This window comes from Magallana gigas, chromosome 5, assembly GCF_963853765.1.
Source record: "Magallana gigas chromosome 5, xbMagGiga1.1, whole genome shotgun sequence".
Classification (NCBI taxonomy): Eukaryota; Metazoa; Mollusca; class Bivalvia; order Ostreida; family Ostreidae; genus Magallana; species Magallana gigas.
Window position 1 is genome coordinate 19,307,144 of NC_088857.1, and position 103,943 is coordinate 19,411,086.

Genomic DNA, 103,943 nt, shown 5'->3' on the forward strand with positions numbered 1-103,943 from the left:
AATACTGCGACATGATCAACGTAAGTTAAGGTGAAGTTTCAGAATAAAACATTTTCCGAAATTGTAATGAGAAAAGTCCATCCTTAAATTCAAAGGCCATAAATTTTTACCTCTAAATCCGGAGTGTACATTTAAATGCATAGGGTAATTATTTGTTTGAAAAAATATTAAATTACTTGTAAATGCATATTTCTGATGATGTTTATACTTTATTATTATTACAGTGTTATTTGCAACGAAAGGATACGTTTTTCAGTCAAAACGTGTTTTGAAAAATTTCAAAACGACATCTTTATAGATTACAAAAAAGGGAAAATATAAACTCATGCAAATTTTATCCAATCAAGAATGCAAGACAATATCGAATCTATGTTTCTATTCATTCAGATTTAAAATCTTAAATACTGTACGATACTGAAGTAAAACATATTTGGGAGGATCCTCAGGCTAGAAAACATCTTTACAAAGACACCTCGGAAACAGGATTTAGGTATTACGAAAAAAGGGAAAAGGGTAAAATTCTTGAAAGTAATCAGCATTACTAAATGAGATAAAAAAAATCAATCTAAAAAATTCAAATACAAATGAATATATATATCTATTTCTGGCATTTTTTGGTAGATGGATTTATTTACAACACGTGTTAGTGTTGTTATTGTTATTCTGGGGTGTTTGGAATGCTCGTATGTCTATTTCTCTCGACGATGTCCAGCCTGGCAGATCAGCAATGGAATACGTAAAGAGACATGGGAAAAACAAACAATTCTTCAATGCTTTCAGTTTGACGCCAATGATACAAACTCCAGACATATATGTAAGATATCCATGTTTTTTTTTGCCATATTTCTACAAAATCGTATTTTAAAAGTACTTTTCAACGGTTTGTCCTTCTATCGATCTGTTATATGCCGAGTTTACCGTTTTAAAGGGGCATGGTCATGATTTTGGTCAAATTAAATTTTAATATTTTTATTATTTACAATGCTTAAAGAATGTATTTCTTATGATCAAGTGAAGTTTGAGAGTCAGTTGTAAAGTTATGAACAAAATACAAGGCTCACAACTCTTTGTCATGTAAACAAGGCTCGTGCCCTGTTTTTGTTTACATAGGTTCAATATACCAGTAAATTTTCTTTTTCAGGCAGATTTGTGTATCTCAAAAAGTTTAACATTCAAAATGAAAACAGAAGGTTTGTTTACAAAGCAAAGAATTGTAAGCTCTGTAACTCGCTTAAAACTCGGAAAAATAATTTTTGACCAAAATCGTGACCATGCCCCTTTAATCGCATGACATAATATTTAAATTTTGAATTTTCTTGTTCTTTGTTATAATTTCAAAGGAATATACCAGTATTTTTATAAGCATATTTTGTGAAAAATAAATTTTATCTTTATAAAAATATGAAAACATTTTTTTAGATCTCAATAATGGCCTGACTAGCTTGAATTGTGAAACTGCGGGAAAAGATCATTTTTTACAAGCTCTGACCGAATTTTCGACCAAATTGTACGATACCAATCACATTCTATCTGCTGCATACTGTGTAGAGAAGAAAGGTAATAGTAATTAATCTTTACAAGATATTTACAAGTGTGTTACACATGTACCTTAAACTTTTGATTAAATTAGTTAGCGAATTTAAATCTAAAAAACGAAGGTGCATTCCAAAACCATGCTGGATTATATTTGGTAAGCAAAATAACATACCTTTTTCAGATTATAAACTTGTAAACTGCTCAATGCCAATGAGGAAATTTTCCTACATGAAAGGATTCGACATTATGTATTACTCGCGAGTTTTAAGAAAAATAGTCAGGTATTTATGCAGTTTTTGGTAATCTTTCCGCTCAATAATCAGTAATGTTAATAGTATTTTGAAATCTTTATTCCAAGTAAAAGTTTAATTCAAGATAAAAATTTGAAGACTGTCATTACATATACTTGCACCACTTATCGCGATTTTATTACTTATTGTTAGAATCCTGATACGGATATCAAAATATGCTTTATATTGAAAAATATATTTATGCATATAATAGCTTGATGTGATTAAATTTAAATGCAAACCTCTGTAGAATACTTTTTTGAATGGTTATAATTGCAGTTGAATGTTTTCTTGTTTGTGTTGTATCATTTAAAGAATTACGCATACTTGGATTTTTATTTATTTTCAGTGCTCCCTCTGAATTTGACAACACTACCTTTCAAATAGAGCTGTGTGACCTGGAGCGATTATAGGGGAAAAAAGGAAGAAATGATGGACATCATCCTTAGAAAAAAATACCAGTTTTTTGTTTGTCCAAATATATTATGTTTTGACAAATGATACTTGTAATATGTACAATAACTTAAACTCAGGTCTCTCATCTTAGAATGTTTTATTCTGATGAATGTCCTTAATCTTATGCAAAAAGGAATGGTCTTTTCTCTTCGCACAGCTTGTTAAAAACGCAATCAATAAAGATAACGTTTGGGTCTTTGTTATGACTGTTCAGAACATGTATTGAGACTAGAGTATATATATACATGTATAAAGTGTTTTTTTTATTGATAGAGTATTATCAGTGGATAGAGTAGGGTAAACGTCTAACACGATTCTCTGTAAGTCTCGGGCACGTAGCAAAGCTTTTATCCGGTTACTGCAAAAGCAAACTACTGACTGTAAGCCGGCAAATCGCAAATGTTACCATATATATATATATAGCACAACTTCAAAAGTAAACTCAGCGCCAGAGTAAAAGTTTCCGCTATATCAAATAGTTACACAGAGAGCCCTGTTTTGTTATATGTATTTTTATTTCGTTTGTGAATAAAGTCAGCGAGAAGTGTTTTTGCTGTTTTCTTATTTATTTAAGTGTTTTCAAAAACAAGACAATGCATTTTGGTTACATACAATACACAAGATTTAACATGAACTACTTTACAAAGCATTGGTATTCGGCTACACATCAAAGAAACTGGAGATTTTATAATATATGCTTGTTTCAAAATCGAATGCACTGTTGATTTATTTCCACTAGACAAACATAATTTTCTTAATACCCGCTTACAAAATTTAGTCGCTCTCTGACGCTTTGCCGACATTTTAGAGGTCCGTGTTGCTCTGCTTTGAATTTGTAATTCGTTTTATGGATTTTTGAGATGGTTGACAGTTTGTTATTGTCAATTTGTCATTCAAAGTGTGTGTGTGTGTGTATGAGAGAGAGAGAGAGAGATTGCCAATCTTTACTACAGAATAATTAAGTGTAGACACATCAAGAGAGTCTCACTTTTATAACTTCAGTGATAGGAATGAAAATAGGGGACTTGTTAAAATTATCCGCTAATCTTCAAAATGGGGTTGGGGGGAGGGGGGGGGGGTTGAGTATGCGTAGTACATAAAGCTTCTATTTTAATGGGTCTTTTTTGTTTAATTTTTTCTATGCCCCCGGCCCCCTATTATGCTACCTACCCGAGTTCTCTTAAATCGGAAAAAATTGACTGTAAATTAAAATTATGTTAATGCTACCTGTGTTTATAGCTTACTTGATCTGAAAGCTCAACTAGCCCTTTCTAAGCAATATTTGGTCAAATTTTCACCCTTAGAAAACAGTGAACCAATTTTGACTTGGCACAGTGCACTCACGAGTTATAATGGCTTTGCTAAAATACTTTCAATTAATTCAAAAGGGCTATAATTTGGAAATAAAATGGACCTAGAAAAGTTAACTCGATTAAATTTAGTTTAAGGTATCTCCAGCCCTTTGTAATTATGGGTTCAAACTTAAATTTGTCATTATATTTCACAAGTCAAACATGTAAGTGTTTCAAAAATTACAAAAATTTGCCAGTCTTCCATACCAATTTGAAGATCACCACTAATATATACATATAACCCAAATGAAATTCATTCAAAATTCGAACCAGAGATTTATTATGAATATTTCATGGATAAAATCAAAAACATACGAATGCATGTATCACTTTTATATGACAAATCATTCACATTAACACAGAAATTAATATTGTTATCATTAAACCAACATAGATTCATTTATGAGACATTTTACATTTTATTGCTATGAAAAGCGACATAAAATTTTACACAATTTTCTCAAAATAATGCCTTAAAATTTCAAAACCATGGTTTCAATCAGAGAAAAGGATTTATAACTGAGTAATGTTGAGTCTTAGGATTTAATAAATTAAAAAAAAATGATACCTTTCCATAGAAATAAATTTAGTACAATTATTTTAACAACCCCACCCCCAACCAAAAAATCTCGAAATTTCATAATCATTATCATTCATTGAATTAGATGGTAAAAAAATGTTTCCATGGTTCAGTATTCTAAATTCTATACACAATGTAAATCATTTTATAATTCTACACCTTAAACAATAAAATGTAGAGGTCCATGAGCCACATTGCTCACCTCTGAATAAAATATTGATTGGAAAAACTTAAACAGCAAAACATGTACACTTTTGTTATATGATAGTATACTAATATACTAGTCAGTAGTCATCACTACTAGTCAGCCACATAAAACATATCATGCATTTAAATATGCAATTAGTTTGTCTATAACTGCCTTTGACTTTGAGATTCTAGGGACCTTTGACCCCTCACATTGCTCCATGAACACATTTCTAATTCCATTAAATGTGTCACGTTTGTGAATATTTCTAAGTTTAGACAAACTAAGCGAGCACTGAAGGAGTTTCTTCATTGTTTGGCTTGAAATTACTTTGTCTTTCACTAGTGGATCAAGTGATTTCTTACATGCATAGTAATTAAGTGTAAATAGGTCACTTGAAAGAAGGAAGCCTGCCATCATCTTCTGATACAGTGTTTGCAGGGACTGTACATCTGCTAAAGCATTATGGGCATCATATTTCAGGTTCAGGAAAGTTTTGACCAATGTTTCTTGCTTGTAGTTCTCAACATCTGGCTTTTTCCATGTTCTCTTTGCTACCTTTAATGTGTCAATGAATCCATATACTGTTTCCTGGAAATCTGTGTATAAATTGTACCTGGACAGTTGGTTTATCAAGACTGGTAAATCAAAACTCTGAATGTTATGCCCCACCAGAATTGGGTTAGAAAACTTTTTGATAAAAGTTATAAACTGGGAAAGTCCGTCTTGGGGATTGACACAACTCACAGCCTGGCCTTTGTGTTTTAGGACACCTCCAACATACGTCAAACCTGTGGCAGCAGAAGCCCCGATGCTAATTTCTGTTGTTGGGGTCATGTATATGTTCATTTCCTCGCCTCCAGAGACTGCTGCAATCTGAATAATATCTGATGTCCGAGCTATAACAAAAATAAAGTCAGTCAGTAAAGAAAGTACAGACAGTAAAGAAAGACAAAACTTTATGACAATGAATTCTGGATTATCATTCAAATGAAATGGTTACTTACCCAGACCAGTAGTTTCCAAGTCAAAAATAATTTCATTTCCATCCTTTGGAAAAGATACTGGAGTGGGATCAATGTCCTCAAGATCTAAATCTTCTTCAATACCAATCTTTGACTGGTATGTGTCACCTACAAACACAAAGAAACTTATATGCAAAAGAGCAATTTATACTATACATGTGTTACAATAAAAACAAATTACTAATTTATACAAGTTGATATCATTGTATATACCTTCTAACACTGATTGTGTGCAGTTTTTCATTGCCCTCTGGGACTTTAATTCCAATCGTCTCCTTTTGGAACTGAAAAGACCTTGGCGAAGGCGTTGATTTTTCAATTTCTTCTCCATCTTTTGAGCATGTTTCAGTGTAAATCCTCCAGGGGATACAGAACACTTCTTGTTTAACTGAACATAGAATATAAATAAAGTTTCACAAAATGATAAATAGAATTTTTTGGAAAACTTAATATTCATTATCATGAAAAATACAATCTTTGTTCAGTCATAAAAATTATATATCAAAGTGACAACAACAAAAAACCCTCTGGAACTGAAAGGTAAAACATGAGTACAAGTAACAAAATCATTGATAATTGCCATGTCAAAACCAACTTATCAACTTATCTTATTCTGCTTCTTTTTTTTTTTTTTTTGATATTCAACAGTATTAAAATATATTTCATGAAATCCATAAAAAGAAATTCAACGTTAAAGTTCATGAAACCTTATAAGATTAGAAAGATTCTGAGATATAAAATCATTATTCTTTCATAAAATAATAATGTAAAATGCCCATTTTAATCAATTTTATCCTGTAAGATTGCTAAAAATGTATCATTGTTATTAACAGTTCTTTCTTAAAATAAATATCTATCAAATGTTAAATTGAATAGAGGTTAATGAACATTGAAAGGAAAGATTTAACAGTGCTGAAATCAAAAAGAAATCAAAGTACTGAAAGCCGGGCTCTTTTGGTGTGTCTTTATATACCTCTCTCTCTCTCTCTCTCTCTCTCTCTCTCTCTCTCTCTCTCATGCTTTTAATGTAGGCAAACCGTCAAAGAGCGACCAAATTTTGTAAGCGGCTTTAAACAAAAATATGCCTGTCTAGTAGAAAAAAATTCAACAGTTGCTGCCTTGAATTTTGCAAGAAGCGTTATATATTCAAATGTTATATATTCAATCCCCAGTTCTTCAACGCGCAGCAAAGTAGTTCATGGAAATTCATGTGCATTGTATGTGTCCAAAATGCATAATCTTGTTTTTAAAACACATTATTGATAAGAAAACTAAAAAATAGACAATTCTCTCGAAATTAATAAACCAAAACAATATAACAACATTTTTGACAAAACGTGGCTCTTTGTGTAACTATTTGGTATAGCGGAGGCTTTAACTTTGACGCTGTTTGGTGTTTTGTTTACTTTTGAAGTTGTGCTATTTATAGTAACATAGGCGATTTGCCTGCCTAGAGCCAAGACTCTGCTTTCAGCAGAGCCCGACTAATAATGTTTTTTAAAGTCAACTTTAACTTGTCAACAAATTCAACTGAAACTTTTCAACAATGCAACTTTATATCACCTCTGTAATGTAGTTATAACCATCATTTTTCTGACAGACAGTAGCTGATAGTCTAGTCTTGAGACTGTCTGAGCCTCCATAAAACCTGTTATGTTTATCAATCTCCTGATTATGAAGATACATAATTTTGTATGGTGTGCAGATTTCTCGCTAGCAGCACCGCTTTAAACATTTAAAACTATCTCCAACATAATTTAGACTTACAATCGTTTCGGAGCTTTTGATGACACCATATGGTTAAAATTCTCATTGACCTGCGTCGAACCAAGAACTGCGAGCTCATCTGCCTTAGCAGCATACTTTAGGAATAGATTTTCTAAGGCATGTCGAAAATCTTGACAACTTAATGGTTTACCAAAAGGTAAATTTCTTGGCTTGTAGTCCTTCTTTTCATTCTTACACCACAATCCACAGGCATCGTGCTCTCCTAAACAACAGAAACATTTTTTTTTTCAAAAACAAGCTGGGATGGTCAAAGAATAAGAAATAAAATATCATGAAGAAAAATTAATTTTAATTTTTTTTTAACATATATTCTGTCTACAAATGCACATCATCTTTCCTTACCATACAAGTGCGGAACTATTTTCTGCAATCCATCAGCTATTGCTCTTGGTTGGCCCTTGTTTTGACTTATGCAGTATATGAAACATTTTTCAATGTGGCCACGTACTTTTGTGTTTTTTAGTATTTTGTAGCTATTACTAAGCTCAAACAAGGAACTTGTAAAACCCTTTTTGGTATGGTTCTTATCTGCCTGCTTGGATATGGTACTATCTACTGTAGCCCTTAATCGTGCAATTGTTGTAGAATCATTGTCCATGACAAGGGTATCAACCTAAAACAAAAACAATTCAGGACATATTTTATGTCAGATCAACATCCAAGGAACCTTGTGAAACTTTATACGAAGCAATTTTGTATATCTAAATTCATGAATATGTATGTACCTTTGCTCCATCATCATAAATGCTCTGGATCATTTCACATGCCATGGCTGGTTCCATGGCTTTTGCAGAGCCAGACCAATTTCGTGAGCAGTCATGTTTTCTGGGACACACTCCTTTTTCCTTTGCTACATCACATATTCTACATCTCTTTCCTTTTACAGCATATCTAACACATTTCTTGGTATTCTTGCCAAATAATGTGGCATGTCCTGCAAAACACTCACTATTGTACATCTAATTTCAATTGAAAAATATTTTTAATTGTAAAAAATTGTTAGGTATCTATAGACCACATAGTACACGTACCTGTAAGGCTGTTATAAGCATGACCAGTTCCACGTTTTTGCCAAGCACCGTCAAAAGATACTGTCAGTTTTCCATCGCTCCTTAAAAACATTATTAAATGTTTTTGTATCATTCTATTTTATCATATACCTTCAAGTATATGAGCAAGATATAAAGCAATCTTATTTATATTTACAATACATACATCTCTAATTCTTTATTTAACTGCTTCTTGCATGATTCTTCTGCCATAGAGTTAAGCTGATGTCCGACTTCTCTCTCCCTCTTCTTAAGTGCTTTTTGGGTTATGCTTGGAATGTTCAAGGCAGCAAGAATACTGTTAATGTGTGTTTCCCCAAAACCTCCATTTACCATTCCTGCAATTGTAGTGCTTCAGCATAATTTTTTTGGATACAGTTGTTGATTTTTAATTCAATCATACATGCTTTATGTATTTGTCTTGAAATTTACACATGAGTACAAAAAATGTGATGATTTTTCCCCCCATTATTTTCAGTTAAAACGTATTGTATAATAGAAATTCCTGATAAACACTGTATACAAGTTATTGTAGAAATTTTAAATATGTACATACAATATTGCATTGTTATCATACCTGCAGCTAACTTAGTATTAACATCCCAAGCCTGTCCTCTGTTCTGTGATGTATGTTTACTTCCAGTTGGAACATCATTTACAAGGCCACATTCTGAATACATGCACTTTACTTCTAGAATTTGCGCTAGCCCAAATCTTCTCTCACCGACAGTGTTAATCAAGTGTAAAGGCTGGCTGCAAAGTTGACAAGCTTTCAGACCGTTTGCTAGAGTACCTAACTCAACAACCCGCCTACCTGTTCGCCATTCTAATTCTACATCGCTAGTACAATCCGACACAATATCTTCTTGCCTGGAAACATTATAGACCGGGTCTTGGTTTTCACTAGATAAGTTGTAACTGTGATCAAGTTCATTTGATAAAATTGCCTCTGCATTTGACACTGAATGGCACTCTGAATTCCATCGCGTATTTCTGCCTTTGGAGAGTGCGGTAACTTGTTTACTGTGTCCTTGTTTAACAAACCGTCCCTTCTTGTTTTTCGTCGCCATATCACGACGTCAAACCGGAAATAAAGTGTGGTAAAAAGAGAACCCAAAACAGTCGGAAAAGCGGAATTAATACTATGACGTCACGCGAGGACGTTTTTACTTTAAATGCTTTACCAAAAATCAAGATTTGAATGAAATTTAATCTATAATAATTTATAGATTAAACAAATGAAAACGCTCAAGGTTTGCATGGTGTGTGTATTTCGAATTTTGTTTATAAAGTTTAAAGGTTTTTTTATCTTCATTTTTTTCTAACTTTAAAAAAAAGAGTAACGTGTTTGCATAGACAAAATAGCATCTTTTTAAATTTCAATTAGCCAACGTAACACTCGATTAAAGATTTATGCAAATAAAAAAGCTTAAAAGAGACTATTAAACAATTTTTATTATCATATCTGACTAGACATAGTAATAAAGTTTATGCAAATGAAAATTGAAGTTAAGTAGGAAAGAAAGATCGAAATCTTTTTTTTTTCTGTTAATACCGGACTGGAAACGCATGGAATGTGAAAAATTTAGAAAATAACAGAATTAAAGAGAATCCTTTAGTACAATGAACATAAACAGTGTCAAATTTAGCCTATGCAGTTGCTCCCATCACATAGAAAACACGACGATTAAAATTTAATTAAATGTATTCGTAAAGTCACAACACATTTGAATAAATACAACCATCAAACAACGACTGAAAAGATCGTCATTTTTAGACGTCATTTAAAGGTACAAATCCGTGTAAGGATCAATAAAAGGTCAAATAATTACTTTTGAATATGAGATATGATTTTTTAGCCATTCAGTAAAGTTAAATTCTATATATTAAGTTTGAAAAAAAAAACCACCTAATCTTTTTACTCAAGGAGATATTAAAATACAGTCTACAAATGGGCACAACTATTCAGTTTTTGATAGGTTTTCACCTTTCATCAATAAAATTAATACATACATAAATGATACATGAATATGAATATACTGGATATCTTTTTAAAAATATGTTTACATATCTCTCTCTTTTACAACTAAATCTTTATATATAGAAAATAAAAACCAACTAATTCTCTCGCTCTTAGTTATTACACAACATAGAAATTGTGAGAAAAAGAAGAAAAAGCTAAAAACGGAGAATGAAGGAGAGAGACAAGTTGTTCTGTTAAAAAAATCTTTTCATTAATATGCTATAGTAGTTGAGAAGATAATGGAATATAAAAAAAAAAACTCTTGCAATCAACATGTTTTTCATTTGAAATATAGTCACGCTTCTTTAAAGTATTTAAGTATTTAAAATTCTTCGAAGAAAAAAAAAAAACTTAATATGGAATCAACATTTAATTCAGAAGCCTCATCATATACTATATACGCTGTTTTTCTGTTGTGAAATATTTGTTGCTAGAAATAAAATCAGAAATGTACTTTTCTATTTCTGGTCATTTCGTGTACCTTTGTTGCACGTATGATTAATGTCTGTCATAGGTGCATGAACCTACATTAAAATTATATGTTGATATAATATGTAACACAAATGCATATTTTTCTTACGCAAAACACGAAAACATGTTGTTCATAATAATGAAACGACTTTTCGTCGTTAAAATCTAAACAAAATCCTTCTTTTCTTTGATCTCTGCAGGGGTGCAAAGAAAAATGCTATTTATTTCTTTATCCAGTCATATGTAGCATTTATTGCATGATATGTATAAAAGCTACTTGGGGAACAGTTCTAAGACAAGGCAGGTATTTCTACAAGACACAACGTATCCAGAATAAAAGAAAAGAAATAGAGAGAGGTATAACTATATTTCTATCGTAGTTAATTTCTTGGTATTGCAATTTTGAATTGGTTAAAATAATTTCTAAATTAAGAATGCATAAGTAAAGTAATCAAAATTTTTCGAAATGACCATATGCATGTACTTGAATTTCTGTCTATTCGTTTTTAGATGGACCCACTAACAGCACGGATCATTTTGGTTATTGCTTTGGTTGGGGCGTTGGAATGCTCTTATGTCTACTTCACTCGTCGGTGTTACTTCTTTCAGATCAGTCACGGTATACGCAAAGAACCATGGCAAAAGGACGCAATTCATTATTGCTACCAGTTTATAACTGATGATACAAGTAGCAAATATATACGTAAGAACCTAAGCTTAATTTTCAGAGTACAAGTTCATATTAAGCAAATAGCAGAAGATATCTTATAGAAATATTGAGTTTTTGTATATGATTTTTAGCAATAGAGAATGGCGTGAATTGCGAGACGGCTGGAAAAGACTATTTCTTACAAGGCGGAACCGAATTTTTCAACGGAACTCACATTACACGTGCTGCATATTGTGCAATGAAAAAAGGTAATACCTCTCTATGATTAAAGGGGCATGGTAACGGTTTTATTTTTTCTGTTTTTATTGGCGATACTTAAGGAATGCATTTCTAGTGATCAAATTAAATTTGAGAGACAGTCGTTAAGTTATAACCAAGATAGAGGGCTCACAATTCTTTGTCATGTAATCAAAGCTCGTGCCCTGTTTTTGTTCACATAGGTTCTATATATACCGGTAAAAATCTTTTTCAAGCTGATTTGTCTATCTTCTCATTTTAAGCAAAAATAAACAATTCCTAACGTTTAACACATTAATTTTATTTTAGGTCTAAAACTGGAATTTTCACTTTAACATTCAAAATGTAAACAAAAGCTTTGTTTACATTGCAAAGAATTGTAAGCTCTGCGACTCGCCTTTAACTCAACAAATGACACTCAGATTTTGGTTGCCAACAAAAATGCCTTACTGAGACTTTAATAACAATAAAATCTGAAAAATTATTTTGACCAAAACCGTAACCATGCCCCTTTAAGAGACATTATTGTAATATTGACTGATAGATCGTTCATACTAGGTTACATTTTGACACTGAATTCCCGAGACCATAGATACTTTTATTATAAGAGAACTAATTTCGCACTTTAAGAATACAGGCTGGTGAACTGTTCAATGCCCGAAACGAAATTCTCCTACATGAAAGGCTTCGACATCATGTATTACTTGCGGGTCTTAAGGAAAATCGTCAGGTATTTGTACTTTACTTTTATGTATATTTCTTTAAAAAATGTTTGATTTTGCGAATGTTTTATATTGTTAAACACGCATTGCCACTGTTTGTGGTTATGTACTTTGATTCTAAATCAAGATATAATATTCATGAATTTAATTGTACCTTTTTCTTATGAAAAAATAAATATCTAATGAAAATAAATGATTATATTATAATTATCATAATTATTCATCGATAAAATACTTTTTGAAATTTTCATATAATTCTGTCTTTCAACTCAGAGAATGTTAATTTGGAGAAAAAACACCCCATCCCATTAAAATACAAAACCAAAACGACAGAAAAAGTATTCGTTAAAACCTGTAGAGTTATAGTAAGATCCTCCGTTAAGACGGAAGACCTTACTAATTATACTTTCAATATGGCCATTTGGTCAAGAATACCTTTAGTATGCATTGTTTAGCATATGTGAGACGAAATGATGCTCATCCATCAAGTAACTCATGCAGTAATAAATGTTAAATCAAGCTACATGGAAATTTAAATGTTCCAATTCTTGAATTGAATACAGCTGACATTTATTTTTTCAGTACCCCCACCTAAGACGATTACACCGCTTTTCGAATAGAGTTGTGCGACCTGGAAAAGCGCGTTACAGGGGGCCAATAGAAAAAAAAATAGTATACCGGATCTTACCATAACTTTTCAACAAATAAAAACCAATTGTGTAAAGTCTGCTTCACTTGCAAAACATTATTATTGGTCTGTAAACATTGAAACAATTTTGATGTATAATTTCCTACATGTACAAGTTTAAGTTTAGAGATAATAAAAGTCAGCTTGTTTCATTAATATTGTTTATAAATATCATTTCTCTTTTGCAAAGCAATTTGCCTTTGTGTGAGTCTTTTCAACAACCTAACATATTCAAACGGGGTTTTTATCATACATGTTTGACATCCTTTCGATTAATATGCATTAGATGTAATAGAAAAAAAAATGTTTTCCCAAGGTAAATTATAGTTTGCTTAAATCATCTGTAAGACTCGTTTTAGTCGAATTTGGGGTTTCTTTTTGAGTGGTTTTTTTTCAACGTAGAGATCAATCCAAAAATACTATTCTTTATGACAAAATGAAATAAACTATTTTTAAAATTAACAATTCTCATTTAGCATTAAATCGAATGAACTGGTTAATATATTTAGTTCAACTCGGACATGTAAAGATCTGTGACAATTCTATATAAATGATGTAAAGTTGTTTGTTAAAATCTTTTTTATGAAGTAAAAACGGTCGTAATATGTTTCAGTGGGCAAAATATCGACTTATATGGGATGTTTAATTTCTTTTAGTGTACTGAATATGTTTTCAACGTGAACATACTAAGCTAAAGTTGTGATATCATATGCCAGTTTGCTATAAGGCATGTAATAAGACGAAACAAAGTCAACATATCAAATGCTTCAAACATGACGTAGTGTATACCAATACCATAGAAAATACCATACCTATTTGAGAAACGTCTACCAAACTATTCGAATAAAGGGAACAGCTTTAATGTAAAAAACAGAATTGGAAAAAACCTCTTGTTGGTTGAGAGGAGATTGAAATAAAAAATAAAAAAAAAATAAAAAAAATTGTATAAGTTTTGTTTAGAGAACTTTATTCTTAAAAAATATTCAAATACATGTAAAATTAAAAAAATTATATATACATTACGGTCTTCATCATGAATTGTACATTTTTAAACGCACAACGTTATTAAAGCATTTACTAGATAAAAATAACATTTTTAATGAGCACGTGATAAAATTGATGAATGTTTATTTTGAAAGGCTTTTACCAAAAATCTGAATTTTCTGAAGTTCTTATCACGTTGAATATAGGTTGTAGCAAAATAAAAGTAAAATAATAAATGTAAAAAAAAAAATTACTAAATAAAATTGAAAACATCGACGTTCATCTCATTAAAAAGGAATATATTAATACAGATTTATTTTGAATATATATTTTTGTATATATCTTTTTGAAAAAAACAACTGATGGTCGGCAGTAATTGTGTACTAAATGGTAAATGTTTGGTTTCTAGCTCTACGTACCTCTATTGCACCGTACATTTCTTTAGCTGTTCTATTTTATACACACTGTTTAAGAAATTATCATGCACTTAACACCAACATATTATCGAATATGGCGAGTTGTTGGTTATCGCACTGTCAATCAAACAATTTATACCATTATTTTTAATGCGTATTTAATCAAGTGATGTGTTTTATCTTATAGTGCAGGGCTACTTATAAATTTAAAAGATATTGTGTTTTATGTAGGCGAACGTATAGAATAAACGATTGTACTTTTCCTTATCAATAGATAGCTAAGAAAACATGTAATTACATTAAGTACATTTATTTACATCGGTCCTGATGTTTTAAAATGTGAAAATGGTGAAATTATATTTTAAAAAATTGTTTGTTTTAGTCTGTTTTCTTTATTTTCAATCAAGGAATATAGATGATAGGAATGGAAAATATCCGTATATTCTAGAAAAATAAAGACACCAAGTCAATTTAAGCATTTAAGTAAGCAGTCCAATAACTTGGCCCGCAATATTTATTTTGGTATCGCTAGTCCTTTGCATAACACCGACCCATATTTGTGTGGTAAACGCATTTTGATATTGAATTCACTTTAATGCCATTTGTAAAAAAAACAAAAACAAAAACAAAAACAAAAACCAATTGTTGATGATTATATATTGCATTCAATGACTTACGTGACAGTTTTGTAAATGTCTCGAAAAGTGTAAAATCAAAAAACTATTTTAAAAAGTATTGAAATTGACAAAGGTACAATAGTAATTTATCATTCTTAATACAAAAAAGTAATGAGCATGTGTGGTTTTCAAAAAATGGAAGTATCTCAAAAGAAAAACGAGGAATGGAATATTAATGAATTTATAAAAGATAAATAAAAATAAAATATTCTTGCCCCAGTTGTGTGTACCAGTGTATCTTCTTGGTGAAATACAAGGAGAGTAATAAAATAAAAATCCCATATACTTTAAAGTACATATAATTATTTGATTTTTGTCTTCGCCAATATTTCTTTATCTTTGAAACAATCGTTGAAATATAGTGAGTTCGATTTTTATCATGTAAAAATAGATAGACATCAAGGATCAGTCGATTAAAATCGATTGTTGAATGTGTAATTCAACTGTAATATCCTTCTATAAAAGGGACCAGAATCTTCGTTAAACAGACAGCTCTTCAGCGTTTGAAGGAAAGGTGTGGAATCAGGACCAAAAAAAAAAATGAAGGTATTTAATAATTATACTAGCATGTTTAGTATGTATAACAATTTCTATATTACTAATATTTTAAGCGAATCGTAATTAATATAATTACCATATTAAAAACAATAAGTTAGTTGATCAAACCGTGCGAACATTGAATTCGAAAATATTTTTGAACAAATGCATAAATACTTATCGTTAGTTCAAGAAATTGCTTGCAAAATAGTAGAAAATTACCTTCATCAATCGCGGCTTGAAAACATTAGTACAACAATACCCAAAAAGTGACAAAGTTTACTATCCTGTGTGTATTTTCAACTATATATTGTTGATCCTACTTATTTTATGTTAGTTGTAATCTTTAAAAAAAATACTACTTCATTATGCTTTACATTAAATCAATGCATTTACCTTATAATTAAACAGTATAGTTGACATACAAAAAAGGTTGATATGCTAATTTAAAAAAAAAATGTTTGTATCAATAGAAGCCAAAAAAAATTATAAAAAAATCGGAAAAAAATACATGCACTGAATGTTCAAAATAATCGAAATGAATCTGAATAAAATACGTCTGTTCATGAATTGTTGTGGGTTATGTGAAATACTAACCATTTAGTTTTACTGTCCTGACTTTCGAATAGCGTTTTCATTGAACTAATTTCACTTATTCTTCAGATATTAAAAAACAGTATTAATTGATGTTTAATTTTATTATATTGTAATACTAAGATGTCTAAATAATTTTCTTTACTAGATTGTACGTGGGGTATTAGTGGTAGTTTTTGTTCTCTTGGTGGAACAGACGGAGGCTTTTATTATTGATCATGCTCGTCTATGTGAAGCGACTCACGTCAGCCACGGGTTTAGAAGAGATACATTCCAAAAAGAGGCTATCCACTATTGCTATCCGACTAACATCACTAATGGAAAATGTGAAGCCCTTGGTAAGCTCAAAGAAATTTGTTTATTTTACCATAAACCATATTACATGATGTCGATGGGTCTACCGGGTTACCCTTGGTATTATTTGTACATTAGTCTCTCTCTCTCTCTCTTGCTTAAATAGCCTTATTTGTTCTTTAAAATAGTTGTATATACCAGTTTTATTTTCAATAGTTCTACACACCAGTGTTATTTGTGTATGCATGTATACATTACGCAAACATTATTTGTCGAATCTTTACAACTCTGAATATTTTTGCCGACTATATTTCATTTCATATACAATATGAAATTTCATAGCGAAAATAACATCCCAATCAAGGTATTAGATAATACGCTGTTTTCTAAACAACTTATTAGAAATAATTAAAAAAAAAAAAGAATCTCAAAGAGAGTAAATATATATATTTATGCATCAATTATAAATAAACAATTAGAAATTATAAAAGATGTATATATGCTGATTATTGTGCTTGAAATTTGTGTATGCTTTGTGTATTCTTATCAATAATAAAAAAAAAAACACCAAACACCCCCCACCCCCCAAAAAAGAACGACCCCCCCCCCCCCATAATTTCGATGATTGATTATTAACATTCCCATTATTTGACAATTTTATCAATGAGTCTGTTTTAAAATATGATAAGGTTTATATATCTATATACCTATGTTTCTCATAATCTTAGAGGAAATTCACCTAAATTTATAACAAAGTTCTTTGAATTATGAAAACGTGATTTTACTGAATTAACTGTGGTTTATAATTATTTTAAATCTATAAATTTATGCAACAGAACAACTGATTTTTGTATCATTTTGAGTTCTTTTTACCAGGTAAGTCAAGTTGTAGGGTTTTTAGATATAGATATATAGGTATTGAGTATAAGAACAAGAACTTTGATATAAATTAATTTAGTCACTTACTAAACACAGATGCAAGAGCGGGGATCAACTGCACTCAGTTTGGTGAAAACTACGTATTACAAGGAGGCCTAGGCAAACAAAGAGCTAGCTGCTGTGAGAAAAAAGGTACTAAGTTATCAATTATTCCCTTTCTTCGAATCAAATGATTGAAACGGAAAGGTTCAAAGTGTTGATACAAATAAGTTTTGAAAATTGACAAATGAAAAGAAATAATAAAAGGATTTATATTTGCATATGTTTGTCATATTCAGTTTTAGATTTGTGCTGGATGTTTGGATTATAATGTGAGAAATATACCCCCCCCCCCCCCCCCCCACCAAAAAAAAAACAAAACAAAAAAACAACAGCACAGTCACATTATTTTTTCATTTTCATATATTTTAAATCTTATTTATCATTTTGATCAATTACTATTGAAGTAAACTGTGGTAATTTTGAAGAATCGTATATCCGTCCTGATATTTGTAGCATTTTCTTTTTACAGGAATAATTCTAACGAACTGCACAATTCAACCCAGAATTTTCTCCCATGATAAGGACATCGATGTAATGTACTTCGAGCGTGTTCTGACAAAACTGATCAGGTTTGTCACTCTCGTTAATTATAATTTATTAATATAAAAAATTAAATATATATGACGAAAGTAACTAGAATGGAAATAGTGAAAATCCAGTTCAACTGAAAACACATTTAGTAATTACTTATTTTTCTTTTCATTTAGCATCAAATCAGCGGCAGACCCAAAAAGTTTTGAGATTGAGTTGTGCACCCCAAAATACATCTCATCTACAACCCCGACCCCGACTCCGACCAATCCTCCTCCTCCTCCTCCCGTACCTAGCAAATTAGACTTTCAATAATATCATTACAAAATAATGATGGACAAAAATAAAAAAAAAGAATCATTAACGACAACTTACTTGTTTTCACTGGCAATGTATAACAATTGAAAAGGTATGCTTGTTAGGAATATTGTTATGTTGTTAATTTTGAATTTATCGGGTAGCAGTAAATACAAACTTAACAACATGACAATATTGTCGAATATCGCATAACCTAGAACCAAAATCAATATTACTCTGCTAAAACTCGATCGTTTTACGGAAAAGTAATACATATGATGTTTCTTATTAATCCTTGCGAATTGGCATATGCATGTGCATTGGCATAGATATGAAACACAAGTGTATCTTAAAACTTGTCCTTAATTGCTTGGTTACGAGACGACATTTTATTATGGAAATAAGATTGGGGTAACAGAAACTAAAGAGACGTACTGGTATATCGAAATGGTTTTCCTAATGTACTACTTGCTCATTCCCATTCAAAATGTCTATAATATTACATACTCTTGATAATGCGGATATCAAACGTTAACCATCCGACACAATTTCTTCGCAATGCTGCTTTTGATAACTTTAAATATGCTATTATACAGTATCAACATTTGGTCAGAAATTGAATTATTTATGAAATTAATTAAAAACATAGGTAATCACAGATTACAAAGCTCACCGAGACGACACATCACCCTTATGAGACTTCACCTTAATGAGACCACCTTTATCATATCAAATGAAAATCATACTTTATGATCTTGGATATTCATGGATTCTGTTTTGACACAATATCGTATATCATCTGTTAAAAAAATTGTATGATAATCATATGTTCATATGTTAATCAATACAATAATATAAAATTAAATATTGCATCCTATCATATTTACAACATATATCATATAATACAATAAAATACCATAATAAACAATGATGAGATATGATATTGTAACGTATGATATGACATTGTATTGTGTTATACGTTATTGTATTTGATCACAAAATACAATATCATAATATATAAAACAATAAAGTATTATATTACAATATCATATTACATAATACATCATAACATTGAAACATATGATATTAAAATTGTATATATAGTATGATATTGTATGATACTGTATTATTTTTGATACACAATATGATATTGTATCATATGATACAATATAATTTGATACAACATTGTATCATATCAAATGATACAATATCATGTGATAAAGTAAAATATTATATAATACAATATTATATTATACATATTGTTTCATATGATACAATAATATATTTTACAATATCATACAATACAATTTCATGTGATATAATAATGTATCATATTATAAACAAATATCATATTATACAATATCGTATGATACGACATTATATAATATAACAGTATCATATTATACAATTTCATGTGATATAATTCAATATTACAGAAACTAATATCATATTATAAAATATCGTATGATACAATATTATAGAATAAACAATATTGTATCAAAGGATACAATATTATATTTTGCAATATCTTATGTAAAAGTATCATGTGATAAAATAATAAATTAATAATACAATATAATATTATACAATATTGTATCATAATATACAATACTATACATAACGATATCATGATACAATATCATAACATAAAATATAAAAAAAACCTGATACAATATCATATCGTATCATATAACTTTTTATAATATTACATATGATATTTTATTGTATCATATTAAACAATATTGTTTCATACCATACAATACTATATCATAGGAATCATGTTAAATCATTTATCAACAAACACATCTATCCATCGAGCAGGTTTGAGTGAGGTAGGAGATTTCTTTAGCATCCTTGATAATGGAGATCAGGCTCTGCATCTGAAGCAACCTCTGCGTTTCATTTATAATATAGTTAAATCAACTATGCAAGCTATCATTAATAAAACATGTGACCTGTTCCAAAAAAACTAAACCTCATCCAGCATCAGAAACGTATGGCATTCAAGCCTGTCAGGTGCATCAGTATCATAAGAATGGTGCATTCATGGAAGTCTGGTGGAGTTAGGACAAGTAATAACTAAGATATCATCATCAGATGGCACTAGCAATTAAAACCTTAACCTGTTCCAGCATCCGCAACCTATGGCTCAGATTCAGCATCCATGCCTGTAACGTGCATCTGTATCATAAGACACACAATCCATTCAAGTTTGGTGAAGTTAGGACCTGTAATAACTAAGATGTATTTTTTAGCATCCTTGATAATGGAGATCAAGCTCTGCATCTGAAGCTTCCTCTGTGATTCATTCATATTACAGTTTAATCAACTATGAAAGTTTGAAATAGTACTATTATCTATTAAAAATCATGTGACCTGTTCCAAAAAACTTAACCATATCCAGCATCTGAAACCTATGGCTCAGACTCAGCATTTAAGCCTGTCAGGTGCATCAGTATCATAAGACGCACCATCCATGGAAGTCTGGTGAAGTTAGGACAAGTAATAACTAAGATATATTCATCAGAGGGCACCTGTTTCAAAAACTTTAACTAGCTCTAAAAACCTTAACCTCATCCAGCATCCGAAACCTATGGCTCAGATTCAGCATTCAAGCCTGTCTGGTGCATCAGTATCATAAGAATCACCATCCATGGAAGTCTGGTGAAGTTAGGACAAGTAGTCACTAAGATATAATCATCAGAGGGCACCTGCTACAAAAACTTTAACCAGCTCAAAAACCCTTAACCTCATCCAGCATCCGAAACCTATAGCTCAGATTCAGCACCCAAGCCTGCCTGGTGCATCAGTATCATAAGACACACCATCCATGCAAGTTTGGTGAAGTACGGACCAGCAGTAACTTAGATATTGCTATTAAAGGGCACCTGCAACAAAAACTTTAACCTGCTCCAAAAACCTTAACCTCATCCAGCATCCGAAACCTATGGCTCAGATTCAGCACTCAAGCCTGTCTGGTGCATCAGTATCATAAGACACACCATCCATGCAAGTTTGGTGAAGTACGTACCAGCAGTAACTTAGATATTGCTATCAAAGGGCACCTGCAACAAAAACTTTAACCTGGTTCAACAACCTTTACCTCCCCCAGCATCAGAAATTTAGGACTCAGATTCAGCATCCAAGTCTTTCAAGTCCATAAGTAGGTCCAAATGCATCATCCATGCAAGTTTGGTGAAGATAGGATAAGTAATAGCTTAGATACAGGACCTGCAACAAAAAGCTAAAAACCTACTTTTATTTTCGATAAACAAGTCCGAAATAGCAAAATTGAGAGTAAGGTGGTAGACACGCTTTGGCGGATTGAAGTCAGGGATGATCTCGATCAAAAATATACTTGCAATGAAATAACATAGGCGTTGGAACCGGGGGAGGGGGGGGGGGGGGGGGGGGGGGGGGGTTAAGCCCCCACTTTTTTGCAAAGACTTAACCATTAGGCACATAGCATCATAGACGGTTCAGCTCCCCCCATCCCCCCACCCCCACTTTTTTTCGCAGGAAACAATTCTTAAATTTACCTTGAAAAGATTGAAATATTGAGAAGTTGGAGTCATAGGTATACTAGCCAACACCCCCCCCCCCCTCCCCCCGATAAGGAATTCCATGATTGAATAATAATGATAACGTATAGTGAATATATCTAATGTGACCCTATTTAGAGAATATATAAAAGTTGAGATTTGACAAATGTTGAATAATTGAAATAAGGTAATTCGTTTCTTTAGTGTGCAATTTCAGTTTTGATACTCATTCGATTGCGAAGCACGACCCCTGGTGAGAAAATGGGATAGAACTTTCTAGTCTCGCTTATCCCAGACTCTCGCTCTCGAGACTTGCTCGTCCGAGAGACTTTCGCATGAGCAAGAGTCTGGGATAAACGAGACTAAGAACTTTCCAGAACGGGGTAACCAGTAACGCGGATTAACTAATAAACGAAAAGTGTATGACGAGTTCATCATGCATCGCGGGCAGATACCTTTGATGAAACAAGATATCTGTGAGCCAATGCTCACTAGTGATACCCCCGCTCTGATGTGAATATGCAAAATAAGCAAAGTCGACATTTAACAGAAAGCTGGCATCCGATTGGTACAGAAATATATCCCACAATATAGCATGCCTAAACAAACACTGTGTAAAAATTTCAAGCATCTCCGATAAATAGCTGCTGAGAAATCTTTGACGAAAATTTGTTTGAAAATTTTGGCAAAAAATAAACAAAGTCATTATTTAACAGGAAGTTGACGTCCGATTGATACAAAAATATATCCCACAATATGGCATGCCAAAACAAATAGTGTGTTAAAATTTCAAGCATCTGCGATAAATAGTTGCTGAGAAATCTTTGACGAAAATTTGTTTGAAAATTTGGTTAAAAAATAAGCAAAGTCGTCATTTAACAGGAAGTTGACGTCTGATTGGTACAAAAATATATCCCACGATATGGCATGCCTAAACAAATAATGTGTTAAAATTTCAAGCATCTGCAAAAAATAGGTGCTGAGAATTCTTTGACGGAAATTTGTTTGAAAATTTTGGCAAAAAATAAACAAAGTCGTCATTTAACAGGAAGTTGACGTCTGATTGGTACAAAAATATATCCCACGATATGGCATGCCTTAAAAAACACTGTGTAAAAATTTCAAGCATCTGCGATAAACAGTTGCTGAGAATTCTTTGACGGAAATTTGTTTGAAAAGTTTTGCTAAAAATAAACAAAGTTGTCATTTAACAGGAAGTTGACGTCTGATTGGTACAAAAATATATCCCACAATATGGCATGCCTATACAAATACTGTGTAAAAATTTCAAGCATCTGCAATAAACAGTTGCTGAGAAATCTTTGACGAAAATTTGTTTGAAAAGAATGTGGGCGCTTAAGATGTAGATTCGGCAGGAATCTTGGCCCACAAGGAGAGTGAAAATTTCATCAATTAATTTTGAATAGTTTTCGAATTATAACCGTTATTTGGTTTCTGTTGGATGTGGAATGAGTGGAAAAATATTTGAAATGCAAAAGGTTTTATTATAATATGGGTCTAAATATAGCAACACGATGCAATTCATGCACAATTCTACTTATTTACAACTGTTTTTAAACGATTTTGTTGTCTCTGGGTCTTCTCTCCACAAATTTGAAACGTGTAAAGATAACATATTTCAACATTAAAAATGTCGCTTTTTAAAAAAAGATGGAGAGATGACCCAGAGATGACTTATTATGTACTTTTTTAAATTATTTTTTGAAGGATAAAAAACTAAGTCCATTGATATGACAGTGTTGTTTCAAACAGTACTTTATAGAGCATATATTGACAAGTCTCGCATGGCTCAGTGGTTTCGTCCTGGATAAGTGAATACAAATATTCAGTGTTTTGGGTTCAAATCCAACTGGTGGTCTTTTTAAAAAAAAAAATTAACTTTTTTGTTTTAAATTTTTGTTATTATAACAAGATGTTGATTTATGATATACCGGTATATTTTAATTTGTTGTTATTGATTTCTAGATCTGCTGTATGAACACTATAAAAAAACACTTTTCTTATAACTAGTTTTTTAGGATAATTTATACACAATATAACTTCATTAAAATATGTTTGCATTAACATTTCCAACTAGTTATCGGTTTACCTCTCATTTCCATTTTTTGAAAGCTTTGTGAGTTTTTTAATAACCGGAATAGCCATGTACTTCTACTCTCAACATAATATATTTTTGTTTAAACCTGTACATAGCCTTTCGAGGTTATAGACATTTAAATCCCAATTGATTCGTGTCGAGGATTCCTGCAAACTTACAATCTTGTGCGCTCACTTTCTTTTGGCTAAAAAATAAGCAAAGTCGTCATTTAACAGGAAGTTGACGTCTGATTGGTACAAAAATATATCCCACGATATGACATGCCTTAACAAACACTGTGTTAAAATTTCAAGCATCTGCGATAAATAGTTGCTGAGATAAATGCGACAGAAATTTTTGTTACGGACGGACAGACAGACGGACAGACGGACGGACAGACAGACACACAAGGGTAAAACAGTATACCCCCTCTCCTTCGGAGCGGGGGTATAAAAATGACAATAACAAACCGTCTACCATCTCAAAAATCTATTAAACGAAAAATAAATTCAAAGCAGAGCGACAAGGACCTCCAAAAAGATAGAGGTAGGATCAAGTGCCTAGGAGGGGTATAAGCATCCTCTGCTGACTGGTCATACCCGCCGTGCGTCCAATGTCATATCGGTGAAAATGTCATTATGGGGGGAAATGTCGTAATTTGGGGGAAATAGGGGAAAAACGGAGAAAAATCCGTGGACAATTCAGTGTTCAATCAATAGTCCAGAGCAGAGCAATCACAGACCTCTGGAAAACCCCAGAGACAGGATCAGTTGCCTAGGAGGTGTAAGCATCCTCTGCTGACCGGTGTCGTATAATTTAAGGTCCGCCCCGTAAAATGGTCCGGCCGGACCTTTAATGTTAACATTTAAGGTCCGGCTTTCCCCTATAAGAAAAGGTCCTACCCGTAGTCATGCACTTGTTAAAATTTCTCTTAAAGTAATTGTTCTTTTTGCTCGTGTACTTGTATTTAAAGTATGTCTTTGTTTACATAATCCAGTCGGCCTTTTGCTTATTACTTTGTGGAATATCAAATATTCATAGCGGATTAGATTTTGACCAATTGTTTAAGAATCTGAAAAAAAGAAAACCAAGAGTATTTTGACAATAATTTGTACACACCATTTAGTCCCTTTGTTTTTAAATCTCTTCCGGTGTATATGTATTAGCAGAGGGTTTCATGAAAGGTAAACACAGGTAAAAGAAGCCCTGCAGACATTCACACCTGTGTTAATCAGAATACACCCCTTAACTGAGAGAGAAAAAATGTCTCCGCTGTAGTGCTCTGCGCAACTAAGATTGGCTTTTTAGCTTTTGCTTTGTTTAATTTTCAGTAGATCAGAAACTTATGATAATATACTAATAACTTATACGTCTCTAGGTAGATTTATCACAAGTTTAAGATAATTATTAAAAGGTCGCAGATGTGGATTACTGTAACAGAGGGTATACGTTGACAATATAGTGTATACATGTACGTACTGTGGTACAGTATTCGATCACCTCATTATTCTAAAAGACTTATTCCCTCTTTACAATACTTTTATATGTATATAATGATGCATACATGTAATTAAGCAAGGATTTGGAAACAAATAAACATTAATCTTATTATAAGTAAATCCGTTTCCATCGATATTGTTTAAATTCTATATCACAAAGCGCTTTAATGCAGAAATATATTTGTAAACTGCCTAAAAAAATATTTGTATCTCCATGGAGTAAAATATTGACGTCCTTATCAAATGGATAGTATCTAGAGTAGCAATCTTGCATTGGTATAGATTCATAACTCTCTCTCTCTCTCTCTCTCTCTCTCTCTCTCTCTCTCTCTCTCTCTCTCTCTCTCTCTGACTTCCATGTTGGTGAAGTGCCTAGTTACATATCATTCGATACATCAATGGTATCATTGGTATATAGGAAAATACTTAATCAACTCTAATTTAATGATGATCTTTTGTTTCAGTGGGTGGGACCCAATAATAAAGTTAAAGAATGGTCCGCCACGTTGAAATACTGAATGCAGATAATTAATATTCATATGATAAATATCCGTATAAATACTTGTTTTGATTTATCCCTATAATCTTTTAATTTAGGGCTAGGGCCTAATATTGTGGCACAGAAAAGGTCCACTTGTTGAAATACCCAATGCCGAAAATTAACATTCATATTGATACTTGCTTTGATTGACCCCGATGTTCTTTTAATTTAGGGATAGGACCTAGATGTAATATTATGGCTCGTTTAGAAAAGGTCCGCCCCATTGAAATACCGTTTGCAAAAAATTCACAGTATTTTGACCCGATGACCTTTCATTTTAGAGGTAGGACCCAATATTATAGTTCAAAAAAAGGTCCGCCTCGTTAAAAGAACTGCATAGTCATGCATGAATGTACATGTAGTGAGTTTGTTATAGATTTTTATTGTGATATTTTTCAGTTGAACTACGTAATGTTGGAGTAGACATGAAACTGACTTCAGTGAAGGTTTTATTTTTTTAAATGTACTCGGAGTTGTTACACATTAACTGTAATAATATTTATATAAATAATTTTCATCGTAAAATATTTCAATTAAAGGGGCGAGACCCGATACATGTACATATATCAGTATATATATTATGTACATGCATTGTGTCCTTAAAAATTAGTGTAATGTTAAGTAAGAGAAGTAGTAAAACATATCTAAATTGAGTTTTATCCTACGACTTTTAAAAATGTGACAAACGCATGAAATTCGTTGCAAACGATTGTCCGTTTTGTTGAAATAATCTTAAAATATTAAGGTTGGTTTGTCCTTTATGTCTGACGATATCGATTTTCATCTAATGGCAATAAGAAATGTGATGGAAAAATAATGAATGCTATATGTGGGGGTAGCAGGCAGGAATCTAGAGTAACATTTTGCCGGAGTGTGAACATTTGGCTTTTTCACACAAATATTTTCCACAGGTGCACGAGGACAACCCCCCCCCCCCCCCCGGTCTAAACCTTTGGTGAAGTTGAGTTTTTTTGGATAAAAATTCTTTTAATTAAAGTCATGTACACAACATGTTCCATTTTAAATATCTAAAAATTAACGGAAAATAAACGATTAATGTACCCCCACCCCACCATTGCATATGAAAATGAAAAGAAGATCTTTTATATGCAGGTTGGGGTTGTTTTAAATAAATCGGAGCATCTTGTGTACATGACTTTAATGGAATTTCTACCAAAACAGTGTCAACTACCCCAGGGGTCTAAATTCAAGGTGGGGGGGGGGGGGGGGGTCCTGTCCTCAAGCACCTGTGTTATTTTTTTTCTAAGAAGAAAATCGGATCCCTTTAATTTTTTTGTCAGAAGCAAAATGCATATACAGCCGATGGAATAGGGCTTTTTACTAATCTTAAATGTATGTTTTTAATTTCTTATAAACAAATCCATTCCTTTGGATACTCCCCTTCCTTGATTATAATAGTCCGATCCAAATATAAAGTTTCAAATAGAAAGAGGGATTGAAGAACTGAATAATTTATAATAATTAGCATAACTTTCACTTAATAATATGCCCTAGTCACAGGGGCGTCGTATCTCTCTCTCTCTATATATAAATGTATTATTTATATATATATGTCATAGAGAGAAGAGTGGATACGATGCCCCTGTGCCCTAGTGCAAATAAAAAGTAGCAATGATAATGCTTGCATGTACCGTTGTAATTGAATTGTAAAGAATGTTTGATTTTTAAAAGGGTAACGTTTTTAAGCGTGTATCGTATTGGAAAGATGTGCAAAAAGAGGACTTAAGAAATGTCCATTGTTTACATTCTAGTAAATGCTCTTTTTTCAAATACCTAATTGCAACCCATAATTTACAATTTTATTTAAGGAAACCTATTCCAAACAAATATCAAAAGTGTATTTCCAGATTCAGGTTGTCTTCACATCAATTGTCGATAGAAACAGGTCGATTTTATAATATTGAAAGACACAATAGAAATTGTTTTTTATGTTCAAATTCTATTGAAGATGAATTTCATTTTATTTTAATATGTCCCATATACGAAGGCTATCGCAAAAAATACATTAAGCCTTATTACTGGAAAAAACCTTCAATGTGTAAACTTCTGCAACTTTTTAATGTTGAAAATGTAAAGGAACTATGTAATCTGGGTAAATTTATTCACTTTGGTTTGAAATTAAGAAAAGATTTACTTAATGCAAATTAGATGTTGATATCATAGTATGTACACTTCTGCCACATTCTCCTGTTAACCTACCTGTACGTGTATATTGTTTATATTTATTGTACTGATGAGCTGTATAGCTTAAAGTTAATAAAGAACTAGAACTAGAACATGAACATGATTATTTCAAACAGTCAAACACCTGAAGGTGTGAACCCCTCACACCTGCAGGGTGGTGTGTGTATACAACACCTGGTTCAAGCCATTGTTTAATTAATGACACCAATCAGTTTCATTTCCTGTTTATATACCATAGACCGGCAAAACTAAAGTTGAAATGAGAATCCAGTTTTAAACAGTAATAATTTTTGTGATTTATTTGTGTTCACCAAGCTACATGTATAAGTATTTTCATTAAAACTCTGTGCTGGATATTTACTGACTCACCTCGGGTAGGCACTCCTTTATAAGAACTACAAAATAATACCACTTACTAAGTATTTTGTAACAAATTAGTCGAAATTGAAAAAATATAAATGAAGAAATATACCCCGGACCTTTAATGTTAGGCGGACCTTTTCTTATACGGGCCGGACCCTTTTAGAGCAAAGGCGGACCCTAAATGTTAACATTAAGGGTCCGCCCCGGACCATTTTACGGGGCGGACCTTAAATTATACGACACCGGTCACACCAGCCGTGTGCTCTTTGTCGTAATCGAAAAAAACCCCGGAAAAGTTCGTAGACAATTAGGAGATTAATTATGGTCAAACTATAAGTATGAAAAAACGTCAGTCAGCATGCGACCCAGTGGAAGATTGTATTTGCTTACAAGGTCGTTGTATCGACCATAGAACTTACGAAAAGATGACTTCAAACGAGACTGTTGATAGTCCTGTTTTATCAAATTGATTGTCAGTAGCTTGTCTCGCCTTAGAAACCGTTCAAACGAAGAACATGCCTTTGCGTATCAAATTAGCTGAGAGACAAAAACACCATATGCGGGTGATGACGGTATATTGCTTCATAAGTAAGAAAGTTGACTATAGAATAACTGAAATCACCGCGTTTATCACAAAGATTTGTTGTTCGGTTACCATCAGTGTCCATTTCCAGTAAAATATCCAAATATGAAACAGATGTCTTCGATCGGACTTCGATTAATGCCCAAAAAAATGACATCATGGCGGAAAGTGTAAGGCGAGTTACCATCGGCTTTGACCAGCTACTTTGGATTAAAAAAGCATGCAAATGGATAAAACTGCATAATCTAGTGTGTTTGGTTGTAAACCTTAAATATCAATGAACAAATAATTGTATTCTACGTCTATATACTGTCAATCGCAACTTCTTGGGAAGCTGCGATTGCTATACTGTATGGATAAATGATTTATGCAAGTTTAATGGAGATGCACCCACCACTAGATTGTTTTTCTTTTATCTGAAATTCTTATTTTCAACGGTAATATAAATTATATTGAAAATTGGTCTAAAAAACCAAATTAGAGAGGGATACACTAAATACCTATTCACTAGTTTGAAATAAATACATGTAGAATAAAAAGATTTTTTTTTCCAGGTCAGCTGCAACAAACCGGATTAAGGCCACGTAAATGTACATGTGTATATTATCCATTTCAGTTTAGATTTGTCATCCCTGTCTGCTCCTCTAAATATCCAACAATGCAGTTTATTTTTTATTTCAATTTTAAAAGATTCAGATTAGGAAAAATTTGAACAAAGTATTAATAGACAAAATTTTGAAAAATGGTTTAACATATTAAGCAATGTATTATAATAATGTGTAAATTGTTAATTCCCGTGCTTGCGCGGGGTATCATCTAGTTCGGTGAAAAAATGCAAAACCTGTTCTCAGAATTTGAAATATATTTTGTTGCTCAGGTTCCCTTATTGCAAGGGAGCATTATTTAGAAAAAAATCCGTATTATTTATAAGCTTTTACGTTGTCATGTGAGTATCTAAAATTAAACTCGACATTACTTAAATCTTCCTTTGTTGTGATCGGCTTCGGCCGATCACAGTTGTGTCCATATGAGGCATCCGGCAAATTTAACTATTTGCGCACGCATTGCGCCTCGCACTATTTTATTTACTATGCAATGACAACCTCATTTAAATCTATAAATAGACGTAGATTACTATAAACGTTACTCCTATCATTTTACCCTGAAAATAAAACATTTATAGGATTACATACATATTGATTCAAATCACGTTTTTTTTCTCACATATGCGTAAGAATATTAGTTGGAAGTATGATTCGCCTACTAAGAGTAAAGTTCATTTATGCCTTGCCATTTCGGAAATCATTAAAACGGTGTTATATATATTTTACTGCATGTAGCGTATATTATATTAATAGATTAACAGAGTTGACCAATGGTATTTCATGCCGATCATTCCTTTAATAGGAATAATTGTTTTTCTTTTGTTTTCTTACTACCTTGGGTAAATACCGATGCATTCCGATTAAAAATATCTACGTCATAAATTGAACTTTGGACCTTGTCACTCTAAATGTTTAGCTGCGGAAAAATTTGACGGTGAAGAGAAGCTAAGAGGAAAAAGCATAAATCAATCATAAACGAAGGTATTAATTAGAAAGAAATTATCAATAGAAATAATAACCTACTAGGAAAAAAGAAAGAAAACAAAATCTTAAGTCAAATGAATAAAAATCCTCTAAATTAATAAATAATGTTAAAACCCTGTCCGGAATTACACCCCCCCCCCCCCCCCTCCGTTTTTAAGCAGTGAGGAAATTCCGGACAGCATGGAAAATCACAGTACTGAGCTATACACAGCAATGTAATACAAGGCTTATTTCTTTATTTACAAAATGGGGGTTCTTGACACCTCATATTTTATCAAGTAAATAAAGTAGTGCTCAGATCCAAGAGAGTTAATACATACAACTTAGCCCCCCCCCCTTCCCCCTTCAAGCGCACTTAACCATACTATATTTATTTTTTTAATATTTGTTTACAAAACTTTCTAATTACCGGTATTGTGTTGCACACGCAAAAGTTATAGAAACTGTAAGATATATCAATTTTTTTGTTTAGCATGCCTAAACTGATAATCCACAAGCTATGGGCTGTTGGTATGCACCATTGGGGCCCCTGAGAAATGATGGCGGGTGCAGGCTACAATTTATAGGAAGCAAAGAGCATAATTTACAATAAAAGTGCATTTTTTGCTTCATAATTAAGGCATTTCTAATCGTCAAATAAAAGTTAAGTCGCAGTCGTCAATTTATAGGCGAGATACAAAGTTTTGTTAAGTAAACAAGGCTTAGGTAATTTTTTGTATACATTTTGAATGTTGAAAAGAAACCTTCAGGCAAACGCTAGAAACTGTTTGTTTGTGTTCAAACCGAAATAAAAAATTTAAAAAAAAATAGCTTAAAAATGAACGATTACCGGAATATTGAACCAATGCAACACACTAGGCACGAGCTTTGTTCACATAACAAAGAACTGCTAGCTCTGTATCTTGCTTATAACTCTACGAGTGTTACTAAAATTTTGTTGATCATCAGAAATACATTGCTTAAGCATTATAATTATAATCAAAGTACTTAAGTACTGCCGGTAGTAGATTTGATTGATAATTATTTATTTTGATATCAACGATATTTGCATTGCAAGTAGTTTCTTAGCTCTATTTAAAAAATAAGCACATTTTTTTTCTAACTAAATATGAATTCTCGGATTTTTATTAGTCACATTGTGTAATATTTAAAGGTAGAATTAACACTATCAAACTCTACAGCGTGTAATTATACAATTATCGAAATATTTCTTGTAAAGTGTGTCAAAGTAATTTTAGCAAACAAATGAAGTCTAGTCTACGTCAGTGCTGGCTCTATCTTTAGATTGGTTAGTCTGTGCTTGATTCCAAACATCATCGCAGTATTGAAACTCGTAGGAATACACACGACCACAATATAAAATCTGACTATTTCTAAGGTATTCATAAATAAATTTCCTTGAAAAACAATAATTTTGAATACAAAACATTGAATTTATTGATTATTTTCAAGTACTACGATGACTTGTGCTTAAGTCCCAACACTGTTTTACTTCTGCTTTGCCAGAGTAAATGCGTATGAGAGTTGATTAAAATCAACTAAAATCAACTCCCAAAAATAGTTATAAAATTGGACCAAAATTGTGAACATGCCACTTTAAAATGCATCAAATGATTAACAATTACATATTTGCCATACTCAAATCAAAATATAATAAACTTGCTTATATATTGAAATTACAAATTTCATTATAATATATTGCTATCATGTATTAAATTTTGATGAAGACACTGATTTTTGTACTCTTGTACATGTACAACAAAAAAGTATACATTAATTTGCATAGCAATTAAGTGCACACATCACATGATACATCATGTGATTGAATTAACCGTCAGCATGTACAGCCATGGCTCTTGAAATCAGCCTGTCTGTCAGAGGTGAGTTTGATTTCAAAGCTTTTCTTTCCGTCAGCAGAATTCTAAATAAATGCATAATTGTTAGTACTTACAGCAAAAAAATCACGAAACGTATCATGCTGTTTGCGATACTAATAAACACAAGAACATATAATCAAATACTCTTCCTTTTTAGGTTATAAAAGTTCTGTTGATAAGATACGAAAAAATATCTCACTGGAATATGATACTTGAAAGTTTCAAACCTTGCTAATCTGTTGTGGTCTTTTTGAGGAGATTGTAGAGCAGCATGAATCAAGAACAGATTAAATACGTCTCTCTAGGAAGAAAATAATTAAAATTTATTGCACTTGTATCTAAGAGAGTTCGATGGTTGTGGCCATTATAAGACTATTTTAATCTCCTCAAAAGGAAGAGCTCTATATGAGGATATAGGAAAATTAACTAATTTCAAAGCTAAAATATCGCGAATTGTTCTTTACCAGATGTTAGTTTATGGCCAATATATATATATATATATATATATATATATATATATATATATATATATATATATATATATATATATATATATATATATATATATATATATATAAAAGTTTAAGGCAGATATGATGGTTAATTTGTTGACCACTCAACCACTCAGCCTCCTTAATTATATTTTTTTATGAAATAATATTTTCGAACGGTGCCACAAAGTCAAATGTTCGTATGATTTAATTGTAGTTGTATTAGTCACCTGGGCATGACTACCTCCGATGGTAATGATTTTGTATCTAATAGGCTGTACAAGAGAGACAGCCTTGGCAAAGTCCCCGGCATCGTATGCTACGAGAGCTTCACATAGCGGCACGCCCACTTCTTTGCTGATTTTCTGATTGTCTCCCTTTCCAGTTCCTCTATAAGAGTATTGAGCATTTTGTAAATTAACTTTAACTCAAATTAATGTACATGTATACTAGCAAAACTATAGTGTATCATCTAGGTTTTTGTTAACCAAAATTTAGTTCTTTAGGTGATTTGTTTTTAACTATATTTGAGAAATAAGAAAATTAATGGTTTTTTTTTCATACTTTGCAAATTCTTTCAGTGATGTCAACAGTTTATCTGCTGCTGATTTGTCTCCGGCCCCCAGACTCGCCATCAGAAAGTGGGCATCGTTGAAAGCCAAGATATGATCATCAACATGGTCTTTGCAGACTTCGTTAAATTCTCTCCACTTATCTTTCACTTTGATTCCTTTAGAACATATCACAAAACGGTTTACCGTTTATATCCACGTCTTGAAACTTCAAATACTCAATGAAAATTTTAGAATATTATCAATAAATTGCATATTTTGCCTAAACGTGTGTAAAGCTACCTTCCAGGTTGAGCCGATACAAAAGAGAGCATGCGTCTACCATATCCAGCATGGCTCCACTTTTGGCTGCTCTTGGTCCAATCTGTTGTATCAAGTATTTTAAACATAGAAATGCTTTGGCAGTACTCTAATATTAAAATATAAGATTTTATATTTTAGTCTATATAATTTTGAATATTTTCTGTTGGTTTTGCCTCACTTATTCATTAAAATAATCGTATGACAAGAACTGCAAAAATATTGAAAAATGCTTCAAAACGATGAAAGACCCCACATCTCAAAATTTTGATCATTGACCTCATATAAATTTTATGCCAACAGAATAATGTCAATATAAGTAGTTCAATGCTATAAATGTTTTTGTATTATCATCATTCAATTTTTTGTTAAATTTGATAAAAAATGGGTAGGGATTTGAAAACAGATAGAAATAATTTAGAAAAATTAAAAATTGTTACTTAAATCTTAACGCTTTGTACCAATTTAGTGCCACTATCATTCATAAACTGTAGTTCATTTTTAAAACTGTTTTATTATTTGTAATATTTTTACGATGAAGAAAATTTCAATTGTAGTGTAAAATTTGATGGGATTTTTCTTGATTTTTCAAAAAATATTCAATGGCCATTAACTCAAAAAGTAGGTCATTGACCTACTTTTTAAAAAATGAAAATTAACACTACAATCAAAGGTCTATAACATACAATAGATGGTTTTTCATTATCATCAGTGGATTTTTTTTTTCATTCTGAGTAAACGTCATCCTTCATGCACAAAATATATCATATTAAGACAGTCAGCTTTTTGACACAAATGCCATTACTTGTCATTAACAAAATATAGAAATATTTTGTGCTGTAAGATCTCAGTGGTAGGATAATCCTCATACATACCACGTCAATAGCCTAACGCCAATTGCGACAAAAATAGCTATTATTTTTTTATTTTATTTTAAGGTGATTGAAAACTAGGAATCAGTGCAAAACTCTTACCTGTGTGTCAAATAAACCCACTGCCTCGTCGTACAATCCCTAAAAAAATGAACTCTGAATAGCAATGTCTTTAGTAACTTCATAGTAACGTTTGCTAAAGTATTGAATACAAATTGAATACCGATCGTTAGCACGGTATGGGTCTGCACAGCCTTGGTGTGTTATAGGACCGACAACATCCAAAAATAAGCATTCAATGCTTAAATTAATTATATTCAAATTGATGTTTATATTATGTGTATGAAGTATGTATGTATCGTCGCATTAAAGCCATTGTATACTCTCTTGGTCGGGGATATGAAACACACATCGAACAGCTACTTAACATATTATTTAGTTCGCTTCCGCGATTAAAATATAGTGCCAGAAACTTTGTAGAGAAATATCTTTTTTATTAACAAATATATATCATTTTTCATAAGTATGTATCAAGTTTGTTCATGTGAGTTTGAACGTTTCATTTACAATCTTTCAATAAAAAATATAATCAAAACACGTGAGGGCATTAATATTTGTGCGCATGAGCACAAATATTAGTCATCAATGCAAACATAAGGGGAAATATACACTGAATGTAAATATAATTCATAGACTATAAACTAATTTCATCCATACCCTCTCAATGTTGTAAACTCCATAATGCCAGTAGTTATGACAAGCCAACATCGCACAAACCTAAAAAATGATAGTTTAGAGAACAAAATTACATATGTGGTTGTGTGATTGTACATATAACCAAATCCACTCGATCAAAAAGCAAGATTGGATCGTATACTGATTGTTTGAAAAAGGAAGAAAAAAATGACAGAAAATTATAATTTTTTTTTTATAATTATGTTTTTCTTTTTAAATTCCAAAAAACTCTCTTACATATTTAAAAGAACACATCAAAGAAAAATATGATTTTTTTAATTTCGATCAAATGAAGTTATGTAAAAACTCTAAGATAAGAAGTCAGCATAATACATGTAATATGATCTTTTGAATATCTGTCAAATGAAGTTATGTAAAAACATATAAGACGTCAGTGGCTTACTTACATTCCAGTCGTTTTCCGTCGAGGACATAAACTGGATTCCCTCTGATGATCTCCCTGTCATCTCCAACACGTGGGCCATTGAATGGGTGGACCAGCAGTCATTACGATTCAATTCCAAGCCCTGTCAGCAAACAATGGGTCCAGAACATCAACGGTATTCATTATAATATTTAATGTAACTACTCATACATATACAATGTACATGTATATCGTTACGATTTCCCCAAATTCTAATAAAGAAAAAGAATACTTTGAACAGGGATATTTTCGCCCGGTGTAATTTTCGCCCCTCTACACTTGCAAGTAGTTTCGCCCCGAACTGAATTCTCCCAGACACAGTTGTGTTTAAAGAGAGATAATACGAGACTCTAGAATTCGTCCAGTCTTGAATTTTCTCACTGACAACGAAGGCGAAAGGGGCGAAAATAAAACGAGGGTGAATATGTCCCTTTATACAGTGCGTATATAAAAATAAATGTAAATGATAACCTTTCTGGCAACTTTTTCTGCTTCTGCGTAGTGATTGCATTCCTCCAAACCAAATGAGTGCATGCCATATAAATAACTAAAAAAAGTGTATAAAACTGACATTACATACAGTTAGGTAATTGTATATAAAAAAATGGCCTAAAAGGTCATGGAGAAATCACATCCAGTACATGTTTAGGTGGCGCTGGATCGGAAGGGTGGGTGATATCAATGCTTTGTCTTGTTCGTTAACAATTAAGTTTTTCATGAACTGATTATCCAGACCCATTCTAGATTAGAAGTCAAATAATTCTTCAAGCTTTCAGATAGCAAAATATTTTCATAGTATAGTACTGATAAATTCCAACATTCGATGTCAATTTTAAATAATAAATTGTCTTTGGTACTATCATTTGGAAAGAAGGAAAGAAAAAAGAAACTGATAGCATTCGGTTAACAGAGTCCAAACAAAAACACAAGATGCATATATCTATGCTACGAGGAGATAGTGACTCAAGATTTGGTTTGCTTACAAGTCAAATCGTCGAAGTCTTCACGGATATAAAACTTTTAAAAAACCCTAAAAATTTGGCAGATCCAAGATTCCAATCAATTACCTTTTGGCAGTTTTTCTTTCAAATTCTCGCGTATTTGTGTTTATAAATCAAGGTGTTCACTTCTTACCTGTAAAGTGGCATGGAGCTCTCCCACTTGGGGAACACCCTAGCGATGCTGTCCCTCATCTGAGGGTGGTGGGCCTGGTAGAAGTATGAGTCGTGGGCGAACTTGAGGGCCAGCATGTCCAGGGGGTTCTCCTCCAGTATTGACTCCCAAACCAGGCACGCCTCCGTCATTTCTCTGGAAAATGGCGACAGTGACAAATACAAGTATATCAGCGGACACGGTATGGCAAAATTTGGGTATATTTTTGATATATGAATGGCTTTATTTTTTAATGTGCATGATGTATCATTATTAATGTTGTTAAATACTTTGGTGTACAGTTTGCATACACCGAATGACTTTCAAATATCTACCAACCAAACAAAAAAACCACGGTGCTAAGTGTTTAATGCATATGATCTTTTAAAATAACAAGCTTGATTTCTTTTTAATTGTGTTCATTTATATTTCTAGATCTTCTAACAAAACATAAAATTAAGTATAAACACAGGTGTTGTTTATAAGCTGAAACACACCCTTGAGCCCACAGTTTGACAGCATTGATGTGCTTTTTCTCGCGTGGGAGGGTGCTAGGACTTTTCTCAAGATCCATCATGGTCTGAACCTCCGCCTGGAAGTCTTTGTCTAAATAGTAACTCCGACCTGTTCCGAGTGCATCCAAACCGTTCTTGATCACGTGACCCATCACTAATGAAATAAACAATGTATTTAGGAGAAATCCAAAAATTCACGATGTTCATAATTTCTTCTTGATGACATGTTCTGTATTTGAATATAAAGCAATTTTAATACAATCTAAAATGCTACATCTTATGTTACATTGTAGTGACTCTGACGCCAGTCACTCGTGAATGGTACGTACCAAAGTTTGGATCGTTGCCAATCATTTTTTCCACGGACTTTTCGAGTCCTCCCAGACTGTCATCATCGTACCATCCCACGTACTGGAAAATACCATTACAAACTTACTGGTCGAAATCACGATTTGTACCTTTACTATATTCTACCATCGGCATAGTTACAAGAAATTAATATACTAATTTGCAATTTCATCCCGATATGCTCTTTGTCTTTTTATTTGCTCAGCTCGATTTTGAAGATTAGCATTTATTCAAAATTGTGTCCCAAAAGATAGGAGCAGTACCTGTGTCAAAACAGCATCGAATAACTTGGCCGCCTCATTGTTCGTGGTGGACAGTTCAACCCCAAAATCTTTCCAGGCCTGTGATAAAAATACTTTTGTTTTAATTATTTAATAATGCAGAAAAGACTAGGTTCCAAAGTTTCGGTACAACGATGCGATTTTTTTATCAGATTTTTAATCGACTTCTATATATTCTTAGGTAAGTCGACTGTTGAGATGGTCACACGATAGGGCTAGGATTTTCACAATCGATTTTCGATTAATGAAACATATTGTACAAAAAAAAAGGTTATTGTGATGTCACGATTCTCACCAGAGAGTCGATAAAAAAATCGGAGGCACTTCAAATTTTCATTCGGCTTTCAGACTTTGCTTTCAACTTTCGACTTAATATAAAACGGTACGATTTTAGTAGAAATTAGCGAATAGGATGGAAAATTTGATGCAAAATCTTCGTGTGACCGTACTTTAACACCTTGTACGCCCGTGTTCTTTGCAAACTTTTAATTTTCACAATATAATTGACTTGTATTACCACAGGTGCTTGTGGACTGGACCGTGCACTCCCCCCCCCTTTTTTCTATATTTTTTTTCAAAATTTTTTTTTAATTTCTTTTATTAATTATCATTAACAACCCCTTATATATGTCTCCAGCCGAAAAATAAAAGAAATATTACGACTTGGTAGCATTTTATAATCACACTCGTTTCCCCTATATATATATATAAAGAGAGAAGGTAAGCAACTCCCGTTTGTTTACATTGAGGTACCACCTGGGAAATTCAAACGATTACTATATCAAAAATCGGTATACCTTTGGTGTCATCTATTTTTCTCACTTCCACACATATCCTTCTATCTGAAAACTTATATAAATTAGCACGCTGAACCGTAATCTATCCAATTAATAAACATTTGTCACTCGCGACCACGATATTTTGAAACGTTCCAAGTTGAAGCTACGGAAGTTAGCTGCACAGCGACATCTATGCTAAGATCGATAACTCTTCCCGTGTTCCGAATGTCATTGACTTAACGGTAACGCACGAGAGGCCCGAAAAAAAGTTCGAGAAAAGTTTTAGATTAAATGCAAAATTTCAGCATTTGAATATCTGCCGTCTTCTATGCCAGCCCACCTATGAAGTGTCTGGGCTTTCAAATCCTGGTAATGTGTTGCTGCAATGCCTGTAGAGCAAACTATTGATACTTCTTTTTTTTGAGTATACCTAATGTGTTTTGCAATTTTTTTGTTATGTATGTTTTGCCTGTCCCAGCTTGGCCAGTGATGACCAAGTTATGGCCATTAATTGCTGCTTGAAAGGTAAACAATTGATCTACATCCATTTTCTTAAATATTGCGCTAAAACTTTTCCCGAACTTTTTTTCGGGCCTCTCGTGCGTTACCGTTAAGTCAATGACATTCGGAACACGGGAAGAGTTGCAGCTAACTTCCGTAGCTTCTACTTGGAACGTTTCAAAATATCGTGGCCGCGAGTGACAAATTTTTATTAATTGGATAGATTACGGTTCAGCGTGCTAATTTATATAAGTTTTCAGATAGAAGGATATGTGTGGAAGTGAGAAAAATAGATGACACCAAAGGTATACCGATTTTTGATATAGTAATCGTTTGAATTTCCCAGGTGGTACCTCAATGTAAACAAACGGGAGTTGCTTACCTTCTCTCTTTATATATATATAGGGGAAACGAGTGTGATTATAAAATGCTACCAAGTCGTGATATTTCTTTTATTTTTCGGCTGGAGACATATATAAGGGGTTGTTAATGATAATTAATAAAAGAAATAAAAAAAAAATTTTGAAAAAAAATATAGAAAAAAGGGGGGGGGGGGAGTGCACGGTCCAGTCCACAAGCACCTGTGGTATTACTGGTATTATCGATAATGCAAATGGTTTTGAAACATTCAAATTCTAATTCATCTGAGTACATTTACACGATGTTTATCCTGAGAATATTTTTGACTGTCATTCGACAAATCTATAAACACTGATGTTCCCCAGCCTAGATTAGAATATCATGTCCCAAACATGCTGCCATACACTCTTAACTGAAAGCAAAATCTTCCAAGGATAAAAACATTGTTAAATACGTCGTACAAAAGTTAAACATTTACCAATTCATTATTGCAATGCATTTTCATGCAGCTGCACGTTAAATTAGCGTCGTAATACATTTCTGTAGGGCGTTGAGTTATTACCTTTGTACAGGTAAACAAATTAACAAGTAGTTTTAAGTGGACACCTTCAAAAGCCTAAATTACCTTGCAATCTCTCCAATTATTCCTCATTGCGTTGCCCTTGCTCATATACAAATAACACCCTCTACCCACTACTTCCCTGGACTGGGTACACTAAATCCTTGGTGATGGAGACAGTTTTGGTTGAACTTTGACGATGTAAATATTTTTTACTTGGCTAGTCAATACGACAACCCACTCAACCATAAAGTCAGTGGGTTTAAATCTTGCAAAACTATCAGCACGCGTTTGGCGTGCAATGCAGAGCTATCCTTTTTACTTTAATTATATTGTACAGTTTCCTAAACTGAATTACAACACTGTTGCAGTTCCATTAAAAGGGCGTGGTTAAATCTGCCTTCGGACTTTTTTTGGGTTTGACCACGCCCCAAGCAAAATTATCAGCTCATAATTCCTAAATTGATGCATGCACTAGAACAAGTTTAATGTGCAAGTCGCTCTTTAATCCGATGGCTGCAGATTTAACCGCACCCTTTGTAAACAGTGATGTTCCAAGGTTGAAGAAACTGCACTACACGCCAAACGCGAGCGGATCGTTTTGCAAGATTTAAACCCATTTTAAAGTTGAATGTGCTGTCGTGTAAAAAATATTTAGCGTAACCAGAACTGGGTCTAAATATCCCAGGATTTAGTGTACCCAGTTCCCAATACAAACTCTATTCGTAGTGTTATTACAGGAAATTTAACACTGAAAAATGTTAATATTATTGATTGCATTGACCGTTTAAAATTATTTGACTTTCAAAAAAAAAGGGTACATGTTCTTGTGTATATAGTAGAGGATCTTTATTGGGTTTTTTTTTTATAGTAACCAGCCTTGGTACAGTAAACGTGAATTGTCACTGGGATTCGCTTCTCCAACGACATAAGAACATTCTCCATCAGCTGCCCCGACCCATAATGTAGATAAAATAATCAATGACAAAATAAGCTCCATATGCGACATTTCCATTTAAATCATTTTACAATGGTAAAATAACCCCATCAGCAACACAGCAAAATCACAACATATTGGTACACATGATTCTATTTCACTGCTATTCACAGATTGTCAGCTCAATAAAACAAAACACAATTGTAAGAAACGGAAGTTTATTAATAAAAGCAGATTGGTGATTATTAACTGAATCCAATAGGCCCTCTCCTCTCTCTTTTTTGGGTTGTAGATGTTTCACATGCTTATTTTCAGAACATAAGTTAGTCAAACACAGCACACATTGTGGATTCCACGTTATCTGTAGAAGTCATCATTAAAATCTCCGACTTCTTCACTATGTAGTTTGGAACCATTTTTTTTTCGTGCTGCGCTCTCCATAAAATGTTATCAACTAAAACAAGAACTCTAACTTCTTTATGGAAAGATTAACCCCTTCTCGTTTTTTTTACACCGTGAAATGGTTTTAACATTGCAAGTAAAGATGTATAAAAGATATAAATTCTATTACAGGTTTTGGATATTAAGTGAAACGAGAAAAGGCTACAGAAACCTTTAACATTTGTACAATTTTTATGAGTTGCTGTTTTACACAATTGTGTTTTGCAATTTTTTTGGTGCATTTTTGTTTTATAAGGAGCCAGTTAATAATCAAACCATCACTTTTACATTCAACACTGTAAAAAAATAACCAGCAAAGTAGAATTTCTCTCAAAATTTAACAAAGATCTTTTGAATTTCACCAATAATGAATTTTTGATATCCAAAAAAATAAACAGCAACAGATAATTTAAACCAACCACCATTTAAAAAAGTTTTTCAGTGATGTTCGGCATTTACATTTTAAAAAACAACATTCCAAATAATGACAGATCAAGGTTGGTGCATTGCGTTGTTGTTGTATGTTAAAGTCTAGAATCATTGACACAGCTCTTGTTGGTTATGAAGCTGTCACGGCTTGTATCTTACTCAGCAGGTTTGGTAGTAGTGGCAGATTCTTTAGCCTGGTGAGCTTGCAACACAGCAACTGCTTCTTTAACCTGAAAACATTAAAAATCAACTTTTGAGTAAAAAAATTCAGAACAAACATATCAATTATCAATCACATTAGTACTATGTTTCCTTTAGATAAGTAATTACGACGTCAAATTTACAAATTTTACTGTAAAGTAGCACAAGTTTTTAATTCCTTTGAACTTCTATCATACAAACAGCATTCTGCTTACCTTAGCCTCCAGAGACTCTTGTGATTCCAACATGTGCAGCAGCTCAGAGTTATCGATTTCTAGCAACATGCCTGTGATCTTGCCCGCCAGGTCTGGGAACATTGTTGAGATGAGAGGGAACAAACGCTCTCCCAACATCTGCTTCTGTTCCTGGGGTGGGGCAGTGGCCAACATGGTAGCTGTCAATGGGTCTTGTCCCTGAACAATCACAGCTTGTGGTGGAGCCTAACAGCAAAGATAAATAATTATCAGTGATATATAAACTCTTCAGTTCATTATTTCAAGCACTTTCTCTTTTCCTATACTATATCATCTTGCAGTTTTGATATGAACATTTCTGAATCTTAACATACCTGCTGCATGCCTGGTGTTTGACCTGGTTGCTGCTTCATCATCTGTCCTCCTCCGTAACTCTTGTAACCTTGTTGGCGATTGGCTGCGGCAGGAACAGTAGGCTGACCTCCTTGTGGACGTCCACCCACCTGTTGGTTGACAGGCATGCGCTGCTGAGCGTTGGGGGTTCCTGACTGACCAGTGATTGGCCGGGCACTTACTCCAGCACGAACGTTGGTCTGGCCTGTAGGCCTCTGCTGTCTTATCTGCGGAGCTCCAGGCATGGTTTGGAATCCTACAAACATTCAAATAAAATTGAATTTTTCACATATATAATGTAAGACATTTTTCTAAGTCTCAAAATAAAAATAACAGTTCATTTAAGGTGGCTTACTATACCTTGAAATATTTTCTCATATCAGCAGATAACAAAAGAAGTATACAAGTCAAATAAATGAAAAAATATGCAGTTTTGGATAACTAATTTTGATTTTTCAAAAATTTAATTTAGAAAATATGAACAAAAGCCTTCAGGTGGATCTGAACTTTAAATCTGTGGTTGAACCTTCACAAGCCTGATACTTTAACTATTAATCTACAAGAAAATAGTATTCAAACAAATCGATTTTCATAAACAATTTAATATTTAACATCTTAATCTTAACACAAGACTAAACCAAATTTTATCAGACCCAGAAATTATATTTTGCTAATAGAAGTGTCACATTTTACAGACTGATTAAATTCTGGCCAGTGATTGCCCATTATCTATTTAAAGGTAGTTTAAATAAAGCATCCCTAGGATTTAGATTAAAGAGTGACAGCAAGGAGGAAAAAATAAACCTGAATTATTGCAGTTTTGTTTTTAGGAAGAATGGAAAGAAAACTGACAGCAATTAAAAAGAAGTACAGTAGAGCTCAAAACCGGACACTTGAGACATAAGGCATCAAACCAGAGGCACTGCACATCAGTCAGGTCAGATGTCTTTGACATAAACTGTACTGTTACTTACCACTACCAGGCTGACCAGTGGGTCTCACAGTTGTCTGCCATCTAGGATTGCTTCTCATGGCTGGCATGTTGTTGGGGGTGAAGTATGTTCTCTGGGCTTGAGGCATGGTAGGTACAAAGTATCCAGCACTTCCAGGCTGGAACATCTGGCTCACCTGTCCGATTTGTTGTCCCTGAAAACAATTATTTATTCAGTTACAAAAAAGAAGGAAATAATAAGACACATGAATCATTCCTCAAGATCATGAAAAGTACAATCAGAAACGTTAAAAAATATAAATATTATCAAAAATTAAATTACCTGCATGCGCATGCTTGTAATGCGCTGCATGTACTGTGAGGCAAGATGAGCCTTACGATCCTCCTTCCTCTGAGCCAGAGCCACATACAGAGGTTTAGCCACAACAATTCTTCCATTCATTTCGGTGACAGCTTTGGTGGCTTCTTCTGGGGAACTAAAGCAAACGAATCCAAATCCCTTGGATCTGCCACCTTCAGTCATCACCTGAAACAGTATTTGAAATAGGTATTATAGACTTTCATGCTGACATTACTCGTGTAAAACCAAAAGGATGAATTCTTTAGCTGTAAGCACCCATATAATGCCAAGTCGAAGCTCGAGACAAAGCACAAAATTGGTTAGGTGCTTGTAATCTCACCCATGTTTGGGAGGGGTCAGTAAATTCATTTACTGGTCCCAGGGTGTTGGGATTTTTAATGTACTATGCATAAATGCTAAAACAAAGTGCATATGACAGTGTTTTCAAAGTCTTCTTTCAATGTTAGCAAATAAACATTCATCAAACCTATAGGACAAAAATTGAGTCTAAACTTTTACTTAACAATTTTTACATCAAAAATATTGAAATGAAATTTTCTTTTTATTCTCAAAAAGAATATCCCCCCCCACCCCCAACACAAAAAAAATTCCCCAAAACCTCACATAAACATAAAACCCCTTTTTGCTGTTATACATTGATTGGTTTAGAGTGTTTAAATGAATTTGGACAATGGTTTCTGATTTATGTCTTTTGAAGTAATCTGTCATGACCTACCAATAACAATGTTTAACAATAAAACGATATTATTTCATGGTAAAATTTCTTTCAAACTTTTTAAAAAGATGATCAGAGTAAGCAACGGAATCATGTTATTCATAGCCCAATGCTCAAAGTTTCATCAAGTCATCAGTGTACATATATTGTCTCTTATTTATAAATATGGTACATGTATTTCATAAAGCATAAAATAATTTAAACACAAAATTTTAAATTAAAGACAAATTTGCAATTCAAAGCCAGTCCTACTGTACCTTGGCACTGGTGATGGTACCAAACTGAGCAAACTCCTTTCTGAGTCGCTCATCGTCGATGTTATCGTCCAGATTCTTGACGTACAAGTTGACTCCCTGGTACCTGTTGATCCTCTCCATCCTGATGCGCTCAAACTTCTCCTTAAGCTCAGCCTGTCGCTCGATCTTCTTTTGAGCACGTCCAACATATAATATTTTTCCAGAATTGTCATTTCCATTAAGAGCCTCTACAGCCTGAAATTCAGCAACGAAAAGACATTGCATTTTAAATCCAACACTATGTTCCTTTTTACATTTCAGAAATCCATAGACTTAAATCCATTATACAAGTTTAATAACTTATGAAGCACTTCAAACAAACAAAAAACAATCCCTATTTCTTGATACTTTATCGGTTTTTTAATCAGACCAATCCTACCTTTTCAGCAGCCTCTGGATCTTCAAAGCTGACAAAACCAAACCCTTTGCCTTTTCCTGAGCCATCGTCTGTCATGACCTACAAATATAACGGTGAATAACAATCCAATGAAATTCAAAGCCTACTTCATAGTTGCAGTTCTTTCGAACTTATTATTGAAGATGATCAGAGTAAGCAATGGAATCATTTTATTCATAGCCCAATGCTCAAAGTTTCATCAAGTCATCAATTTACTTATTTTTTTAAATATTCTTTACAAATTTAAATGGTTTGTAAATCAATATGTGACAACGTCTGAGTTTATTTTTTACCTTGGCACTGATGATTTTGCCATAGGGTTCAAACATATCCCTCAGTGTTTCATCATTGATTTCTTCACTGAAGTTTTTCACATATACATTGTTGAACTTCCTCATTTTGTCACCAAGAACTTCCAGTCTTTCCCTCCTGCTCATGAAACGCCCGACAAACCTGTAATACAAATTCAATGCAGTTAAAACAATGACGACATGTTAAGTATAAATAAGTGGAACATTCACAGATAAGGAATAATCAACTTAATCTATATTTTTAACAGTAAAAATTTATTTTCAGCATGATCAGATAAAGCATTAGAATCATAAATTTTCATAGCCCAATGCTCAGTTTTCATCACATCAAACATGACCCACAATCCTTACATGGCAGCTTTCATGGAACCAACAACTTTAGGTTAATTTAGTTTCAATATTATTTAATTATTTTTTTTACAACATCAAATTCATCAAAGCTGCTGACAAGAAGCTTATCATTTTCCTAATAAACAATACACATTGGTATCCATCATTCTTGATAATACCAGCATAAATTTAACACCTTATATTTACATACTCTGGATAACAAACCTCTCTCTACCACCACAACACCCCCCCCCCCCCCCCCCCAACATCATTAAATTAAGTTACTTACACTTTCTTTCCATTTAGCAACATGCCGTTGACCTTCTCTATGGCTATTCTTGCAGCTTCTTCTGTCTCGAAGTGGACAAACCCGTAGCCTCTAGAGCCATGTTCATCACAGACAATCTAGAATGGAAACACTTTCTTTTTGAATTTGAACAAATATCATAAAATGTGCATGTAGTGTTGCATACATTGATTATCATTTTATTTCCCAATAAAGTCATTCAGAATGCTCAGATGACAAATTATCTATCAAATTTGCACATTGGAATTTTTGTTTAAATCAGTGGGGATCTAGTCCCATAGTTTTGTTCTTCTCAATCTCTTATAGTAAGTTAGTTCAGCAGCTGAATGAATAGGTACTAAAAAATACCACTAGACAAATGCTATAAAAGGCAGTGAATGAAGAGACTGACAAATTTTTCATTTACTTACCTTACAAGACAAAATATTGCCAAAAGCAGAAAATGTGTCATAAAGAGCTTTGTTGTCGATGCTCTTGTCCAGGTTCTTGATAAAAACATTGCCCACTCCGGACTTTCTGAGGGATGGATCACGTTGGGACCACATTATTCTGATTGGTCGCCCTTTGATGGTATCGAAGTTCATGGTATCTAAAGCTCTCTCAGCTACAATAACGATAGGAACATATTGTATAATTTTACATGTTTTACGTCTCCTTTTAAACTAGAGTTCAATTATGACCAATTACTCATCAGATTTGTACTGTTTATTTATAAAATGACTGTTTATCATAAATTCAAGATATTACAATTGATGATAAGTTCAATAATTACCCCCAAAATTTCAGAAACATGCATGAACATTACATTTTCCCTTACATAGCTTATGCAATTCAATAAATATTGCAAAGAAACAAAAACGCTATGCGAGTTATTGGTAAGTTTGTCTTGTATATAAGATAAAAAGTATTAAATTGAAAAAAGTTTTACCATCTGCAGGTTGTTGAAAGTTGACATATGCATAACCCAGAGATCGCCTCGTGATCATGTCTCTGCACACTCTGATACTCAGAACTGGTCCAGCTGTGGAGAATTTCTCGAACAACATAGCTTCTGTAACGTCTGGGTGGAGATCTCCAACATAGAGGGAGGCCATTGGGTAGCTGGGACCAGCTGGATTCATCGTAGTTGTAGACATGTTTCTTCCTTTTCTTCAAACAATATGGCGTTCACGAATTACGTTCAGTTGCTGGCGACTTGTAGAGGAAATTGTTAATAAAAACCTACCGTTTCAAACCTATTTTTGGTTTTTTCTAAGTTTTTCAGATTTTTTTGTATTTTTAAAGTTGTTTTTTACTTTTTTTGTCCACTTTTTACGTGGTGTGTGATTAAAAAATATAACACACAACACTATCTTATGACCTCGCGGTGAGAGAAGAGGGACTCAAAGGAAGTGACGAGAGTAGTGCTCTATATATCAAATAAAAAGAGGAAGTACTTGCGCATTAATATAGTTCTTTTTTATTCAGTTCCTTTTAGAAAAACATTCTCTAAATACATATGTTTATTATAGTATGTATTACTCAATAAATAAAGTTAAACTTAAAAATGGAACTTTATTCACATAAATATTTCGCAGACTGAAGCAATTTTAAATCACTACACGGTGACGTCAAATGCCGATTCATACACCGGGAAATTCAACCGCCACCACGTGGCAAACTACGTGCTCCTGACTTGTAAAATCGATTGATTGAGTTGATTTATTCAATGGATGTAAGATGGCTTCCGATCAATATAAGATTTTATTTTTTTGAAACTCATTTAAACACTGCCCAAACTGTGCTCTAAAGAGGCAATGTTGTTAATTTATAAGATAGAAACTGATTGCAGCGTTGAGTCGATTGTAATGAAATGCAAATTTGCAATATAAAGATCTCAATACCTAATTTACGATTCAGTATTTTGATAGGTGTATTACTATAAGAAGAGGTTTGGGGTGCTTCAGCAAAAGTTACGGCAGAAACGCAAAATGTTGTTGGGATTTTTCATTAATGGGGGGGGGGGGGGGGGGGGGGGGGGGGGGGGTGAATGATGAAGGTAGATCTAAATACTACAGTGAGGTCGCCTTTAACGAATCACTAAGTAAATTCGCGTTGATGGTACGTTACCAAGCCCGAGTAAAATTCATAATACAACATTGTTTTATTGTACCATACTTGACTAATAACATCATATATTTCTTTCCCAACAACCAATGATTAAACAAAAATTATCGCTGTATTTTGATGAACGGGATCATTTTCTCCATTACCGAATCACGTGATATACAGCTGATTATTTTTTGTTAGGGACAGTGTCGAAATATTTTTTTAAGTTTTAATATGCTTTAAAGCATGAATAAGAAAAATGGAAAGGCTAATTTTTTTTTCATTTTGAATTAAGTGTTCATTCTATTGAAACCGACAATTCATGAAAAAATAACAATGAATTCAAAGGTAAAAAAAATGACTGCATGATTTGTAAACTTTGATCATTTAGCTTTTAGTCATTGTAAGTCATCAATATTGTTAAGTTTATGAGATACGTGTATATGAACATCTTTTCATGAAATTACAAAGAAATATACAATGTCATGTAAATGGATCGAGAAAAAACCGAAATACGACATGTATGAGGGTTTGCCCAAAATTGCATAGACAAGTGACGTTATTCAGTTCATAGAACTCACAGAATGATGAAGTTTGTGTCGCAACGGGTTTAAGTTATTTGCATTGAAATTATGTGTCGACGTTGATTGTATCAGATTGGGTTTTTATAACATATATGTACTACATCATAAATTTTTAATGCGGCGCAACGACACTTAAAAAAGAAATAAATAAACATATCGAAACTTGAAGAATATCGTGAAGAAAATAACTCATCGAATAAAAATTTTTTAAAAAAAAAGAAGAAAAAAAATTTATTTAAATTTCTGCATTTTTTTTTTATTTATTCAAAAAAATTTAGCCATTTTGAATTTTTTAAAGATTTTTTAGCACGTACGTTAGAAAGGTTGAAGTTTGAATATATACACACGGTAACTAATTATAAAAGAGGTTTTAAAAGATCTAGAAGCATATCCAAGGGCGATTTTAAAGTAAACAAACTAAAATACACAAAATTGCCTAAAAATGTGTTTAGTGATTGTATAGTTAAGCAACCAAAAACAAAAAAACAAAAAACAAAAACAGGACCGTAATGATGATCGTAGCGGTATCAATTAATTTTGACATAATCCCTCCATGATCCCCGCATCTCGGTGATTCGTTATTGGAACCCTGACTACCCACAACAATATAGCTAATATAATTATTCCAGGCACGTAGCATCAGGGGGGGGCCAGGGGGGGGGGGGCCTGGCCCCCCCCCCCCCCACTTTTTCTCGCAGCAACAAATCTTTTAAAATTTACATATAGAAAATTGAATTACCATGGAGTTGCCCCCCCCCCCCCCCCACTTTTTTGGGAGTATGTAAAAAATTGAGTTGAAAATAAGGAAATGAGCATTGAAATTGAAGTTCTATACTACGCCAGCCCCCCCCCCCCCCCCCCCCCCACGGATTAGAATTTTGACGATTTTGGAAAAGTTTAAATTTCCTTTTTTTTTGGCTTGTCAAGATTTTTTGGATGAGTCTGGCCCCCCCCCCCCCCCCCCACTTTCAAAAACGATGCTACGTGCCTGTATTCTCTGATTAAGAAAATGTTTGACGCTTTCAGTGCTTGTAGACAGATAATTTTATTAAACATCTCTACCAAATATGCTTACATACAATGAGCCGTTCACATCAGAGCTCAACCGAAAAGTGAAAGTAGTCAGCTGCACGCATGCTTTTTGTCTGCGTCTTCAAAAAGCTTGTTCATGTTTGTTTAGAAATTAAGACATAAAACGAGATAAAATTTAATAATTTCATGATAAATTATTAAAACAAGAATAACGCTACATGACAGGATATGTTAAGTTAAGTATTGAACCTTTAATAGAAAAATACAGAATTGTTTATCTGAAAGTGATTCGTTAACGGAAACGATTCGTTAAAGGCAACCTCACTGTACTAGGTAGACAAATACGACTGTTTAAATTACTTTGGTCGTTCCACATGTAACCAAGTCCCAAATTATTAAATTAATCCTTAACTAGTAAATTTTGCCCAGCTTTGATAATTTTGCTTTTCGTTTTCACAAATACAATATATGACCTGTCATAAGCTGCTTTTAATATACAATTGTCAGTCTGAAATATTTTAAGCCAGAACTTACACAATCGATATATACGAATGAGATATAAGGGAGAGGGCCCGGCGGTCTAAGTTATGGAACTTGTGTCCAATCCCAATTGTATTTTTGTACAATAAAAATATGTTCAAATCAAATCAAATCAAATCAGATATAAGGGTAGGCGCCCAGTTTCAAAGTATAACAGAGTTGTATTTGTAGTTTTACGAACACCAAGCACAAAGCGTAAAAACTCAAATTGGACCTTTTCAATATCTTGTCCTTTATGGGAACCCCAAACTTCACATCCATAATTAAAATGCTACACACAAAAATATCAAAATTAGAAACCAAAGTACAATGGTTTAAATAAAGCTGATTAATTGTTGATTTGAGAGCAAACATGGCTTTACGACCTTGTGCCGCTAATTGTTTTTGAGTGGTAAAAAAATTACCGTTATAATTGAACACAACGCCTAGGTAAACAAACTGGTCCACTATTTCAAAATTTTCACCGTTATATAAAGCCATTTCTCGCTGGTGCGGTAATTCCCACCATTTCTAAAAATAACAATTTAGTTTTAGATACTTGTACATCTAGGTTCCATTAATTTGTATAGAACTGTAAAGTATATCAATAATCTACAGAAGTTCAGATGAATTAATTGCTAAATGTATTTAGTTATTCAAATAGAACGAATGAGTATTAGAATATATAGAGAGAGAGAGAGAGAGAGAGAGAGAGAGAGAGAGAGATTTTCATTTGCGGATCCAGAGGAGGGGGGGGGGGGGTCCGGGGGTCGGAACCCCTCTTTCTATGGGACTAATGCATTTTTTTGAAAACTTTGGATGCCTATTTAAAGAAATTTTCTCATTTATGATATAAATACTGTAATTATCTCAAATAAATGCTTTTAAAATAAATTTTTATTGCTTATTATAAAGAATTTTGTACAACGTACCGTAATTTTGTTCTTATATGAAAAAAACCCTTTCGATTTTTTTATCGAAATAAAGTACTCCCCTTCAGCATCCGGTGTTTACTACACCGAATAAACATGTGGACGATAAAATATTTATAACCACATCGACAGTGTATTTTGTACTCTATTTTTTAAAGAAATCGACTATAGTTAATAAAGTTATGAACTGACAAGCCATCGAGTAAAACGAAGTTCTAGTAGGAGTGCACGCATTCGTTTTACTTCTAAAATCCGCTTTCAAATGTATCTTTTAGTTAATTAACTTAAGTAATTATAATGGATAAGTTTTACTTTGTTTCATACGAAAAATACAAAGAAAAATACCAAGAAAATAACATGACCGCTTACGTGGGTTATGCTATTTTTCTGGAATGCTAGCTACCTTCATATATAATAATACCCACATGAAACACAAAAAGCCATTTTTTTGTTTCCAAGAATCGGAAATTCTGTTACAAAAATACCGTATAAAAGGGATATATGAAAACCATTATGAAATTAAAATGCACAACTTTTCAAAACTTTCCTAAATATGATCGCATCTGTACTACTACCGGATGATGTAACGCATCCATAACAGAAATTCACATCAAGTTTCCTGGGACGACAATTGCTTGTACCATTGTAATACACATGTACCATCTATTTAGCAGATAAATTATCCTTATTCTTTTGTCATATCCGATCATTTAGACCTTTATTTAAGAAGGCAATCGATAGAAATCAAAACCGAAAAATAGTTCATAATTAAAACATCAAAGACAAATTACCAAAAATCCATTTTTATGGTAGCTTGTAGTAATTAGTCTGAATTATTTTTTGTTTCTTGTCTATTAAGCATAGACGTACGTACGTTCTCATTGCTGGAGACTGCATTTTTTTAAGGCTAGAAATTATGCAAATCTTCCTCATCTAAACAAAACAGTAAAACGCTCAATAGTGCAGTGCACTCTGATGTTGGAATTGATGTGAAATAGATAGTGATGAGATAAATGTTTATTAAATTTACGCACGTAAAACGTTCAAAAAGTGCTTGTTTATTGACAAATAATGAATTTTGCACGTATTGATTTTCATCAATTGGACCCCCCCCTCCCTTTTCCAAATTGCTGGATCCGCCTCTGATTTTGTGTATGAGTTCATCGTTATACAACAAATGAATAATTAATTTAAAGTAAATTAATTTTCGCTTAAGTGTGTGCTATGATTAAATCTACATGTAAAAAGGTATGTTCAAAATCTGAACTTGTTTGTGCTTTGAAAGTAATTACTCCTTTTTCTGTTTACATTTGTTGGTTGGTGTCATTTAACCACGTTCTAATAAGTAGATATCTATACAATTGCGCTGTTACAGAGATTTGTATTTTAATTAAATTGATTTTACAAAAAACTGGGGATAGCAATTGTTTATCATCTAAACGGTTACTCGGTTTAAACAGGTATATTTGTCTCTGGTTTGAATGAAAGTAACCGTTTACGGGCAAACCCGTAATTAATTTCTCTTTAAAAAATAACCAAAATCTGTGTATGTTAATTAAATGATATTTATTATCAAATCCATTTTTTCAGCCGTTGAAATCTGATCAAGGTGAAATGAAGACTGTCACTCACTCAGGACTAAGATCTAGAGTAATTGTTAATTAATTAATGAATTTATTGGTAAATCTAGGCTATTGGTCAATTGATGTTAGATATAATGGCAACTTTAATGGCAAGCTTTGCAACTCATTAGATTATACAAATTAAACATAGTAAAGTACAGACGTGGGTATTTTACAAGAGACCCTAGTACATACATAAATATGAAAAATGACATAAGTAAAGGGGAAAAACAATGAATAAATAATCAGAGGTCTATCATTAAATTGAGAAAGTGTTCAAATTCATTCAGTCATGATTCAAATTAACTACGTTTACATTTGAACTCATTCTTGTAAATTTGTCGCATTGTTATCATGATTTAAACCATACACTGTACTTGGGTTCCTTTCAAAATCATACCCATGATTATTGTATGATTTTAACCGATAGATAATTATACATTTTCTGAATGTTTCGATGAGCTAAAAATCAAATGTTCACAAATATATAGTAATGGATTTTCTTTATCATATACACGTGTTTGCTTTTCAGCCAATCAAAAATAAGTTAAAAGTTGCCCCTCAAGTACTCTCCATGCAAGTACACTGGGCTTGAGGCATTGTGGGTAAAAAGTATCCAACTCTTCCTGACTGGAACAATATGAACAAAAGCCTTCAGGTGGATCTGAACTTTAAATCTGTGGTTGAACCTTCCCAAGCCTGATACTTTAACTATTAATCTACAAGAAAATAGTATTCAAACAAATCGATTTTCATAAACAATTTAATATAACATCTTAATTGCCATCTGGTGACATTGTGCCTTAAAAAGTATTTAAGTCTTGATGTGAGCTACCTTAATGTCAGTATTCTACTACCAGTCTATGCAAAAGTTTTCTGGACCACACAGGACATTCGGTCCTGTGTAATGAATAAAAACACAGGACTAAACCAAATTTTGTCAGACCCAGAAATTATATTTAGCTAATAGAAAAAGCATCCCTAGGATTTAGATTAAAGAGTGACAGCAAGGCGGAAAAAATAAACCTGAATTATTGCAGTTTTGTTTTTAGGAAGAATGGAAAGAAAACTGACAGCAATTAAAAAGAAGTACGGTAAAGCTCAAAACCGGACACTTGAGACATAGTACATTTTAGTCATTTTAGTGCAAAAAATAAGGCATCAAACCAGAGGCACTGCATATCAGTCAGGTCAGACGTCTTTGACATAAATTGTATTGTTACTTACCACTACCAGGCTGACCAGTGGGTCTTACAGTTGTCTGCCATCTAGGATTGCTTCTCATGGCTGGCATGTTGTTGGGGGTGAAGTATGTTCTCTGGGCTTGAGGCATGGTAGGTACAAAGTATCCAGCACTTCCAGGCTGGAACATCTGGCTCACCAGTCCTATTTGTTGTCCCTGAAAAGAATTTAGTTACAGATGACACTTATATTTGTGTGTTGGTCATCAACATTATTTATCGTAAAATAGGAAATGTTATAAATAGCATGTATATAAATAACCTGCAGCTTGCGCATGCGCTGCATGTACTGGGAGGCAAGATGAGCTTCGCGGTCCTCTTTTTTCTGTGCCAGAGCTACATATAGAGGTTTAGCTACAACGATTCTTCCATTCATCTTCTCGATTGCTTTGCTGGCTTCCTCTGGGGAACTGAAGCAAACGAATCCAAATTTCTTGGACATACCATCTTCAGTCATCACCTGTGTGCAAATGTGTTGTACATTTACTGCCTTGTTTATTTATACATTTTGAAAAAAAAAACTTATATAGTAGTTTATTTTATTGTAAGCATCCCTATAAAGTTAACTCCAAACCATGAAATAAAGCATAAGTTCTGTTTATCTCACTCAAGTTTGAGAGAGGTCAGTATTATATTAAATTGGTTTTAGGGGTTCCTCATTCTCTTTCTTTTATATATAACGTACAGGCATGAAATTATGGTTTTTTTTTATCTTTCAGAAAGATAGAGGAAATTTATTTAAAAACAGTCAATTCAAAAATCCACACCTATCCATGGGATAATTTTTCAAAAATAAAAAAGGGTCATTTACATTTATTTTGCAAGACATGTACTTTGCAAAGGCTTCAAGTTAATTTTTTCGCACAATTTCTTTTCTTTTAATTAACGCAAGGTAGAATCGCAGATAAATATGATATAGGAGTAATTTTTTTTTAGATACCATACTGTTAAAATATAGAAAAAGATGATTCTACATTATGACCCCCCCCCAAAAAAAATCAATCCCAATTCCTCGTACACTACCTTGGCACTGGTGATGGTACCAAACTGAGCAAACTCCTCTCTGAGTCGTTCATCATCGATGTTATCATCCAGATTCTTGACGTACGCGTTGACTCCCAGTTCTCTTTGTTCTCCCTTATAAGAAAAAAACCAACGACTTACCCAATATTACATACGATGAATTTACTTAGATGATAAATAACGCATGCATGGTTTTCCAAAAAGGCTAAACATAGTATAGATGGATTACCTGCTTGTCCATACTTGTATTATCCTGCATGTTGAGGAGAGCAAGATGAGCTTCGCGGTCCTCTTTTTTCTGTGCCAGAGCTACATATAGAGGTTTAGCTACAACGATTCTTCCATTCATCTTCTCAATTGCTTTGCTGGCTTCCTCTGGGGAACTGAAGCAAACGAATCCAAATTTCTTGGACATACCATCTTCAGTCATCACCTGTGTGCAAATGTGTTGTACATTTACTGCCTTGTTTATTTATACATTTTGAAAAAAAACTTATATAGTAGTTTATTTTATTGTAAGCATTCCTATAAAGTTAACTCCAAACCATGAAATAAAGCATAAGTTCTGTTTATCTCACTCAAGTTTGAGAGAGGTCAGTGTTATATTAAATTGGTTTTAGGGGTTCCCCATTCTCTTTCTTTTAGATATAACGTACAGGCATGAAATTATGGGGTTTTTTATCTTTCAAAAAGATAGAGGAAATTTATTTAAAAACAGTCAATTCAAAAATCCACACCTATCCATGGGATAATTTTTAAAAAATAAAAAAGGGTCATTTACATTTATTTTGCAAGACATGTACTTTGCAAAGGCTTCAAGTTAATTTTTTCGCACAATTTCTTTTCTTTTAATTAACGCAAGGTAGAATCGCAGATAAATATGATATAGGAGTAATTCTTTTTTAGATACCATACTGTTAAAATATAGAAAAAGATGATTCTACATTATGACCCCCCCAAAAAAAATCAATCCCAATTCCTCGTACACTACCTTGGCACTGGTAATGGTACCAAACTGAGCAAACTCCTCTCTGAGTCGTTCATCATCGATGTTGTCATCCAGATTCTTGACGTACACGTTGACTCCCAGTTCTCTTTGTTCTCCCTTATAAGAAAAAAACTAACGACTTACCCAATATTACATACGATGAATTTACTTAGATGATAAATAACGCATGCATGGTTTTCCAAAAAGGCTAAACATAGTATAGATGGATTACCTGCTTGTCCATACTTGTATTATCCTGCATGTTGAGGAGAGCAAGATGAGCTTCGCGGTCCTCTTTTTTCTGTGCCAGAGCTACATATAGAGGTTTAGCTACAACGATTCTTCCATTCATCTTCTCGATTGCTTTGCTGGCTTCCTCTGGGGAACTGAAGCAAACGAATCCAAATTTCTTGGACAAACCATCTTCAGTCATCACCTGTGTGCAAATGTGTTGTACATTTACTGCCATGTTTATTTATACATTTTGAAAAAAAACTTATATAGTAGTTTATTTTATTGTAAGCATTCCTATAAAGTTAACTCCAAACCCTGAAATAAAGCATAAGTTCTGTTTATCTCAATCAAGTTTGAGAGAGGTCAGTGTTATATTAAATTGGTTTTAGGGGTTCCCCATTCTCTTTCTTTTAGATATAACGTACAGGCATGAAATTATGGGTTTTTTTTATCTTTCAAAAAGATAGAGGAAATTTATTTAAAAACAGTCAATTCAAAAATCCACACCTATCCATGGGATAATTTTTAAAAAATAAAAAAGTGTCATTTACATTTATTTTGCAAGACATGTACTTTGCAAAGGCTTCAAGTTAATTTTTTCGAACAATTTCTTTTCTTTTAATTAACACAAGGTAGAATCGCAGATAAATATGATATAGGAGTAATTCTTTTTTAGATACCATACTGTTAAAATATAGAAAAAGATGATTCTACATTATGACCCCCCCCAAAAAAATCAATCCCAATTCCTCGTACACTACCTTGGCACTGGTAATGGTACCAAACTGAGCAAACTCCTCTCTGAGTCGTTCATCATCGATGTTATCATCCAGATTCTTGACGTACACGTTGACTCCCAGTTCTCTTTGTTCTCCCTTATAAGAAAAAAACTAACGACTTACCCAATATTACATACGATGAATTTACTTAGATGATAAATAACGCATGTATGGTTTTCCAAAAAGGCTAAACATAGTATAGATGGATTACCTGCCTGTCCATACTTGTATTATCCTGCATGTTGAGGAGAGCAGCAAGATGAGCCCTACGATCCTCCTTCCTCTGAGCCAGAGCCACATACAGAGGTTTATCAACAACAATTCTTCCATGCATTTCACTGATAGCAGTAGAAGCTTCCTCTGGGGAACTAAAGCTCACAAACCCGAAACCTTTCGATTTATTATTTTTAGTAGTCATCACCTGAAGTAAGATTTGTTATGAATTCTTACTTGCATGATGACAAACCCCATGCATCATAATTATTAATATATTTACATCTACTACTACATCTACTAATTCTTCTAGTATGCTGTATTTATCGTCCACCACTCTCTAGTAGTGCTTTTTGGCAAAAATTGTCTTGGTCTTTTGAAAAGGCTACTGATATTTCTAATAATATTGTAATGCTTGGTGATCTAAATATTGATTTTTTAAAGGTAAATAACTCACATGAGATACATAGAATAATGAACAACTATAGACGGACAAATATTATACATGAACCCACAAGAAGTACACACAACACAAATACCCTCATAGATCCCATTATAATGAATGAAAATATATGTATACACGATTCTGGTACTTTAAGTGTATGTAATGTTCTTAGTGATCATCGGGCAACTTACATCTATATTCATCAGAAAACAAATACAAACATGGCATATAAACGCAAAATTTTGGATTACAAGCATGCAGATATGGAACTTTTAAACAAACTCATACTTGAATGTGATTGGTGTAGAATCATCGATGACACAGATAACATAGATAAGGCCACAACAAATTTACTAACAAACTCCTTTCTTTTATTCATCAATGCATACCTGAAAAAACTGTAACTATAAGGCCGAATGATAAACCATGGATGGATTCTCTTCTTAGAAAAACCTTTCGAGTTCGTAATAGGTTAAAAAAAGGCACAAAAACAAGAAGAGAATCTGATTGGGTTATTTTTCGGAGAATAAGGAACAAGGTTAATAACATGAAAAAACATGCAATTGCAAACTACTATGACAATATAGACTCTCATCTTAAGGATGCTAGCTTAAACAATCAAAAATTATACTGGAAATTATTGAAAGATTGTTTTCACACTAAACTAACACACGACATCCCAACTATAAGGTATACCATGGACAATGATAAGGAGGCTTATGCATTTTCAGACACTGATAAGATTGAATTACTTAACAATTACTTTACATCTATTACTTTCTTAGATGACAGCAACCATGACCTTCCAACTATAGGGGGCTGTAGATTTGATAACTCTTGTTCAGAAATAAAAATACAAGAGCATGAGATTACATATATCATATCTATCATTTCAGTTAATAAGGCAGTTGGTCCTGATTGCATCAGTCACAAAATGTTAAAATCATGTAAAGATACCATCTCAAAACCACTATGTTTATTATCTAACAAATCATTATCACTCAAATTTTTTCCAGAATGTTGGAAATTAGCACATGTTCTTCCATTATTTAAGAAGGATGACCCTTCTATCACTTCAACCTAGAGGCCAGTTTCTCTTTTGTCTTGTATAAGCAAAGTTTTTGAAAGAATTATTTTCAAAGATGTATACAATCATTTACATTCACAGAATCTCTTTTACAAATATCAAGGAGGTTTTTTACCAGGTCATTCTACAACGTATCTACTATTAGAAATATACCACTCGAATGTTAAAAGTATTGATGAAGGCAAATTTTGTTGTATGGTGTTTTGCGATCTTTCAAAAGCGTTTGATCGAGTATGGCACAAAGGTCTAATTTACAAATTAAATATGTATGGAATTATATATATTAAGCAACAGAACACAATAAGTTATGTATAGAAATATTTTTTCTTCCGTAGGCCAGGTTAAAGCTGGTGTTCCTCAGGGCTCAGTACTTGGACCATTATTATTTTTATTGTATGTAAATGATGAAGTTGAAAATATGATTCTGTATGTAGATTATATGCTGACGCAGGTTGAATGAATCCCCAAAGAAAGCATTTTATTGTTTAAATTAGTACAGTTACTTGGTTATAAATATGCATATTAGTCAAACAAGTGTTTTTCTCAAAGCATCCTTTCATATCAGCAGAACATTTTATCAATACTAATTCAATTCTAATCATACTCAACCATTTACGTAAACATTTTGATTTGTTTTGTTCGCAACAAATACATTGACATGTAATTTGTATACCAACTAGTCCTGATGCCAAAACAGTCTCTGTCATACTACCTTGGCACTGGTGATGGTACCAAACTGAGAAAACTCCTCTCGCAATTTCTCATCATCGATACTCTTGTCAAGGTTCTTTATAAACAAATTTACTCCTGGTCCTATTCGGTGTTCCTTAAAATCAAACGATCAATAAAATAAGGAAATGTTTAATAGTTTAATTATATAGTTTAAAATATTTTTTTTAAAAATAAAAACAAAAACACAGATGCGAAAAGGTTACTGGCATGTCCCTGCTTGAAGTGCGCTGCATGTACTGTGATGCAAGTTGAGCCTTACGATCCTCTTTCCTTTGAGCCAGAGCCACATACAGAGGTCTTGCCTCAATAATTTTTTCATTCATCTCAACGATCGCTTTTGTTGCTTCCTCTGGAGAACAGAAGCAAACGAATCCGAATCCCTTGGATCTTCCATCTTCAGTAGCCATCACCTGAATCAAGATTAATTATGCATTTTACTTGCATGCAAACAAGCATTACGCGTAAATACTATAACTATGCTTCCTAATTTTGTATATCTATAAACTACAAGTTGATCTTGATACAAAGCAAAGAAAGAAATGTTATAGCGTAAAACTTATTTAAGTTTTAAGAGTCTAAACTCAATCTTTGACCTTAGGAGCATCACATATAGTTTGTGGATGCTCAATTCACAATTACTGTAGTACTTCAATACCAGAAAACCAGTTTACCAACACTACACAAGATTTCATAAATTGCTCCCATTAGACAATACCATCACTGTGGTAAAATCATCATTAAACATTAATATATTGACAATGCAGGGTTTCAGTTAATTTTTTTCAGAGATATTCTACTGAATATATTCAATATATAGGCATGTTTCGTAACAAAACTGTTGATTTTTAAAACCTTAACTTGTATGAATGTTTGTTAGATATCACGAAAAAGACATCAAGACATCAAGAAAACGTTAAGTTTGACAACAAATCAACAATCAAAGTCACTAGATCCTACTGTACCTTGGCACTGGTGATGGTACCAAACTGAGCAAATTCCTTTCTGAGTCGCTCATCGTCGATGTTATCGGCCAAATTCTTGACGTACAAGTTGACTCTCTGGTACCTGTTGATCCTCTCCATCCTGATGCGCTCAAACTTTTCCTTAAGCTCAGCCTGTCGCTCGATCTCCTTCTGATCACGTCCAACATATACTATTTTTCCAGCATTGTCATTTCCATTAAGAGCCTCTACAGCCTAAAATTCAGCAGTGAAAAGACATCTATATCTATACTACTATATTAAAATAATAGACTCGAATTTTTTGTCTTTAATACCGAGAAATCGGAAGAATACTGTCTTTTGTTTTACATATTTTAAATATCATTGGTACTTGAAGATTACCAATTTGTTTTATTTTTTCTCAGTTAAGCTTCGCTAATTATTAATCAACGAAAATTCCTCAAAAAAATCCCGGAAATCACCTGGGTTTTTTGGATTTTACAATCTTGCGCTTGCGCAATACATTCACGCTAACGGGATCTTTAGTTTATGTTTCCACAATATCACATCTGCATGAATAAACTCAGAAATGATAATACAAATACTGGTAAATTTTCATTGGACTTTTGCTATTCTGTTCATATATATTAATGATTTCTTATGAGAGAAAGTATAAAATAACAAATATACATTTCAACTAAGTACTTACTTTTGTCTTCGTGATGACAAAAAATATTTGATTACATGCAAAAAAATTAATAACATTATATTTGTTAGGAGAGTGAAGATAGAATACAATGTATGTTTTATCGTAAAAATGAATAAATTAATGTCCTACGGACCCAGTTTTAAAAAGAAAGTACATGTACGTTAGTGAAAAGGTGAAATCTTCCATTCTATGGATTAATATTTTAATTGAAAGGTATTTGCAGTCTCAAAAAGATTTGTTGTGATAAATTTGACTGTTATTTTCAAGGCAACTTTCTCCAAAATCGTTCCAAAGCGATTCTGCAATTTTCTGCTACATTAGGTATAAGTGAGGCATTCTGACTGTAGTGAGGGCCTTTCCCGAGACACAGTTAGATTATTCAAACTAAGGAAAGTGTAGTGAAATTAATAGCATTATTGTAGGCTTATAGCATTGTTATGTAAATGTCAATAATAAGTTGTGTCGATGTACATATTTCGTAAATGTCCGATATGCAGTGTTAACCCGTGCACGCATGGGTCAAAATCTAGTGCATTTAAATCCAGCAGTATTTTCCTTTTAACATTTTAGAAATCCCAAGACTTAAATCCATTACACAAGTTTAATAACTTGTGAAGCACTTCAAACAAACCAAAAACAATCCCAATTTCTGGATACTTTATAGGTTTTATTAATTAGACAAATCCTACCTTTTCAGCAGCCTCTGGATCTTCAAAGCTTGCCATATCCATCTTGATGCGATCATACATCTATTGATGACCAGTATGTGCTCGAGCAGATTGAAATCATTTGAAACTTATATGATGGGAAGTACATTTTCAATATGAGATTTTTACCCTAAAATAGTTATTACTAAGCATACCGATCGATCTTTTTCCGGGAATAATGAAAAGATTTGTGGAAAGTGAAAGTACATTTTTAAAAAACGTTCAGTATTAGGACATGTAACGGTGTGTATATATATATATATATATATATATATATATATATATATATATATATATATATATATATATATATATATAAAGCCATAAGAGATACACGAAAACGCAAGAAGCCGAAAGCCAAGAATGGATATAGGATAAGAAAGTTCTGCTTTCATAATTTTCGATCTGAGATTTAATCTTAAATCATACGCAGTCTCGATATTTCATACATACGTATAATTTCATATCGTTATATCTTCAATTAGAAAGCAGGGCGATCGTTTTTTGAAAATAATTCTATACATCAAACTTTTTCCTTTATCTTATCTCCTTTTTTGAATTGATACAATAGATTATGTAAAAAGATCATCACAACAATTGTCACTGATAGACATTTGTTTACTTGTTTAATTAAGTGACGTTGTCACCGCAGCCAATCAGTGATGTGCAGATTAGATCACTTGAAATGTATATGGTCGGGGAATGGGTGAGTATATTGTTTAATCTCATAGCAGATGTAAAATTGAACGTGACGCAATTGGAAAAATAACACCAAAAACGAATTGATTGCACTTTAATTTTGTATATATAATATGGTGTTATAATCATAAAAGTCAAACAATTCTAATTCGTTATAACTCGAAGAATTGTTTTCATTTTCTTTTTAGAATTTCCCCATCTCTGCAAAGCTAGATCTCTATTTACTTTATTTGTCTAAATATAATTTAGAAATTTTTTTTTTTTAATAAAGCAACATATACATTGTGATATTTATATTATATTAACTACATTGATTTAGCTTTAACTTACGGCATAAATCATATTAATATGACAACAAGAATGGAATAGACCGCGAGTTGTTTCTGGCATCTATCGTACAATGATACTTAGTACTATGTACTTTGCATAGATTTTATGATTTGGCAAAGATTAGATAATAGACGAAGTAAAAATAACAACGTAAAGAGTGATGTCAATTAATGCATCAGTATAGTGGTAAAGAAAATTATTTTATATTCTGCATGAGTGGTTTTACAATAAAATAGCTTCTTTGTCGAAGGTTTCATGCTTACCGAACGTTAAAAATGAAAATTAATAAAACTGAATAAAAAATTCACAAACTGTACTTTTTATCAATTATAAAATTGTAAATTTCGTCGTTTTTATAGTTACAATGTATTTTTGAAAATTATAAGCAAGTTACACCACGGAGAGAAAAGCAAACTCATATTTAAGTTTAACGCATACACTCTCATACAACACCAAAAGAAAAAAAAAAAAACCTATTTTGTTTTTCATTATTTTGAAATCTCGAAGTAAACTTTCATTCTAATGGATCTTATATGAGTGAATGGTGTTCTAACTGTGAAAACTATGCAGTTGATCTTTATTTTTAGAGTTTAGAGTAATCAAAGATGCATATATTTAGTCTGATATTTTAGAACAAAATAAAGAATATTGTTTTTTAGTTTTGCTACAAAACTCGCCTTTTCTCTACTTTTAAATCATTCACTTTATGTGCTATATTTTAGTACTTTGATTATGGATGTAACGCGAAAAAAGGTTTTCCTTTTAATAATCAATACCTTACGTCGAGTACCCATTATTGCCGAAAAATACACACGTTTTCTCTATTATTCTCTTCATTTAAGCTGTCATGTAAAAATTTCTAGGCAAATCTCTGCACTGTTCATTTATTTAATCTGAGGAATAAATTTTATTTTATTCTCATCAATATCGACTTACTTCTGGCTAAAATTAAACCCTGTCCATGACCTTCGATTTACAGGACGTTCGAGTACCCAATATTGCCGCTCATATCTTTTCGTTATTTTCCAGTAATTAATCGATAGAAAGGTCAAAATTTTAAAAGAATCTAACAATATAAGATAAAATGTAAGAATATAACATAAAAATTATATCATAAACGCAATTCAATCACATTATAAGCAATATTCTTTTCGATGTCTCTGCGGCCACATGCACACAAACGGAGGAACATGTGCTTCACATGTTTCGGGACAAATTATTAAAAATTAAATAAATGCATTGTTTATTCATTAAAAAGCTTTTCAAAATAAGTTTTAGTGTGTCCAGTAAAAGAAATAATGTGTGTGAAAGTTAATAGTAGTGCCTCTGATTTACACCTCAGGTGCGTGTGGATAAATCTTTGATCCACCTCAGGTTGGAAACAAAATGGCGTCTTACAAGCAAGCAGACGCTCGGTTTTTCTTTCTTAAATATTGTGTAATAAAAATGATATCTTGCTTATTTTTGTCAAATATCATAACACGGATGTAAATATTCTTCTAATTTGGACCAAAACAAAAAATGCCCTATCATCAAAGTGGACTACAAGTCAAACAAACAGTGGCATGTGTCATCGCACGGATACAAATGTGATATGTTTCCATAGGCTTACCTTTGTTAAGGTGAGTTCCGAGATTTTGAAGTCAATTTTCTTCATTCCCAACTCTTATAGTGTCTTAAAAATTCTATTATTTGTTTATTTTGGTTTGTAGCTTAAAACAACAAATAGATAGCGGAAATCTTGCTGTTTTTATTACAATCGGCAATAATGGGTACTCGTAAAATATTGGTACTCGCACGTTATGGTCTCTTGAAAAAAAGTTGTACTTTGAAAATTAAAAAAGGATTTTTCAGTTGCAAACTCATACGCTCTGAATAACCTCTAGTGACGTCCTTTTAGGTTTCCATGATTATATATAAAATTGTTGACTAATGTGTATAAGGCAAAATATGCGTCGCTGCAGAGAAGACTGTACGCTTGAATTACAATCAAAGCTATCGCGAATCACGATTTTAGAAACAGCAAACCATGCATTTTTAGATTAAATCCGGGGTCATGGTTTAAACGTTGATGGATGAATCAAACCTAATGTAGCAGGGTTTTTTTTTTCCATTAGTCATCCCTAACCTTTAACTATATATAAAATCTTAAAGAAAGATTATTTTGATAACGTTGCAGTAGTTTATGTGCTACATGGCAACCGAACCGTTATTCAGTAAATCATGATATAATAAATAGGAACCATTTTCCTTTCTTCCAAATGTTATTAGATTTGTTTTAGATTTATTCCATATAAATACTTTCGGTGAACATAATTTAACAAGATGTTGTATTGTAAACAGCCATTAAAATTGAAGCCAGATGGTTATGAAAAACGAATCAACCTAATTGTCAATATCATATAGATAAATAAGCTTAAGTAAAACGAAAATTGTTGAAAAATCAACATGACAGTACTTGTAAAAGAATGTAATTTAAATTGAAAAATTTCATCGAATCTTTCTACTCTTTCACTTTGTGTAATAGGAAAGACCACGTGTTGTGGCTAGGACTAATAAATCAAACATGTGATAATTGTCATATTAAAAATGTTTACGGGAAAATACCTGTTATACACATTCTAGCTATAATTTCTAGGTACATGTATAGCTTTGGTTAGATCCCATATCGACGGTGTCATTTCAAATTAAAACGAGTAAAACTACGCTGTAAATAAGTCATTAGCTGTACTTTGACTTTAATATGACAAATTTTACTTTTAAGACATGAGCTAGATAAACCACAGACTACGTATTGGATGCACAGGATAACTTCTATTTTAAGGACGTTATTTACTAAGGATTTAAGTTCTCAAAGGAATATATATGATAAGGGCCTAAAATGGCCCCCTAAAATGAACATCATCATTTTACTATCATTCTTTGTTTTCTTAATACAGATATGTATGTGATGTGTTTACATAATATTCATTTTGGTTCAAGTGCCCACAAATTGGAAATATGACATCGTAAAGACAACCTTTTCCCGCCATTTTTGCATTTTTAGCGTAAAACAGCTTGTTTTCAAGCAGTTTTTCCTTCCGAAAACATAGAGCGCATTCTTGAACAAATAAAATATTTCAATCAGAGATGTAACTAGCCAAGACTAAAAAGTGACAAAAAAATTTTCCTTGTTCAAGCATGCGCTCTATATTTCCCATTCGTATATATATAAAAAAAATGTCAATTTTTGGCCGATTTTGATTGAATTATAGAAATGGCGTCCCTTCTGACGTCATATACTGCCAGTGAGTGCATATAAATCAAATAAATAGATGAAAAATATATTTTATATCAACTTTTCTAAAAAATTAGTTAACATTTTATTGTACCCGAAACACTTAAAATATGGCTGATATAGTTCATTCTTTTAAAGTTCAATGTCATGAGTAAAATTTTGTTTTAAACATAAAAAGTAGTTATTATATGAACTAAAACTGAATTAACTTCGATATTTTTACTGGAATTAGGCTTAGACAAAGTTGTGCTTTTTTCAAAACAGAGGAAATTCGGGTTTCATTTTTCAGATTTTATTTTTCACTGAAATATATTTGGTAGTACTATATTATTCAAAGTTAAGATTTTATTTGTTAGTAAACATATTTTGCACATTTTTTGTTGGTTTTATCTTACTTTTTCATTTAGATAATTGTATGGCACACACAACAAAAATATAAAAAAAATGCTTAAAAACGATAAAATACACCATATATCAAAATTTTTATCATTTGCCTCATATAGATTTTATGCCAGCAAAGTAAGGTAAATCTACTTAGTTTAAATGTTTATGTATTATCATCATTCAAATTTTTGTAAAATTGAATAAATTACAAAGTGATAGAGGAAATTTGGACAGGGATATTTATAAATATTGTGGATGAAAACTTTTTGCTTTGTATCTATTTGGTGTGTCTATCATTCATAAACTTTATTTCATTTTTAAAAGAGTTTAGCAATTTGTATTATTTTCACAATTAAGAAAATTTCAAATTTAGTGTAAAATTTTTAAGGAGTTTTCTTAAATTTTCAAAAAACATTCAATGGCCATTAATTCAAAAAGTAGGTCATTGACCTACGTTTTTGAAAGTGAAAAATAAAACTACCATGAAAGGTCTATAACACAAAATAGATGGCTTATCATTAACATCAGTGGAGTTTTTTTTATCATTCTGAGTAAACGTAATCCTTAACACGATATTTTATTACTTTAGTAGTTGTCCATGTCTATTGAAACAAATTCATACACTTCGAAATCTTAATGGCATATCAAATTGTCAAACAATATATAAAACCTGTCCAAGTTGTCCATTTTGGTCAATTTTAATAATCTCGAAAAAAAATCCATTTGATCAGTTAATATGTCTCCCTCAATTAATCTATACTCTGATATATTTCTCATACAGAACTCCACTCCAATCTTTAGTAGCTATCATTTGTTTCTAGGTACTTTTTAATTATTGTTATCAAAATTAACTGCTACACATTATTCATTATTCGTCATTCCTGTTACTACATTGACAACAGTAAAGGATAAATAAGAATTGCATGTCAGTTCCACGAAATCTTGCAATAGTCAAATGAGATAAATGGCACGAAAAATGAGAGACGTGTCTGTCAAAACATAACGACAAAACTAATTATTTTTATAATTGTTAACCGCTTTAAAGGTTTTTAAAAAAAAAATTATCACAGAAAAAAAATCACACAGGCAAAATTGGCAAGTTTGCTATCGGATCATCTACAACATCTGCAAAGCCATATAAACAACAAAAGAAAGTTTTAAAATTTTATTGATATTGATTCTTTCAATAAAATATAATACAAAAATATGAAACCCTTAACCTTCGTCCCTTTATTTCATGATTTTTTTTAGTGTTTAATCACTTTGATCTGATGAATCTTGACCAAAAGATTTATTCTCATTCTTAAACCTTGAAAATCTTTTCGCACCCGATCGATCGCGTTTCCAACTTTTCGGATAGCGTTCTCTTCTAGGTTTTGATTCCTCGGATGACCTCGACTCCTCACTTTGTGAACTATCATGAGAACTCGACCCACTACGAAATTTACTTTTCCTTCTTAAGAATGGCTTTCTGGTCAACACAAACTGCCTGTACCGTTTGGATAAAACCTTCTCTAAATACTTTCTTTTCTTTATAACATTCTTTGGGATGATTGATCCCGGTTTTTCGTCAGAGTTGTCTTTAGATTTCTTTCTATCATACCGATGAAGTTTCTTAACCAGTTTGTCTGTTTTGGACGACTTAAAATGGCCACATATCCTAAGGTCTCTCCATAACATGCTGAAAAGCCTCTCATTTGGTTGTACCTTCTTAAATAATTCTTTCACCATATTTACCATAACCCGTTTGTAAAGTGGGTAAAGCCTCAGAGAGCAACTTATTTTCGGTACTTGTTTCATAAAAACATCGTCTAGTATCATGCTTAAGTCATCTAAATGCTGCATCACGTCAATTTTAGGTATTGTAGGGCCAACTAATAGTTCTCTTTGACGATTAATATTCCCCAGTTGAGGTACTCTTGATTTCGAAACAAAGTCTGTGTTTTCAGGGACATGATTTTTAATATCACGAAAATGTTCTAGGTCTTTGTCGGAGGGAATTTCAATATTTTCAGTTAACGTACTTATGGTTTTATGGTTGACTTCATTGTTTCTTTTTTCAAATGGAATATCCAGGATTGGATCATTCCTTAGATTGTTAAATCCATTTATAAATGGACTTCTGAATCTATCTGAAAACGTGTTCGTCAACCATGGTGGAAGATTTCTTTCTATTGATAGAGGCGGTTCCGTGTGTCTGTTCCAGCGATTTGCTTCTTCTTGCCATTCAGGTTGTTCTGGTTGTGCAAATTCTCTAAACCGATTTTGAATATTGAGAGCATTTTCAAATCCCCCAAGTTGGTTTTGTAAGTTAAAGGCGTTTCCAAAGTGTGGAAATATCTGAGGATCATTTAAATTTCTAGAAATATCGTTGACATTTCTTTGGTCGAGATTTGGTACAGAACCTCCGGGTATGATATTTTGGACTGCTGCCGATAAAGGTAGACCGGGGTTTACTGGAGATGCAAGTGAGTTTTGTGGTAACATGTTTGGAGGGATAAGGTCTCGAACATTGTTATGACTGCCTGCAGTCTCAAATTTTTGAGATGGAGACCCAGGCAGACTGGAATGAATCTGTGAAAGGACACTACCGCTGAGAATCCAACTCTAAAATATAGTTAGTAAAGTATAAAATAGCTAAGATGTTCAGTTATTTTAGCCGAATTTCGACTGATAACAGCTTCTGAATAGTTTGATACAGTTGAATAAGGTTGAGCGTTTAAGAAATAATCCATCAGATCTACCTTAATATATTAGAGCTTGAAAATGTAAATGTTTTACGTTATCTATATGCAAAGATATTCTTCTTAAGGAGACTGATGTAGTATACAAATAGCTACGGCCGTCCACGCCCATGATTTGCTTGAGTTGGTAATATAGGTGAGAGTAAATCAAGAGAAGTTTCTTCTTATATGTCAAAGTAAGTTTTTATAATTTGTCACGCAGTGCATGCAATTTTTGTAAAGAAAACGGTTCAATAAATTTCGTGTGTACATTTATTTTATCATTAAGGAGAATACTCATAGCCCTTAGGCTATTTCATTTTTGAAGATTATGCAACTAACAAAAAACGGATTGAGAATAACCCAACGAGATATTTTTTAAAACCATCACAGAAGCTTGAAATTCAATTCTTAAAATTGAAAATAAAATAAAAATATTGATCGACGTCAAAAAATATCATTAAATTATAATTGTAGCAATTGATAAAACATATTTGAAATTTTCAATTAAGAAAATCATTTTCTCCATGTAACAGTAAACCGATCACAAATTAAAAGAAAAATATAGTTTCATGGATTTTATTTTTATAACAATTATTCTTTGCATCGCAAGGCTTTTAAATTCTAGTTATGTGTTTTCACTTAAAATACAGCAAACATCGTCACAAAAAGTCAAATGCATTAAAAAGCTGCAATTAGATATCTTTACTTTAGATTTGGTAAGGTTTCATGCGAAAAAAAAAATGAAACTTGAATAAAAGTAGGTACTTGTTTTTACAGTTACTGTAATGAAACCAAAGCACTTATACACAAAAAACTACGTCGTTATAAAAAAATTCTTAGATTTAACTACGGTTTAATAATGTGTTTGATTTGAAAAATATCATGGACTATGAATATTAGTTGAGTTTTGTCATTAGAATTTTAAAAAAATATCTTAAACATCCCCCAGAAAAGCGTTTACAGAAAAAGAACTCACCAATAACAACACTGTCAACATCTTTTCATTTGTGAAGGTAATTAAAGGGACTAACAAGCTTTTATATATCTACATTCTAGTGCAGGTAATTCATAGAATCCCCCTCAGTGAGCTTTATAACAGGCAATACATCACCGGTTTGATGTATGATCTACCATAAAACTCCAGGTAAATTTTCTCTCAACGGCGATTCAATGAAATTTTATTAATTAAAAGAATAGGATGCATTATTGTCAAAAATCAGGAAATCAAATTTGAATTTTAAATGAAAATAAAAACAAGGCATTTTTGCATTATATCTATCTCTTTCAGTCACATTACCTAATACGTTGGTGGTGGAAGAATAGATTTGAAAGCAACCAATTAAAACAAACAAATTCATACAATTGTCTTTGACTTAACAAATCACGTTTTATATTACAAATGCTAAAGCTTATACCTCGTACATGTAAGCACTTTATATCATGAAATCGTCATTGTATTCTTCTACATTGATAATAAACAATAAACACATACCAGGTCATGAATAGAATTGAGAGGTACCTTGGAATCATTTAAATTCGTTGGGGAAAATTTTCGTGGATTGTGAGCATTTTGCTTATTTGTGGGGATGTAATTTTGTGGATGCGTCGGTTTTAAGTTTCAGTCTGAAAACTTCCTCTTTTAAAACAATTTTCGACGAGAATGTAAATTCGTGGAGGAGGACTAACCACGAATAATACGAAAATTGAGCCACCAGAAATTCTAATGATTCCACAGTATATCTTTGAGTATTTTAAAACAAATAATATCTGATTTGAATTTGATAATTAAAGAATTTGATTAAGATTATATAGATTACCAAAGTCAACATTGTTTTTGTCCTGATAAATAAAATGAACATCCTGTTAAAAAAAAGTTAATTATGTGAATATTAACCGTTAAACGTTTTGAGTTTGAATTGATTAGTTTACATGTATAATTATTTGTCGATCATAAAATCAGTTTTACTAATCTTCATAAATATGCATACAAAATTATGCATATGGTATCTCTGTAGAGAAGTTCGACTGACAATGTGTCGTTTTTGACATCTTTAAAACCCAGACTGACAACATTTTTCTTATCCAGACTGAGAATTTACACTTTCAAGATGTGCATTTTAAAATATGAACACATTTAGTAAAAAATGTTCAATTGTGCCTTTATTCCATATTTTGCAAGATTCTCTAATCAGAAACCTTACGTTAAATCTTATTTTCCCTCGAGTAAAATAAATTGCTGTTACTACGCACATCCTGTCAAATTATATTTATTATGAAATATTAGAATATCCATAATTTTGTTTACCAGTTAAGCCGTTAATATCACATTGAAATTTTTATTTACCTTGTTAGGTTTTGATGAGCTGGTTTCTGTTGACGATATATATCAGATTATATTAATTATGTATTTCGATTAAAATTATGAAAATTGAATGCATTTAAATTAAATCGAATATATCAAATACATTTACATGAAATGATCAAATACCTGCTGCATGTGTTCAATAATTTGAATCGTCATTTGGCGGGATGGTTAACTCAATCGCTTGTTCCATCATCATTATTGCGTGCCTCCCCGTCTTTGTAATTCAATGTTGCGAAAAGGCAATTATATAATAATCCAAACATTTTCCAGATTATTAGATATCAACTGCAAATAATGATTGATTGCAAACAAACAAATAATAACTTTCATATAAAGTTTGATTTTGCAAAAAAATTACAATAACTACCCCCCCCCCCCCCCCCACAGAAAACAACAACAAACAACCAAACAAACATAAAAGCGAAACAAATCAAACAATAAACATATTGAATCGTTACTCTTTGAAAGGTGTTTCATTGTACTCTTTTGTTTGTTTGATTTAATGACAATTAGAGGTTAGTGTACAACAAAAGATAATACCGCAATGGGCTTTTTTATATTAGGGAGTTATTGTTCCTTCCTTATAAACCAACACCTGTTGTGGTGAATTTATATACACCATACATGTACTTTAACTACCATAAATGATTACTGATAATGCTCCTTAATAATACGTAAAAGGGGGCCTTTTTGCTTCGTCAATAACATACCATACACATTGTTGTTTTGAGATCATCTTGGGTTGTTTATTCTATACGCAGACTTTCAGATAAAGTTGTACCTCTCTGCACTTATTTTTAGGATAATTGAAATTATCTGTTGTCTGTCCCAATTTATTGCTTCCTCATTTTACTCATAAAGGTTCACAGGAGCGGAAACAAATTTCTTACGGATATTTATAATGGGAAATAGGAATTCACTTACATGTACAATAACTAACACAGTTTTTCAACGTTATCATCCGGGCTACTTCATGGCTGATGCAATGCAATATCCCCGTAGAATTTCTACTTTGGGTTGCATTTGTGCATTGAAGCCTGAAGCGGTAGAGGGGGCATTTCAAAACAGATAATCTTAGTGTATGAACATAGATGGAGCACAAAGGTATTTATGATTTTCGAAATAATACGCGAAAAGTGGTGAAGCAAAAACTCGGGACAGATTATAGCTGCAAATACAATAAAAATGTTTCCTTCATCATGTATTACATTTTTAATTTGATTAAGTATGTTTTTCAGTATATAAGGTAAAGAGCTTGAATAGACACATTTTCAATCAAAAAACACCCAAGTCCTTCATAAGCGTAAAAACAAACAACAACAGAATAAGTTAATCAATGTATTTTAATTAATCAAAACCAATTCATAGATTTTGAGCATTTCCATCACCATGTTTCGTCATTATTCAAAAATGAAAATGGACATCTGCATTTAAATTATCGAAACGTTTCATATAGAATCGTCTTTTTTCTGGATATTTTGCTTTAGAAGCAGCAAATAAATAAAATTTTAGACATTATTTTCTAATCATCTGAATTTTCATTTCCTTCCGCTGTATTCTTGTTATTTTTCTGCGAATTTCCCATTTCTCCACTGGACTGTTTCTCTGCTTTACTGCTTTTGAAGCTTGGAAGGAAAGGGTAATCAGTTTGAGCACCATAGTAAGTATTTTTCTGGTTTAAATAATTTCCACCTTCATTTCGTCTTTGTTTCACTGGTTCGTAAGATCCGTATTGGTTTTCTCCATGTTCTCTCTCCGAACTGTCTTCATCAGCGTTTCCATTTCTCCTGTTATTGAGTGGTAAATTACCATAACCATACCCTGGTCGGTAGGCTGCATAGACATTGGGCGATGGATAATTGGGGTATTTGGATTCCTGATATCTGTTGACATTGGGCGATGGATAATTTGGGTAAATGGATTCCGGATATCCGTTGACATTGGTCGATGGATAATTAGGATAATTGGATTCCTGATATTCGTTGACTTTGGGCGATGGATAAATTGGGTAGTTGGATTCCGGATATCCGTTCTGAGGGAGGACAAGCTTTGGTGCCTGTCGGAATATTTTGTAGTAAACTTGACTCAGGGGCCCTTTCAACAAGGGAAACTTGAATGGAAAAGGCTGACGGCGCGGCTGCATCCCGTTTTCATCCTCACAGTCCTCTGAAGAATCTCGTTGCAAGAATCGAGCAGCGGATAGCGCAAAAACGCAGCTTAGGATCTATAAATAGAACATTTTAGATATGATTCTGTGGGTTTTTTTAAAATCACCAATGCCCTTAAGTAAGGCCATTGCAAGTTTTTTCTTTGTTTAGCGTCCACCCAAAAACTCAAAAACCTGGCTTTCTATCAGGAAAAAAACCCAAACCTTAGAAAAAAACATAACTTTAAAGGTTCAACAAAATAAAATGTGTTATATATTTTGAAGTATTTTCTTCATTTTCTAACAAAAATACAAAAATAACAAATACCTTCTACATATATGATTTCCATTTTGAATGTTGTTATATTTGATTTCTAATTCGGATTTAAAAATGCGATCCTGAGCCCGACATATGAAAAAGCGATCTAATTTTATGAACAACAATTGTGTGGTTTTTTTTTTTTTTAAATTTTTACATCTCAAAACCAATTCGTCTGCGGACGCTAAACATAGAAAAAACTAGGAATGGCTTAATGATTATCAATAATCGTAAAAGCTTGGATACTACGGTTTAAAACTGAGTTACTGAATACAGTAATTGTTTTGATTGAAAGAAAGAGTTATGAAAAATCTCAGCAACAAATATGGTTCAAATAATTAATGCGCTCTTAGTTATTGATTCGTTAAATTAGATAAAATTAACGCCTCATGATCTCGTTTGCAGTCATGTAGTATTTAAGTCGGATCGTAGAGCCAATTACTTTCATGTCATAAAAAAGGTTTGTGATAATAAATTATTTTTTTTAATGAAAGTTGCACAATTTTAAAGCACACTTATCGATCGATTGTTCAACTGACAAGAATTTTTTTTAAAGAGATCACAAAGAAATATTTTAGCCTTTATTGTCTAAAGCTTAAAACTGTAGGGTTGGTAATTTCAATTTAATAAACGATTTTTATCTGATTCAATTGTATTAGAATATTTGTAATATTTAATTGTGCAAATTGTGTAAACCATAATTCTAAACGTTATCACAATTAGAAACTACATGACTACTTACTAAAGCCAGTGTCGCCTTCATCTTACTAGGAGTTAAGCTGTTGGTGAGATAAGGCAAGTTTTTCCCCCTTTATATATTTATTTTCTGCATAAATATTTTAATGTATTTGCATTTTCCACCTAATATCCATTAACTACATACCCAAACTGTTTACAAGACAATGAACTTATTATAAGAGGTCCTTGATATTTGACCATGAAAATACTCAGAATTTGAAAACACAATGAAGAGATTTCAGGTGCAGGGCCCTTGACTGAGAAAATGTTATTATACTATAAAGTTCTTCTCCTTGAAATAATAATCAGTCAAATGGTTTAAAAAAAAACCCCTATTACCCTGTATTTTTGAAGTTTCGTTATTCGAATATGTTTTGTTTATTTAAAAAGAATATGAAATATTTATATACTCCTTTGTATCGTATTAAATTTTACAATATAGAACATAATTGTAAAATTTAATTCAAATTACAGATGAATACACAGCTATGAAATATATGATTATAATAATGATCTCATATTTCAACCGATAAAAATCAACAAAACTATTATTTAGTCTTTACTGATGAATCACCATTTGTCTATATCTAGCATACTATAGTAAAGCCAAAGCTCACATTTATCACATAAATACCAAACAAATTTCTCCAAAACGTTTGTATCTAGCCAGTGTTTGTAAAAAAAAAAAGAGAAAAGTTAACGCTACATCTTAATTCAACTTAATCAGTGTCAACAAAAGCATATGTCGAGGCGAGCTGAACGCATTTTTATTGTATTTGTGTGTGTGTGAGTTTTTGGCAATAAAAATATTTAATATATAAGAATGAGCGCCGACAACGAGTAGAGGAAAGAAGATGCGGTTGCAAGGTTAGAAAAAATACAAAAAGCCCCATGACATTTACCAAATGCTAAAACATTCAATCAATTCAGACGACGTTTAAGAGGGGACAGTGTTGACAATATGGAATTGGGACTTCCAGGAAGGGTTCATTCTCATGTCAAGGCCATTCATTTAGTTTTAGTTAAATTCCCAGTTGTCTCTCTTCTAATTTTTCATCAGTTTGTCTCTTAAAATGAACTCCAGTCGATGTTGTCTTTTTGAACCAGCTAATATTTAAACCTTAGGACGACCTCTTATCTGTAGTGATTATATTTTTAAAAAAAATCAGTAATATTATTTAAATAAAAAAAAATTAATTAAATCTAACAAAAGGTTTGGTTATTCCTATTACTGAGGTAAATGTATTGGAATTTTCAAGCATAAGATAACGTGGTCAAATCCAGTAATGTTTTCTGTAATTGTTTAAAACCTTATCGTCTTGAAAATGAAATCGTTTTCATTGTTAATAAAATGGAATGAAAGTTCTAATTTGAGTAAGAAAGCGAGTTAGTTAATAAAAAATACTTTATTATTATAATGATATTTATTATACCTAAAAAGCAATTAGAAACATGTCTAAGTGTTTCAACGGACACTTCCCGGACGTTGTTTGTCATCTAAATATTTCCAGGTAAATATCTTCCCACCGTCTTGACCTAGGGGTCGTCGCGCTGTAAGGCAGATATTGAATGACGTGTACTCATTAATCTTCTCTCGAGGTTTACCTCTAATTACTAGAGCAGCCAAATGCGGTGAACAAATATAAATACGTGGACTTTTTGAAAATAATTTGTCTTTGTGAACACATTTAAATTTTTTTTTGTTTTTTCAATAAAAAAAATATTCATAAAATTAGATGAAATTTGAGTGATCAAAATGAATTTTCTCTTTTGATATAAGCTGGTGAGATAGGCAACTGTAAATATATATCAAATCTTTGACATTCATTGCGCGTTTGAATACACATTCGGACACCGTAAACTCAGTATTGTGTTTATGGTAAAATGAGCGGAGTGTATTAATTGATTATACGTTTCAGTGCATATTAATTATTTTAAACAAAAAATTTCAAATAAATTAATCAAAGGGACTAAAGACGATATTAAAAAGGGGAAAAAATATCACCCTTACAGCTAATCCTCTTTGCTTTCCTCTAATTGAGTATCTTTCAATCCTCAATTTAACAAAAGGCCAATGGGTTAAATCACTAACCTGAACAACAGTTCTTTCATTTTTTATTAAAAAGAATTTAATCATGAAACTTTTAATATAGTAAAACTCACTAAAATTGTCATATTCATACATAAAAAATATATAGATTGAATATAATTGAAAACTCATTTTTAAACATCTCATCTCGAGTTCTATTACATTAACTAACCGAGCTTATAATTCCAAGCCTGAACAAAAAATAAACACAATTGAAAATGAATAATGGTAGAAAGGGAAAAGTACGGTACTGTGACCTACTTTGGTAAAAAGATGTGATAAGATTGTAAAATACACAAATAAAGAAAATTTAATGATCATCTGCTTAATAATATCAATGAAATACATCTATATTCATCTATAAGACATAATAAAAAGGTGAAACGTCACTGTGACCTTTATATGACGAATTGAAGATATGTATGGGGATGCTTACACGCTAATGTTATCATCAAATGTAGCATTGAAGTTCTTGAGGATATATTTTTAAACAATTTCCCTATGTACATGTAATTATATGTTCAACTTGAACTTTCAACAACTCTTTGTGCTCAAACATAGTTCAATGTTTCACGTTTCCTACAAATTACAATGAACATTAAATAAGTATGCCTGCATAGTAATCACGTAAATTGTATTCTTTAGATTTTGAGAAATAGAATTTTTTAAAATTCTCTATATTTTTTCTAAACTGAACTTTGAACCCCTCTTGGGGCCCCAGTATTGACATGGGTTATTGTTTAAACAATCTATACTACTATATTAAAATAATAGACTCGATTTTTTGGGCTTTAATACCGAGAAATCAGATGAGTTCTGTCTTTTGTTTTATATATTTTAAACATCATTGGTACTTGAAGATTACCAATTCGTTCTTATTTTTTCTAAATCAAGCTTCGCTAATTAATAATCAACAAAAATTCCTTTAAAAAATCGTATGAAATTTTTGGATTTTGCAATCTTGCGCATGCGTATTACATTCACGCTAAATCACGGGAGGCTCTTTAGTTTATGCTTCTAAAATATCACATTTGCATGGATAAAGTCAGAAACGATATTACAAATACGTGTAAATTTTCATTGAAAATTTGTCATATATTCATCAAAGGAAATTCGGGAGATAACTCTAACTCAGTGCATTTAATATGAAAAATCCGTAGAGGTCCGAATGTCGACAATGGTGTGCAAATTCAAAGCGAGAAAAAAAGTTAATGAAAACTGAAAAATTCTTCATCAGTACATGTATGAATTAAATTTTTAGAAGAAAGGTATTTACAGCCTCAAAATTGTTTGTTGTAAATAATTTGTCTGTTATTTCAATGCAGCTTCATTAATTTTCTCCAAAGTCGTTTCGGAGTGATTCTGCAATTTTTTGCTACATTACGGGTACACATATCAGAGGCATTTTAACTGTGGTGAAGGCCTGTCCCGTGATTTTTCCAGTTAGACTTTTCTAACTAAGCAGAGTGTAGTGAAATTAATAGCATTATTGTAGGCTTGAAGCTTGGTTATGTAAATGTCAACAATACGGTGTGTCGATGTATCTATTTCGTAAATGTCCGATATCATATGTTATGCCAACCCGTGCACGCACGGGTCAAAGTCTAGTTTATAATTAAGCTATATAAGGATGCTTGCAAATGTATTACAAACAATAGCATTGTGTTTATTTAGAAAAAAGATTTTAAACATTTTCCACATATATTTCTATATTGAATTTTGAACCCTTCGAGGGGCCCCAATGTCGGCAGGGGGTTTATTGTTTAAACAATATAAAACCTAAACTATCTGAGGATGCACAGATTTATTACAAATTGAAAAAGTGTAGGTCTTAAGTAGAAGATTTTTAAGCTTTTTCCTTGTGGGGCACCAAAGCTGGTCCGGGGTATCGGCTTTAACAATTTAAAATTTACACTATGCAATACCAGCAGTTTAAATCAAACCATTGAAAAATGAAATTGAACAATAGCATAAGCATTTGATGTAAACATAACATTTAAATGCAAAACAATTCCCCTTGCATGTCCCAAATATCCAGAAATTATCAAAATATAAGATTGTAACTATGTGTATTCTTCGCTAAACATATGATTTGATACATAATGTTTTATCAATAATGTTTTTATTCACAAATCTATAGATACCATTTTTTATGAAATTGACGAAAAACAGGCACACTCTATTTAATTGTGAAAATGAGTATAAGCTAATCAAACATAAAAAAGTCTAATAAAAACATTAATCAAGAGAGAGAGAGAGAGAGCCATAATTACATCTTTCACTCAAATTAAGTAGATGACAAATTTTAAAGACACAATAGCTTGCTTTTATTTACTATTTTTAAATTTTGTAAATGATAACTGGGCCTTGGGGGTAAATCAAAATAATGAGATAGTTTGGAGTATTTTACATTCACAAACCGTAAAGTAATTTTTGGAGAAGCACAAATATTTTGGAATAAAATATGTGAGACTATTTGTAGTGGTCATTATCATAGGACATATTTAATTTTCATCTGATGTTACTTAAATCAAGTGTCATTTTTTTGTTTGTTTAGAACCTTGTTAATCATTGTAAGAATAAAAATACTACATTAGAAAAAAAGGCAACCTTCTAAAATGTCAATGATGAATATTTTGATAGTTTATTAAACCAATTAGAAGAAGACATAAAACAAACAAAGAATATAATACAAACAAAACAAGGCATACTTGTATAGATTATATAATATGCATACATTCAGCTACAAATTTAAAAAGATCAATAATTGTTCTTCAATCTTTGTTTTTCATCGAATGTCTTTAGAGTTATTTCTATTCAGAAAACAGTTTGTTAAAATGAGAAGATATCACCGAATCCCGATTCATTGGTACAATTCAAAATATTTCTGTACATAATCACCCTGAAAACAATAGATTGTCTGCAGTGTTAAAATCATTGGCACTTCTTCCAAATACCAAATTTCCCATCCTTCTTGGAGGAAGCCCGAACAAATTTTCTCGTGCGGTTTGTTGATTTCCTAAAAATGGCACGGGTCCATTATTTCCTAGCATGTTAGGTCTTCTGAAGTCCTGATTACCCCGATTAAATCGCTCGAATGATTCAGAAAGGTTGGTTATATCGGAGCGGTTCCTAGGGTTGATGAATCCATCTCTAGAGACTGGTGTGTTTTCCGATGTAGAATCGTTGTTACGATTCCCGGAAGAAATGCTAGACGGAATACCTTGAGGAATGTTAGATAACCATCTTGGAGCATCCCCCTCAAGCGTACCAATGTTATTCTGTCTATTCGGAGAGTCATTGCGTAGACCAGGCAGTCCATTTCTTATCATTTGCTGATCATTGATAGGTGCATTATCCAAATTATTTGAAAGAAAGGGATTGAATGGTGGATCAAACTGATTTTGAATCATTTCTATTCGATTTGGAAAACCTGTTTCTGCTCCTGTCTGAAACATATCTATCTGATTTGGAACGCCTGCAAACATTGGATTTGAAACGGCATCCCAAAAGGAGGGACCAAAATTTTGTGAACTACCTTGATTCTGAGTAACGAATTCGGTAGACAATGTACTAGGAGAGCTGAAAAACCGCTGCAGGTCAAGTTGTTGTTGTTGATCTAAGAAATTACGGTTTGTTTGTCTTGATCTTGGATTTTGAAATTGAAACCTTTGTCGATTTGAAATGGACGGAAATTGAGGAGTCAGTCTTGTTCGGAACTGGTCGCTTCGTGATTGAGGACCAAATCCAGAAGTTACGATCTGTGATGGCATGGGCTCTAATGTCCATTGTGAAGGTGTTTGAAAATTAGCCCGTGAAAAAAGACTGTTTTGATCACTGAATCCCATTTGGGAAAACCCAACTTGAAAGATTCCACACTTAAATTATAAAAATATTATTGATTATTTTACATGTCAAATCAAAAAATCACATATAAATTCTCAAATCAAAGTATGAAAAATTAGCTATCGGATACGTTGTATCATAAATATAGAGTATGCGTAGTTATATATCATAATCAGAATTAAAACAAAAATAACGTTCAAATTAAAAGCACAGATATGTTGTCTTCAATAAAATGTACACAAAAATAAATTAATACGAAAATATTATATTAGATATTATCAACCTTTAACAGCCAAAAAGTAATACTAACGTATTACATAGGTACACTTACCAATATCACCACTGCAAACATTTTGTCAATTTTTGAGGAAATGATACTTGTTCCTAGCTTTATATAATTCAGTACTCCGGTACTGAAATGCCTTTTCTTAGAATTTCTTTTTGACATAAAAACGTGTGGTTAAGAATGTTATTAGTCCAAAACATTCTGTTTCTTAACATAATCATTTTGTTATTAAGAATATGTTCATTTTTTATGCATTTTTTCAAGGAAACAACAAATTAATACACACTAAAAGACAGATTTAATTTATCATTCACCGACGAAACATGCTCTCTGAAATAATATCACATTAATTATTACAATATTTTCTTCTTGGTTTTTTTTACTTTTCTCTTTACAAATTACACAATTTTTCAACTGAAACGTGTTATTTGGAAAACATTTTAAAAACCTTTCAAAGTAGGCTTTACCAGGGAGTCGATGAGAGAATAAAAATGATGACAAACCAATATGTCGCTTGAAACGTCCTTGAACTTTAATCTTTGTAGAGGACAAGGTATAGGTGTTTTTTCTTTCTTTGCATGTCTTGTTATCATAGCAAAGAAAATGTGTATTTTGTTTTATCATTCCTTGTTTTTGTTTGTGTTTGTTTGTTTTTTTAAAATTGAATATCATTTCTGTATTGTTTTGAGTTAAATATGATGAACTGAAGTTTTGAATGAACATTATATATATATATATATATATATATATATATATATATATATATATATATATATATGTATATATATATATATATATATAAATATATATATATATATATATATATATATATATATATATATATATATATATATATATATATATATATATATGTGTGTGTGTGTGTGTGTGTGTGTGTGTGTGTGTGTGTGTGTGTGTGTGTTTGAGAGAGAGAAACTAATGACCATGTAGCACTACATTTTTACACAAATGCACATGCTATTGATTTATGTAATAGGTATTAAAAAAAAAACAAATATGAACTTTACAGAAAATTAAGAGAAAATAGAAGAAAATGAAATACATGTGTACTTATGTGCCAGTTGGTATCAACAAAAGAGAACATTGTTGTCTTTAAATTAAATCATTCAAGTCCGAAAGACATTTTTCTCTATTTAAAGTCCCATTAATTATACATTAATACATTATTAATATATCATTTCTTTATGTATCTATATTTGCTATCAATGTTCTTACTAGACGCTATCCCAAAACCTTTATATGTTCTTGGCGCAAAATTATTGTGTGACGTCACTTACCAGACTGTATTTATGCTGTGTTATAGTGTCCTATACTTTTGGTAAGGTGTACTTTGGGAAAGTATTAATAGGGTTTTGTGTACAGTAAGACAATATGCAATGTATAAGGATTAAACAGTATTTATATATGCTAATTACCTGCAATAAGCAAATCAACTCTGTTTGAATTTGTTTTGTGCGCCAGGCGCCTGCGTTTATGTGTTCAGATTTATTAAGCAATGGGTGCATTGTCAATATGGCCGGAGATGTGAATGCTGGTAATTACGAGAATGTGCATTTCATACCTAGACATACATTTTTAAAATAACTGTAAGATTAATTTTAACTGGAAGAATAAACTGAAAGAGCGCCGTTTGATTGCAGTAAGTTGTGAGTACAAAATACAACCCGTTGAAATTTGTTAAGAGTCCCAATTTAGAACTTTTAAAAACATTGATTGAGGTTTTTGGTAGTATATAAAGAAGATCTCTGAAAGAGGGTATGAACACACCAATAATGCATCGTGAAGCGGTGATCTGCTGGCCTGAAAGCTGTTTTAAATCTTCTAGCGATTGTAGTCGGCGTGACTGTATGCCCACTTTACTTGTGGCAGTGGTCTGTAGTATTGTATAACAGGTTTTAGCCAAGTGTAAATAAAAGCTTGATTAAGTTTGATTTAAATATACATATTATGAAATATTAATCAAATATCGCAGGGCAATCATTATAACTGTTGATTTTTTTAATTCTTAGATATCGAGAAATATACTGCACAAATGATTTTGGGGAAATTTAAGTGCACGTGTTAAATTAACTTGATACATGAATTTAAGCTTGTAAATAAAAAAAAAACCCAATTGTCTAAAATGTGTATCCGGCATGCACAGAACACTGAAAATGTCGATATACTCCAAATTAAATTCATATTGTTTCATTATAAGTTCATTGTATTAAGATACATTATAATATAGCTATTTATTACAATAGAATTTCAAAATACAATTATTCTATTTCTTCAATGTAGTATCACAGCAAATACTTAAAACACTGAATTGTACATAAAAGATAAAATTATTAGATTATTGGCAAAAAACGATTTCCCCCCTTTCCTTATCTTGCTTTTGTTGTAATTGATTTGACATTCACAGAAACAAAAGGAGTGTTCTCATTTTATTATATCCTGTACCAAACAATAAATGGATAAACTGCAGTGAGTAGAAACGATATATCAATGGTAACAAAAATCAGTATTGTATTTTGTCATCTGAATATATTGTTTTTATGAAAAATTAAAAAGAACAAATTAAAATTTCACATTTAATTTTTTCTTCGGAATGCACCTCACCACAGTCATTAAGTTCGAAAAATGAAATTTAATCTCCATAAGATTCACTGGATGACCTGCCTTGAATTCTTCTTTCTCTTTTATTCTTGCAGTTCTTATGGCCATGATTCCTGCCTCCAAATTTGGGTTTTCTTAAAAATCTTGGATTTGGTTCAAAAAAGGGTTTCTTTGGGTATAAGTTTCTACCTCGGTACCTAGGAATTGAGAACAAGTCATTCTTCTTCGTGTTTTTACGATTGTTACTAGGATACCTAGTTTTAGGAAATCTCAGCCTAGGTGTTGGATAAACGTTTTTTGATTTACTTTGTTCAACATTACGATGATGGTAAGGATAAGACTTCGGCGTCGTTTTCTTTTCTGTTGTTGTTGTTGTTGTTGTTGTTGTTGGGATTTCTGTTGTCGTGGTCATTTGAGTTGTTGTCTTTTCCTCTGTAGTAGATGTTGTTGCTGTTGTTGTGGTATAACTTGTCGGAGGTGGATTTGTTGAGTACTTTTTCTTTGAAAGTGATTCATATGGTACTCTCTGTTTTGTGCTGAATATGTCGTCTTCAATGTAAGTTGAAGGGCTGTTTTCAATTCCCTTTTGTACAGCGAAATATGGCATTGGGTCTGTAAATCTTTGCTCGAAAGTGCTCTTACCTAATTTTTCGTCTCCTTGTGAAAACAAAGAAAACGGAGAGTTGAAGAAAATTGGGGTTTGATGGATATTTTGAAATTGCTTTTCCATCTCATTTTCTATTCTTGGTGTGAAATCATAAAATTGACTCTGAGGAATCGGCTGCAGTCCTGGTAAAAGTCTACGTAATTGCTGTTCCGGTCTTTGTATCTCCATTGGCAAAAAAGTATTCCCAAGATTGTTCGGAATGTTTTCCATTACTGGAAAATTTGAAGGTAGTTGGTTGGATACAATATTATCTAATCCTGATGGAATATTGTTATTGATCTCTGAAATAAATGGAACCATGCCTGGTGATAAGTTATCTCGGATCACAGTGTTTATATTGGAGGTGGCGAACTGCAAATTGCCCATCGGTTCGGATTCCTGAGAGGCCTGCTCATTGGCAGTTGGTATCATATTCTCCGGTAAAAGGTTTTGAAAATTTTGAAGGGGAGCGTTACTACCTTCCCGGGTCATTTGTAATCCATTTCCCGAGGGAACATCCTGAAAAGAGGTACCTTGGGAAAAACAACTTCCAAGTTGCAAGCCCTAAAAAAGCGGAAATTTTTTTGTTTTGTTATTAAGTTTAAATGCGAAAAAAATCCAAGAAATAAATTCATTTATTTCAACGAAAAAAATATTTTATTTCTATAAGATATCAAATTGTATAATTAAGGTTTTACAGATAAGCTTGTTTTAAACATTATTTACAAAGAAATGTCTCAAAGTTAATAGTTTTTATTATAAATAAATATGTTTTCTTATCTTAAATTGTTTTGGGACATACCAACAGAAGTAAGGCGAACATCTTCTTCCACGTTTCAAGACTACCCGTTTGTGGCTGGGTTTTTTTTTACTCCTTTTATATAACTATGGATAATGTTTACGTTTTAATTTATATTTATATCGTGACCCTGATGTTGTATTTTAGTTTGAAAAGGCATGAGATGTCGATGCACTCTGTTTCGAAGTATAAGTGAGAGAAATTGTACATGGTAAAATTTAAAGTGTTTTCCAGGACTTGCCAGTTCACTCAGATGTAAATATCATCACCTTGACAATGAAAATAAACTACCATGAAAACCTTTTTTACAATTAAATGCACACAATGCTTGGCTTTCATGATTTAAAGCAAAGCATGAAATTATTTGCATTTTGTTGATAGTTCATATTCAATATTACCATACCATAACTTTATCGTTTTGTTTGTTATTTGAAATTGTTATTATTATGGTTTCTTAAATATTTCATAATGTATTTTTTGATAAAAGTAATAAAAGAGAAAATTGTGCAATATCGAATAGAACGCAGGTTTTATCAAGACAACGTCTTAAAATGTTCATATGCTCAATCATTATTTTTGCTAGCCAATGGACTAAGTTTTGCGTATTTCCTCAAGTAGTGGAGAGGAGCGGATTGTAGACCCTATGCTAGCGAAAGGAGCGGATCGTAGATCCTTGGCTAGCTAAAGGAGCGGATCGTTGACCCTTGGCTAGGGAAGATAATCAATTGGTTAAATGATAACAAACTGTAACTTAAAGTTTATTTAATGTGTTTGTTATTCGTCAGATTTAAAAACAGTGATGAAGAGTACATCTGTATTTCACATACCTACAAATAAGCAGAGATGAGAACAACTCAACATGCTTTATTTGTAGATTTCTCTAAGTTTGTATATAGGCACACATTTTCTTTAAGTCATAAAACTGGATGATCATATTTTGAAGCAATAATTTTAACTGTTTTGTTTTCCATTGTGGAAAATGAATTGTTATTCATCTCTCATGTTATCTATATTTTACTTTTGAGCGTTTTGTCACTTACGAAATTTTAATTTATTGATTTCTATTAATGTCAAAGCAAATGTAAACACAGATAAGTGTACTTTGTTTCTATTTCTGTTGTATTTGTTATATATTCGCACAATGTGTAAAAATTAACATGTATAGCATCATTTATATACCTGGAATGAGAATAAGGTTTAAGAAAAGGAAAAGCATTAATTTTATTTCATTATGTATTTTTCTCATTATTGAAATGAATTGTTATCCATTTTTTTTATTGTTGGGTATCTTTTTTTTACTATTGAGCTTTTTGTCATTAGCGAAAAAATATAATTTAAAAAACTTTGAATGAATTATCAACTTAACCGAGAAAATGTGTTGTTTCCACTGTCAAATAACCTCCTAAGTATATGTCAAGAAGTTCATTGTCACACAGATAAGCCATAATGGTCGGTGAATCCTTTACCACGAAATTGTTTTTTATGATGTAGGTGTTATTTTGTCCGTTACACTCGAGTTAGTCGTCGGTTGACAGAAGTGTTACCAAATAATTTCTTATCACCTACATAAAACGTGTAAGCATACCTTATTTTTACAGAATACATTTAAAAGGCATGCTTCGAATAAACACATTTTGATAATGTTCTAGTCAAAGAACTTGTGGTAACAATATAAAACTTTAAAAATTTGTAGATCCCTAGTTAAAAGCGATGAATTAATCTTCGCGTAAAATTGCGATAAGCGGTTCTTAGAGTTTTAAATCTCGTTTTTATTTTTCGGACGGAATTAAATTAAATGAAACTATAACAAAACTTCTCGCGAATTGATGATAAAAAAAACCGGTTGAATCACGGAGTTAAGTAATCGCGTAATGTAAGGAATCTACAGTATTCTTCAAATCCTACATACTTACTGTAAACAAAATTTTTTGGCGATCCCTTTACTCCAATGAACGAGTTCGCGACGACAAGTGAATGCGACTACGGCTTATCCAAACCCGTCTTGTTTTAACAACCATACGATATAGAGTAATTTGCGGTGAGAAATATTCCCGACGACAAGGCCCTTGCGAACAACCAAAAAACGCAACTATATCATTGACCATTCATTTTGTTCCATATATGATCTTATATCTGTCATTAAAAAGGATTTAACTAATAAGGAAGTTGAATCCATTTATCAAAGGGAAATAATTTGTGTTGATTTCCTTATATCAACATATTGATTGGGACCCATAAACCGAAGTATATATATCATATCTAATGTTGCTATAAGAACCAGGTGCTTTTTAGTTTTTAGTCGTACCCCTCGGCCTTAAATTTTTAGGCTATTATCCAAACCCGTAATGTCATTCAATATTTGCCTCAGTCAACATTAAAAAAACTCACCATCCCTCCCATCTTTCTTAGAGCCAGTTGGAACAATGGATGTACCTATTAGCTTTTTAATTGATTCATTGTTATTTATGCTCTTTTCTGTTGCTTCTACAAGTACTTTTTTTCTGACCAAGGCAAATTGAAGCCTACTTTGTTGTTATTTTGTATTCATCGCCTCTAATCGTCATGGCCGCTGACAAAAATCTCACGCATTTCCATCAGTGGACGGCATTCTGGCTAACCAGTTGTGCTTATGTAATACAAAATCAATTGACAGTTATTTGCATTTGAATATATCTTATGGAATAGGTGATCAAGCAGTTGAACATTTGTTCACAGAGCTCAAGTTCTTGCTTTGCTTGTTTGATGTAGAGCAAGAATTAATGCATGGCCCCCACGTTCATATGCAGCCATGCTAATCATCACCAAAACAAATGTGTTTTATTTCAAATGTGTACTTTAATTTCTTTGGCCAATTTCTCAATTTATTTTGTTTCTGTATTTTATCTTTGATAAATAATTAGACGATCTTAGAGAAAAACGTGATTGAACAATTTTAATGCAAAAACACAGGATATAATTCACCAGTACGCAGCATTAATGGTACTTCGTGAATTGCATTTATTGGATCCTCCTTATCACGAAAAGGAAATTAGAATTTACGAGAATTAAACTTAAACAACAACGGAGAGGTTTGGCATCTTTACGACACAATCAATGTCTTTGTTGTGGATTTTATTCAAGCGCGGGCTTTTACATTTCAGTTTGTAATATTGACAGTAGATCCTTTTCTGCGTGTATCACATTTTCACCTTGAAATAAAAACTCAAACTAGTCATTTTGATGCCTTGTCATATAAAATGTCCCTTCCTTTCATCATCTAAAATTTCATTTTGAAAATCTAAAACATCAATATATGTATATTTCTCTCTCTCTCTCTCTCTCTCTCTCTCTCTCTCTCTCTCTCTCTCTCTCGAGAGAGAGAGAGAGAGAGAGAGAGAGAGAGAGAGAGTTAAATTCCTTGATTTTTATTACCGTATCGAGTTAGAAAATGAAAGTTATCTTAATACCTTTGTTATCATTTCAGTACATGAAAAATGTTTTGCATATCTGTCATTTTATTCACTATTAGAAGTTTTTTTTTCATTAAATATCTTATAAATATGATTAACACGTGAGTTTACATTTCAAGTTAAGCAAATGAGCTATTGTTAATTTTTCATTTTTCATAAGAAATAATGTGATTAAGTAGTACCTATTTTTTATCTGAATAAATTCTTATGCATACAATAGTGAGTATTATGGGTTTTATCATAGTTTTTTCCATCTTCGCTATCCAAGGGTTTACAATCCAATATGCTCCTCTTCAACAGTTGGCAGTTTAAACCGACAAAGTCAAAACTCACGCTACGGAATCTGATTGGCTGCGAAGACAGGCGATCACAGGGAATCCACTAATTGGCAGTGTAGTTCGTTGTGTTTTCATACAAAAATTAAATGCAATCATTCTTACAATTTCAAAGAGACTATTATAAAATACGATAGTTAAATACAAATATATAGTTTTTCAATTATTCTTATCTTTTATTTTTTCCCACGACCATTTCTTCTAATACCTCTAGATCATAGATGAAGATACGTGTTTTAGCTGCTCCAATTTAACTCAATCGCTAGACGGCGCTGTGCTATTTCTAAAAACATTTGCTAAATATGCCCCTTTTGGCTAGCAAAGATTAGGAGTTCCATGGTCTATTTATATACGTTCGGCTGCAATATATACATATCATTGCATCAAGAAATATTGATGTTATATGCTAGTAGATAAATATTTCATAAAACATACAGACCTCGATCAGTGTTAAAAGACGATAACTTGTAAAAAAATTTAAAAATGATATAGTTTTAACGCAATAAATGGCATTATATAAGCCCCACCCACCCCCTTGTGCGTACAAATGGCATTAACAGCCATTTAAACAAGGAAAAAACACAGTTGTTTGTTACCAAACACCCATCAAAAGTTCACACAAAGTAAAAAATTCAAGAGACATGTTAAATCTTATTGCCAAAAAAAACCACCCCGCTTCATAACTAAATAATCTGATTTCTAGAAATAATGCATTTTACATAATTAATATTTTGCAAGCTGAATTACTAAATAAGATCAAATGCAATTCTATGTAACAAAACTGAATTTTTTTCTAATGAATATAAACGGAGTATGGGATCCAGAAAGGTTTATGTATCCAGGGCAAACGTCTCATCATTGTTCTGTATTTCCATAATGGATTTTGGTACAAAGTTGTCCAGCTGCGATTTTTAAAGGGAAAATATCTGTAACTGACAACTCTATTGAATCTAGAATGTGATTTCTTCACATTTTTCTTACTTGATTGTCCATAGACTTTGTGATTTCTTTTGAAGTTATTTTCTTCTTTGTTTTCGTTTGTTCTGTCTTTTTTCTCGTCTTTTTCACAATCAATGTTATGAAAGTTCTTATTGGAATTGAAACCTGATAGGGATTTTCTTTCCTTGAACGTTTGTTTTTGATGATCCAAAATGTTACCTTCTTTGATGTTTTGGGATTTTATTATATGTTTCCATGGAAAAAACAAATCTGGAGACGTTAAGTCTGTTTTTTCGGATTCATCTAGCTGAGTGGGGTATTTTTCTGTTTTATCCAAATATTTCTCCTCGAATTTGTTTGTGGTATCGTAGATTTTAGGCAAAATATAATCGTTAACCGCTACATGTGAATTTTGTGTTACTTTATTAATCTCCTTCGCTGGTTGATAAGAACAACATAGTTCGCTTACTGACCACAGCAGTTTTTGAGAATTGTCCAAAGGAGCGAATGTGTCAAATCTATCAAAATACTTTGGTTGAGATTTGTTTCTGTAAAACATTCTTCCAAGAGTACTCCTGGATACCTCATTTGTAATACCGTGTGATTTTTCGGATATTGATGTTTGCCTGTTCTCGTCATAGCTTTTTTTAATTTCCAGAGGGTTTTCGTTTCGAAAATTCTGAACTTCCATATTTTTTTCATTCTTTATTTGCAAAGGAAAAATAGAGCTCAACTTAGGAAGACTCAGTTTTTTGTTCAGCCGAATGTCTGAGTGTCCGTCTGCTCGATGACTGTGGTCATCATCAGAATCATTGGTAAAAGTAATAGGTTGATCTTGCAATCCCATAGATAGGCCAGGAAGAACAGCATCCTGCTGCATTTTACGTTTGTGCAGAAAATCATCGACGCTGTTTACATTCAGTTGAAAACTTTGATAAACATTTGAAACTCCAAGAATCGGCGTATGATTTAACAGAACATTTAGAGCTCCTACCTGAAAGTTCATAGAATATTTTGGAAAAACTCTCATTGCAGTTACTCTATCAATTAAAAATTACTGGTACTCAGAATTTTTTTAATAGATTTACAAAGTAGAAATTCACCGCTTCCATTGAAATGCATATCAAAATAAGTGGTAGAAAAACAGAAATAAAGATACAGGTAGTATAGAACTCATTATTTAAAGTAAATTTGTATTATAATTATTTTTTCTCTCTTATGAATATGTGATTGCTACGGAGCGTTTAATTGCCTGGTTTTGTTTGCAACAAAAGCACTAGAGATCCAATGACTCTATACTTTCGAGCATGTTGAGTAAATTATCAAATAAAAAATATAGATATTAATAAGCTATTCATGGAAATTATAATGTATTCATATGTTTGCATTGTGCATGTAAAAATATGAATTTACTCACCAATAACATCAGATTTAACATGTTTGTTGTCACCCAAACGGTCATTCCAATTTCATTTATTGCCCGTTTCTTTGAAAATGATACGAGTAGGATCTGGCTTTTCTAGTTTATTTAAAGTTTCATTGACCTCCTTAGGGTCAACAGTGTTCAGAATTTTAAGAAGTGTATATTTTATATTTTGTTTTTCTTAGTAAGAAAACAAGTCAACAACTTTTCATGCAAACTCCTAAATCATACTTTATGAAACCATTATCCGGTTAATGCCTGTAATATTTAAGGTCAGTTAAAAATTCTTTAATAAAATATTAATGATACATTTGTAATTCAATGTTGGTATATTATTAATCTAAATATCCATTTTCTTGAAGACAGTGAAAACGATCTTCAACTTTGATAACATTATCAGAATATTTGGATTGCATAACATATAAAGTACGATATATTATGTCAACTTTGTACACTTTCTTCAGTGATATATTCGATTTAATAGATTTATTGTTCATGTACACTTAAATACGTCCGCGAACAACAAATATTCAAGTAATTTTTCTTAATTTTGTAATAAAGTATAGCAAATACATTGACTGTGAAGCTCATTGATGCTATTTGACAAGATCTAGTGTGCACATTACACAACTTTCTGATTTGTAAAATTGATTAAATTGATGCCTGGTAATTACATTTTTAGTCGTTTATGTTGTATTAAATAATGTTCGTGAAAATGGTAATCAACACAGTGTTGTGTTAATACACAGGTATTGTTTGGAGGCCGGTTCGTTAGCAAACCCTTCTTTTTACCGCAACACTAAATAAATAAACTTAGATAGCTAATTTTCCCCTAAAATAATAAGTGGTATGAACGTTTCTATCATGGATACCTGGTAAATCTAGAAGCAAGATGATTAAAATCATTTCCAAGCCGATTTATTTACATAACGGGTGCTTATGTCCGGTAGATTGGCTGAAATGGAACCATATTACTGCAACTGAATTTGACACCAGCCCGCTCCAAGTTACTTTGATAATAAGCTAAAAAATCAATTCAAAAAATGTGTCTCGTTCCTGCAGACGGGGAAGCAGGTATTGGTTATCGCCCAGACACGTAAACACTGAGTTAAACGTCTCTAACAAAGTATAAGTACTTATTGTTTTAATAATTTCCTCGTTAATATATAAAGTTATACGGTGAACAATTCGCTGTCCTACTTTCTTTTCGTAGAATAACAATTCACAGTTAATTATTTAGTCTTGATCTTTTTAACCATATCCACTTTTACAACTATATGTGTCACATAAATTTGATAAGAAGTCGCCATGTCCTATACCGCAATAATTCTCTTAACTGTTCTCTGTGCTGCAAAAGCTGATTTTAGAAAGTAAGTGTATTTTATTAATCAAGCAGCGTGATCGAAAAAAGTTGAGTGTCAGCACAACGCACTCATGTTAAAACACTTCAAACAATGTTATCGTCATTAAAAAATTAGAGCAATAATTCTTTTTTACTAAATTTGCCCTGATGAATCACTTTGAACATGTTGGATTCAAAACATGTATTTACTTCCACTCAAAACCGTTATCGAAAGATCTTTATACATCTTTTGCCTTTTGTTTTATAACTCAAAAGATTACTCATGATAAATACAGATTAGCTAGTAATCGTACTTTTACACATCCATTCAAAATTAATTTCGAAGTCAATATTTATTTTGTTCGCCAGAAACACGCCCATTTATACTTATGATGGTCTTATTACTCACCTCACAAATGGAGCCCGTGTCATGTTTTTCTTTAACGCGACAACCTGTCAACCTATTTCCCAGACAAGAGTTTCCGACCTTCCAGTGTTTGGAGGGGAAATTAATTTTTACTTAGCTTCAAAAAGTTCTGATGATACTACTGGACAACTGATTTTTAATCATGATGGTTACGCGTTTGATAATACCAACGAAGATAACCATCAAATACAGTAATTCATTTTCATCTTAACTAACAAACAAACGAGTGGTAAAAAAAACTTTATCATAACAGAAACACTTATATACAGTTGTTCAATTTACTTCCTTTTATAATACCTTATATTGGTTTGTTTGATTGTGCATTATGCTAAATGCAGCGCTAACCGAAGAGATACAGTCCGTCTACATTATGAATACCACCGCGTTTATTCTCTATGGAAGCCTAGGATTCTTTGCCAACAACACAGACAACGTAAAAGGTGTAATTTGCGATTGGTCCTCTGGAAAAGGAAAGTGAGAAAATAATCTTTTTTTTAGCATTTATTTAGTCTTATTTAGTGACACTATTTTTAATGAAATGATTAAACGCTTCCGAATAATTAGTAGAATTAATACTATTAAATTCATAAAAAGCAATATTGATAAGAAAATGAAAATTGACAGGAAACAAACATAATTAAATAAACAATTAATAGTTTGTCTATAGCAAGCCTTACTTTAAACTATCAAAATATAATAATTTTTATCACGAAAAATATATACGAGTGGCATGTTTATAGGAAGTATATATAAGTCTTTGTTGGTTTATTTGGAATTCATGTTCTTGCAAATTGACATAAAACTTACGTTATGCTGAACATAAATATGAAATAAGCGGTGATAACAAACAGTATTAAAAATCAATAGTCTATTTATAAATGCAGCAAATTCTGGGTAGAGAGCAACTAACTCCACGTCATCTCAACTCTTCCGAACAAATTCGCACGATGCTGGTTATTGGCAATCCACTTCGATTTGCCATAGTACTTGATGGATGTCAATGTGTCAAGGGCAATTGTGGGCATAGCTATATCGGAGGAAATATAGCGGGTATATTATTTTATTTATGCATTTAGAGTTAATTAACTTCTGATCAAAACGCTCCATCCACGATTTATTATTTTTGTTTATAATGGCAGATCCATTAGATGCTAACATTTGATTAGAAAGATTTAGATTAAACTCTTAGAACAACTTTTTTGACTGACAGTGTATAAAGATTTCTCAACTCTAAATTTAAGAAATCTTTAATTTTGTCCAAAAAACCTTCCATGTTTACGATAATTAAATAATATTCATATTTTAGGCGAGAAAATATCAACCGATGGCACAATATCTTTTTCAAATGCCATGACATTGTTTCTCCCTAATCCAGCATCACCGATGTCTTTTCGCGAGCTTCTGGTTGGAAGCATTCATAGCAACAATACCATAACATTAATGTTGTCCTATGAAAAAATGCCAACTCCAGATATCTTGACGCGGTCAGGAGACATGCAGATTTTTTTAGTATTGAATAACATAGATAATATTTTGACATGTCATATTAACTATCATGAATATAATAAATTATATTTTCAAGATCTTTAGTCCATTGAATATTGAACTTTACCATTTCAAATCCGTTTTAGTCGTGTGAAATGGTACAACGTTTTCTTTCATTGTGAAAAAGAGGAAGACAAAAAAGAAATCAAAGCCTTACATGGCATCTGTAACATTTTAACATAAGAGGTGAAGTTTGTACAATAACTGAATAGGATTACATTTTCATTCTTTTGGCTTACAGGAGTTACTGTTCTTCATAAACGTTTGTTGTGATAGGGAAGCAAGCTAAACCATCCAAAATAAATAAATTATCTATATAATACTTTGATCAACATTGTTTTAACCTATTTAAAACATGAGAAAGTAACTGGTGAACAAACAGAAAATTATCATCACATATGTCATGCATTTATTGCAATAAAATTTTATAGTAAAAGCGTATTCATGAAGTGTTCAATTAAGCAGATATTGGGAATGCAAAACTTATTACGTCAAATTTTTAAAGCATTCAAATTAATATACGTAAAATTGTGAATAAATAAAATAAATATTCAAGAAATCTGTCAGTAAATCATAGCTAATCAGCTCAGTTTTCTGACAGTTTTAAAATGTTTAGATTGATAATAACATAACATTTAATTATCAAATTGCAATGAACACCTATTGACTGTAAAGTGACATAATCCTGTCTTTTAATCTAAGAAAACTGAAAGACTTTGTAGGCATTCTTTGAAAATCGCTCTTTTTAAACAGAAGTTTAATGTGTTTTCTCGAGAGATTTTACAAAGAAGGCTTGTTTTATATGTTACACGTGCATTGATACCATATCAACTTTTTGTGATGTACATCACCTCAAAATACATAGAAGCCAGCCACATTATATACGGCATTTTCTGCCTTTTATTGTTGCTTAAAGTAAGTCTATCATCAATATCAAAATCAAATTACAACTGTTGAATGAAAGATGCTATAAAAACAGCATGTAATATTAAGGACATCGGTAGTCCTTTCTTATATTGTCCTAATAATGTACATGTACTTATATTCTTAATTAAGGATTGTTTGCATATATTTATGGAATTTTATTTTTTTAAGATTTCTTTTTCAAATGAGCTATTTAAAAATTTAATTAAGCTTGTACTTTAAACCACATATTTAATTTAATCTTAAAAATGTGTATGCCTGACATGCAAACAAAACGTTTCCTAGTCCTTTTAAGCTTTTTTTTCCAAGTAAAATCAGATCTTTCGATTCTTGTACAATTTACTGTAGAAAAAAATGAGATAAAATTTTAATGTTGAAAAATAAAAACATTTGAAGACGTCAAAGTAATTTTAGTATCAATATCATCAACAACAAAAAATCATTATCATTCACCTAAAAATGATCGTTGATATTTTATATTGAATGGTATTCTTTAGCTTATCTACGAGGGTTATCAGAAAAAAATCGTGGACAAAGTGATTTACGACAAAATTACTTTGTACTTTGTGGGATGGCGTATGTTTTATTAAATTACTGTCAATTGAAAGTAAGTGTGCAAAATTCATATGAACTAGAATTTAAAAAAAATGATACAGCGATTATTACTTTAATGAATTAGATTTACGGAGCACCATTTCATATTTCCGCGATGTTAGATGACGTCAAACAGCTGAACGTCAAACCTGTTCATCTTTTTCACCTTTCACCTCCACACACTTTTCAAGAAGTCATTTAACCCATTCGTAAAATGCACGTTCATTCCATTATTTTTGTCATTTTTGATATACTGTCTTTTGTGACATATCGTAGATCAATTCTCTGTTCACGCAGTTTCGACTTAAAGGGAAAACAGCAAATTCCATAGGTGCAATATCCAGGCTGTAAGTGTGTGTGTGTGGGGGGGGGGGGGGCTGCAAGAACTCAAAATATCAGTTCTTCCATCTTTAAACGTCTGTGATTCTAATTGTAAACATTTGTTCTGCGTGCACACGAAATTAAATGAAGGCCCGATGCTCCAAAATGTCCATTGACGTCAACGTTTTTTACTTATTTTTCGAGCGTTGTTCGTCCAAATTGGGCAATATAACGATAAAAAATTCTTCAATTTAATTGATACATTTACAAAATTATTTTCATAAGTCATTGTCATGTCATAAAAAATATCGTTTGTTTTTATGCGCTTAAACGATACATTTTCTTAATGAGGACAAATGCGTACAAAATAAAAAAAATTAAAAATCTGACATGCTCCGTGAAGCATACTTATCAAAATAATTAAGCTGTATATTTTTATTGTGCATTTAAAAAATACAAATCTTTACTTATTTCTTGGAAAATACGTCAAGTTTGAATAAGTTTTGATTATACAAGTATCATGCGAGTAGAGTAGTCCGCTCACAATAAAACTAGTCCAAGAACTTTTTTTACAACCCTATTATGATCTTTTCACACTGTGATGAATATTCTTTATTGTCAGATATATAAATCATAAGAAGGTTGTACAACAAGATCGGCAATAATATAAAAAAATTTACAATCACTTATTAATGCATGGAAAAAGTTAAAATTTATTAAAAATTAAAAATAAAAACATAGCAATATTTTTTTTTACTTTAAGTTTTTCTTAAGCCATTGATATAGCGCATCTTAAAAACTTGTCAATTTATATTTTTCATCGAAATATGCTTATTTTGAGTTATTAATGAAACTAAATAAATGCAAATAATTAGGACATTAAACATCACCTTGTTATCAAATGAACATAAACGTCTTACAACGTTAAAAGCTCGACAAAGTATTTTTTATTTATTTTCAAATATCATTTCACCATCAAAGTTATACGTCTATACATGTACATGTATGTATTTTTCAGCAATTTTACATACTTTCAAACTCTTTTACAACATGTTACACTTCATTGTCTTCAAAGCAAACAAAACGGAGAAAACAATCGGAAAAAATAGTAGATTTATGTAAATTCAATAAAGATTTTTCACAGATTTAAAGTTCGAATAAACAAGAGACAAATTTTTCGTTAAGCCCTTTGTCATTGTACATAGTTGTGTTGCAAATCTTTGGTACGAGAGCCACTGACGTCATCACAACTATTATGAACAAATTTGTACGATGCTAGTTAATTGTAATCCATTTAGATTTGCCATCATTCTTAATGTATATCCCTGTTCAGTATTATGCAATCGTTGTAAAGGTTATAATGGAGAATATGTACCAGGTTTTGTATTTCGGTTTTCTGTGCTCATAAGGTACAATTTAAACTTCGATTAACAACACATTATATTATCTACACAAACTAAATTACTAATTATGAATCAGTATTCAACATGTTCCATTTGGTTATAAACCAAACACATATCAACATTGAACTTAAAGCTGCTTGGTCCGATTTTTTTGTAATTACAGTATCAATTTTTTTTTCATACAAATCATTTATCTTAGAAAGTTAAGGACTTTCTCCTATTTACACCAGCAGAATCAGTCTCCTTTCAAAGTTAGAAATATTCAAAGTAAATAAAAATAATTTCTCTTTGGGCAAACGAAAAAACAAACCAAAATGCATCACGGGAATGTTTAGAAAAGGAAACCGCTTGGTTTCGTCCCCCGAATGATTGGGGTTATTCAACCCGCATGCTATGCATCGATTGTAAAGAAAGCAGACTTTAGAAATATTAGCGAACAAAACGTACACATGTTTATTTGTAATTTGTCTGATCATTTCGACCTTTATTTAAAGCGATGTCAAATTCGTAATACAACTATACCCGTCTCGTCGTCAGGGGTGAAATTTAATATACGAAATAACAAGGTACCTTTTAATGTCGTTTGTTTTGTTAGCAAATTTTGTACGTATTTTTCTTCATTGACATTTGGCATAATTGATGGGTAAAACTACTTCAATGTCTATTATTATACATATACTAAGCATAGCCATTGTTTAAAAGCGTGCATAAAATTTGATATAAAATCGGACCAAGCAGCTTTAACTTCCTCATATTGTATTCGTTTTAACAACTTTTTCATTATTATTTAAAAATTTACCGTGGGTATTATGTTGTATTATGTTGTCCTACATTCTTATCGCATCTATAGATTGCAATTCACAGTTCAAAATGTGGTTCTCGATCTCTCGTTTCTATGTCTACTTTTACAAACAAATGTCAAGTTGATAAGAAACCGCCATGCTCTATACGACGTTAATTCTTTTTCCCTTTCTGTGTTTTACCAAGGCTGATTTTCAAAAGTGAGTGTATTTAATCATCAAACGCAGTATAATGTTAAAAGAGTTGAGTATCATCTGACCACACTCAATGTTTACGCACTTAAAACATATAATTGTGATACATTTTAGAACATTTTCGTAATTTTTTAAATATCATTCCATACAACATTGATCCATTCAAACATTTCGTGTATTCTCTGGAGTTAAAACTTTTTTCTACTAAAAATCTACATTAATAAAACATAATATCCTTGTCTCTTAGATTTCATTACTCAACGATAACTTACAATCCATACAGACTAGGTTATGAAACTTCTAAATTTATGTGAATAAGCTTTGGAGATTTTTTTGCTAGAAACACGCCTATTAATACATATGATGGTCTCATCTCTCACCTTACCAATGGAGCCCGCGTCATGTATTTCTTCAACACGACAACCTGTCAATCTATATCCCAGACAAGAGTTTCCGACCTTCCAGTGTTCGGAGGAGAAATTAATTTTTTCTTAACCACAAAAACCTCTAATGATACACCTGGCCAACTGATTTTTAATCATGATGGTTATGAATTTGACAGTGCTAAAGAAGGTAATAATTCGATTTAATAATCCTTTTTTAACCTGAAAAAGCAGATAAACAACAAAGAAATCATCATCATAACAGAAAAACTTACTATACAGATGTTCATTTCACTTCCCTTAATGTTTTGTTATATTGATTTGTTTTATTGCACATTGTGGCAAATGTAGCATTAACCGAAGACATACAGTCTGTCTACATCATGAATAGCACCGCCTTTATTCTCTATGGAAGACCTGGGTTCTTTTTTAACAACACTAACGACATAAAAGGTGTAATTTGCGATTGGTCCTCTGGAAAAGGAAAGTAAGATAATGGTCTTTATAAAGCATTAAAGTTTCTTATCTAGTTACATTCTATATTAAATTAACAATTCAAAGTTTCTGAATTACTGGTACAAATAAACACATTATATTCGGAAAGAGATTGCAGTAGAGTAAAAAAGGACAAAAGTATAGAGAAGAAAATGTATATTGAAACACACAGTCATATAATTTGACATTTGATATTTGAAAATATCCAACATTTTGCCATGCACTAGATAAACCTAACTTTAAACTATCAAATGATGTTAACCTCTATCAAGAAAAATAGTTTATTTGTTTAATGTATATCAATAGTATAAGTCTTAATTTGTTTTATTTGAAGTTTGGTGTCTTGCTTTAATGCTGAACATAAATATTAGTATATTCAAAACTGTAGCAAATTTTGGGCAAAAGAGCCAGTAACTCCACGTCAACTGAACTCTTACGAGCAAATTCGCACGATGCTGGTTAATGGTAATCCACTTCAATTTTCCATCACACTTGATGGATGTCAATGTGTCGATGGAAATTGTGGACATGGTTATATTGGCGGAAATATGGCGGGTATGATTTTTAATCTTTTTTATTTTAAAAGTTGATTTACTATTGGTCAAAACTATTATAAAGCACTTCATATTTTTATTGTTTTCTTATGTTTGCGTGTAGAGTTATTCCTTTGAATATCGATGAAGAAAAACCAAAATGATAACAACTATCTTAAAGCACTTCTAGACTGTATAAAGTGTGTGTAATAGTGGTAGTCTTAAATTATTCTGTAGAAATAATTAATTACTTCTATAATAAAAACTTCCCATGTACATGTTTACCAATTTTTACTTTACAGGTGTGAAAATATCAAAAGAGGGTACAATATCTTTTTCAAAGGCAATGACTCTGTATTTTCCTGTTCCAACATTCCCGATGTATTACCGTGAGCTTTTGGTTGGAAGCATTCAAAGTAACAATAAAGCAACATTAACGTTGTCTTATCTAAATGCGACAACTTGGGAGATCCAAAATGGAGTGAACATTGCATGTTCTATAGAGGCTTCCAAGGGCCATGCAGATTTCTTTACTATTGGTTGATATATATATTATTTTATTAGTAAAGTATGACATTTTATACTATAAATACAATGAATGATACTTCTTGGGTGTTTTTTTGTTGTTGTGTGAATTATAATTTCGAATCCCCTTTCTCGTCGTATGCACTGATTCCAGAGAGAGAGAGAGAGAGAGAGAGAGAGAGAGAGAGAGAGAGAGAGAGAGAGAGAGAGAGAGAGAGATATCCTTGGATGGTAGTTAAGAATAAGTAATCCAAAATAAATCGTATTCTAGAGTTTAAAATGACACGTGTACTATTTTGAAGGGACCTAGACACGATTTAAGGTCAAAGTTTTATCATTTATGAATAAAATGGTATACCTGTGTCTAGGTTTTCGTTTATTTGGCTTACAGGAGTTACTTTTCTTCGTACATACTTGTTGTGAGCAGCAAGTTAAACCGTTCTATATAGATATAAAATATTTACTTAATATTTTATCAAAATACTACAATTTAAGAGGGCGACAAGATCAGAAAGCAAACAAAGAACAAAAGTAAACAATAATCACATATTCCATGCATTATGACGTTAAATGTGTTTCCATAATTGCAACAGTTATGATGTTCAACTTTCTGTAACGACATATATTCTCAATTATTCTCTTATTAATGTAAATATGATTACAAAAATTAAGCTTTTAATGTACATCAGAAACAAGGAACTGACTGGATAAATTTCATAAAGTGATGGAGGCACTTAAATCAAACATAAAGTGTACAAATAAATGAGAGAAACATGCATGAAAATTGTCAGTTAACATAATCAGCACAGCTTTTTAACAAATTTGAGGTGTGTCAGCTGGGTGTAAAAATAAAAATCTAATAATCAAACTGCAATGAAAACCAATTAAATGGATTGTGACACCATCTTATTTTTAATATTTGAAAGCTGAAAGACTATGTAAGCCTAGGTTTTATTTCAATATTGGGCGTTTTAAACATTGATTTGATGTGTTTACAAGAGGGTCTATACCAAGGGAACTGTTCTCCGACCAAAGTTTGGTAATTGTGTTATACGAGTATTGAAACCATGTCACCATTTTATGATAAACATCGCCTCAAAATGATAAAAAGATAACCATGTTGTATAAGACATTGATTTTCTGTCTCCTGATGTTGCTTACCCTTGCTCATTCTCAAAAAGTGAGTATATCACCAAAATCAAATAATAACTAAGATGCTTTGAAAACGCATCATGGAATATTTAGGACTTTGTTGTTTGTTTCCCAAAGAGTCCTAATAATTTACTATATTTTGAATTCAGTTTTGCATGCACATTTTCATTTACTGATTTTTATTTTAAATTAATAAGTTATTTTAAAACTTGAACCAACTTGTGACTCAAACCAGGTTTTTAAATCCGTCTGTAAAATGTGTATGACTTCTTTATGTGTACTAGTCCTTCTAAACTTAACGTATTCTTGAGTAGGAGTAGATTTTTCATCTCCCGTGTATTTTACGGTAAATGAAATTCAGTAAAATTCAATGTTTGATAATGATACAAATTTGAAGACTTCAAGGTAATTCAATTGACAATTCTTTAATAGAAAATCCATTATCGTTCGTATTTCAATAAAATAACCTCAAAATGATTGTTATATGTATTGAATTATGATTTTAATTCTATATTATTATGATCTGTTCTCACTAATATAAATTATGTCTATATTCAGAGATAACAATCATAAGTAGATTGTATAACAAAATCGGCACCAATATTAAAAAAAGCATTTACCATCATCAGTTACAAATGCCTAGTAAAAGTTGAAATTTCAAAACTAAATTATCAGATCTAGAAGCATACCAATCAATACATATGATGGTCTCATCACCCACCTTTCCAATGGAGCCCGCGTCATGTATTTCTTCAATACGACAACCTGTCAACCAAACAAAAGAGATCGATCGTCCAATATTCGGTGGGAAAGTTACCTTTTTTTTAGTCACTCAAACATCTAAACAAGCAACCAGTCAAATGATTTTCAACCATGATAATTACGCGTTTCAAAATACAAAAGGAGGTTTGGACTTTATTTTACATTTGAATTTCTGTAAGCCAACCTTATAGCACATTTTAGAAATTTGCCAATTTATATTTTTTCAGTTAAAATATGGTTTCAATGATTGAAAGCATTTTAACATGCCATTTTAGTACCTCTTTTTATTCTTATGTAAATTTTCAAACCTTTTGTATGAATGTGTGTTTTCTTATAACAGAAGCGTTAACTGAAGAAGTATAGTCTGTTTTCGTCGAAAATAAGACTGTTTTCATTGCATATGTAAGGCCAGGTTT

General features: G+C 32.1%; 9 protein-coding genes and 3 long non-coding RNA genes across 12 annotated transcripts; 4 read left to right on the forward strand and 8 right to left on the reverse strand.

Annotated features, from left to right (window-relative positions):
• Positions 1-211: 211 nt before the first annotated feature.
• On the forward strand, positions 212-2,772 carry LOC105326392 (uncharacterized). The gene is made up of 4 exons (XR_010714355.1): positions 212-814; positions 1,420-1,557; positions 1,718-1,817; positions 2,176-2,772. It is a non-coding gene; the product is annotated as an uncharacterized lncRNA (long non-coding RNA).
• Positions 2,773-3,731: 959 nt separating this feature from the next.
• Positions 3,732-9,390, reverse strand: LOC117687169 (uncharacterized). Its single transcript, XM_066085648.1, has 9 exons — positions 8,841-9,390; positions 8,430-8,601; positions 8,246-8,325; positions 7,940-8,148; positions 7,557-7,827; positions 7,194-7,416; positions 5,640-5,814; positions 5,409-5,534; positions 3,732-5,300 (listed from the first exon to the last, which is right to left on the reverse strand). The coding sequence occupies exons 1-7, from the start codon at positions 9,331-9,333 to the stop codon at positions 5,811-5,813; spliced, it is 1,452 nt and encodes a 483-aa protein (XP_065941720.1). The 5' UTR covers positions 9,334-9,390; the 3' UTR covers positions 3,732-5,300; positions 5,409-5,534; positions 5,640-5,810.
• A 6,301-nt stretch (positions 9,391-15,691) lies between these two features.
• Positions 15,692-18,414, forward strand: LOC105326393 (uncharacterized). The gene is made up of 5 exons (XM_011426404.4): positions 15,692-15,697; positions 16,431-16,620; positions 17,552-17,647; positions 18,027-18,126; positions 18,265-18,414. Exons 1-5 carry the CDS (start codon positions 15,692-15,694, stop codon positions 18,401-18,403), a joined length of 531 nt encoding a protein of 176 aa, XP_011424706.3. The 3' UTR covers positions 18,404-18,414.
• A 13,494-nt stretch (positions 18,415-31,908) lies between these two features.
• LOC105326394 (tetratricopeptide repeat protein 38) lies at positions 31,909-40,802 on the reverse strand. The gene is made up of 14 exons (XM_066086287.1): positions 40,638-40,802; positions 38,355-38,432; positions 38,073-38,154; positions 37,726-37,897; positions 37,211-37,384; positions 36,548-36,623; positions 36,060-36,179; positions 35,635-35,694; positions 35,020-35,058; positions 34,028-34,109; positions 33,738-33,903; positions 33,404-33,563; positions 32,910-32,983; positions 31,909-32,726 (listed from the first exon to the last, which is right to left on the reverse strand). Exons 1-14 carry the CDS (start codon positions 40,680-40,682, stop codon positions 32,633-32,635), a joined length of 1,422 nt encoding a protein of 473 aa, XP_065942359.1. The 5' UTR covers positions 40,683-40,802; the 3' UTR covers positions 31,909-32,632.
• Positions 40,803-41,709: 907 nt separating this feature from the next.
• Positions 41,710-48,232, reverse strand: LOC105326555 (polyadenylate-binding protein 4). Its single transcript, XM_066086289.1, has 11 exons — positions 47,764-48,232; positions 47,246-47,439; positions 46,818-46,933; positions 46,181-46,340; positions 45,870-45,947; positions 45,452-45,685; positions 44,441-44,644; positions 44,141-44,312; positions 43,148-43,422; positions 42,795-43,019; positions 41,710-42,608 (listed from the first exon to the last, which is right to left on the reverse strand). Exons 1-11 carry the CDS (start codon positions 47,969-47,971, stop codon positions 42,534-42,536), a joined length of 1,941 nt encoding a protein of 646 aa, XP_065942361.1. The 5' UTR covers positions 47,972-48,232; the 3' UTR covers positions 41,710-42,533.
• A 5,305-nt stretch (positions 48,233-53,537) lies between these two features.
• Positions 53,538-62,863, reverse strand: LOC105323966 (polyadenylate-binding protein 4-like). Its single transcript, XM_066086288.1, has 13 exons — positions 62,694-62,863; positions 61,317-61,550; positions 60,558-60,764; positions 60,335-60,448; positions 58,089-58,298; positions 57,860-57,973; positions 57,097-57,300; positions 56,868-56,981; positions 56,106-56,309; positions 55,877-55,990; positions 55,116-55,313; positions 54,840-55,011; positions 53,538-54,331 (listed from the first exon to the last, which is right to left on the reverse strand). The coding sequence occupies exons 1-13, from the start codon at positions 62,751-62,753 to the stop codon at positions 54,327-54,329; spliced, it is 1,950 nt and encodes a 649-aa protein (XP_065942360.1). The 5' UTR covers positions 62,754-62,863; the 3' UTR covers positions 53,538-54,326.
• LOC136275911 (uncharacterized) lies at positions 54,626-54,974 on the forward strand. The gene is made up of 2 exons (XR_010714423.1): positions 54,626-54,756; positions 54,799-54,974. It is a non-coding gene; the product is annotated as an uncharacterized lncRNA (long non-coding RNA).
• Positions 62,864-68,570: 5,707 nt separating the features above from the next.
• On the reverse strand, positions 68,571-71,151 carry LOC105322620 (uncharacterized). The gene is made up of 2 exons (XM_011421441.4): positions 71,104-71,151; positions 68,571-70,008 (listed from the first exon to the last, which is right to left on the reverse strand). The coding sequence occupies exons 1-2, from the start codon at positions 71,122-71,124 to the stop codon at positions 68,656-68,658; spliced, it is 1,374 nt and encodes a 457-aa protein (XP_011419743.3). The 5' UTR covers positions 71,125-71,151; the 3' UTR covers positions 68,571-68,655.
• Positions 71,152-73,817: 2,666 nt separating this feature from the next.
• Positions 73,818-75,758, reverse strand: LOC105322621 (uncharacterized). The gene is made up of 2 exons (XM_011421443.4): positions 75,700-75,758; positions 73,818-74,716 (listed from the first exon to the last, which is right to left on the reverse strand). The coding sequence occupies exons 1-2, from the start codon at positions 75,718-75,720 to the stop codon at positions 74,015-74,017; spliced, it is 723 nt and encodes a 240-aa protein (XP_011419745.3). The 5' UTR covers positions 75,721-75,758; the 3' UTR covers positions 73,818-74,014.
• Positions 75,759-80,407: 4,649 nt separating this feature from the next.
• Positions 80,408-82,086, reverse strand: LOC105322622 (uncharacterized). Its single transcript, XM_011421444.3, has 2 exons — positions 81,962-82,086; positions 80,408-81,662 (listed from the first exon to the last, which is right to left on the reverse strand). The coding sequence occupies exons 1-2, from the start codon at positions 82,076-82,078 to the stop codon at positions 80,682-80,684; spliced, it is 1,098 nt and encodes a 365-aa protein (XP_011419746.3). The 5' UTR covers positions 82,079-82,086; the 3' UTR covers positions 80,408-80,681.
• A 2,264-nt stretch (positions 82,087-84,350) lies between these two features.
• Positions 84,351-86,079, reverse strand: LOC105322623 (uncharacterized). Its single transcript, XM_011421445.4, has 2 exons — positions 85,984-86,079; positions 84,351-85,745 (listed from the first exon to the last, which is right to left on the reverse strand). Exons 1-2 carry the CDS (start codon positions 86,002-86,004, stop codon positions 84,567-84,569), a joined length of 1,200 nt encoding a protein of 399 aa, XP_011419747.3. The 5' UTR covers positions 86,005-86,079; the 3' UTR covers positions 84,351-84,566.
• Positions 86,080-100,023: 13,944 nt separating this feature from the next.
• Positions 100,024-101,692, forward strand: LOC105322624 (uncharacterized). The gene is made up of 4 exons (XR_010713997.1): positions 100,024-100,250; positions 100,412-100,547; positions 100,944-101,110; positions 101,391-101,692. It is a non-coding gene; the product is annotated as an uncharacterized lncRNA (long non-coding RNA).
• The last annotated feature ends 2,251 nt before the right edge of the window (positions 101,693-103,943 follow it).

Bases quoted from the DNA above. Each gene is read 5' to 3' on its own strand.
- LOC105326555 (XM_066086289.1), bottom strand. From the start codon at position 47,971: ATGTCTACAACTACGATGAATCCAGCTGGTCCCAGCTACCCAATGGCC. The intron at 46,341-46,817 runs GTAAGTAACTTA...TTTGTATTACAG, and splicing joins TTGCTAAATGGAAAGAAAGT to GTTTGTCGGGCGTTTCATGA. The intron at 45,948-46,180 runs GTAAAAAATAAA...TTATATTTGTAG, and splicing joins GCAAAATCATCAGTGCCAAG to GTCATGACAGACGATGGCTC.
- LOC117687169 (XM_066085648.1), bottom strand. From the start codon at position 9,333: ATGGCGACGAAAAACAAGAAGGGACGGTTTGTTAAACAAGGACACAGT. The intron at 8,326-8,429 runs GTATGTATTGTA...AATGTTTTTAAG, and splicing joins TTAAATAAAGAATTAGAGAT to GAGCGATGGAAAACTGACAG. The intron at 7,417-7,556 runs GTAAGGAAAGAT...TCTGTTGTTTAG, and splicing joins AATAGTTCCGCACTTGTATG to GAGAGCACGATGCCTGTGGA.
- LOC105322621 (XM_011421443.4), bottom strand. From the start codon at position 75,720: ATGAAGGCGACACTGGCTTTA. The intron at 74,717-75,699 runs GTAAGTAGTCAT...TTCTATTTATAG, and splicing joins TGAAGGCGACACTGGCTTTA to ATCCTAAGCTGCGTTTTTGC.
- LOC105322620 (XM_011421441.4), bottom strand. From the start codon at position 71,124: ATGTTGACAGTGTTGTTATTG. The intron at 70,009-71,103 runs GTGAGTTCTTTT...ACTATATTTTAG, and splicing joins TGTTGACAGTGTTGTTATTG to AGTTGGATTCTCAGCGGTAG.
- LOC105322623 (XM_011421445.4), bottom strand. From the start codon at position 86,004: ATGTTCGCCTTACTTCTGTTG. The intron at 85,746-85,983 runs GTATGTCCCAAA...CCGCTTTTTTAG, and splicing joins TGTTCGCCTTACTTCTGTTG to GGCTTGCAACTTGGAAGTTG.
- LOC105326394 (XM_066086287.1), bottom strand. From the start codon at position 40,682: ATGAGCAAGGGCAACGCAATGAGGAATAATTGGAGAGATTGCAAG. The intron at 37,385-37,725 runs GTGTGTTTCAGC...GCCATTTTCCAG, and splicing joins GTCAAACTGTGGGCTCAAGG to AGAAATGACGGAGGCGTGCC. The intron at 35,695-36,059 runs GTAAGTAAGCCA...ATCATTTTTTAG, and splicing joins CGACGGAAAACGACTGGAAT to GTTTGTGCGATGTTGGCTTG.
- LOC105326393 (XM_011426404.4), top strand. The intron at 16,621-17,551 runs GTAAGCTCAAAG...TACTAAACACAG, and splicing joins TGGAAAATGTGAAGCCCTTG to ATGCAAGAGCGGGGATCAAC. The intron at 17,648-18,026 runs GTACTAAGTTAT...TTCTTTTTACAG, and splicing joins TAGCTGCTGTGAGAAAAAAG to GAATAATTCTAACGAACTGC.
- LOC105323966 (XM_066086288.1), bottom strand. From the start codon at position 62,753: ATGTATGATCGCATCAAGATGGATATGGCAAGCTTTGAAGATCCAGAG. The intron at 57,974-58,088 runs GTAATCCATCTA...TTTTCTTATAAG, and splicing joins ATACAAGTATGGACAGGCAG to GGAGAACAAAGAGAACTGGG. The intron at 56,310-56,867 runs GTAGTGTACGAG...ATTTGCACACAG, and splicing joins GTACCATTACCAGTGCCAAG to GTGATGACTGAAGATGGTAT.
- LOC105322622 (XM_011421444.3), bottom strand. From the start codon at position 82,078: ATGTCAAAAAGAAATTCTAAGAAAAGGCATTTCAGTACCGGAGTACTG. The intron at 81,663-81,961 runs GTAAGTGTACCT...TTATAATTTAAG, and splicing joins TGTTTGCAGTGGTGATATTG to TGTGGAATCTTTCAAGTTGG.